The sequence below is a fragment of the Acartia tonsa genome, chromosome 15, assembly GCF_053477335.1.
Source record: "Acartia tonsa isolate MP-2025a chromosome 15, ASM5347733v1, whole genome shotgun sequence".
In the NCBI taxonomy this organism is placed as follows: domain Eukaryota; kingdom Metazoa; phylum Arthropoda; class Copepoda; order Calanoida; family Acartiidae; genus Acartia; species Acartia tonsa.
In genome coordinates, this window is record NC_137274.1 from 5,687,218 (window position 1) to 5,831,396 (window position 144,179).

At 36.6% G+C, this 144,179-nt stretch overlaps 6 protein-coding genes and 2 long non-coding RNA genes across 10 annotated transcripts; 2 read left to right on the top strand and 6 right to left on the bottom strand.

Moving 5' to 3' along the window:
* Nucleotides 1–2,948: 2,948 nt before the first annotated feature.
* On the top strand, nucleotides 2,949–19,773 carry myd (stromal cell derived factor mayday). Of its 2 annotated transcripts, XM_080150102.1 has the most exons (17): nucleotides 2,987–3,749; nucleotides 5,119–5,158; nucleotides 5,489–5,602; nucleotides 6,715–6,765; nucleotides 7,622–7,677; nucleotides 8,723–8,807; nucleotides 9,735–9,797; nucleotides 10,547–10,581; nucleotides 13,494–13,566; nucleotides 14,352–14,421; nucleotides 15,422–15,455; nucleotides 15,986–16,028; nucleotides 17,098–17,170; nucleotides 17,922–17,988; nucleotides 18,375–18,443; nucleotides 18,750–18,792; nucleotides 19,472–19,773. In XM_080150102.1, the coding sequence occupies exons 1-17, from the start codon at nucleotides 3,724–3,726 to the stop codon at nucleotides 19,547–19,549; spliced, it is 1,020 nt and encodes a 339-aa protein (XP_080006228.1). In that variant the 5' UTR covers nucleotides 2,987–3,723; the 3' UTR covers nucleotides 19,550–19,773. The 2 variants fall into 2 exon arrangements, with proteins under 2 accessions (XP_080006227.1, XP_080006228.1); XM_080150101.1 differs by having other exon boundaries at nucleotides 2,949–3,749; nucleotides 5,119–5,602.
* Nucleotides 19,774–21,513: 1,740 nt separating this feature from the next.
* LOC145307152 (uncharacterized) lies at nucleotides 21,514–52,994 on the bottom strand. The gene is made up of 2 exons (XR_013875319.1): nucleotides 52,958–52,994; nucleotides 21,514–21,916 (listed from the first exon to the last, which is right to left on the bottom strand). It is a non-coding gene; the product is annotated as an uncharacterized LOC145307152 (long non-coding RNA).
* LOC145307504 (uncharacterized) lies at nucleotides 21,950–38,779 on the bottom strand. The gene is made up of 13 exons (XM_080149959.1): nucleotides 38,551–38,779; nucleotides 37,510–37,545; nucleotides 33,424–33,549; nucleotides 32,627–32,725; nucleotides 32,050–32,114; nucleotides 31,123–31,198; nucleotides 30,489–30,824; nucleotides 30,119–30,160; nucleotides 27,973–28,101; nucleotides 27,232–27,324; nucleotides 23,304–23,365; nucleotides 22,540–22,618; nucleotides 21,950–21,954 (listed from the first exon to the last, which is right to left on the bottom strand). The coding sequence occupies exons 3-13, from the start codon at nucleotides 33,464–33,466 to the stop codon at nucleotides 21,950–21,952; spliced, it is 1,029 nt and encodes a 342-aa protein (XP_080006085.1). The 5' UTR covers nucleotides 33,467–33,549; nucleotides 37,510–37,545; nucleotides 38,551–38,779.
* On the top strand, nucleotides 34,236–36,310 carry LOC145307233 (uncharacterized). Its single transcript, XR_013875358.1, has 2 exons — nucleotides 34,236–34,834; nucleotides 35,548–36,310. It is a non-coding gene; the product is annotated as an uncharacterized LOC145307233 (long non-coding RNA).
* LOC145307151 (uncharacterized) lies at nucleotides 42,102–52,702 on the bottom strand. The gene is made up of 4 exons (XM_080149507.1): nucleotides 51,775–52,702; nucleotides 50,669–50,704; nucleotides 42,883–43,008; nucleotides 42,102–42,185 (listed from the first exon to the last, which is right to left on the bottom strand). The coding sequence occupies exon 1, from the start codon at nucleotides 52,665–52,667 to the stop codon at nucleotides 51,954–51,956; it is 714 nt and encodes a 237-aa protein (XP_080005633.1). The 5' UTR covers nucleotides 52,668–52,702; the 3' UTR covers nucleotides 42,102–42,185; nucleotides 42,883–43,008; nucleotides 50,669–50,704; nucleotides 51,775–51,953.
* Nucleotides 52,995–61,046: 8,052 nt separating the features above from the next.
* LOC145307572 (uncharacterized) lies at nucleotides 61,047–76,372 on the bottom strand. The gene is made up of 9 exons (XM_080150026.1): nucleotides 76,258–76,372; nucleotides 75,677–75,758; nucleotides 75,031–75,104; nucleotides 73,999–74,139; nucleotides 73,829–73,891; nucleotides 73,609–73,673; nucleotides 61,399–61,449; nucleotides 61,225–61,302; nucleotides 61,047–61,109 (listed from the first exon to the last, which is right to left on the bottom strand). Exons 1-9 carry the CDS (start codon nucleotides 76,370–76,372, stop codon nucleotides 61,047–61,049), a joined length of 732 nt encoding a protein of 243 aa, XP_080006152.1.
* Nucleotides 63,369–65,980, bottom strand: LOC145307661 (uncharacterized). 2 transcript variants are annotated; one of them, XR_013875548.1, is made up of 7 exons: nucleotides 65,795–65,980; nucleotides 65,499–65,555; nucleotides 65,021–65,061; nucleotides 64,546–64,683; nucleotides 64,086–64,169; nucleotides 63,608–63,692; nucleotides 63,369–63,421 (listed from the first exon to the last, which is right to left on the bottom strand). XR_013875548.1 is itself a non-coding variant. In XM_080150154.1 (5 exons), exons 1-5 carry the CDS (start codon nucleotides 65,889–65,891, stop codon nucleotides 64,110–64,112), a joined length of 393 nt encoding a protein of 130 aa, XP_080006280.1. In that variant the 5' UTR covers nucleotides 65,892–65,980; the 3' UTR covers nucleotides 64,045–64,109. The 2 variants fall into 2 exon arrangements, 1 of the variants encoding a protein (XP_080006280.1); XM_080150154.1 differs by lacking the exons at nucleotides 63,369–63,421; nucleotides 63,608–63,692 and having other exon boundaries at nucleotides 64,045–64,169.
* LOC145307505 (uncharacterized) lies at nucleotides 65,997–70,390 on the bottom strand. Its single transcript, XM_080149960.1, has 5 exons — nucleotides 70,292–70,390; nucleotides 69,873–69,943; nucleotides 68,798–68,926; nucleotides 68,075–68,229; nucleotides 65,997–67,275 (listed from the first exon to the last, which is right to left on the bottom strand). The coding sequence occupies exons 1-5, from the start codon at nucleotides 70,388–70,390 to the stop codon at nucleotides 67,199–67,201; spliced, it is 531 nt and encodes a 176-aa protein (XP_080006086.1). The 3' UTR covers nucleotides 65,997–67,198.
* Nucleotides 76,373–144,179: the final 67,807 nt, after the last annotated feature.

Consider the following 144,179-nt stretch of genomic DNA (forward strand, 5'->3'; position numbering starts at 1 on the left):
GGATACGCCCCTAGAGGCTTCTAAGGAACCTTCAGGGAAAGGGGCAAGTCGGTCCTTAACTTTCTATTTCAGTTTTAAGGTAAAACAAGGATGACAATATTCATAAATAGCAAAGCACAAAAAAATAATACGGACTGAACGACGGACAAACAAAGTGAATTATATAGTTGTTAATTACTTTAAAAAATTCTAGGGGCGACTATAACCTTACCTGAACCTAAAAGGAGCTTAAATGAGAACCATATCGGTTCAGCAAGTCCTAAAAATATATGTATGCCCTTTAACAGAATGCAGTACTTTAGAAAAGTGTGCCACATATCTATGTACAATTTTATTTACATTTCAACTTAGGCTTCTGCTTATTAAGAGTATATGATTGTTTGTTCTACCCTCAGAATCTAGACGTTTGCTTTTATGGATGTTATCATCCTTGTTTAATCCTTATAATAAAGTAACAGGATTTCTGTCTGTCTACCTATCTGTCTGTCTCTGCCGAAGGATCTCGCTAACCGCTGAATCGATATGGTTCTCCTTTACAGTGTAGGTCCTGGGAAAGTAGATATTTGGGGGAAGAGCACTTCCACCCTACCTAGAGAAAAAACTCCCCCCTCCCCCAAAAAATTCTTTAATTCAAAATTTAAAAATGGGGGGTCGAATCCAATTTTTACACCCCACCTCAATTTCCCCTGCTAGGGGCGTGACCGCTAGTGTTGATTTTAGTACCGTTTCGTAATAGATTTTCTCGTATTCATTCGAATCCGGTGGATAGGAACCGGTTCTCATCCATACGAAAAAACTATGTCTAGCATCGTATTATATCCAGTTTTCTACGAATATAGAAATGTACAATCATAAGATTAAAACTAGTTTTTTTAGGCTTTCGGCACCACGGGGCTATAAAAACTGGTTTTAATCTTATAATTGTACATTCTATATCTGCGGAAAGCTGTTTATAATACGATGCGAGAAATAACTATTAAATTACACTCTTACCCAAAAGTTTTAACTGCGTTATTTTATTCATTGGCTTAAGAAATATGCGTACATTTGATTAGATGGTTCAAAACTTGTAGTGTCTAAACTTTTCAACCAATATTTTTATTCTTCTAAAGATGTAATTTTGTTTATCATCCTGGTTATTTGTGGACACGATTAATATGATTTTCGTTCATTTTTTGTTATTGCTACGCTTAGCATTGACAGACATAATAACGAAGCTTTTTTATAATCCTTATGATAAAGTAACAGGATGTGTGTCTGTTTGTCTGCATCGAAGGATCTCGCTAATTGCTGAACCGATCGAGTTCTCCTTAACAGGGTATGTTTTTATGATTATAAATCAAAACAAAACTATAAAAAGACAATAATGTCGTCTTCAACTTGGGAATTGAAGACGACATTTGATTTCCTCAAATTCGTACCTTTAAGTCTTGATTCTGTTGCAACAGTAGCTACTCATAGGTACTGTTTCTTTATAATAAGGATATTACAAAGCCTATCAATGCAATTTCTATAATTTAAGAAATTATTTGAGAATAATTTTTGCATTATTAAAAAAAAATTTCTTTATATTTTGTTTTATTTCTTTCTCTCTCACTCTCTTTTTTATTTCTCTCTCTCCTTCCCCTCTCCTCTCTCTGTCTCCCTTTATCTCTCTCTCTCTCTCTCTCTCTCTCTCTCTCTCTCTCTCTCTCTCTCTCATCTTTCTCTCTTTCACTCTCATGAAAGTAAAGGGAAAAAAGGTCTTTTTAAAATTTTATACACGAAGCTAACTTTATAAAATAATTTATATTTTATATTTTCTGATTTATTTTAATTCAAAGTTAGGTAAAATAATTAAAGATCTCGTAAACCACTGAACCGGTTGAGTTCTCCATTTTTGGAAGCGCTTCTTATATATATTCCTGGTTGTATATTATTAGTTTGGTTTTAGGCTATTATTCTGCCACTTCATTCCCAGAGATCTAAAGGGATAATAAGACAATGGCCGATAAATTGATGTACATCCCCAATGATGTTTCACAAAATTATCCCTTGTTTATATCAAAATTAGTGTTTGAAACGCTTAACCAACCAATCAAAATTCACTAAGTCCCGAAAGTTGTTAAGCCAACGAATAAGAAAATGTTAATAAAAAAGTTTAGGGACTAGTGTAATAAACAGCCTATTGTCTCCTCTCTCTCTCTCTCTCTATGCTAAAAACCATATGAGCTAACTTTTATAAAATAGTTTGATAAATTTCGTACTGTGCGTAATGTTACGCGAGCCGCGCGCGTATGCACACACACACATAAACACACACACACACAAATACATCGGATGTATGATGTACATGGATATATTGACCAGGGAAAATTAGTTAATTTAGCTTTCTAATCTTGACCTCATTTATTGGTCAGTTTGTTCATCCAGTAGGAGGGGAGGGGATGGGATATTGTTACTTTAGCCAGCGTCGAGCATCACTTTATCATAGTACATAAAAATCTGGTGCAACATCCAAATAATAGTATATCGATTACTCACTAACACACACACTCACATACACACACACATACACACATACACACACACTCACATACACACACACATACACACACACACACACATACAAACATATCAAACTTACTTAGACAGTTCTTCCTTAAATTTTAGATAGTTAAGTTAATGCCAAAATTAAATAGTGACTTAAAATATTGTAATTCATATAAAAATATTTTTAATAATCTTTCCTGCATTCTAAATGGTAATTCCTAGTCTAAGTAGACATGAAAAATCATATTATCCATACATTTGCATACTAAATAGCCAAAAACCTTTCTAAAAAATTCCTCAATGATCGAATCGAGCGTTTACAAGATACTTGTCAAAATAAATAAAATAATTAATTAAATACCAGCGTCAACAGATTTATAGTATGATATATTATATACAGATAACTACCTCCCTCCACTTTTCAATAACCTTTTTCGTCTGCTAGCAAATTTTTTTTCTGCTACTTGGCAGTGTTAATTTTGGTTGATTTTCAATGACCCAATTGAGAGTCGACACAAGGACACTGGGGATTATTTAACCCCTTCCCCCTCTAGTGTTTTACTCTAATCCAGCGTCAATGCCCCTAGAGGCATCTTGGATGTAAAGTAAAGAGTAGCTTTGGATGGACAAACGGACAGAAAAGTTAATTATAGAGTAGCTTCGCTGTTAAGGGGAGGCAAACGGACAGTCGAAGTTAATGTTAGAGTAGCTTCGCTGTTATGGATGAACGGACGGACAAACGCAGTGAATTATAGATTAGTTTTGCTTTTACTGACGGACGGCTGACAAACAAAGTGAATTATAGAGTAACCCCACTATTATAGAGTAGATTTGTCATTACGCATGGACGAACAAGTGAACTATAGAGAAGCTTCGCTGTCATGGATGGACAGACAGACAGTCATAGTTAAGTATAGAGTAGATTCGCTGTTAAGGAGTGGCAGACTGTCAGGCAATGTGAATTATAGATTAGCTTCGCTGATATATATGGAAGAACTTACAGACAAAGTGAATTTTAGAGTAGCTTCGCTGTTACGCATGGACGGATGGACAGATAGCAAATTATAGAGAAGCTTCGCTGTTATGGATGGACAGACAGACAGACAAAATGAATTATAAAGTAGCCCTGATACTTCAAAATATTGTGTCAATTTTGACAGATATAAAAATGTAGTCAAAAATTGACTTAAAATGTCACATGTTCGACAGGCTAGAAGGTAAACTTGATTGACAGCAGCGCAGTCACTCTTTAACTAGGATATGGCTGTACGTCTTTTTATTCGACCTGTATGTCTGTGCGTATCTTATTATATGGGGAAAATGTGATTTTCTCAGCTGCTATTTAATATTCCTTGTAATAATATTTATGTAAATGGTTTGTCAGTCATTCTACAAAAATATGAATCTTAAAACATGAAATATATTTGAAAGGTTTACTGATTTCTTCCCAATTAATTTATTCTTGATTTATGAACATTGAACATTTGATCTTTACATCAATTTGTCTGTATTTCCATGCTTTTTTGTTCGTTACTACTTAATTATGGATGCATTTTAGAAGCAAAGATACTCTATAATTCTGAATGTCCGTCTGTTCATCTGTTCATTAGACACATTTTGTGAGAATTGTAATTTTCTTGGCTCCTATAACTCACATCATTTTTAAAAAGCAAGACAATTCTATGTTATGGGTCAGTCTGTACGTCTGTCTGTCTGTAATGAAGAGTTTAAAATTCAATAAAAGTTTACACAAATAGTCAAGAAATAGACAGAAAAATGAAATTATTGGTTTAAATGTTTTTGTTTGAAAGAATTTAAACAAAATAAATATTAAATTAAAAAGCAGCTATAAAGGAGTCAAGAAGTGATCTGGCTATATCAATGATATGATATGGACAATAGTTAGGGGAATCTTTACTATACTAAATCAAACCCCTATCTTTGCCTTAGAGAAAATTTTATTCATTTTTTTTGGAAGGACGGACTGACCTCAGTTATGTAGAAGCTTTGGATTCTAAAACTTTATTTTTGTATCAACTAAAATAATCTTATTTAGAATATTGTAAATTTTGAACTTTTTTTTTCAGAGATGGGGTAAAAAAGATAAAAAGAAGAATACACGCTCACATTAAAAACATAAATGATTTCATCGGGCTCTACAAATTTGCCGTCATTATATTTTCTAGATTTTTGATTGATTGATTGATTTAAATGCAGACAACAGAAAGAAAAACATAAACAAACATATTGAAATTGTACTCAAATAAAAACTCATCTCTATTCAGCGGCATTCTAGCGCTAGTACCCAAGTCTTTAAAAAATAGCCAAAAATACAAAAGTTGCACTCTCCCTCACCCATTTGTCTCCGTTTTTCAAATTTTGTCTCCACATCGTAGAATACCAATATTTTCTTCATTCTAATAAACATCCATTCCTCTATATTTAGTATATATATCGAAGTATATTCAGCGGCATTCCAGCGCGTGTACCCAAAATAGCACTCTCCCTTACCCACTTGATTCCGTTTTTTTAAAATTTTTGTCTCTGCAGGGTTAGACTGGTTAATCTTCAGTCTTCTATATTTAGTTCTCTGAGCCAGCTGACCGGCCAGTGCAAATACTCTCTGAGCCAGCTGACCGGCCAGTGCAAATACTCTCTGAGCCAGCTGACCGGCCAGTGCAAATACTTTCTTTGCCAGCTGACCGGCCAGTGCAAATACCCTCTAAGCCAGCTGACCGGCCAGTGCAAATACTCTCTGAGCCAGCTGACCGGCCAGTGCAAATACCCTCTAAGCCAGCTGACCGGCCAGTGCAAATACTCTCTGAGCCAGCTGACCGGCCAGTGCAAATACTTTCTTTGCCAGCTGACCGGCCAGTGCAAATACCCTCTAAGCCAGCTGACCGGCCAGTGCAAATACTCTCTGAGCCAGCTGACCGGCCAGTGCAAATACCCTCTAAGCCAGCTGACCAGCCACTGGAAGTTCTATCCCCTGTCCATGAGAATCCTGCCATTCATATTCATAATATTCCTACTGGTCCCACTTATATTCAACATTCCTAAAAGATCCAAGGTAAATTTTAGTAGCAAAGCTACTCTATAGATTGTCTGAATTAGTACGTCCATCTGCATTTTAGTTCATATTATTCAATAAAACTAGCGGTTTCGCCCCTAGCCTCTAGGGGCTTTGCCCCAAGAAGTAATTAAAGAAAAATAAAATAATTACCTCTGGAGATGCCCCCACAAATTTTAAATAATTTTTAAAAAATTGAGGGGGGATTTTTTTCATTTTTGGGGGTGTCCTACCCTCCAAGAAAATAGCCTAAAACCACCACAGGACCAGTAGGTATATTCCCTGAAGAGTAGAATCCAATCGGTTCAGTGGTTACCGAGATCTTAAGGGACGGACAGACAGACAGACGGACGGACAGACATCATTCTAATTTGTATTATAGATATCTGATACTATAACTTTAATTTCCAGTTGCAGATCATATAATTTTGACCCCCTCAAGAGACTATACAAAGTTTCCAAAAAAAAGGAGCCACGTGACGTCAATAGATCCATTTCTTTTAAAGGAGTTTCCTTTCCCACTTCTCCTTTCATCTCTCCCTTTTGTGACATCAAACATGGCTCATTTTTCAGACGCTTTGTCTAGCTTCCTCATACAATATATGAGTTTTTTATGTATGCTTTGTGGAAAATTGTCTTATCCAACGGAAGTTTATTGATTTCAAAATCATACTGTAAACAATTTTTTCTTGTTTTGTCTCTTTTTTTGGTTCAAAGATTTTTCTAAAAATTTTTGAAGATTTTTTTTAATGAAAATTATTCAAACTAAAACATTGTATCAAAAAAGAAATAGAAAAATGGTTGTGGTACTATTGATATGATAGATCTTGTTTTTAACTGTGATGCTACTTTATAATTTACTATGTCTGTATGTCCATCCGTCAGTCTGTAATGCTTTGTAGGAACTGTGATTTTCTCGGCTACCATTAAAGATAGACGGATGATTTTTTTGTGCAGATTCCCTACACTAAAGAGTTTATAATTTACTTTTATTCTTTGTTGATTTTTCAAAAGCACTGAATATCTACTCTTTAAATCATTCTGTCTGTTTGTCCAACTATAATTTTTTGTGCTTCACTATCTATGGATGTTGTCATCCTTGTTTATTTTAGAGAGAAGTTGCCCCACGAGAAGTATTGAACCAAAATGAGGTTGCACCACAGGTTCATAATTATCCTATTAATTAAAGTAGTGAGGTTTTTTTTCTAAAGCTTAAGATTTTGATAACTACTTAACTTATTGAGTTCTTCATTTTATGGAAGCTTCTTATAGATCTATGGATGGATTAATGTTATTTAATTTTTATATCTAAGTTTGGTTTTAGGCTATTTTTCTACTTTTCCTAGATCCTAAAACCGCAGCCGCTAGTTTTAAATTAAGTGAAACTTTTGGGCCCTTGAAACAAATCAAGGAATCAAGAAACTAAAATGAACTAATAAAATTTTATATTTCTAATTTCTCTTTGGCAGATTGGTGGTACCCTCCCTCAATATAGTTATAAACCTTCCAAGGACCTAAAATAAGCTACATTGTAAAATAGAACCATATCAGTTTAGTTGTTAGTGAGATTCTTTGGTACATACAGACAGACACACACACGCAAAAAAAATTATGTTACTTTTATATAAGAATACATACAGAGCTGGATCTTTAAATCATTTAGTGTTTAGCCAAGCCAGATCTGCCTCGAGGTGAGCCAGAGGTGAGCCACAGCTACTGCTAAAAAAACATTGATCTTTAAAATATTTACGGCTCGGTGTGGTCTGGATCACTTCCCGGCTCGGGGGCATTACAATACGAGTGTCGCCGGTGAGCCGTAGGCGAGCCGCTTATTGAGCCGTATCACCAATGTCATTTCGATTTAAAGATTGATATGAGGTCAGCCACTTTCAAAATCGGCCCGCTTGTGGTTCGGCTCGGGCAGATTGGGGGTTTAAAGATCCATCTCTGGATAAATTGTACCACAAGGATCACTCTCTGTATCTCAACCATTGATATTCTATAAGGATTTTTGTACAGGTTGAAGTTTCAGCTATTGATGACCAAGTACAACAGCTCTTATCAAAAGCATTTAGGTAATCAAATAATCGTTTTATTACTTTGTCTGCCCAATTGTTTGTCAGTCTGTAAAGCTATGAGTAAAGAATGTGATTTTCTCGGCTGTTATCTAAATTTATAGAAATAACATGGATGACAACGTCCATAAAAGCAAAGCTATAAAATCAGAAGGAAGGACAAACGAACAATAACTCTTGTAGAGTGTTAGAAATTAATAAGCAAAAAAATAATTTCTAAGTTTAAACGAAATTTTGCTTAAATTTGTTGCAAAATTGCATAAATATAGTTTACAAAAAAAGAGATATAATTTTGGGAATTCATTTTAGAGTTCCCTCCCTTATAGGATCTTAATTGGAAGATTTTTGAAGTTTTTTCGAAGATTTTTAAATCACAAATAAAATTCTAAATCTGTCAGGAAGAGAAAGGGTCACTTGAGAAAAGGGAAGAAAAACAAGTTTTTTACATAAGAAAAGAGTGTTTATTTTATATAAGAATGTTATTTAAAATCACTACTATGATTGAATATTTTTGTGATTAGAAAAAATAGATTTATATAATTTACATTGATTTTCCTTTATTTATTTTTCTCATTTTTATGACCACGAAACATCTGCTAATTCATAATTTTATATTGTATGCTTTGCTACTTATGTGTGTTGTTATACTTGTTATACAGATCTATAGTATAGATGTATATACATACAACAACCTCCCTTCCTTTTTCAATTACCTTTTTCGTCTGCTTCTAAATTATTTTCTGCTACTTGGCTGTTTTAACATAAGCATAAGGTTGCACAAGGTTATGCGATTGGTAGATAAAGTCCAAATTGTGTTGAAATTATGTCAAAAATGATCCATGTGACGTAATAAAAAAGAGGGATTATCCATCTCTTATTTAGGAGTTTTCTTTCCCACTTCTCCTCTCATCTCCATCATTTTATAACGTCACATGAATTATTTTTGACACAATTTTAACACAATTTGGGCTTTGTCCGATGGGTAGATACAGTTATTTAACCTTTTCTACCTCTAGTGTTTTACTCTAATGTTACACCTATTCAGAGGAGCTGATTTTGATGGTAATGGTTTCCTTACCGACGCAGAGCTGGAGATAGCTATCCATGCCAAGATTAGCGAGCATATCAAGGTGGTATAGATAGATAGATAGATAGAAGCCAAACCATAATGATGCTTGTAATGGGATACTCTAACACCCGAGGATATTAGGTTAAGTAACATCCAACAGACAACCAATCCTCTAATTGCACGATCCTAGTCTGGTAGTCTTATAAACTAATGCCGCAAGTAAAATAGATAAATAGATGGAATAATTTTTTTGTGGAAGGAGGTGTCTAACCCTCTTTCAAAATAGTATAAAACCTTCACAGGACTAGTAGGTAATTTAGAAACAAAACCTCGTCGGTTCAGTGGTAACCGAGATCCAAAGCTTCAGATAAACATTCTATATATATTCTATTTATATTATATCCTTTTTTATGTTTGATCAGAACGAAATTAACGTTTCTAAATTAATTACAATTAAACAAAGGAAAAGACAGGCATTCCTAAATATTGAGTGTCTTTACTAATCAATTCAGGGTGTTTTTTTATGAACAAAAAAATTGCTTAATTTAACCCACTTAACAGTGACAAAAACTAATAATTAATAAATCATTTTGGTCATTTTGTTTCATGAAAAAAAAAACATTTCATGGTTATCAAAAAAGTATTCCTTAAAAACCTGTTTTTTCCAAAGTGCATAAATTTAAGAACTAATGGACCATGACCAATTTAAAAGGTTTACAAAAATGCGTAAATTTTTAAAATTTTAATTGCGCGGCCTGAGTTAACAGTAGAAAAAATGTTATGCATACTGTTAGAATTTTCATAAACTTTTAGGAAATATATGTATCATATTTGTGCTATTTGTTGTTTAGGAGCTACATTGAAAAATGTTAGAAAGATCAAAAAGTTTTAAGTCAGTTGGAAAATTTTACCACGTAGCTTATAAACTATACATAGCACAGGAATGGTAATTATATATCCAAAAAGTGTAGGTATATACTTTGTTTAGGTCGCTATGAAGAATAATTTCCTCAGGTTTATGAAGCTTGATAAAAAGCCTAAAAATGGACAGGTACTTTTTTTTGGGTGGGGGAGATTTAGAAAGATAGACAGAAAGCTAGTTAGATAGATAGAAAGAAAGAGAGAAAGATATATATATATATATATATAAGAGGTTAACTCACAAACAAAATATGAATTTTACATATTTATTCAGACATTACAAATTGTTTCGTGCATGTTTGCACTCTTCAGATGTCAATGTAAACTGAAGTTGAAAATAAATTTAATTTAAAGGATTTTTACTAATATTTTAGAAGGTTTTTTGAACATAATATTTATATGTATATATATATATATAGATAGATATATAGATAGATAGTTAGATAGATAGATAGATAGATAGATAGATAGATAGAAAGATAGTTAGATAAATAGATAGTTAGATAGATAGATAGAAAGATAGTTAAATAGATAGATAGAAAGAGATTAATATAGATGAATAGATATAAAGAGAGTTACATAGATAGATCGAAAAAGAGTTAAATAGATAAATAATATAATTATCTGGAATAAGCAGAAAGGAGGGACATTGGTTTGTAAATTAATCTAGAACCCAAAGTTTTAAATCCTCTCAGGGATAACAATTGGCCATAAATTGAAATACATTCCCAATGATGATACGCAAAATTAACCCTTTTTAAAATTAGAGGTTGAAACCAATGTCCCCTCCCTCCTTGTCCCTCTAAATCGATGGCGTATTAACTTTGTGTACTTTTATATAACTTTTATAGATTATGAATATAACTGTAATTGTTTTAGGTGGATTGGGATGAATATTTTGAGTTCTTTTTAAGGTAATACATATGAGAAGGGGTAATTTTGTAAATCAATATTGGGATCAATTTATAAGCTACTATTGTCTTATTCCTTTTTAAAGGCGAAGCTTTTCTATAATTAGGGTCGGTCCGTACGTCCGTACGTAACGGATAGATTTTTTAAAGTTAATTTAGGCATGTTAGAATTGTCCTATCGATTTCAAACTTTGCATGATGATTCCTATAGGAGTTAGGTACGAGTTAGAAAGCAAATCAACTCTATAATCGTTACCAGAAAGTACGTCCATTCTAAACATGTTGATTTTTAACTTTTTTAACATCAAATTTTTATGTGATAAAATTATCCGATTGGTCTAATTTTTGGAATGCTGATTCCTAGGACAACAAAGTACATTGTTATAACACGGTTGGTTTTTTATTAAATGAATAAGTTAGGGTACAATGTTTGGCACTTTCGATATAAGTAAATGATAATAAAAAACCCATAGAATGCGATAATAACTTCAGAAAAATCGAAGAAAATAGTTTTCATACTTAATTAACGTTTTTAAGTTTTTCTTCAAAAAATTTAGATAAGATGCCTTTAAAAGTCGTCTATGATTTTGTCAGGGATAAAAATGTAACTTTAAAATAAGAATTACAACATATTTTTTCAATTAGTACAAAGTAAAATTTTGAACATTTTATTGATCAGTATATTTTTTAAAATGTGAAGTAGAAACCTGAATATTTTATCATGAAAATTGTGTTATGATTTGATTGTCTGCTAGATTACAAGAAAAAAGATACTGACAGTACTTGTTGGTTCTTTAAAAAAAATTTGGTAGATTACTTTCAGAACCCCTCTTTTTGCAACGTTATTTCAATAGAACAGAGCCGTAGTCTTAGTGTACTCAATATCTAGACAGCCAACCATTGTTTTAGAATTGTTCAATTTTTTTAACTTCTGATAAAAACAGAATTAATGGTATTTTTGTAAATATTATACCTCCAAGAAATGGCTATACTTCCCAATCATATGTTGTGTGATATTTAAGAGGAATTATTTTGATATAATGTCATTAAAATATTCGTTGAAAAAAGTGCTATTCTAGCTTATACTTTACATTTTAATGTGTATGATAATTCAAATAAAAGATAATGAAGATTTATATTATATTTAATTGTTATAATTATACCTGGAAACAGTAAAAAACTGACTTTATTTTACTGATGTAGGGAAAATTTTGTCAAATATTTGAATAAAAAAACAATATAAAACAAAATAAATTATTTCTAATATAGTCACAAAAAGGCTTAATGAGTTTAGGAAATATTTCATTCACTAATCATGTCATTTAAACTCTATTACTCAGAATACAGTGTAAAAAGATGTTCTCGTTTTAATTTTAAGTAATTTCAAATGCATTTTAATACCTTTTAATGTTTTATTTTTCGAAACATCTTTTTATAAAATGTTATTGATTTTTGAAGTTATATGTTAAAATGTTTTTAAATTTTGTTAACATTTTGTTTTAAATGTAGAAAATTGGTAATTCTAAACATTCAAAAAATGATTTTATTAAATTTTCATCACTTAAATTGCATGTTTGATGAAATTTTCAACTGATAATTCAAGAAAAATCGTTTAAGTTTTATTATATTTTACTTTGAAATGTTAAAAAAATATAATTATTGTCAAAAATGTGGAAGTTATACTTTTCTCAAAAAAAGACCTAAAACATGCAAATTAACACGTGTAATGAGATTTTTTTTCTTTCAGATTTAATTTTAAGTAATTATTGATATTTTTTGTAAAAAGGATTTTATATAAAAAGTTTTAAAACTCGAGTTATGTAGTGGTTCTAAAAAAGGTTACGAATTTATGCAATTTTCTTGCAAAAAAAATTTTCTAGGATTTTAAAAATAGCAAAGGGTGTTATTAGACGTACTTACAGATACAATTGCTAAGTCATTTTGGCCAAACACTAAAATAAAGTTTTTACATCTGAGGGTCCAACCGTGATAAGCGAATCATCTCTATAATCAAGTCCTAAAAATGTAAGTATGTCCTTAAACAATATCCTGTATTTAAGCAGTTTTTCATCAGATTTACTTACAATTTTGTTTCGTTTGTCAGAGCTTCGCTTTTATGGATGTTGTCATCCCTGTTTTATAACCCCTTTTTTACATATGATTTTGAAATTTGCAGTTTTGATTTTCTTTGAACTTTCTGGATAAATCTAGTTTTCCCGACCTTTCATATAAAACTCAATTGATCTCCCATTGTCCCATCCCTAAGGTGGATTCTTAAAAAACTTTTTGGCTCACAGGCTCGCTAAATTTTTTTCCTAAAAATTCTCCAAAATAGTAGTATAAAATCTACAAAAATTAAATAAAGACTTAGGTTAATAACCCTTTTATGATTTTATTTAATTTTTGTAGATTTTTTATGCGATTTTGGAGGATTTTCCACAATTTTTTTTAGCGAGCCTCTCTAATTTTAGTGAGGCAATGAGCCAAAAAGTTTTTTTTTAAGAATCCACCTCTGATTTTACACAGACTATTTTTTTATGAAAATCATCTTTTTCAAGCATACAGCACTATAGTTTACTTTGTCAGTCATTTTAAGTATATGTTTAGTTTATATTTTTTTTTGCTCCAAAACTCACTTTATCCTTTTTTTGATGTTGTCAGTTTTGTTATAATTCAGAGACAGAGGAAAGTACCACCAAAAATTGACCAATGGTAAAGTTTACACTGGCCACTCATTGGTCATTTTTATCGTATGACGTCATTTTTTTGTAGGCACTTTACGCTGTATCTATAATTCACGTTGTCTGTCAGTCCGTTTGTCATTCAGTCAGTCAGTCGTTCCGTCAGTCTCAGGTGATTTTCAAGATGGACGGATAATTTTTTATTGATCCATTTTGATTTTCGAATATATTTAGTGAAAGATTTGGACTTAGTACAGAAGAAATTGAGAGTATCAATAATAATAATACAACTCCAAGAAATATTAAGGTATCTATCTATCTATTTATTTATAAAACTTAAGTTTAAAATTAATTTGAATTTGAAGGATTTTTACAAATATTTTGGAAGATTTTTTTTGTACAAAATAATTTATTTATTGTATTTCTTTCTTTCAATACATATATCTGTCTGTCTATCTATTTATCTAACTATCTAACTATCTAACTATCTATCTATCTATCTATCTATCTATCTATCTATCTATCTATCTAACTATCTATCTATCTATCTATCTATCTATCTATCTATCTATCTATCTATCTATCTATCTATCTATCTATCTATCTATCTATCTATCTATCTATCTATCTATCTATCTATCTATCTATCTATCTATCTATCTATCTATCTATCTATCTATCTAACTATCTAACTATCTATCTATCTATCTATCTATCTATCTATCTATCTATCTATCTAACTATCTATCTATCTATCTATCTATCTATCTATCTATCTATCTATCTATCTATCTATCTATCTATCTATCTATCTATCTATCTATCTATCTATCTATCTATCTATCTATCTATCTATCTATCTATCTATCTATCTATCTATCTATCTATCTATCTATCTATCTATCTATCTATCTATCTATCTATCTATCTATCTATCTATCTATCTATCTATCTATCTATCTATCTATCTATCTATCTATCTATCTATCTATCTATCTATCTATCTATCTATCTATCTATCTATCTATCTATCTATCTATCTATCTATCTATCTATCTATCTATCTATCTATCTATCTGTCTATCCATCTAGGAGAGTATATCTATGCTGAAGGCAGCATGGTCGGAGGCCGCCAGAGGAAAACCTGAAAGTTTAAACATAGGTAATATACAGAAATCTTAAGGGATAAGACAATGGACAATTACTTGATGATAATAAACAAAATTACCCCTTCTATTGGTTAAATTTTGTTGTTGTTTGTCCAACATAATCAAGATAAAATAAAAGTCTTTTTAAAACTTTGGGTAGCACTATGATATAGAGTCCAATGTCTTATCCCTCCCTTTTCCCAGGGACAATTGTGAATGATATTCTGACAAACAATTCTAATGGAAAATTTTCCCATAACCCTCTTCCCCTTTTCCTTCCCTTCTTACCCACCCCTCTTTAGTTAAATGAAACAGTTTAAAGGTTTCGTGATTTTTTTTGTAGAATTTATTGTTAGAAAATCTACCCCTCCCTTGTCCTCCATTAGTAGCGCAGCAACAAATGAGTAGCAAACTGTAATACAATAAGACTATAGAAATTATCTTGAAATAATACATAAATAAAATTTAAGCTTCCCGTCTGTCCGTTCGTCTGTCTGTCAGCACTGAATGAGGGAAACGATAATTTCGGCTGCTGTTTGAGATACACTGCAGAAATTTTGTTTGCCTATTTCTTTATTTAATAAGAACCGGTTCTCAGTTAAGAAAATGCTAAACAAAAAATAATGCATAGCATCGTATAACAGACAATTTCCCACCAATCAAACTAAAGAAAATCATAAATTCATACCAGTTTGGTTTTAATCTTATAATTGTAGATTTTTATATCCGCGAAGAGATGTCTATAACACGATGCAATAACTTTTATTTTATTTAGTAAGTCAATCCGATTAACATCTGGATGAGAACCAGTTCTCAGTTATACCGTAAAATCATGTGTAGCATCGTATGACAGAAATTTTTCATGAATATTAAAATAAAAAGATTAATACCAGTTTTGTTAGCCCGGGCATTCGTCTACCAAAACTAGTTTTAATATAATAATTTATCATTTTCATTTCCGCGGAAAGTTGTCTATAATACTATTCGATAAATAACTACTATTTTTTTTTTTAGATGAATTTTTATCATTAGAACATCCAGAATCCAGGTAAATAATTAGCAATTAAAAAATCCCCCAGATTCGAAGAAAGTCCCTTCAAAACCTTCTTTCTCCCAGGAAGGGAGTGGACAATGAACTGTTTATTACACTAGTCTCCAAAGTTTTATAAAACCGTTTTCTTATTCCTTGGCTTAATAAATTTTATTGAATTTTGATTGGTTGGTTAATTAAGTTGAGTGTCCAACGTTTCAACAATTAATTGTAATACACAATAATTTTGTGTATCATAATTGGGGATGTACATAAATTTATCGTCCATTGTCTTATCCATTTAGATCCATAACTTTCCCCACTTAAGGGGTAAAACTATTGTTTTTCAAAATCACCTTATTAAGGGGGGGGGGGGGTTAAAGTTACTGTGTTTTTTTTTTAAAGTGAAGCTTTTCTAAAATTAGGTTCGGTCCTTACATCCGAAACGGATAACTTTTTTCGTTAATTTAGTCATGTTCTATCGAGTGTCAATTTATTTCCCGCGGAAAACTGTTTATAATTCGATGAATAACTATTCTTTATTTTAGTATGTTTACAAGAATCTCTGATGTCGAAGCTTTGCTTATAAAGGTACTTTTGGGTCATGGAAAGAAAAGAAGTTTCGGGTTTCATCGTATTTTCACAGTAGCTTTTGAAAGGTTATTTTAGGTTAGGCTAAGTAAATTTTAATGATTATCACGCAGCGCTAGAGCCCCCCCGCAGTGGCTAGAAATAGGAGAAAAACTACTGTGAAAATACTACGAAACCCGCAACTTCGTTTTCTTTCCATGATCCGTACTTTTTTTTCAAACAAAGATGACAATATCTAAAAATATTAATTTTTAAGTGATTATTTTAAAAATTTAGAGCATCGTCCGCTTGTAATAGAATGCGATACCCTAATACCCGAGGATATTAGGTTAAGTATCATCAAACAGACCACCAACCCGTTAATTGAACGACTTTTGTCTGAGAAAAAAACGACTTAAAAATTATTCTGTATAAAGTAATGTTCTATCGGGTTCAAACCTTTTGTCATTTGAAAGACCTCTAGAAAAACTGTCAGACCAATTAAAAAATTCCTTCTGTAAAAAAATTATTAAATTAATTTTTTTAAATGAAAAAAATCTTTGAAATTGAACAAAAGTTAAAAGATTTTGTATTTTTTAATTAGAAGATTTTTTAGTTTTAAAATTAAATTTAAAATTCTTAATCTGTCATGGAGTATAAATAGGACTTTCTGTTTAATTTATATAAGAATGTTTTTGATTCTTTAAAAATTAAGAACCAACATATGGTTATTTAAAAATAAGGAAAAGGGGGGATTTATCAAAGGTGGGTTTTTTAAAAAACTAGTTATTCTAGCCAGTGATCTAGCCTGGATATCGAAAGGTAGATAGGTTGATTCTTAAATAATAAGTTATCCGTAGCTGTCTATCTATAGTGCCCTAGCAAAATGGGGATAGTTGTCACTGCTTTTGGACTACCTATTCTATTGAAGTCAGGAAATACCCTATACCCCATCTCTTTTTTAGGGGGTTTCTTTCCCTCTTCCCTTTATCTTTCCCTCTACAATGACGCCAATAGAATAGGTAGGCCAAAAGCTGTGATATCTATCCCCATTTTACCAGGGCACTAAACACAGCTACTTTTTATTTAGAAAGACAAGGATGGAGATGGGAAGTTGAGCCTCGCTGAATACTCTAGTCATATCTTTCAAGATTTAAACACAGGTCAGAGCTGTTTCATTCATTCCCTCTGTCTGTACGTCAGTCTGTCCTTATGTCTGTCTGTCTGTCTGTCTGTCTGTCTATCTAGTCATATCTTTCAAGATTTAAACACAGGTCAGAGCTGTTTTATTCATTCCCTCTGTCTGTACGTCAGTCTGTCTGTCTTTCTGTAGTCTATCTGTCAGCCGTCTATCTGTCTAACCGTCTGTCTTTCTGTCCGTCTGTCCTTCTAGCTGTCTTCCCGTCAGTCTTTCTTTCTGTCCGTCTGTTTGTCCGTATGTCCGTCTGTCTTTCTATCAATATGTCTGTATGTCCGTCTATCATTCAGTCAAACCGTCTGTATGTGACTGTCTGACCTTCTGTCTTTCCCTCAGTATGTCTGTCTGTCTTTCTCCCTGTCCATAAATTTGTGCGTCCGGCAGTATCTGCATTAAAAATGATAAATACTAACATGAACGTATTCGCCCTTGCTGTAGTGAAGCCACTTAAGGATTTGATGTTTATATACACTGAATATCTGCTCTTTAAATCATTTTGTCCATTCATGATTTTATTTGTGCTTCACTACTTATGTATATGATCATTCTTGATGAAATAAATTTATATTTCGTGGAGTGCCTCATGGTTGCATATTAGGTCCTATTATATATAGTTTGTGGAGTGCCTCAAGGTTGCATATTAGGTCCTATTATATATAGTTTGTGGAGTGCCTCAAGGTTGCATATTAGGTCCTATTATATTATTCATATTTCAGAAGAAAAACAAGAGTTAGAGGAGGAGTTTAAGTCTGTGGATGTAGATGCCAGCGGTATTGCTGAAAGGTTTGTGTTTGTTTTTCTGTCTGTCTGTTTATTTATCTATCTCTCTATCTTTCTAACTCCCTATCTGTCTAAATGTCTGTCTGTATGTATGTCTTTAAGTCTGTCTTTTTGCATGTCTTTTGTAGGGTTGGTTGACATCTGTATAAAAAAAGAAAATAACGCAGAACAAAAAAGCTTGGTGACGAGTAAATAAATGTGAAAAAATGAAATAATGCGTAAATGATAACGTGCCTGCTTGCTGTCAGGGAGGTGTCAGGTTCGTTTCTGGTCCACATTGCGTCCGTCATACTAGAGACTCTAAAAATGGTATCTACATGTAGCATGTGATGTAGCATGTGATACTAGTGAGAGTTTCTATGCATCTATCTAACTATCTATCTATCTAGGAAAGAGTTGGTGAAATTTCTAGATCCAAAGAATAGATATTGGTCCAAGAAGGACGCAAAAAAATTAAGGTAATAGCTTTTTTTAGCATCATATTATGAACAGCTTTAAGTGGATATAAAGATTATAATATGGAAACCAGTTTTGTTAGCCCCTATATGCCGAAGGAACGGGCTAACAAAACTTGTTTCAATATTATAATTAAAGATTTTTATATTCATAGAAAAGATGGATATAATACGATACATGAGTTTTAAGTATGGCTTTAGAACCGGTTAGAACCCTATTTATTTTTACTCTCTTTGTTATTATTATTTTTACATCCAAGGGCTTCGCTACTTATGGATGCTTTCATCTTTGTATTAATTATTTTTTAGATTGAAGGCTGATTTAAATGGCGATTCTTTAATATCTTTAAAGGTTGTATTTTTTTTTATTTTGTAAAGCGAAGCTTTTCTATAATTAGGGTCAGTCCGTACGTCCGTAATGGATAGCTCTTATCGATAATTTGGGCTGAATGGTTTTTTGGCTTAACAACTTTGGCGACTTTTATTGAAATTTGATTGGTTGGTTCATGAAGTTGAGTGTCCAAACGTTTCATTCACTGAATATAATCTACAGAAGAGAGAGAAAGGGAACAATAAGTTGATTATTACACTAGTCCTCAAAGTTTTATAATAACTTTTTCTTATTCTTTGGCCTAACAACTTTGGGGACTTTTGATTGATTGATTTGATTGATTGGTTCATCAAGTGTTCAAACGTTTCAACAACTAATTGTAATCTACAGAAGGGCAGAGAGAGCGTGGGTACAATGGGTTGTTTATGAAACTCGTCTCAAAAGTTTTATAATATCGTTCTTATTCTTTTACGCTAGTCCACAAAGTTTTATAATAACGTTTTCTTATTCTTTGGCTTCACAACTTTGCGGATTTTTATTGAAATTGAAGTTGGTTAATTAGTCCAAACATTTTAACCACTAATTGTAATCTACAAAAAGGGTCATTTTGTGTACATTTTTGAAATACACATCAAGTAATCAGCCATTGTCTTATCCCTTTATCTCCCTGATGCATTTACATGTACCTGTATATATTAAGGAGCTGCTGGTAGAATGGAACCTATTTCTGGACTCTAAACTCCTTAACCCTGGCCTCACATTCCATCCTGACTTTTAACTCTATTCCATGGGGGTGGGGTTTCAAATACTTCCTATTCCGACAGGGGGCAAAGATATCAAGATGCTTTACTTTGACTGAAAAACGGTTCCAATCCAGCAGATATCAATCGGTTTCCAAGCCATACTGGAAATATTATTCTATTGTGATATTTTTATATTTACGACGTTGTTTCTCTAATTTATTTTTATATTTATTTGTTATTAAATATATTTTTATCTTGATTGATTTTTATAACTTAATTCATAACGGTTGAACGTTCAACGTCTCCTCCTCTGTTTTTTAATTTTATTTTCTGTGTGTGACAGATAAAGGGCTATAACTGAGTGACTTTTTAAATATGGGTATGACACAAAACTGAGAGTTGGATTTTTTAAATATCTCCATCATGGCGGGCAGCCAGCTAACCTGGCAGGGTCATCCAGGTAAAAAGCAAAAATATTTGTTAAACTTAAACAAAGTATTTTATGTTACCAATATACTAAAATATATAGTAGTGCATTCTTATATGAAATATAAGTGTTCAAATCAATTTGAGGTTCCAGGTATAATACTGCAGGTCCTGATCCTACAGGTCTCCATTAATCTTTAAATGCCTCCTGTGACCGCAATTTTTTACTTAGATACTTCAAATTTTAAACTTAGGCTTTAATTACATGACTTCATGACACATATTAAAATTTTGTAAAAATCCGCCGCCGTTTTTCCGCCGAACGCTGGTTGCTAAGTACAGCTGCCGCCGCCAAAATTTATGTTTTGAGATTTCTAACATAAAATTTACATAAAAAACATATTCTAAAAAATTGTTCTTTAAGCCTAAAAAATAAGAAAATTACAACAGCTTGAAATTTTTAAGTAAATCACTTAACCTATTAGTAACATGAGCCATTATGTTTTTTTTTTTACTTCAATTGGGAGGGTGGTGTTACCCTCTCCCAAAAAAGCTAAAAACCTTCCCAAGATCATATAAAAGCTACCCTGTAAAGGAGAACTATATAGTTATATTTAGTACACACACACAGACAAACAGATATCCTTTTACTCAATTATAAGGATGAATTATAACGTCTTATAGTCTCAGCTAAATATTTCCAGCAAAGTGCAGAAAAAAACAAGGATGACAACATCCATAAAAGCGAAGCTCTGAAATGTAAGTACAACGAACATTAACACTTGTAGATTGTCAGAACTGAATTAGCAGAATATTAATGCATTAGTACAAACAATATTGTAAGTAAATTAGTGGCAAAACTGCATAAATAAATGATACTCACATTTTTGGGACTTGTTTATAGAGATGCTTCGCTTATTACATTGTACCTTGTTGTAATAGGAATCAGTTTTCAAAAAATCAGAAGAATCGGTTAATTTTAACATTTTAACAAAAATTTGTTGTCAAAAAAAGTTAAAAATTGACATGTTTAAAATGAACGTACAGACATTCTGGTATTAATTATAGAGTTGCTACGCTTTCTAAAGTGTACCTAACTACTACAGGAATCATCATGCAAAGTCTTGAATTGATAGGATAATTCTAACCTCTTTAAATTAACGAAAAGAGCTAACTGTGACGGACGGACGGACGGACGGACGTACGGAGTGACGGACCGATCCTAATTATAGAAAAGCTTCGCTTTAAAAATCACAAAACCTTTTATAGTGAAAAGTTTATTCATTAATACAATTTACAAAACAAACTATCCAACCGGGTTTTCTCTCCATTTAGATACAGAATACTTAAAGAATATGTTAATATCCCCTTAATTATCACTAAATTTTGTTTTAAAAATGACCTTTTGTCGACACAAAGGATGGTGAAGGACTGACAACTTAGCGACATGTTGTATTGTTAACATTATGAAATAAAAGTTATCGGACAAGAAGTCCCTAAAGAAATCCCCCAGCCTAAGAAATTACTTTTCAGCCCTTAGTTAGTTCAAAGCATTTTAAAAACTAATTTTCAAAAAAAATAAGGATTCTAAATGCTTCTTATCCGGGGGTTACGTGTCCTTAGTAATATTTGATATAACTCAGAGTGAAAACTCCAGTGATATGTATATTACTAAGGCCGGACGTCTAAGGTACCTATTTGTTGGCCCCTAAGAAAAGGAACCCCCAAAACAACCCCCATCTTTCCAGTATATCTAATAAAAATTATAAAAATCTTAAGCTTTAGACAATAAGACAGATAAACATCTGAGATAAATAGAATAAGTAGTAAGTCAAAATTTAAGCCAAAAATAATTTATTTTGTGAATAATTTTAAAAATAATGAAAAAATACAAAATAAATGTTTGATAAAAGTATTTTTGTCCATAATCATTTCCAGCATCCAGGCAAAGGTCATCAACATTCAATTCATTCATGCTGAAATAAAAGAAATTAAGCAACATAAGCATTTTATTCTGTTATGAAATAATTTTATTGCAATATTAAGACTAGAGTAGAGGGAATTCCTGACCCCATAAACAGGCAAAAATTAATAACATGCAAAGTCCAGACATGGGTAATAGAATTAGAATTTTGGTTGTCTGATGGGTGTTACTTCAATACTTCAATTAATCAAGGAGGGAGGGGACATTGGGTTGTTTATTAGACTTGTCCCCAATGTGTTATAATTAAATTTTCTTATTTGTTGGCTTTACAAGTTTAGGGACTTTTACTGAATTTTGATTGGTCGGTTCAATAATTTGACTGTTCTTAATGTTCAACCACTAATTGTAATCTGCAGAAGGAGTAATTTTGTGTATCATCAACATATCGACCATTGTCTTATCCCTTAAGATCCCTGTCATTTAATACCCTAAGACCTTTGGAAGAGGCAAAAAGGCCCAAAATCAAAGTGATTTTTTCGACAATTTGTAATAGTTTTGTCTGATAATAAAAGAAAAAAACTATAACTACAACTTTATGCTTAAAGTTTTTTAAAAGAAAAAGATTTTTTGCCCATAAATCATGTTTAAGTACACAATAAAAATATCTGTGATTACCTCGTATCTTACATACAGTATAGTATAGATATGAACAAGGAACATCAAACCAACCATAAGCGCTCATACCAGAATTTGCCTAAAAGTTTAAAAGATAAAATTTTTAATTATTGAAACATCAATAGCAAGTTCTATAGACTCATACTCAATCAAAATAGTATATAGTAAAATAATTCTTATAAGTTATAACAAATTTAATTATTCTATGTAAAAAAAGTCAAGAATTATTAATCAATGTTTTAGGAAGGATATTTGTTACTTTCCCAAAAATTGTTGTCAAATATGTATTGCCAAACTAAACCCCTTGTTTTTAAATCAATTGAAGATAAAGGGAATGGAGTCAAGGTGCAATTTTCTCTTCTTTAACCCTATGGTGCATCACCCAATACAACCTTACCTAACCTGACCTAAAGTAACAAAATAATAAAAACTACCCCCTATCCACTCTTATTTTTAATTTAGTTCAAAATAAGGGGGAGGGCCGGGGGGGGGGGGCAACAAGGCAATTCTAGAGAAAATGCGGGACTGTATTCCCCCACAGAATGATTGAATTAAGGTTTATTTCATCAATAGTACCTTAAATTATTTTTTCCAGGCAAGTAGACAGTTTAATTCTGTGTGGCTATCCTTATTAAATTAACCTATACTAACAAAACAACTTATGTAGGAATATAGACCTCGCCCCCTTATTTTCATATATAAATTCAATACATTTTTATAATAGTTTCTGTAAAATTATTTAAATTAACATAAAATTTTTTTACCAACAAACAGTTGAGATTAGTGAGGCGTGAAGGTCTACCAGGATTCCAATAGTCAGATATTACTAGATAATAAAATTTAACTTTAATTTATACAAATACTTTGAGGGATTAAATCTAAAATATCATTTGTATGAAATATAAGTAAAGATTAAGTTGACGGATAGTTAAATAAAAATAAGTTAATTTGTCTATTTAAGGATGTCTTCTAGTAAGTGTACATTAGATCTTTTCATGAAAATACACTTTTTCGAATTTTAGTCTTCTGCTAACCTAAAAAGTTACTTTAGGAGCCTAGAAATACATGTACAAAATTTCAGCTCTCTATCTCTACTGGCGACCTAGCGCCAGGCATGTAAAATATCAACAGATAACGGTAGCACGGCGGTTTTAACAATATCTCAGCAATGTGCAGGTTTTAAGCTCTTCTGCATATTTCAATTTAAACACATAAGGGCAAAGATATATTATCCCAAAAATCTTTTGTCAAAGTCTACTCTACACCTAGCGCCAGTCAGTTTTCTAAAATCATGCATTTTATACCTGTGAAAATAGAAATCGCCAGCGCTAGGTGTAGAGTAGACTTTGACAAAAGATTTTTGGGATATTATATCTTTTGCCTTATGTGTTTAAATTGAAATATGCAGAACACCTAAATTCATCTTCCAAGCCATTCTCTAGGCATTTTAATTTTTTTTATGAAATAACGGGATTTCAAAACTGCCCTTTGAAAAGGCCTAAAAAATATCTTTTTTTGTCACTTTTTTCACTGCTTATAGTTACAACTTATTGAGATATTATGCCCAGGTAAAAAAAATCGGCGACTCCAGCACCAAAACCGGCAAAAACTGGCAGTTAAACTTCTGTGCCCCTACTTGCCCCCCTCTTCGGTAAACAGTAGTTATCTCAAGAAGTAAAAGAGATATCACACAGAAAGAAAGCTTTTTAAATAAAACTGAACTAAGTAACTATTACACATTTAATTTTGGGACTTTCCTTCTAGGGGCTTGTGGAGCAAAAGACCCACCAAAACACTAATAATATGAATTCTGAGCTTATTTTTAAAGATATCAACCGGATTTTTTAAAAAATCTTTTGTTCCCATAATTGAACTCAGTAACATTTACAGATTTCATTTTGGGACTTTAATTCTAGGGGCCTGTTTAGCAAAAGACCCCAAAAAACTAAAAATATAAGTTCTGGACTTATTTTTAAAGATATCAACCTAATTTTTTTTTAGAAAACTTTTTTCACATAACCAAACTCAGCAACCTATACAGATTTCATTTTGGGACTATCCTTCCAGATGCTAGTGGAGCAAAAGACCCCCCAAAACACAAAAAATATGAGTTCTGAGCTTATTTTTAAAGATATCAACCTGATTTTTTAAAGAAAATTTTTAAAATAAAACTGAACTCAGTAATGATTACACATTTCATTTTGGGACTTTCCTTTGAGGGGCTTGTGGAGCAAAAGACCCCCCAAAACACAAAAAATATGAGTTCTGAGCTGATATTTAAAGATATCAAACTGATTTTTTTAAAGAAAACTTTTTTAACATAACCAAATTCAGCAGGGGCGTCCAAGCTTTTTTTTTTGGAGGGGGGTGTAAAATTTGCTTGGAGGGGGAGGGGGGGGTAAATCTGTTGTTAAACAAAATTTGCCCCCAGGGTAAATTTTTTTTTTTTTGGGGTGGGGGTAATTTAAATTTTATTAAATATTGATATTTTTTTGTTAGAGATTTTTTTTTGGGGGGGGTATTCAAAATAGTTTACCCCTCCTAAATGGTTGATATCTTTAAAAATAAGTCCAGAACTCATATTTTTAGTTTTTGGGGGTCTTTTTCCAAACAAGCCTCTAGAAGGAAAGTCCCAAAATTAAATCTGTAAATGTTACTGAGTTTGGTTATGTTAACAAAGTTTTCAAAAAAAAAATCAGGTTGATATCTTTAAAAATAAGCTCAGAACTCATATTTTTAGTTTTGGGGGTCTTTCGCCCAACTAGCCCCTAGAAGGAAAGTCATAAAATGAAATCTGTAAACATTACTGAGTTTCATAGACGTCCAAGAGGGGGGGTAAAGTGGGGATTACCCCCCCCCCCAAACGAATTTTGGGGTGCACCCCCCCCAAAAAAAAATGCTTGGACGCCCCTGCTGAGTTCGGTTATGTTAAAAAAGTTTCCTATAAAAAATTCAGATTGATATCTTTAAATATCAGCTCAGAAATCATACTTTTTGTGTTTTGGGGGGTCTTTTGCTCCACAAGCCCCTCAAAGGAAAGTCCCAAAATGAAATGTGTAATCATTACTGAGTTCAGTTTTATTTTAAGAATTTGGGGTAAATTTTTGGAAGGTAAACAAAATTTGCCCCGGCCAACAGGTTTCAGGGGGGGGGGGGTAATTACCCCAAGCAAATTTTACCCCGCCCCCCCAAAAAAAAAGCTTGGACGCCCCTGCTGAGTTTGGTTATGTTAAAAAAGTTTTCTTTAAAAAAATCAGTTTTATATCTTTAAATATCAGCTCAGAACTCATATTTTTTGTGTTTTAGAGGGTCATTTGCTCCTTAAGCCCCTCAAAAAAAAAGTTCAAAATGAAATGTGTAATCATTACTGAGTTCAGTTTTATCTAAAAAAAATTCTTTAAAAAAATCAGGTTGATATCTTTAAAAATAAGCTCAGAACTCATATTTTTTTGTGTTTTGGGGGGTCTTTTGCTCCACTAGCACCTGGAAGGAAAGTCCCAAAATGAAATCTGTATAGGTTGCTGAGTTTGGTTATGTAAAAAAAGTTTTCTCAAAAATAATTAGGTTGATATTTTTAAAAATAAGTCCAGAACTCACAATTTTAGTTTTTGGGGGTCTTTTGCCAAACAAGCCCCTAGAAGGAAAGTCCCAAAATGAAATCTGTAAATGTTACTGAGTTCAATTTTGGTAACAAAAGATTTTTAAAAAATCAGGTTGATATCTTTAAAATAAGCTCAGAACTCATATTATTAGTGTTTTGGTGGGTCTTTTGCTCCACAAGCGCCTAGAAGGAAAGTCCCAAAATTAAATGTGTAATGGTTACTTAGTTCAGTTTTATTTAAAAAGCTTTCTTACTCTGTGTTGATATCTCTTTTACTTCTTGAGATAACTACTGTTTACCGAAGAGGGGGGCAAGTAGGGGCACAGAAGTTTAACTGCCAGTTTTTGCCGGTTTTGGTGCTGGAGGCGCCGATTTCTTTTACCTGGGCATAATATCTTAATAAGTTGTAACTATAAGCAGTGAAAAAAGTGACAAAAAAAGATATTTTTAGGCCTTTTCAAAGGGCAGTTTTGAAATCCCGTTATTTCATAAAAAAAATTAAAATGCCTAGAGAATGGCTTGGAAGATGAATTTAGGTGTTCTGCATATTTCAATTTAAACACATAAGGCCAAAGATATAATATCCCAAAAATCTTTTGTCAAAGTCTACTCTACACCTAGCGCTGGCGATTTCTATTTTCACAGGTATAAAATGCATGATTTTAGAAAACTGACTGGCGCTAGGTGTAGAGTAGACTTTGACAAAAGATTTTTGGGATAATATATCTTTGCCCTTATGTGTTTAAATTGAAATATGCAGAAGAGCTTAAAACCTGCACATTGCTGAGATATTGTTAAAACCGCCGTGCTACCGTTATCTGTTGATATTTTACATGCCTGGCGCTAGGTCGCCAGTAGAGATAGAGAGCTGAAATTTTGTACATGAATTTCTAGGCTCCTAAAGTAACTTTTTAGGTTAGCAGAAGACTAAAATTCGAAAAAGAGTATTTTCATGAAAAGATCTAGTGTACATGATCACTTAGATCTTTCAGGAAGTATTCCTAATTAGAAAGGTTTTAGGTTAATTGATACGGCCCCCCCAATGAAAATATTAAATATATTCCTTATTGCCATTTACAGAATGATAATACCTGGAGATCCATCTGTCCACACCCAAGTTCCCTCTACATCTTCGTCTCTGCCACCTAGCCATACTAATACAACTCCATTTGCTTGTAAAAGACCTAAATAATAATACAACAATGTATATAGACATATTGATATTAATCAAGTATTAATGCAAAATTTTCAATAATTAGAGTAAGTCTTAATGTACATAACAAATAGATCTTTCAAAAATGGTGGGTAATTGGGATCTTACTTAAAGCAGCTGGCCTAAAACTAGCTTCACCCTCCCCATTTTTCCTTTGCATATTTACAGGATATTTCTGGCTACTATCTTTAAAAAATGATTAAAGCTATTTCATAATCCGGCTACTAGTCAACAAAATAATTCCTAAGCTTATATTGAAATTAAATAATTTTTTTTTGTTTATAAATCTTTGGAGACTCGACAAAGTGGCTGAAAAATGTGTGATGTAATGAAAGAGAGAAGTAGGAAACGAAACCCTTCCAAAAGGGATAGATGTGTTGACCTCACACGGCTCATTTTTTCTGCCATTTTGTTGAGTCTCAGGTATTAGTACTAAACTTTTCATGAGAACTCATAAATCTTATAGCCATTTTTGTACATTTGGTGTTTGGTCAATCTTTGCATATGATAAAATATTTTTGTTCTTTAATAGAAAAAAATGATACCCTCCTCATATCTTTTAGGATTAGAGAATAATCCAGTCTATTTTAGTCAGTAAAAAATTATTTTATGATTTTACCTTTTACAACATCCCATTCCTTTCTTGATTTGATTGAAGCCAAATCACCACCTTCTGTAATACATTGTGTTCTAGCCCCATACCAGTTTCTTAGTGAATCCTTCAACACTTTATATTTGTAGCAATATCCTAGATTATACAAAATTGAAAAATAATTATTTTATATTTAGAACAGTTAGGAGGTTGAAATCATTTTTATGAAAGCAGAAATATAATCTATGGTTAAGGTTTTGACCCTCTAAAAAAAGTAATTTAAGATTCCCTTTTACACCCTCTTGGTAATGATAGCATCATGGCCAATATGATTTTTGTAAGCAACCATTCCATTTTGGCCTCTCTTGTTAATGATATTATTAAGCCTGATATGATATTTGTAATGTGCAATTCCACGAAACTGGAATGATGTTTTAGTCTTTTAATATTGACATAATTGAGATCATACATTATACCATTTTTAAATTATGTTAATCAGTAATAATGCATAAAATTAGATATTTTTTTTTAAATTAAAAAATAAATATTATATACTATTTCTATTATGTCGATATAAATAAGGAAATCAATATTTATAAATATGAAAGTATGTGAGCATCAATAATAAAAATGATTTCACCCTCCCAACTCTAGAAGCACAAAGTTTAGTAAACGCATCTTAAATGGTTTTAAAAATCATATATTCTTTTGAATAGGTTTAACAGTCAGCGGTCGGCAGGAAAATGGCAGCAGATCTTTATGAAATTTTAATACATTATGTATACATGTAAGAAAAGCTTAAACTGTTTTTAACCTATTTTTGAATGGGGGGTCAAAAATATACTAGGACACCTATAGAATCAGACTGCAGAGCCCAAATTTGAATTAAGTCCCCAATAAACTTTTTTGGGGGGATTTAAAAATTAATTTTTAGTGTTGCTGTAATCATTTTAACCGAAGCAAAAGCTCTTTTTTTACTTCGGGTAATATTGTGGCTTACAGAACATTTTTATATAATTCACTTTATATTGAAACAATAAAAAACATTACTCTGTTCATTGGAAATAATTTTTTTTTCCAAAACAATTAATTTCATTGAAAAATCTAACATTTACAATAAAACAAATAATTCTGAAATCTAACCAATAAGAAGTCTTGTTTTATATAATTCTTTACAATTCAAAAAAAGAGTGTTTTCACAAAGTGACGTATTTCCAATGTAGTTAAAATTTTTGATTTAATTAAAATGAAAAGAATGAAAACCATACACATAAAAGATACATACTTTTTAAAATTATTTTAAAAGATAAGTTTGAATAATCTTATTTTATAACACATTTGTATATGTGACAAATTAAATTTGTTGTATTGCATAAACATTTGTTGTCATTTAACCCTTTACAGCCATTTTTTATGTTTTTAAAATAAGTGAGAGAACACAAACATGTTAATGTTAACTTTTTAGTGAATTTTTATAGTAAAATCATAAGGCCTAATTTTACTCTATACCAGAATACAATATATATGAAGAAAAACACTCTAAAAGCTACGAATTTTACCCAAATAAAAAAAAGACCTTTTGCTTCAGTCAAAATGATCACGGCAACAGTAAAAATTATTTAAATCCCCCCAAAAAAGTTTATTGGGGACTTAATTCAAATTTAGGCTCTGCAGTCTCATTCTACTGGTGTCATAGTATATTTTTTATATACGTTTTGAAAATAGGTTAAAAACAGTTTAACTTTAAAATTTTAAGTCTCAAAGTAAAGAATTGTGGAGACAATTTTAAAGATTTCTGGAGACATTTTTTACATTTTTGTTATCAATTTTGCTTATTGACAACTGAAAAAAGTTGCAATCAAGGTTTAAAAATGTTGGACCAAATGACAAAAAAGATAATTCTCAGCTTATTTTAGTGCAACTAACATAACAGGCAATCAGAACAAGTATAGAATAATGTATTATGGAAACACAACTAAGGGGGCCCTCAAATGGTTTTAGAAAGATGTAGTATAAGTAATGGACAGATAAATTCAGTATAATTTTTGATGACAATGTTGTGTCTAAGTGCCTCAATAAAATGATCCTTAGAACAGAAAGAAAATGGTGGATGTAACATTTAATTGTAGTTAATATTTTAATTTTAAAGTTAATTTATGGATAAAAAATTTACCTGTGTTTATGTCATAAAAGTTTCCATTTTTACTACATTGACCTAAAAACAAATATCAATAAAGGAAATTTTATTCTTACTTTTAATTTTGAAGTTATATTTTAAAATACACTTATTGAGCTTAGTAATATTTCTAAATAAAAACTCACATATTCAGATACTATAAGTACAATAACAAAAAAATAAAATTTCTTTATTTTTTAAAATTCCAAACTTAAATTTATCTTTATCCTTCTTGAAATTATTGTTCTTTCTACCTTGTGCAGGGAAAGTTGTAGGGGGTGAAAAGGATTTAAAGTGGTGGGGCAAGTAGTCAAAAATGTTTTAAGTTTCCTTGAGACCTGGATGATCAGGACCTGAAAGATCATACCTGGTATTGTTGGACAAGTAGTCACAGGTGGGCAAGTAGGCGCTGGTGGACATGTTTTTGTAGTTGGACAGGTAATCACAGGTGGGCAAGTTGGTGCTGGAGGGCATGTTGTTGTTGATGGAAAAGTAATCACAGGTGGGCAAGTTGGTGCTGGTGGGCATGTTGTTGTAGATGGAATGGTATTCACAGGTGGGCAAGTTGGGCATGATGGGCGTGTTGTTGTAGATGGAGAGGTAGTTACAGGTGGGCAAGTTGGGCATGATGGGCATGTTGTTGTAGTTGGAGAGGTAGTCACAGGTGGACAAGTTGGTGCTGGAGAAGTAATCAAAGGCATGGCTAAATGACATACAAAGTTAGATTTCCAGACATGAGGTAATGGATTAGAGTGTCAGTTACTTTAACAAACACTTCAGATTGTTTTTACAAAAATATAATTTAGTAAGAATCTAAAATGGCCGAAGTGAAAAGACTTTTTGACAGTTAATGCGTTTGCTCCAATAAATCTTAAATGATATATCTAATATAAAAAAAAAAAATTTATATTGTTACTATATGTTAATTGTTTTTTCTAAAGGGAAATATTTTCTTTGCCAATAATTCATTTTTAGAACAGAATTTAAGTATCTGGAATTACCTGGTATCTTACACACAGCCCAACGGTGATCAGAGCAAATTGAGTCATACCACCTCCAGCTATAACCAAAATATGTCTAAAGGTTAATACATTAATTATTAATATCAATATAATATTAATTAATCATATTCTTGCATTATTGACACATTATGAAAAAGTTTTTATAGACTCATCATCAATGAAAATAGTTAATAGTAAAATATTCTATTTCAAAAACCAAAAAATGTGAATTAATGTTTAAGGAAGGATATTTGTTTGTTTTCCAAAAAGTGTGTGTGTGTAAAACGCTAAACCATTAAAAGCTATTAAGAGGCCATGAAGGAGCTATAGCAAAGCCTCTTATCAATATGAACGCCCCTTAATAGGGGCTTTCACATCGCTCCATATGATAAGAGGCTATGCTATAGCTTCTTGAAGGGGCTATAGAAAATCATTGCCCCATATGAAGCGAAAGGGACTACACCTCAATGTTCTTCAATGCCATAATCTTAGGCTGCATTACCCAATATAACTTGACATGAAGTAACAAACAAACAAATAAAAACATACCCCCTCTTATTTCTAATTTATCTCAAAATAAGGGAAAAGGGAGGGGTGCTCATAAACACACTTAGAGGAGAAATGTCAGATATTTACTCCCCAACTGAAACTTTACCTCCAATGATGATTATATTAGGTCTATTTTCTTATAAAAAACCTTAAATCCTTGATTCTGTTTGGCTATACATATGTATTTATTTAACCTTACCTAACCATGCCAAAACAACTAATACTATAACATGTGCTTATATAGACCTAACCACCTTATTTTCATATGTAAACCCTAGGAGGATATTTGTGTGGTCCATTCAGTTATAAGAAATACTGTAAGATACCATTCAATATTAGTTTTTGTAAAAGTGTCAAGTTTATCTTCAAATTGTTTACCAATATACAGTTTCTAGTAGAGTCACTTGAATAAGGTCTACCAGTTAGCCAGTCAGAGAATGTTACTAAATAATAAAAATTTAATTTAAATGGTACTTATAATGGTACTTATATTTCCAAAATCTAGAGTTTATGACAATTCTATTGGTTTACATAACATTTTTTACTATTAATACAAGCTGCACAATTTGAATTTTAAAAATGTACGCATTTTTTCCACAACCTTTAAATTAGTAAATCTTTAAAATTAAGGCCTTTGGAAAAACTGGTTTTTAAGGCATAATTTATTGAAAAATCATTTTTAAATATTTGTAACATAAATTTCCCAGAATAGGTTTTCCAAATATATAAAGCATTTTATATAATTGTTTAATTTTCTGTGCATAATTAATTTAAAAAAAAACGCATTTCTCTTGAAACACCCTGTATTTAAGGCAAACTTATATTGCCCCCCATTGGAGATATGAACAAAGATATATAATGGTATAAGTGTAGAAGGTTAAAAAATATTTTGATTTAAAGTAATATAAATTAACCTTCTTTAAATATATCCATTTCTATCTTAGAAATATACTACCTGGAGTACCATCTGTCCACACCCAAGTTCCCTCTAAATCTGCATCACTGCCGCCAAGCCATACACGATGATGATCATTTTTATTTTCTTCTAATAAATCTAAATAGAAATAAATATATATATATATATATATATATAAACTGGTGGCTACACACCTAGAGGCTTCTAGTGGCACTTTAAATGTTTTTTTAATCATTCCAAATATCTAATTTGAGAAATAATTTGTCAATGTTGCATTCAAGTCTTTATGCAAAAGTGAGAATGTTTTGAAATCTTTTTTTATTTTTTATTATTTCTCTTGGGAGGGTGGTGGTACCCTCCCCAAAAATAGTTAAAAACCTTCCCCGGTCCTATGAGAAGCTCCCCTGTTAAGGAAAACCCGATGGTTTCAGCAGTTAGTGAGATACAAACAGATAGACAAATAGACATTCTGTTACTTTATCAAAAAGATGATTACGTAATGATAATTTTCCTATTCAGTTAATTTTTGGAATTTCATTTTTGGTTTTTGTTCAGACATTAAGATTCTGCTTTTTAAATTCTGACATTTTGAATAAAATTTTGTATGTTTTTACTTTGATAAAACTTGTACTCTATAGTTTGTGTATCTAACTTAATTTGTTGTTGGGCATGTTCTACAAAATTTCTCTATAAAAGAGTTGAATAAGTTTAAATTATAGCATAATTAGATATTATTGTCTTGTTTTAATTGCTATTCTAGTTTTTTTTATCATTGTTTGAGGTTTGGCATGAATTAAAAATATATGAAAATAATCTTTGTAAAAATTTTCACCAACCTTTCACAAATTGCCATTCCTCTTTTGAATTTATTCTTGTCATGTCTCCTCCAGCTTCTTGGCATAGTGCTTTACTATCAATCCAGTTTTGTCTTGTATCTGTTATTTTGTATTTGTAACACGTTCCTATACAAAGATTAATTGGTTGTATGAATTAACTTGCTTATCCATACACTCCACATTTATAGATAAATAGCCTTATATGAGAATTAGTTGTTTTTATAATTTATGATCAGAAGTCACAGCGGCTTTAAGTGGAAAGTTATGCTAAATTCAAATATGCTGTTCTATATTAATAACTAGCGGCTTCGCCCCTAGCCTCTAGGGGCTTTTTTCCCCATGAGGTAATTTAAAAAAAAATTAAGAAATTAAAAAATTTTGGTGCTCCTGCACAAATATCTATGTGAAGTAGTTTCCCCAGAATTTTTAGGTATATACCTTAAAGAGACGAATCAGTGGTTACCAAGATCTTAAGCTTTAGACGGATGGACGGACGGACAGCCATCAAGCTACTTTGTATTATATGTTACTTATATGAATTTAACTAAATTAGGTTATTTTTAGGTTTTAGATAATTCATTCAACCCCCTTAAGTTATCATTACAAAAAAATAAAATTAATTACTATCTATATATTCATAAATATGATGGTTTTACTGACAATTTTGTCAGGGAGGAAGGGAGGGGACAATGGATCGAATATTCATATTTTAGGAATCTCAGACTTTGGGGACTGGCTTAAAGGGAATGTGCATGAATTAAGCAGTTTCTGACTGACTTTGGGGACTAAAATATGAATGACGTCATGAGAAATCACGTAACATGACGGGGCATTCTAATACAGACTAGCGCAATAATATAAACAATAAACAAACAGACAGAAAACTTTTACTTTAATTATTTTAAAATCATAATGATTAATCAGAAACAAAAAAGAAATAAATAATTCTGGAATATCTGTTTGGAGTTATAATTATGGAAATTATTTTTCTTTCGTAAATTGAATCATTTTAATACGTTTGTTTTCTTTAATCCTTGTTTAATATACACACACGCAAACACACGTACGTCTTCATTTTGTGAAAAGTTATTTTATTGACAAGATTATATAATGTAATATTTGTATAGATAGTGATACGTTTTTTTATAAGTAAATATAGTTCTCCATTTTACGAGAGCTTTGCATCCCAAGATTATTTTAGTCTATTGATGATTTTAGAATATTTTTTTTTCAAATTTAAGTCTTGGGATATTTTTAGGATATTATTCTGCTCTGTAAATGTTTTTATTTTATATGACTCATTTCTTATACAAATTTCAGAATTACAAAATGATGCTATATTATTATTCAAAGATACATTTATTCTTAAAATGTACTTTCTTGTTGGTTGATATTTGAAAAAGATCTGTAGGTACAACGTTATATCTGGTTTACATTACAGTAATAATCTTCACAAAAATTAACAATTATCAAAAGCGAAGCTTTTCTATAATTAGGGTTGGTCCGTACGTACGTCTGTAATGGTTAGCTTTTTTTTGTTAATTTAGGCACGTTAGAATTGTCGTATCAATTTCAAACTTTGAATTATGATGCTGCAGTAGTTAGGTAGGATTTAGAGAGTCTAGATTCCTATTACAATGAGGTACAATATTATAAGCGAAGCATATCTATAATAAAATGTCAGTATGTCCTTAAACAGTTTTCTGTATTTAAGAAGTTTAACAACAAATTTACATACAATTTTGTCAAAACTTATACATTTATATTTTGCATATTCAGTTCTAACACTCTACAAAAGTTAATGTTTGTCTGTCATACCGTTTTAGAGCTTTGCTTTTATGGGTGCTGTCACCCTTGTTTTTTTATGTGTAATAATTTTAGAAAATTTACTTACCTACTAATAGTGGTCTCGTTAATTTTTAAAAATGAACTTTGGATGTTTATCTGTCTGTTTGTGTGTGTCTTTGTGTAGGAAAGGGTCTCATTAATCTCTGAACTGATATGGTTCTCCTTTCAGCAAAGCATCTCATAGGTCCAGTATTGACAAATTAACTTTTTTCCTTTAAGTTAAGCTGTTAGAAGAAATAAATTTAATAAATGTTTATAAAACTTTATTTTTTTCAGAAGAATAACAAAATTAGCTTTCCCGAAAGATGAAGTTATTGATATGATGCGAACGTGGGATTTCAAATTAAGGATCACTGAGGGTATCTGCTGCGTGTAGGGGCAGTCTGTGGTTTGAAAAGGAAATTCTTGAAAACATTCCTCTTTTGATAAAGAGATAATTACCAAATCTATAACTGCTCGAACATATACTAGGTCCATTTACATGAATTTTTTTTTATTTAATTTATTTAGATGGGGGTTAATTAGAAGTTTATTTTATTTTTTTTCATTTCTTTTATCTGATACTTACCATAACATGTACTTTATTAAGATTTTATCAATGAAAAGTAATTTTGTGTAACTGGACCAAATATTATTTAGAATTAGAACCTTAAATCTGAATACAAAACTATTAAGAAATGAAATCTTAATATTAGAAGCTGCAAGCAGTTTTGTAAAAATTATACTTGAGACATTCTATTTTGCAACTTTTTTATTTATGAAACTTTTATACCTAGTGTGTGTAAGGTACGTCTTACAATACTTTAAACAGACAAAGGGGGAGGTAAATTACTGAATTTTAGCACAACCTACTTCCCTCTTCTTATGTTTTTAAAAGTAGATATAATGTTTATTTTTCTAAAAGACAACTGACAAATAACATTTAAACATTTATTGAGCTTCACAAGTTATTTACTTACCAGTTCTATTGTGATATGATATATTATGTATATTATTTTGTTGTAATTTTAATCATTTTTAATACAATTGTTTCATCTAATTCTTGTTTATTATTTATGATGATTTAGAAACCATAGAAACTCGATAGTTGCCAGAAAATCCGTACGTCAATTTATAACATGCTCATACTTATATAGTAGCTGCGCTAATATCCTATAAAAAGTAGTAAGTTTGTTTGTATATAGCTGAAGAATTTTGTGACTGATCCGATTTAGTTCTACATTTTAGGAAAGATTCATAAAGGTCATGGAATGCTTTTAGGTTGTTTTTTTATCATTAAAATCTTAAGATGATTTTACGCTATTTTTCTACCCTAGAAACTAAAATTAATATTTTTTAGTAAATGAATTGCTACTCATTTTTTGATTTTGATAACCAAAGGCTTTTAGTAAAATATTGTTTTGGGGATGGTGCATTTGAATTAAAATTTATTAAAAAATAAATAAATTTCCAATAAAAGTTGCACTATACGAAATACTCACTTTATCTGGAAAAATCTGGTTTTTCGACCTTAAAGTGTCACAACCATAAAATTGAATTAATTGCCCATTGTCCTCTCCCTTCCTCCCTGCAATTTTGTTGATTTTTACCCCAAGCATTTTTTACTAAGACAATGAAATGATTGTTTTAAAATGGTTTTAAAGTTATGGCCAAATACAAGAAATGTTATGATCACACATATTAAAAACTAACAGACTTATATCTTATTGTTTAACAATCAACAATAAAAATATTTTATATTGGATATCTGTAATATTTTTTTAATCCAATGATACCTCTGCCATTTTCTTCATTTTCTAATGATCATTTTATTGAGGCAGACTGACACAGCAATTATGACAACAAATATACTGAATTCAACTGTGCATTACTAATACTACTTCTCTCTAAACCCCTTTGAGCTGTTTTACCAAAATATATTGCTCTACACTTTTTAGTTTTCATTAGGCAAAATTAAACAACAGTATAAAAGTAGAAATTTAACTTTGTTTTAGAAATATAAATTTTAATAACTCTATCTGTATTAAAACATATTTAAAAGTTTGTTTAACACAAAATCATATGAAAGCACTGTATCAACTTTAAAAATTGAGGTTTTATAGCACAAATTATGCAAAATTTTGTCATGATTGTAAACTTATTTTAACAAACTCTTAAAAATTGCTTTTAAATCACTTTAAGTAAAATAACAATTATTTACCAAAGAGGAAAATGAAAATATAAACAAAATTAGTTTACCTGTGTTTACATCAAAATATCCATTACTGCAATCAACTGAAATAATATCATAATAATAAAACCATGAACGCTCAACCCACGCGTTTTTATCCCTCATTTTATTTGGTATTTAGTAATAAAAACTATGGGAAATTTTGTAACTCTTTCACCAATTAAAATAGGGTTAAGATCTCAAGTTTCTTTAAAGTCATTTTTTGTAGATAAGATAGAGAGCTGTGACTTAATGAATTTTTAAGTTTAGTAATTGTACGTTGGCAAGAGTTGATTTTATAAGGATATCTGGTCTGTGTTGGTCAATGTGTCCGGTCAAAGTCGGTTAGGTGGCACCAAAATTATAAAAAATTATAAATAAATCTTAATTTCTACATTATGACTTTTATGTATAAGATAGAGACCTTAAGCTTTTTTAGTGAATACTTAGATATCAATGAACATTTGAGAAAAGTGGTTGTACGACTGTTTAACCATTTGCTTGCTCACTGTCTGATTTTATGACCAATTTTCTGTCCAGCTTTTACAATAGATATATAACATATGAATATCCTGTCTTCTATTACAGCTAGAGAGTTAAATTGATGTTTGGTGAATCCTTGAGCAATAAGGAACTTCCATGATTAGGAAGGTCATGGCTGTTTGACTGCTCCTTAAACGATTTATGACTAATTTTTTTATTTCATACCTGAAATTCTATATCCTATTATTTAAAGTAGTAAGAGTTTTTGTCTGTCCCAAAGGATCTTGCTAACCACTAAGCTGATATTGTTCTCCTTTACAGCGAAGCTTCTTATAGGTCCTGGGAAGGGTTTAAACTAATTTAAAATGTGATGAGGTCAACTTTCCCCTTATATCTTAAGTGTCCCTAAATACTTCTAGGGGTACTTAACAGCTGAAAAGCGGTAGGGAAGTAGTCTGACAGCCATGACTAGAAAAATACATTTTCTCTAAACCCTACCCCTCTTACTTATAATGTGTTGGAGCCATTAGTCAAAAATATTTAACATTTCCTTGAGACCTGGATGATCAGGACCTGCAAGATCATACCTGGTATTGTGGTTGGGCTAGTAGCCACAGGAGGGCAAGTTGGCGCTGGTGGGCATGTTGTTGTAGATAGAGAGGTAGTCACAGGTGGGCAAGTTGGTGCTGGAGGACATGTTGTAGTTGGACAGGTAATCACAGGTGGACAAGTTGGTGCTGGTGGGCATGTTGTTGTAGATGAAAAAGTAATCACAGGTGGGCAAGTTGGCACTGGTGGACATGTTGTAGTTGGAGAAGTAGTCAAAGATATGACTAAATGACATACAAAGTCAGATTTGCACACAAGGCATAATGGATTAGAGTGTCTGTTACTTTATTAAACACTTAACATCTTTTTACAAAAATATGATTTAGTAAGAATCTAAAATGGCCGAAGTGAAAAGACTTTTTGACAGTTAATGCGTTTGCTCCAATAAATCTTAAATGATATATCTAATAATGAAAAAAAAATGTTTTATATTGTTACTTTATGTTAACCCATTAGTGCCGAGCGCCACTTTTATGGGCCGATCAGGCTGAAAATATCAGGGAAGCTTTGTAATGGTAAAAACGGAAAACATATTTTTTTGTTTTGCTCTAGTGACGTGCACAGGAAAGTTGCAAAAAAACCCGGTTCGGCATGGCCATAAATGCACAACGGGTATTTTGACCCGTTTTAGGTGGTTTCCGCCGGCATTAAAACCCAGTTTTGTAGTAAAAACCCGGTTATTTCGACCAAAAATTGAAAAATGTAATTTTTGAAAGCCCAAAGTGAGATGAACACTTTTTAGAACTTTGATACGATCCGTAATTGAAAACTACACAACCTCATGTAATCTATAGAGCTACAAGTAATATACAAAGCGATTTATTTCAAATTTAGTGTTTCGGGTATAGGTACCACCCTTTTCGGTTAAAAAAACCCGTTTCTCGAAGTTTTAAAAGACATACACTACAAAAAAAGAACATATAAAATTTGGATGTTACATATCAGAAAACGAGCATAATACTATTGGGTGACACCTATAGAGATTACTTGGGTTATTAGGTGGCTCAAACCCTTACTAATGAAGTAAACTGTTATTTTTATTGGTTGAAAAGTTAAAACCGGGTAATAAAAACCGAAACCGAGCCTGGTTTTAAAACTGTTAGGTATTTATGGCCAAGCCGAACCAGGTCATAATAGGGTGTAAAAAAATGATAAAAAAATCATATAAAAAATAATAATTTGAATAAAACGAATTCAAAAATAGATGTACTTGTCAATAAACATTAGATTTCACGAAAAAAAATCAGCAACTTTACGATAAAAACAAAAAAGTTAGAAGGGGTATTTTGAATTTTCATGATTTTCAAATTTGGTTGAGCTATACCGGCAAACGGAAGTAAGCTAAACTGCCTGCTCCAGGGGGAAATGAAAGCCAGGGTAGTAGAGGGGGGATTCATACTGAGAATGATGCAATTATGAAGCTGGAAAACGTTTTTTTTTACATTTTCTGGAACTGGGTTTTAATACCTGGTTCGTCACTAATGGGTTAATTATTTTTTTTTAAGGGAAATATTTTCTTTGCCTATAATTCATGTTTAGTACAGAATTTAAGTATCTGGAATTACCTGATATCTTACACACAGCCCAACGGTGATCAGAGCAAATTGAGTCATACCACCTCCAGCTATAACCAAAATATGTCTAAAAGTTAATATATAATCATATTCTTGCATTATTGACATATTATGAAAAAATTCTTATAGACTCATCATCAATGAAAATAGTTAATAGTAAAATAATTCTTATATACAAATTTAGTTATCTTATATAAAAAATTTCAAAAACCAAAAAATGTGAATTAATGTTTAAGGAAGGATATTTGTTTGTTTGCCAAAAAGTGTGTGTTTGTGTAAAGCACTAAACCCCCATGCCCCCTTATTTTTATATCAATTGAAGATAAATGGGGGGTTAAAGAACAATGTTCTTCTCCTTTACAATGCAGAGTGCCATAATCTTAGGCTGCATTACCCAATATAACTTGACATGAAGTAACAAACAAACAAATAAAAACATACCCCCTCTTATTTCTAATTTATCTCAAAATAAGGGAAAGGGGAGGGGTGCTCATAAACACACTTAGAGGAGAAATGTCAGATATTTACTCCCCAACTGAAACTTTACCTCCAAAGATGATTATATTAGGTCTATTTTCTTATAAAAAACCTTAAATCCTTGATTCTGTTTGGCTATACATATGTATTTATTTAACCTTACCTAACCATGCCAAAACAACTAATACTATAACATGTGCTTATATAGACCTAACCACCTTATTTTCATATGTAAACCCTAGGAGGATATTTGTGTGGTCCATTCAGTTATAAGAAATACTGTAAGATACCATTCAATATTAGTTTTTGTAAAAGTGTCAAGTTTATCTTCAAATTGTTTACCAATATACAGTTTCTAGTAGAGTCACTTGAATAAGGTCTACCAGTTAGCCAGTCAGAGAATGTTACTAAATAATAAAAATTTAATTTAAATGTGATAAAAATACTCTAAGGGATTTAATCATTAATATCATTTTTATGTAATATAAGTAAAAATTAACTTGAAGGATAGTTTAATAAACAAAAACTTAAGAGAGTATTCTACAGGGTGTTTCAAGAGAAATGCGTTTTTTAAAAACCTAATTATGCACAGAAAATTAAACAATTATATAAAATGCTTTATATATTTGGAATACCTATTCTGGGACATTTATGTTTCAAATATTTAAAAATCATTTTCTTGATTAATTATGCCTCAAACCCGGTTTTTCCAAAGGCCTTATTTTTGAAGATTTACAGAATTAAAGGTTGTGGAAAAAATGCGCGCTTTTTTAAAATTCAAATTGCACGACTTGTATTAATAGTAGAAAAATGTTATGCATACCGTTAGAATTTTCATAAACTCTAGTTTTTGAATATATAAGAACCATTCCTGTGCTACGTATAGCTTAGGAGCTACATGGTAAAATGTTCCAACTTACTTAAAACTTTTCAACCTTTCTCACATTTTTTGACGTAGCTCCTAAACTACAAATAGCACAATAATGGTACTTATATTTCCAAAATCTAGAGTTTATGACAATTCTATTGGTTTAAATAACATTTTTTACTATTAATACATGAAGCCGCACAATTTGAATTTTAAAAATGTGCGCATTTTTTCCACAACCTTTAAATTAGTAAATCTTTAAAATTAAGGCCTTTGGAAAAACTGGTTTTTAAGGCATAATTTATTGAAAAAATCATTTTTAAATATTTGTAACATAAATTTCCCAGAATAGGTTTTCCAAATATATAAAGCATTTTATATAATTGTTTAATTTTCTGTGCATAATTAATTTAAAAAAAAACGCATTTCTCTTGAAACACCCTGTATTTAAGGCAAACTTATATTGCCCCCCATTGGAGATATGAACAAAGATATATAATGGTATAAGTGTAGAAGGTTAAAAAATATTTTGATTTAAAGTAATATAAATTAACCTACTTTAAATATATCCATTTCTTTCTTAGAAATATACTACCTGGAGTACCATCTGTCCACACCCAAGTTCCCTCTAAATCTGCATCACTGCCGCCAAGCCATACACGATGATGATCATTTTTATTTTCTTCTAATAAATCTAAATAGAAATAAATATATATATATATATATATATAAACTAGTGGCTACACACCTAGAGGCCTCTAGTGGCACTTTAAATGTTTTTTTAATCATTCCAAATATCTAATTTGAGAAATAATTTGTCAATGTTGCATTCAAGTCTCTATGCAAAAGTGAGAATGTTTTGAAATCTTTTTTTATTTTTTATTATTTCTCTTGGGAGGGTGGTGGTACCCTCCCCAAAAATAGTTAAAAACCTTCCCCGGTCCTATGAGAAGCTACCCTGTTAAGGAAAACCCGATGGTTTCAGCAGTTAGTGAGATACAAACAGATAGACAAATAGACATTCTGTTACTTTATCAAAAAGATGATTACATAATGATAATTTTCCTATTCAGTTAATTTTTGGAATTTTATTTTTTGTTTTTGTTCAGACATTAAGATTCTGCTTTTTAAATTCTGACATTTTCAATAAAATTTTGTATGTTTTTACTTTGATAAAACTTGTACTCTATAGTTTGTGTATCTAACTTAATTTGTTGTTGGGCATGTTCTACAAAATTTCTCTATAAAAGAGTTGAATAAGTTTAAATTTTATCATAATTAGATAGTATTGTCCTGTTTTAATTGCTATTCTAGTTTTTTTTTATCATTGTTTGAGGTTTGGCATGAATTAAAAAAATATGAAAATAATCTTTGTAATAATTTTCACCCACCTTTCACAAATTGCCATTCCTCGTTTGAATTTATTCTTGTCATGTCTCCTCCAGCTTCTTGGCATAGTGCTTTACTATCAATCCAGTTTTGTCTTGTATCTGTTATTTTGTATTTGTAACACGTTCCTATACAAAGATTAATTGGTTGTATGAATTAACTTGCTTATCCATGCACTCCACATTTATAGATAAATAGCCTTATATGAGAATTAGTTGTTTTTATTATTTATGATCAGAAGTCACAGCGGCTTTAAGTGGAAAGTTATGCTAAATTCAAATATGCTGTTCTATATTAATCACTAGCGGCTTTGACCCTAGCCTCTAGGGGCTTTGCCCCATGAGGTAATTTTAAAAAAATTAAAAAAAATAAAAAAATTTTTTTTGCTCCTGCCCATAATTTATGTGAAGTAGTTTCCCCAGAATTTTTTTTGGGGGGGGCTGGAGAATTTTAATTTTTTTTGGAGGAAGGGTTGGGGTTGTCCCACCCCCCAAGAAAATAGCTTAAAACCACCACAGGACCAATAGGTATATACCCTGAAGAAACAAATTAGATCGGTTAAGTGGTTACCAAGATCTTAAGCTTTAGGTGGATGGACAGCCGGACAGCCATCAAGCTACTTTTTATTATATATTACTTATATGAATTTAACTAAATTAGGTTATTTTTAGGTTTTAGATAATTCATTCAACCCCCTTAAGTTATCATTACAAGAAAATAAAATTAATTACTATCTATATTTCATAAGTATGACGGGTTTACTGACAATTTTGTCGATTTTTACCCCAAGCATTTTTTTTACTAAGACAATGAAATGATTGTTTTAAAATGGTTTTAAAGTTATGGCCAAATACATGAAATGTTATGATCACACATATTAAAAACTAACAGACTTATATCTTATTGTTTAACAATCAACAATAAAAATATTTTGTATTGGATATCTGTAATATTTTTAATCCAATGATACCTCTGCCATTTTCTTCATTTTCTAATGATCATTTTATTGAGGCAGACTAACACAGCAATAATGACAAAAAATATACTGAATTCAACTGTGCATTACTAATACTACTTCTCTCTGAAGCCCTTTGAGCTGTTTTACCAAAATATATTGTTCTACACTTTTTAGTTTTCATTAGGCAAAATTAAACAACAGTGTAAAAGCAGAAATTTAACTTTGTTTTAGAAATATAAATTTTAATAGAGCTAATCACAAACAGTTTATTAGGGTCCCCTTGAAAATAAGGGTATCTTTAGCCTTACTTTAGTTTAGGGGAGATAGTCTACCCTTAAATTTAGTAATGTCAAGCTTAAGATTTTGATAGGAATACTTTAGCCTTACATAAACCTATCATTTTAATATAAGGTACCCTAAGTTGTCTTCCTTTGCCAGCTCCCCCCTCCACATCTACCCTTTTCAAACAATTCCCCCCCAATGAATAGCCATAACACTCACCCTCACCATTCCCCTCCTCCCCTCGTCCCTTGGTGTTCTTTCAATTGGGGTTATATAAGAAATTTTTCATTAGCAAAGTTTCATTAGACTTAGAGGCGTTAAAAATTATAACGAATGAGGCTGTATATTCTATTTTAAGTTTTCTACATTTTTTCCCTCAATCTTAATCTTGTTTTTACTACTTTAGAGATTTTTTAGCTGATTAATAAAAACTTTTCCTATCTTTTAAGTAAAAGATTTAGGAATCCCTATCATAAACCCCTCTCCCTTTATGATGCCCCAGCCTTATAAATCATCCCTTTTCATATAATTCTCCACCTAGGGTTACCTAATTTTGAGGATTAAATTAAACTTTAATACAATAGAAAACAATCTGATAGAATCATATAGAACTAAAAGCATACTCTTTGTAATAAGTTTTAAATATAACTCTTTGTAGAATTTAATTTTCACATCTACATAGTTGTTCATTCAATTTAACAAAAAAGGATCAAAGGTTCAGCACTTTTTCCATTTCAAATATTTGATTATGAGTCATGTGATTTATCTATATTTCATGTGGTGCCTGTACCAAGCAAAGAAATCACTCTGTACAAAAAAAAATTTAAAATCTTTCTTTATAAATCTTACATCTTTCAAGTTTAGAGGGGTAGCCGCAATTATGTATAACAAAGATAAGATGTTTGTCTGTGTGTGCATGGGAATTGAATAGAAACTTCATTTGAAACTAATTAAGGCCATAATATTTTTTTTAATTCAAGCTAAAAGAAAGATTTGCTGTTTTAAAAAATAACCAAAAAAAAAATAAGGAAGTACAGAGATGGGTTTTTATAAAAATGCCGCGTTTTTTTGACAATTTTTTCGACATTGATTAATTGAACGAAGACGATATCATTTCAACAGAGTATACAACGCAAGAATTCAAAATTTTAAAATTATTATTTTAGCCATTTGTATAATGTCTAAATACTGCTCTAAAAAGATGCATTAATTAATATGCAGTAAAATGGATTGAAGATAATTTGTTTTTCTTCTATGAAGGCTGTACCAACAAAAGTGAAATAATTAAATAAATAGTTGTATACTCTTTTAGATTTCGCGAATGCTGCGCTTGTTATTCATAGCGTAAAAAATGTCAAAAAAACGCAGCATTCATGTTTTTAAAACCCATCTTAGCAGTACTACAGTATAATTAACCAATAGATATAATAGAACTAGATGGTCAATAGGGATCCATAAATTGTGGGCCCCTTGCCGCACCTTTATCAGTATTTCAATGCCCCCCCCCCCATTATCTCAGCTCATATTAAAGCTAAAATTTTGTGCATGCCCCCTGTTTGATAATGAATTTCCGACTTCAAGTGAGTGAGAGTCAATTTTCGCTTCCTCCACACTTTTATTCAACAACCTTTGTTTTTACATCCTTTTTTACTTAGGGGGGGGGGAAAAACATAAAAATAAAACTTGGGACAAAATACAACTTTTTGGGAGATATATTTTTCATCCCCTCCATTTTATTTTATTTGGGGGAGGGGTTCCTGAACCCCATAAAACATCCCCCCAAAACCTGTAGTAGTACATCCTCATCCTTATACTAAAGTTACAGGATGTTTGTGTGTCTGTACCAAAGGATCTCGCTAACCGCTGAACCGATTGGGTTCTCCTTAACAAGGTAGCTTCTCATAGGTCCTGGGAAGGTTTATAATTATTTTCTTTGGGGGTGGGACACCCCCAACGCCCCCAAAAATGAAAAATACCCCCCCCCCACAAATTTTTTTTTCAAAATTTTTTAACTAAAATTAAAGATGATGATTGGGGCACCCTCCCAAAAAAAAAAAATTTTTACCCCACAAAATTTTTAATTTTTAAATTTAATAAAATTTAAATTACCCCCCAAAAAATTTTACCCCGGGAGGAAATTTTGAAAAAAAAATTTGTAGGGTGTTGTGCGAGGTCACCCCAACCCCCAAAAAATTGAAAATTGAAGAAAAAAAAATTTGACAACAAAAATTTTTTTAGGGGGTGTGGAAGGTCACCCCTTTTCCAAAAAAATTTAAATTTGAAATTGAAGACAAAACATTTTTTAAGGGGGTCACTCCATCCCCAGAAAAATTAAAAGTGGAAGAAAAAAATATTTGTACAGGGGGGTGTGGGAATTCACCCCATTCCCTGGAAGAAAAATTCTAAAATGGAAGATAAAAAAATTTCAGATATAATTTTTTACAGGGGTGTGAGAGGTCACCTCACCCCCAAAAAAATTCAAAAATAAAAGAAAAAAAATTAAAAAATTGAAAATGGAAGATAATTTTTTTTTAGTTTAAGGGGGTTTGGGAGGGAACTCAACCCCCAAAAAATATAAAAGAAAAGTATTTTAAAAACATCTTAGGGTGGTGTTGGAGATCACCCCACCCATGAAATAAAAAAGTTGAAAAATTAACAAAGAGGTTTGTCTTATAGGAACCCCTTTATATGTAAAACAGAATTTGATGCCAGATAGACCATCTAGATCTTAGATATCTATTCATTGGCTGTCAAAGGTGTTTTAAAACAAGTTAGAAAAGAAAGAAAAATTACCTGCTTTCTCATACATTTAAGAATACCTTAATTTATTTAGGTGTCCCTAACTTTTAATGTAAGCTTACCTTAAAGTTTTACTAAAAACCTTACATAAAAATTTTTTGTCAAAAAAGTTTAAAATCGACATGTTTCAAATGGACGTATGGACATTCTGGTATTGATTATAGAGTTGCTACACTTTCTAAATTGTACCTAACTACTACAGGAATCATCATGCAAAGTTTGGAATTGATAGGACAATTTTAACCTGTTTAAATTAATAAAAAGAGCTAACTCTCTGTGAAGAACGTACGGACTGACGTACGGACGGACCGACCCTAATTATAGAAAAGCTTTGCTTTTAAAAAACGTTTTTTAACCTAACTTTATAAATCTAACATCTTTAAATATTAGAGGGGTTGTAGCTATCATGTATAACAAAAACAGGATGTGTGTCTGTGTGTGTGGGACTTCTTAAAAAACTAATAAAGCCTATAATACTTTTTTTTAATTTTTAAGCTAAAAGAACCATTAGCTGTTTTAAATAATAACCTTAAAAAAAATATTCTACTAAGAAGATGACCTCCGAATTAGTTGCCGAATGTGTACGCAGTTTCCTGAGTGTTTCCCCATCCTAGCTCAATATTTACTACTAGCTAAAAAAGCTTCAAACTTTAAAAAAAAATATCAAAATTTGAAAAATTCAAATTTATAATGTATAAATCGTTTATACATTCAAATTTAGATTTTTTGAGGGAAGTTTGAAGATTTTTAGCTAGTAGTAAATATTGAGCTAGGATGAGGAAACACTCAGGAAACTGCGTACACATTCGGCAACTAATTCGGAGGTCATCACCAAGAAAGTACAAAAGTATAGTATAATGAACCAATAGATATAGTAGATCTAGATGGTAAATCGGGCCCAACTTAATAAGGAATTTCCAAAGAGTTATCTTTATCCCAAGAAAGTTAACTATTTAAAGATGACTTCTTATATATGTTATGTTGTATGCTTTACATCATGCGAGGGAAAAAATTTTTTAACCATATGATTAACCTAAGCAAAGGCTTGTCCTATGAAAGACTATTTATAGCTGATTCATTTTGCGAATGATATGAAAGGATAATTGCTCTTTCTAACCAAATTCTGTTTACTTTCTAACCAATATATGGCAGATTGATCCTCCCCTGTATTCCTATTGGCTGAATTTGGGAGTATCTATATTATACCTTTTAATAATTCTTACTTGATAATTTCTGATGAACTCCAATTTAGTTTCCGAAAGTGTACCTAGCGTCCGCGTCCTATCTCGAAATTTGCTATTAGCTAAAAAAGCTTCAAACTTCCAAAAAAATTAAAATTTTAAACATTAAAATTTTGAATGTATAATGTATAAATCGCTTTGTTTTCACAAATTTCCGGAGTAGCTGAAAATAGGGTCTGCAATAATTGGGTTATCTGCTGTACACTTTAGGAAACAAGGGCTAGAATAGGAAATCCATTTGGAGCTGATCTAATTTCTTTATTGGTGTTCCTTTATTTCTTCAAAACTTGAATGACAGCTTTAAATGACTTATTTTTGATTAAATTTTTTTACAACAATTCTTCGCCTTTCTATTATGAAGTGTTGATTTAGGGAAAAGAGAACACTGAAAACATTTTTTACTGTGCTAAGAAAATTGCTAATAAAACATCACATGTTTTATTTTAATAAAGCTTTATTACATTTGTCCCTAACATTTCAAAATAATGTTTTCTTATTTTTTGGAATAACAACATTTTGGACTTTTGATTGGTTGTTTTATTAAGTTGAGTGTTTAAACGTTTCAACCCCCAATTTTAAGTTACAGTAGGCGTATTTTTGTGTATCATCATTAGGGCTATACATTAATTTATTGGCCTTTGTCTTATCCCTGCTAACCTTATACCTGATTTATTACATTTATCCTCAACATTTCAAAATAATGTTTTCTTATTCGTTGGCTTAATAACTTTTGGGACTAGTAAAATTTGATTGGTTGTTTCATTAAGTTGATTTTTCAAACGTTTCAACCATCAATTTTAATTTACGGTAGGGGTATTTTTGTGTATCATCATTGGGGCTGTACATCAATTTATTGGCTTATGTCTTATCCCTTTGGATGCCTGTTTTTTTTAACCTTTCTTTGTGAATCTAATATCTTTAAAGTTTGAGGGGGTAGCTGCTATTTTAAATAACAAAAATAGGATGTTTATCTGTGTGCTGGGAAATCCAAGAGGGGAGGGGTATGTATGACCATTGTATTTACATTCACTTTTACTTTATTTCTAAATTTTAGCGCATATAAAGGAACACAAATGAATAAATCAATCAGTTAAATGTAGATGAAATCAGGGATCTAAAGGGATAAGACAATAGTAGATAAATTGATACCCCGCCCAAATTGAATTTGGAGATGCCTAGGCAAAATTTTTGAATTTCGAACCCTCCTCCCCCCAATATAAAAAAAGCTTGAATGTCCTTGTCATGTACAATTAGTGGTTGAAACCGATGGATATTAAGATTAATGAACATAACAATTAAAATTTCAAAAAAAGTCCCAAAAGTTGTTAAGCTATTGAATAAGAAAACGTTATAATAAAACTTTGGGGACTAATGTAATATTTTAGAAAGCCCAATGACCCCTACCTCCCTGGATTGAATGCGAATATGTACTTGCTTTCTATCTGACTTTACTAGATAAGATAGCTTTAATATTTTAAGTATACCTAAGTAATTTTATATCACCCTAATTAAATAATTAGGAAATAAAATAAAAAAAATATAAAAGATAAGTCTTAATTAGAGCAAAGTTTTTTTTTGTCTACATAAATAGAAAAAAAGAAACATTATAGATAACTAAAAGTGTACTCATTGTAATATATTTTGAATCATGACTCTTTAAATGTAGAATGAAATGATTACATCTATTTTGTTGTTTATTCATTTGAACGAGAAAAAATAATTTTCAAATGTTTAGGACACCTGCCCATTTCCAATATTTGAATATGATTTGTGTTTTTTATATATATTGGGGGAGGTTAATTTTCCATATTTTCTATTAAAAAAAAATCACCCTATAAAAATATTTTTAAGTAACCATTCTTTATAATTAGAAAAATCAAAAATATCTTTAAAGAGGCCTTAGATGGTTACTTGCTATTATGTATAACACAGATAGGATGTATGTGGCGGAATTTACAAGGAACCATGCTCAAAAACTTTAAAAGATAGGAATATTTTTAAAAAAATTTTAGTTAGAAAAACAATTTGCTATTTTAAGACATAACCCAAAAAATACTCGTATATCAAACCTGCTTTTTCTTGACATAGCTTAATGTAACTAAGAACAAAATAGGAATCCCTAGTAAACTTCATAAGGTACTTACTTAACATTACTACATTTAGGAATACTTAACAATAACTAAGAAACTCCAAAGGGATACTTAACTAAAAGCTTACATAAGCCTGACATAAGAAAATACCATTAGGGACACTTATCTTCGTTTGTGATTCTCACTAATAACTCTATCTGTATTAAAACATATTTATAAGTTGTTTAACACAAAATCATATGAAAGCACTGTATCAACTTTAAAAATTGAGGTTTTATAGCACAAATTATGCAAAATTTTGTCATGATTGTAAACTTATTTTAACAAACTCTTAAAATTTATTTACTTAAATCACTTTAAGTAAAATAACAATTATTTACCAAAGAGGTCTATGAAAATATAAACAAAATTAGTTTACCTGTGTTTACATCAAAATATCCATTACTGCAATCAACTGAAATAATATCATAATAATAAAACCATGAACGCTCAACCCACGCGTTTTTATCCCTCATTTTATTTGGTATTTAGTAATAAAAACTATTGGAAATTTTGTAACTCTTTCACCAATTAAAATAGGGTTAAGATCTCAAGTTTCTTTAAAGTCATTTTTTGTAGATAAGATAGAGAGCTGTGACTTAATGAATTTTTAAGTTTAGTAATTGTACGTTGGCAAGAGTTGATTTTATAAGGATATCTGGTCTGTGTTGGTCAATGTGTCTGGTCAAAGTCGGTTAGGTGGCACCAAAATTATAAAAAATTATAAATAAATCTTAATTTCTACATTATGACTTTTATGTATAAGATAGAGACCTTAAGCTTTTTTAGTGAATACTTAGATATCAATGAACATTTGAGAAAAGTGGTTGTACGACTGTTTAACCATTTGCTTGCTCACTGTCTGATTTTATGACCAATTTTCTGTCCAGCTTTTACAATAGATATATAACATATGAATATCCTGTCTTCTATTACAGCTAGAGAGTTAAATTGATGTTTGGTGAATCCTTGAGCAATAAGGAACTTCCATGATTAGGAAGGTCATGGCTGTTTGACTGCTCCTTAAACGATTTATGACCGATTTTTTTATTTCATACCTGAAATTCTATATCCTATTATTTAAAGTAGTAAGAGTTTTTGTCTGTCCTGAAGGATCTTGCTAACCACTAAACCGATATTGTTCTACTTTACTGTGAAGCTTCTTATAAGTCCTGGTAAGGGTTTAAACTATTTTTGGGAGGGTGTCTTAACCCCCTCCCCCCAAAACATATTTTTTTTACTCTTTTGAAACTCAAATTTAAAATGTGATGAGGTCAACTTTCCCCTCATATCTTAAGTGTCCCTAAATACTTCTAGGGGTACTTAACAGCTAAAAAGCGGCAGGGAAGCAGTCTGACAGCCATGACTAGAAAAATTCATTTTCTCTAAACCCTACCCCCTTTACTTATAATGTGGTGGAGCCATTAGTCAAAAATATTTAACATTTCCTTGAGACCTGGATGATCAGGACCTGCAAGATCATACCTGGTATTGTGGTTGGGCTAGTAGTCACAGGAGGGCAAGTTGGCGCTGGTGGGCATGTTGTTGTAGATAGAGAGGTAGTCACAGGTGGGCAAGTTGGTGCTGGAGGACATGTTGTAGTTGGACAGGTTATCACAGGTGGACAAGTTGGTGCTGGTGGGCATGTTGTTGTAGATGGAAAATTAATCACAGGTGGGCAAGTTGGGCATGTTGTTGTAGATAGAGAAGTGGTCACAGGTGGGCAAGTTGGTGCTGGAGGACATGTTGTAGTTGGACAGGTAATCACAGGAGGACAGGTTGGTGCTGGTGGGCATGTTGTTGTAGATGGAAAAGTAATCACAGGTGGGCAAGTTGGTGCAGGTGGGCATGTTGTTGTAGATGGAGGGGAAGTCACAGGTGGGCAAGTTGGTGCAGGTGGGCATTTTGTTGTAGATGGAGGGGAAGTCACAGGTGGGCAAGTTGGGCATGATGGGCATGTTGTTGTAGATGGAGAGGAAGTCACAGGTGGGCAAGTTGGTGCAGGTGGGCATTTTGTTGTAGATGGAGGGGAAGTCACAGGTGGGCAAGTTGGGCATGATGGGCATGTTGTTGTAGATGGAGAGGTAGTCACAGGTGGGCAAGTTGGTGCTGGAGGACATGTTGTAGTTGGACAGGTAATCACAGGTGGACAGGTTGGTGCTGGTGGGCATGTTGTTGTTGATGGAAAAGTAATCACAGGTGGGCAAGTTGGTGCAGGTGGGCATTTTGTTGTAGATGGAAAAGTAATCACAGGTGGGCAAGTTGGGCATGTTGTTGTAGATGGAAAAGTAATCACAGGTGGGCAAGTTGGGCATGATGGGCATGTTGTTGTAGATGGAGAGGAAGTCACAGGTGGGCAAGTTGGGCATGATGGGCATGTTGTAGTTGGAGAGGTAGTCACAGGTGGTGCTGGAGAAGTGGTCAAAGGCATGACTAAATGACATACAAAGTTAGATTTCCAGACAAGGTGTAATGGATAAGAGTGTCTGTTACTTTAATAAACACTTAAGATTTTTTTTTACAAAAATATAATTTAGTGAGAATCTAAAATGGCCCAAAATTAAAGTGAAAACAATTTTTTTCATGAATAAATCTTTTTTTAAAAAGGTAAATATTTAGTTTGCCCATAAATCATGTTTAAGTACACAATTTAAGTATCTGTAATTACCTGGTATCTTACACACAGCATAGCTGGTAACTGAACATAATCCATCGTGCCATTTCCAGCTCCCACTGGAAATTGCCTGAAAGTTTAAAAGCTAATTATAAAGAAAATTTTAAAAGAAGCCGAGAATTGTGAATCAACTGTGTGCTTTCCAAAAAATGTGTGTCTAGCACTAAACCCAGAGACCCACCTTATTTTTAAATCAATTGAAGATAAAGGGGGTGAGGTCAAGGAGAAATTTTCTCTTTTTTTACCCTGCAGGGTGTTATTACCTCAGGTGCATTAACCAATATAACCCTACCTAACCTGACCTAAAGTAATAAACTAACAAACTACCTTCTCTTGTTTTTAATTTATTTCAAAATATGGGGGGGGGGGGGATTAACAAGAAGGGAGCTTAATTCTGTGTGGCTATCCTTAAGTATCAAATTAATCTATCCTAACAAAACAACTTATGTATTAATATAAACCTCACTCCTTATTTTCATATACAAGGTGTAACAACCAGTAGGAGTTTAAAAAAAATAATTATATGTTCTTATTCTATAAAAGATATGGATAAATTTTATAAAAAGTGTTTTTTATTATCTTTTGAAACAATAGCGCTTTTTAGAGCTTAAAGAATTCAAAATGTATGTGTGTTGCTTTATTCTTGTAGAATTTAGGGCTATAACGTTCAACTAAATTCTTCTTTTTACTTGAAAACAACATTATAGCATACTCAACAAAATATTCTAATAATTACATTTTAAATTTAACCTAAAAATGCATATTTTTACAGAACAAATGATTAACTTTATTCTTGCTTTAATTATAATTCAATTTGATAGTATTAAAAATCTTCATGTTCATTTCTCACTTCTCCCACTTTATTATCCTAATCCCCTTTGGTTGAAACATGACATATTAACTCAAATATCAAGTTATTAAAGAAAGGCTTTTTTAGCAAGTATTTTGAACCAATATAACTTGCTTACTTTTAAAGATATTGAAATGAAATAAAAAGTTACTTGTTTTATTCTTCAATGTGCACAGTATTATAAGAGATTCCTTACTAAAAATGACTTAACCATAAAGAAATAGAAGAAAGTAAATTCTGAAGAACCTAAAAAGCTCTTTGCATGTAGTCAAAAAAAGAAAATATGCAAAAAATCTCAAATGGGGACATTTATTTAACCTTTTGTTACTTTAATATTGCACTTCTCAATCTATATGTTGCACAATAAATGAGTTATTTGATTATAATTGTAATCACAGTTTTAACATCAGGCATTTTTCACTTACAGAGAATATGGACATATAATTATTTTTTTCATACTCATACTAGTTGTTTCCCAAAATCAGAAAACGCAGTTTTTTCTGAAACACCTTATATAAATTCTACCATTCAATACAGGTTAATATTAGTTTTTGTTAAAGTGTCTAGATAATCTTAAAATTTGTTTACCACCATACAGTTGAGATAAGTGTCTGTATTAGGTAAACCAGGATACCAGTCAGAGAGTATTACTAAATAAAAAAAAAACTTGAATTGATATAAATACTCTAAGGAATAAATATTTGATATTATTTGCCTGATTTGCATGCAATATAGGTAAAATTAAATTAAATTAAAATTGATTGGATTGATTTTATAAAAAAAACTAATTTCATCTAACCAAAATACTAAAGTAGCAGGATGTCTTCCAGTAAGTGTATATGACCGTTAAGATCTTTCAGGGAGTATTGCATTGGTCCAAGGCTTATAAGAAGGTTTCAGGCTGATTGATATGGCCTCCCATTAGAAATATTATACATGGTGTTTTTTAATAGGAAAAAATTTAAAAATAAAAAAATCGGCAATTTTATAATAAAGGAGCAAAGCACATCACACAAAAACGTGCGAAAATTGTTTTAAAAATTGTGCGTTTTTGTTTGCTGTGCCTTTCCTGTGAATGTTTAGTTCTTGGCTATTTCTTGTTTCTTTCAGATCTTTTAATTCCAGTTCTAATGATATGTATACACAGTGACTGTGCTATCAGCCGTTTGGGAGCTAGATATAGTTATTTAGTTATAAATTACCTGGAGATCCATCTGTCCACAACCATGTTCCTTCCTGTTGAGCATCAGAACCACCAAGAAATACATGATCAACTCCACTCTGTTTGAACAACTCTAAAATATAATATAATTAGATAGACATTATACTAGTTATTTTTTAAGATTCAGTATTATCGCAAAGCTTGTTTGTAACTGGGGTTAGTTGGTATGGACAGATAATTGAACTTTTCATATTAATTAGTTTGTTTAGACTTGTCCCAAGTTGTTCTTTGTATAGGTGGATACTTTTTTGTATATCTTTTTGTATATCTGGCCTGCCTAGCCGCGGGCGCTCGGCCCCCTAGCCTGCCTAGCCGCGGGCGCTCGGCCCCCTAGCCATATAACCTAACCTAGCCTAACCTAAACCAATCATTTAGGGGTATAAAATTGAAAAAATTAAAGAAAAAAATTCCTAAGAGGATACGCTGAGATTTGGGTAGTACGAGAGACATAGATTAAATACAAAAAAAATTTTTTTGGCCATGATTCGGTGGGTAAGAAAATTAGTACCAGGCCAAAAAAATTAATTAATTAAATTACGGACTGACCCTTATTATAGGAAAGCTTCGCTTTTTAAAATGATGTAGAAAAATAGCCTAATACCACCTAGGCATAAAGAATAGTGACCAACCTCTTACAAATTGCCACTCCTGACTTGAACGTATAGAAGCAAGTTCTGCACCCTGGGCCTCACATTCAGACTTTGCAGCATTCCAAGTTCTCATTGTATCATTTAACACTTTGTAGCAATGTCCTGAAAATATTTAAGAATTTATTAAATAAATAAATTTATGCTCACATTAAAAATTAATTAATTGAAAAAAAAACAGGAACTAGGGAGAACCTACTCTACAAAAGACCAACGCCTACAAAAGACCTACTCTACAAAAAATCGTAATGCTAGAAGGTCATGGCCGCAGAGCTCGGCCCCCTGGCCTGCCTAGCCGCGGGCGTTCGGCCCCCTTGCCTATAACCTAACCTAACCTAACCTAACCTAACTTATATGTGATAATGTATGAATGTTTATCCTACATTAACTTAATTATATTTTAGAATTTCGTTGATTTACAAAAAGTGGTTGGTAGATTTTTTTCAAATTTTAATATTTCTTTTTACAATATTTAGGTAAGGTTAGGTTAGGTTATAGGCAAGGGGGCCGAGCGCCCGCGGCTAGGCAGGCCAGGGGGCCGAGCGCTGCGGCCATGTATTGATTATGTATTACTTTATTAATGAATTTGATGTTTATATAACAATATATATTCATAGGTCTTTTGTAGAGTAGGTCTTATGTAGGGGTAGGTCTTTTGTAAGGTAGGTCTTATGTAGGGGTAGGTCTTTTGTAGAGTAGACATTTTGTAGGGGTAGGACTTTTGTAGCAACGCCACTTTAGGAGCCTAGAAATACATGTACAAAATTTCAGCTCTCTATCTCTACTGGCGACCTAGCGCCAGGCATGTAAAATATCAACAGATAACGGTAGCACGGCGGTTTTAACAATATCTCAGTAATGTGCAAGTTTTAAGCTCTTCTGCAAATTTCAATTTAAACACATAAGGTCAAATATATACTCCCAAAAATCTTTAGTCAAAGTCTACTCTACACCTAGCGCCAGTCAGTTTTCTAAAATCATGCATTTTATATCTGTGAAAATAGAAATTGCCAGCGCTAGGTGTAGAGTAGACTTTTACAAAAAAATTTTGGGATATTATATCTTTGGCCTTATGTGTTTAAATTGAAATATGCAGAACACCTAAATTCATCTTCCAAGCCATTCTCTAAGCGTTTTATTTTTTTTTATGAAATTACGGGATTTCAAAACTCCCCTTTGAAAAGGCCTAAAAATTATCTTTTTTTGTTACTTTTTTCACTGCTTATAGTTAAAACTTATTAAGATATTATGCTCAGTTAAAAAAATCGGCGCCTAAACCGGCAAAAACTGGCAGTTAAACTTCTGTGCCCCTGCATTGCCCCCCTCTTCGGCCAACAGTAGTTATCTACAGAAGTAAAAGAGATGTCAACACACAGAAAAAAACTTTTTAAATTAAACTGATACAGATTTCATTTTGGAACTTTCCTTCCAGGGGCTAGTGGAGCAAAAGACCCCCCAAAATACAAAAATATGAGATCTGAGCTTATTATTAAAGATATCAACCTGATTTTTTTAAAGAAAACTTTTAAAATAAAACTGAACCCCCCCAAAATTCTTTTTTGGGGGGCGGGGTAAATACCCCCTCCTACAGCACCCCCAGGGTAGGGGTAAATTTCAAATAGGGGGGGTAATCCCCACTTTACCCGCCCCTCCCCCTTTTGGACGTCTATGAAACTCAGTATTGTTTACAGATTTCATTTTAGGACTTTCCTTGGGGCTAGTTGGGCAAAAGACCCCCAAAACTAAAAATATGAGTTCTGAGCTTATTTTTAAAGATATCAACCGGATTTTTTTTTGAAAACTTTGTTAACATAACTAAACTCAGTAACATTTACAGATTTCATTTTGAGACTTTCCTTCTAGGGGCTTGTTTGACAAAAAAAACCAAAAAACTAAAAATATAAGTTCTGGACTTATTTTTAAAGATATCAACCATTTAGGAGGGGGGCTTCACGTGCATTTTTAATACTAAATATTTAATAAAATTTAAATTACCCCCCAAAAAATTTTACCCTAGGGGTAAATGTTTGGGGGGTAAACAAAATTTACCCATGCCAACAGATTTCAGGGGGGGTAATTACCCCCTCCAAGCAAATTTTACCCCCAGGGTAAAATTTGCTTTGATTTCTTTAAATATCAGCTCAGAACTCAATTGGGGGATCTTTTGCTCCACAAGCCCCTCAAGAAAAGTCCCAAAATGATATGTGTAAACATTACTGAGTTCAGTTTTATTTAAAAGTTTTCTTTAAAAAAATCAGGTTGATATCTTTAAAAATAAGCTCAGAACTCATATTTTTTGTGTTTTGGGGGTCTTTTGCTTCACTAGCCCCTGGAAGGAAAGTCCCAAAATGAAATCTGTATAGGTTGCTGAGTTTGGTTATGTGAAAAAAGTTCTCAAAAAAATTATGTTTATAATTTTAAAAATAAGTCCAGAACTCATATTTTTAGTTTTTGGGGGTCTTTTGCCAAACAAGCCCCTAGAAGGGAAGTCGCAAAATGAAATCTGTAAATGTTACTGAGTTCAATTATGTTAACAAAGTTTTCAAAAAAAAATCAGGTTGATATCTTTAAAAATAAGCTCAGAACTCATATTTTTAGTGTTTTGGTGGGTCTTTTGCTCCACAAGCCCCTAGAAGGAAAGTCCCAAAATTAAATGTGTAATGGTTACTTAGTTCAGTTTTATTAAAAAATTTTCTTTCTGTGCGTTGATATCACTTTTAATTCTTTTTCTTTAACTCTTTTTAACTGAGCATAATATCTTAATAGGTTGTAACTATAAGCAGTGAAAAAAATGACAAAAAAAGATATTTTTTAGGCCTTTTCAAAGGGAAGTTTTGAAATCCCGTTATTTCATAAAAAAAAATAAAATGCTTAGAGAATGGCTTGGAAGATGAATTTAGGTGTTCTGCATATTTCAATTTAAATACATAAGGCCAAAGATATAATATCCCAAAAATCTCTTGTCAAAGTCTACCCTACACCTAGCGCTGGCAATTTCTATTTTCACAGATATAAAATGCATGATTTTAGAAAACTGACTGGCCCTAGGTGTAGAGTAGACTTTGACAAAAGATTTTTGGGATAATATATCTTTGTCCTTATGTGCTTAATTTGAAATATGCAGAAGAGCTTAAAACTTGTACATTGCTGAGTTATTGTTAAAAACCGCCGTGCTACCGTTATCTGTTGATATTTTACATGCCTGGCGCTAGGTCGCCAGTAGAGATAGAGAGATGCAATTTTGTACATGTATTTCTAGGCTCCTAAAGTAACTTTTTAGGTTAGCAGAAGACTAAAATTCGAAAAAGTGTATTTTCATGAAAAGGTCTAATCTCCATCTTGACAAGCCTGGCATCAAACCTGGCAGAGTCAGCCAGGTTAAAATCAAAATAATTTTTGACTTAAACAAAGCAGTTTATGTTACCAAAATACTAAAATATAGTAGTACATCCCAATATGAAAAACGTATCCAAGTCAATTTAAAGTTCTAGGTATGATTCTGCAGATCTTCAGAACTCTTTAAAAGGAAGCAAAATTTGACTTTGACTCACTTTTCATCAGAAATTCATTATTAAACAGAGAATATGCACAAAATTTTAAGGACTGAGTAAAATGATTTTAAGTAAAATAACATTTATTCAACAATAAATCTTATAGATTTAAAATATGTCATTGTATTTAAATTTGAGATATGCAAAATTAGTTTACCTGTGTTTCCATCAACATATCCACTACTACATGTAACTGAAATAATAATAAAACAATCAATTTCTTTCCTTTAAAAAATCTTGTGTCTTGTGGCTGGACAAGTAATTTTGCAACAAATGGTTGCCTAGACACAAAGTACCCTGTTTAACCCTGATTTCCTCTTCCCTTATTTTAATTTAGAAAACTAAGTTAGTTGCTGGTTAGTTTATTACCCTAGGTCAGATTAGGTTAGGTTATAATTGGTTACTGTGTAGTCCGGAGTAAAAGCACTAACTTGCCCCATATACACAGTATTTCAAAATAAACTGCGTTTTCCGGTTTTGAGAAACAACCAGAAGGAATATTTAAAAAAGGTTTATAGGACCATATTCTATGTAAAAAAGTACATTGGATTTACTTAAGGTTTTTTTGTTATCTCTAAAAATGCGGCTGTACTGATTGGTACATGATTGATGTTGAATATGATATATCAATTAGATTGAAATAACTTGTATATTTTGCAACATATTGTTTCAAAAGTACAATATCAAAGTAGTAAAAGGGTGAATCAATGTCCTCCTATGTAATTTTTTACATATTTTCTTTTTTGGCTCCATGCAAAGACCTTTTTAGGTTCTTCAGAATTTAGTTTTTTCTATTTCTCTATGGCAAAGTCATTTTTAGAAAAAAAATCTCTATTTATACTGTGTGCATTGACAAATAAAACAAGTCACTTTTTTATTTCATTTCAATATCTTTAAAAATAAGCAAGTTGTCATGGTTTGAAATTGTTGGTAAAAAGTGCGTTTTCTTTAATTTCTCATGTTTTTTTTTCATGATCTCTTATAATCTGTCAATCAAAATTAAAAGATTAAGAGATTAAAGGGGGAGGGGCAAGGAACGAATATGAAGAATTTTAATACTAAGAACTAAAATCCAAGCAAAAAGAATATTGATTTTTTGTTTTAAAAAAAGGCATTTTAAATCAAGTTTTAAATGTAATTATTAGATTATTTTGATGTTTATGTTATACTGTTGTTTTCAAGTAAAAAAAGATTTTCATTCAACATTATAGCATAACATTTTTAAAGAATACATTACACACACACCTTTTGAATTCTTTGAGCTCTAAAATGCGCTGTTGTTTTAAGAGATATTAAAAAACACCTGTAACAAATTCAATTCATATTTTTATTGAGAATATGGACATATAATTATTTTTTTTGTACTCCTAATGGTTGTTTCCCAATTCTGGAAAACGCAGTTTTCTCTGAAACACCCTGTATTATATTATATTCAATATGCATAATGAATAAAAGCACCAAAAACTGAGCTTTTAGAATGTTTCCAGCCTTTTCTTAAACACAAAATTCTAACATCACATAACAATTAGAGTAAAACACTATAAGGAGAAAGGGTTAAATAACTGTATCTCCCCATCGCCGACTCACAATTGGGTGTCGCTTATATTAACACAGCCAAGTAGTAGAAAACAGTTTTGTAGCAAACAAAATAGGTCAATGAAAAAGGTAATGAGGTAGCAATTTGTATTTATACTATCGATATGTCACTAGTTATTTTTAAAAACATATCATTATTGCACAGGTATTTTTTTAAAACCAATCTTAGATCCATAAAATAAAAAATGTATTACAAAAAAACCTGAATCAAAATAATTTACAGGCAGAGTTCCTTACCTGTTGTTGTACCTGTCAGTTTTTTAAGTTCATCAAATAAATCCTAAAAAAGGAGAGTGTTCAAATTCTAGTTATTAATAGATTATATTATGTCTTTGCTATGTAGTTAAGTTAATATCATTCAAATTTCTATTATAAAAATCACAATTTTATTTTACCTGAGATGCATTTTTCAAGGTTTTATGATAATTGTAGGCAATATCAAATTTATCATCTATCTTCTCTTGGATTTCCATCTAGAATGAATATAATTTTTATTTAGGCCTACATTATTTTTCATAGTGGAAAACATATGTATTAATTTAGTTAATTTGATACTGATAAATTAATACCTCAGTAAAGTTTGTTTGTTTATTCAAACTTGTTAACTGTTGATGTAAAACCTAAAATTGAAAATATTCACTAAAGTGTCCCAATGAAGAAAATACTATTGAAGTTTTGGTCAATCTTATATTAAAGTGCAATTAGTTAAAAGCCTTGTGTCATATATTTATGTTGTGATGTCATATATTTAAGTTTGCAGACATATGTTAGTTGTTACTCTTAATTACTCTTTAATTGCTCTCAGAAAGAATAAAGAGAAAATATATTTAAGTCAGTTGATATTGAGAGTCCTAACACAGAACATTATCTGGTTTGGGTTCGAGTCTTTATTAAGACCAATACAGCTATTCAAAGACATCCTACTACTTTAGATAGTTTGCATAGGCAGATATTCTACCCCTTCAAAGTGCATAGTTAATTAATACATTGTATTAATTAAACAGACAGTCATCCTGTTGCTTGGTGTCCTGATATACAGACAGACATCCTGCTACTTCAGAACTTTCCAGCTTTAAATAATCAGTAGTTTTGACTTATTAATATATTTAATCATTTCTAAATAAAGTATCAATATATAATCTTATTTACTCAAAAACTGCATTTAATCCAATATAATAAATACTTAAAAATCTGTTTGCATTTTGAATTGAACATTAAGTCTACTCTATCATTAACTTATGTAAGTCTGTCTATATCACATTTGGCGCAGTCTTATTGTGCTACGTGTTATTTAGACCTGCTGCTGAGTTAAGGGTGGGGGAAGTGGTGTTTAATTTGAAGTCAATCACTTTTTGAGATATTTTTTTATCTCGGATTTTTCACAGTTTTGTTTTAATTTTTATATTTCTAACTTGATTTATATTTCAGGTTTCTGTGGAATTTCATTCTTTAACTCTTTTGATCTAAATTTCACGGCGGATCTAGTTCCAGTGCTCGGATATGGCTGATGGAGAAAAAGGAGAGCGGGGTAAAACTGAAGGCAAGCGTGGACGGCCGCCTAAACGTCCTCGGGAGAATGACAGTCAGGATGATGATGGAACTCCCGAAAATTGGGAGGAGGAGGATGCTGCGGCTGAGGATGCTGGTGCAGGTGCTAATGCGAATGTGGAGTTGGCGTTGGGCGAGGTGGAGAATGACGTTGTGCCTGAAAGCATAAAAAAATATGTTAGGGCAATGTTGCAGGAGCATACGACTGTCAAAGGTCAGGTGGATAAGTTAACGGCGGCGAATAAACGGCTGGAGAATAAGGTGAAAGAGTTTAAGAACTCTGATGAGCATAAGAAGTTGGGTTATGATGTTGATTTGGCTACTATTAAGAAAAAGGTGGCGCAATTGCCAGTGGATGGGGATATTAGCGGTTTTTTGTATGAGACAAGTATGGGGGCTAGTGTATCTGCAGTCAAAGCGACGGGAGATGATTCGTTTAATACATCTTTCATTAATCGTTTGAGTGTGGAGGCTAAATTGGATTCTACAAATTTTGAGGCTAAAAGAGGGAAAAGTGCTCCTGGACATTTGAAGTTTTCGCAGATTGAGTTTTTAGGTCCTGTTGGGAATGGAAATTGGATGAATGTTCGTGAGAGTTGTCTGACCGAATATGAGAATCAATTGTTGGATATATTTCCTTTAATTGAGGAAAGGGCTGAAGTGCTTAAGGCCTATAAAAAGGTGGCTGGCGGTAGTGTAAGCCAACAGACTGTAGAGGAGCAGTTTAAGGAGTTTTGTCTTGTAAGAGGAGTCAAGTGGGATAGTGATTTTGTGCGGGATGCTTCATTTTGGGATGGAAACATTGATTTTGAGGATTATTTCTTATCCTTATGGAGGGTTGCTAGGTTCGCAAAGTTGGAGGATCCTATGCTTTTCAAGGACGTCTTGTACAATAGGATTTTTGAGTGCAAAGGGAAGAAGATGGGGAGGCTTATTACGCCGGAGGCTAATGCTTCCTTAAGTGCTTTAGGTTATTACCTGTTGATAAGAAGGTTGGTGATACCCTTTGCTGATACAGAGTCGGCTACCGAATTCTTTTACGCCCTGAAACAAAAGAGTGGTCAGAATGTGGATGTGTTTTTCAATGCTAAGTTGCGGCTGTTTAGGCTTATGCATCCTGGTCAAATTTCTAGACAATCTTGGCGTGATTTTTACAATAATGTGGCTAAGAATTTGCTGTTTTCTGATTTAGCTAGAGATATGGCTAATTTCATTGAATCTATGCATTACCTGGAAGATTACAGTGCTTTCTTGACTTATTTGATTCGCAGAGGTCAGCATTATATAAGCTGGGCTCGTTCTGGACACGTGTCACCTGAAAATGTAACGTCCTGTTATTCTCAGGCTATGGAAGGGTTGAGGCTAGAGGATTCTAGGGAGGTAAAAGCTAGGCCTGTAATCAGTGAAGTGCATGTATCTGATATGGAGGGCAGGACAGAGATTGGCGATAATAATGCGTGGATTGAAGGGGATGATGATATTCCTTGGGATCAGGTTGAGAACGTGATTGGGGCTCTGAATTCGAAGGCTAAAACTATGATTTGTTGGTATTGTGGGAAAAAAGGTCATGTAGTGGCTAGTTGCTGGCAGAAGAGAGACGGCAAGCCGCCAGCTCCTGATTCTCGCATAGGAAAGACCAAAGCTAAGTTTTTCTCAGCCGGTAGCGAAAAGAAAGAGGGTCCTGGAGTGCCTAATAATAGGGTAATACCTGAGCAGTTTCTGAAGAAGACAGTCAATCAGGTGGGGCCTGTTGTGGATAGGTGGGGCAATCAGGTGGGGCCTGTTGTGGATTCTGAAAAGAGCAGAGATGAGAAACAGTATGAGGCTATGATTGCTGACATAGCCAGAAACAATTTTCAGCAGTATCCTATGTAATGGATATGATTGATTCGATGTATAAATTTCATTTTAGGATGAAATTTATAGATCGTTCTTTTATTCATATTCATTATATAGGCTATAGTACTGTAAATAGTTAATTTTGCTGTTGTGTATTCACATTATTGCTCTCAACTTTATAAAGTATTACTGTCTTGTTTATTCTTCAGTCAAGGTGTGATCGTGTTAATGAAAACATTATATATATATTTATATATATATATATATCTACTATATATTATATTTTGATAGGTACCTATGCAAGGTTGAATACTTCGAGAGGTACTTACTTGTATAAGAAAAGGCTTGGAGTGTAGCTGTGTGATGCTGGTAGTCTGGGAGATGTACAGGATTTCATAAATTGAACAGTATGTTGGCGGCTGGTGACAGATGGGGGGCTGACTGCTGTGTAGTGGAATGATGTATATCTAAAATATATGGATATATTAATTAATTATAATGACTAGTGTTTTCAAGAGATTGTGAAGTTTTTGAAGATAACGAAAATGCCTATTTGTGCGGATTTAGAATTTCTTGTGCCTGGGGCTGATATTCCGGTGAAGGAGTTAGGAATTATTGATACAGGAAATAATTTTAATTCTTTGATATCTAGAGAAATTCTTGATAAACATGGAATTGAGTTTTGTCCTGCTAAATTATCAGCATATTCAGTAGATTTAAAGAAAGTTAATATTATTGGATATGTTGAGTTGAAGTTTAGATTTGCTGGAACTCAAGCTGTGTTTACGGAGATATTTTATGTACCTGAGGTGACGAGTAGGTTGGTAAATCTTGGATCTGATTTCCTGAAAAAGAATAAAATTAATATTTGTTTGGATGAAGATAAGTTTGAATTTTGTGGGGAATCTGTTCCTATTAATTCCTGTTTACAGAAACAGGTGGTGGCGGAGATACAGAAAATTCCTATTTTGTCCGGACGAATGAATTCTGAAATTCCATCTAAACCTACCTTGCCAGGGATAAAGGAGGGGGGTGGGTTTGGAGAGTTATATTCAACGAAGTATAATGTGAAGTTGCTGGATAAAACTATTTTTTATCCTGGAGGATCTACCGCTGTGGTGCATGTGACTGGATTAAAGAATGATGGGCTTTGGTACGTGTCCCCTAATTCTTCTAAGATGACAAGTGGCAATGGGATTATGATTATTGAGGGGGTGTATCAGCCACGGAAAGATGGGTCCTGTGTGGTTAATGTGGTTAATGCGTCAATAAAACCTATTACCTTGCTGAGAAATGTGAAGATGGGGCATTGTTTCATCATGGATAATCAAGATGTTACCTGTAATAAAACAATTAATGAATTGGATAAGCCAGAAAAGTTGTCGGGGCAAAAAATGCATGAACGGGTACAGTTTATTATTCAAAAATTGAAGTTAGATGAAAACCAGATGATTAAGGAAAATCCAGAATTGAAACCCAGGATTATTAAAATTTGTTTGGAAAATTTTGATATCTTTTCAATGAATGATTCAGATATTGGTGATTGTAGATTAATGACATATAATATAGAATTGTTACCTGGAGCTAAACCTGTGAAGGCCAGAAATATTCCTTTGAATCCAGAGTACGATGCTAAATTGAAGGAACAGTTAACCAAATGGCTGGATGCTGGCATTATTGAGGAGGGTTTCTCGGATTGGTCTAGTCCTATTTTTGCTGTGAAAAAGAAGGCTGCACCTGGAGCAGAGGCTAAGTTGAGGTTTGTCATCGCTTTCCGCAACCTGAACAACGTGACTAAGCGGGTGGCGTGGCCGCTGCCACTGATCTCGGATAATCTGACGAAGCTGGGTTCTGGCAAGGTGTTCAGTACTCTTGATTTGACAGCTGCCTACCATTCGATGACTATGGATGAAGACTCTAAACCGTTGACAGCTTTTAGTGCAGCAAACAGGATGTATTTGTTTAACAGGTTGCCATTTGGGTTGTGTAATGCACCCAGCCTGTTCTGTGCTCTGATGGATAAGGTGCTGTCTATCCTGCCAGGTATGTATGGATTCTGTATCAGCTACTTGGACGATCTGATCGTGTTTTCATCAAGTCCAGAGGAACATGTAGAGCATCTGCAGGCACTGTTTCAAGTTCTTAGGCAGGTCAACCTGAAATTGAATTTAGATAAGTGTGATTTATTGACTAGAGAATGCCATTATTTGGGGCATATTATTAGTGCCGATGGATTGAAAATGAATCCTGCATATTTGGAACGGATTAAGGATTGGGGCAAGCCTAGAACAGGGAAGGAGTTGCAGAAATTTTTGGGATTTACTAATTATTACAGAGGATATTTTGCTGATTATGCCAAGAGGTCGTGCAGGTTGGATAGTCACAGGAATGACACTATAATAAAGTGGACAGAAGAATTGAACAGAGTATGGACTGAATTTATGGAAATGTTCAAGACTGAAATGTGTAAAGGCTATCCTCAATGGGATAATCCTAATCTTTTTATCGTGGATGTAGATTATAGTTCTCAGTATTTTGCAGGGATTATTTCGCAAGAACAGGATGGTGTAGAGAGAGTGTTTGGTGTCTGTAGTAAAAAGTGTAATGCTGCAGAACAAAATTATCCTTCCTATAAAGGAGAATTAGGTGCATTAGTATTTGCATTAAAGAATTTTTTACACTTTTGTAGGTTTCGTGAATTTTTGGTTCGGACAGACAGTATTTCACTAGTGCATTATAAACGTTGGGCTAAAGGATCAATAAACGGTGTCACCTATCGATGGATAACTTTCTTGCAAAGTTTTGACTTTACAGTTATCCATCGACAGGGGACTAAGCATGTGAATGTAGATTATTTGTCGAGAACTGAGTTAGATTGTAAGGACCATCGACTGAAGGATTGTCAGGAGTGTAGAGAGACAGATAATAAAATTTTGGATCCTTACCTGGATGATTCACCATTTCTGGATCAAATCTATTCTATTATGCAGGTACATTCTGCAGAGGATGAGGCGGATGTTGAGTTTGTCTGGCAAAGTAGTCTTCAGCAGGACGAGATCCTAAATGAAATAAGGTTATGGATATTGGAAAGGAGACAGTTGTCGTCTTATGAGAGGGCGGAGCTATCGGGCAGAAAAGAACTATTGTACAATCTTATTGGCCATATGTATGTGCTAGAGGGGGTTGTAATTTTCAGACAGCCTTTGGCCGAAGGGGGTTTTGTCGAGAGGCCTGTAGTGCCTCTTTCTTTATACAATGATATATTTGATTCAGCTCATGGTGGATATGGTTCTGGACATAGAGGTGTGCAGGAGACAATACGTAAGATAAATGAGAGATTTTTTATGCCTGGCGTGAACAAGTTTGTGGAATCGAGAATACGAAGTTGTATTACATGTTTGAAAAAGGCTGGAAGTAATCCTAAACATGTTTCACCTATAACTCATTCTGTTCAAAGTAGTGAAGTTTTTGCTAATATGTCAGTAGATCTAGTTGGACCTTGGACTCCATGTTATCATCAGGGACAGACGGTTAAATTTGTCTTAATCATGGTTTGTCTATTTTCTAGATATGTTTTTACATGTCCGTTGGTTGATGCTAAAACTGAAACAACTGTAAAGGCTATATTGGAAAATTTTGTACCTACCTATGGTTTATTTAGAGCTTTGAGATCGGATAGAGGTACAAATTTTACAAGCAGTGTGTTTAAAGGCGTGATGAAAGGATTGGGGGTGGATACTGTCCTAATTCCCCCCAGGAATCCAAATTCGAATCCTGTAGAGAGGCAAAATCAAAGTTTGTATGCTGCTTTGAAAGTAGATGAAAATCATGGAACAAAGGACTGGGCTAAAAAATTACCTTTGGCTACGTTGGTGATTAACTGCTCCAAGAGTACTAGAACTGGATATTCTCCATTTTTTCTAGTTTTTGGTCGGCAGCCACGTATTCCCCTCGATTTTCTATCACCAGTCCCGTCTGTTGAATCTTCATCCTCGCGGTCGTATCTGGAATTTCTGAAAAATATGGAGGATGTAATTAAGAGAATTTCTACAAAATCCAAGTTATATTTAGAGGTTCAAAATAAACACAGAGTACAGAGGGAAGCATTAAGAGTGACAGATGTTTGTTATGCTTTCTTTAATATTGTAAAAACTGACGTGTCCAAGAAATTACAGTCTTTCTATGGAGGGCCTTTTATTGTAGTTAAGAAATTTTCGGATGCATTGTATGAGTTGGCACCTTTTGGGAATAATCCCATCAAGAAAAATCAGGTTGTGGCTAGGGATAAAATTCGAAAAATTCATGCTCGAACGGAAGTTTTAGGGGAGGAGGTTAATTTTAACGTTTTTCCTTTACCTGAAATTTGTCCGTCCGATGAGATATTTTTGGAGGTTGATAATATGCCTGTAGAGAGAGAAACTGTAGAGGAGAGAGAGAGTGAAGATGTTGTGTATTTGTCATCTGAAAATGATGGTTTTGAGTTGGCAGAGGAAAGACAGAGTGACGAAATTCAGGAGAAGGAGAGTGAGGTTGAGGTTGATAATGACAGAGTTTCAGGAGATGGGAATAGAGAAATTATACCTGTAGGTGAAGGAGTAGAGGTGGGAGTGACAGATGAATCTGTGGTGCCTGCTCCTGTGGTTGAGGGTAATTTTGACGAGGTTGAACTTCCATCGGAACAGTCGTTTTTGACTACGGCGCCGCCACAATCTTCACCTGAAAGATTAGTTACAATTAAGAAAAGTGGATCACGGGTGGCGAAATATTTATGGGACACTGGGAGGAGGTTAAGATCTCAGGTAGGGGGTCCTGTGGTACATGTTCAGATAGGAACTCGAGGACGGAGAAAGTAGGGAAAGGAGAGCTGATAATCATTATTTTTGAAAAAAAATATTATATAAATACATATAAATATTTAAAAAATATATTATAATAAGAGTTCATGAATTGTTATTTGATTATTTTAATAACAAATATGTGCTGACAAAGCTAGTAGGTAGAAAGTTGTCCTGCAATGAAAGGCTAAATCAGTTGATATTTGCGGGTGAATTGGTGAACAGTTATCAGCTAATAATGTCTGGTCATAATAATAAATTCAAATCAGGTAAATATTTTTTAATTTGGGGATTGTGTTTGATACCCTGTGGGGCTGATATGATACCTGTGCTAGTAAAGGAGTGTGTTGGCGACGGTCCTGAGTTGAGGGCTTCAGAATGTACAGTATTTGGTCAGCATGAGTTTAATGGAACAATCAGCGGTCATCTGTTAAAAAAAGTGGGAGTGAGATTTTTGCCCGCGGTACAATGTCACGTCGACAGAACGGTTCACACCTGGTATTGTGGCAAATATAGCCACCTACATTTAGGGGCACCAGCTGTTGTTAGTAGTGATGAGTTAATTTCTAGTGAAGATTGTAAAAGGATGGAGGAACAGAGGGTGTTAGACATAGATGGACGACGGTTGCCTGTAGCGTTTTATGACCGGTCACTGACTTATTTCATAAATGGTACCATCCTGTATGATGATATGATGACGTATGGGATTGACCCTCAGTGCAGAGGGGATGGTATTTATTTAAATAATACCTTTGTGCCTAATACTTTTCAAGAAGTTCAGATTACAAGTTATTTGAAAAATATACAAATTTCAATGTTACCTGATAACAGTTGTTTTCTTGAGGATCAATTCATTGGTGCACATTGTCTGGAGTCTGATCTGCGGCTTGGGCTTGATCGAGTGATAGTTCACAATAAATCACAGGAAGATAGACGTTATTTTAGTTATTTTCGGACTGTTGAAATTGTAAATTTAACTTTGTTTACATTTTCTAATATGGCGGATGATGCTAATAATCAGGGTGGCCAAAGTTGGTTGGCGATTTCTCCACAGTTTTCGTTGGGATTAAAACTGGGGAAAAAAGTGGAGTTTTCTGACTTTCTGACTGATTTGCATTACTTTCATACCAACGTTCCTGATGTATTTTTGTGGATTACAACTGCTAAAAAGAATTTTTTTCCTTGGATGCGGAAAAAGGAGGAGGATGGTGCTTTATTATTACAGTTAACCTCTTCATACCATCAGGTGGAAAGGATTTTGCAGGCAGAACAGGGGTGTTGGGAGAATAATTTGTTTCATTCCAACATCAAACAAGTCGGAAATTTGTTGGTACAACATCTAGGGGAGATGGAGCTTGTGTCTGTATGTAAAAAAAGATGGTTAAATGTGACTATAGGAGCAAATTTGCCGTGTTATCTTGGTCATTTTTCTTTGTTTATGGATAATAGAATTGTTGCTGTAGAACCATTCACAAGATTAGTTAAAAATGTTTCCTTGTTGATGGTTGTCGAGTGTAGGAAAAATCCAGTATTTGTGAGAGTTAAACCTGGATTATATCTAGGCAACAAGGGGGCAGGAATGCAGCTGGTTCAGACTAAACGGCTGGAGGATAGTTGGTTGGAGGTACCATTGAATTTTGAGCATCTGCTGGATAAGGGAGAGAAAGGACAGGTGTTGGAGTCTGTGGAAGAGGCTAAACTTTCGGAATTGGCTGCTAATTCAAATGCGTTTGTTGTAGAGGTGACAGAAGATTGGTTTGTACATTTGTATAATTCCTCAATTGATTGGTTGACTAATAGTTGGCAGCATTTTGTTATGGCTGTGATGGGTGCTGCTGGGGTGGTTATTGGATTGCTGTGTGTTGGTTGTTTAGGCAGACTGTGTAATTGCGTTAAATTTTCGCGTTATCGGGAAAACAGTAATTAAAATTTGGCATCCCTGATAAATATAATTTATATAAAAGTATTTCGTTTTGAATGTCGTCTTATATATGAAAAATGTTAAAATATTAAAATATTAAAATGTTAATATTTAATTATTGATTATTATCAGGAAATGGAGACGGAAACGAAAGGCGGTATCAGCGGGCGTCTGGTCGGCGGGAGGAGCGTGAACCGTCTGTTGAGATGTTGGATGCTGGTAGATCTAATCGGCGGCATGTTGTGTATAGAAGAGATGATAGGAGGCAGTATGATGTAGAATCGCCCAGGTATGAGCCTGGATATGATGATGAGGACGATGTTGGCAACGTGAGTCTTGAAGTTGAGCTTGATTCCAGGGATCGTCTGCCTAGTGAACAGAGTGGTTCAGAGGTAGACAGTTGGACTGAGCCTCCAACGGACAAGCCTGGAAAGGTGGCAGATACTGGTTCTGGTGAGGGACGGCGCAGGTTTGGTAAGTTTGTGCCAAATCAGGCTGCTGGGTCGGTCAGGACTAAGGGAGCCAGTAAGGCTTATGATGATGCTGGGGAAGGTACTTCCAGAAGGGGAGCCAGCAAGGCTTATAATGATGCTGGGGAAGGTACTTCCAGAAGGGGCGTGGTCAAGCGGCCTGCTGGGGCAGATTCTCTTGGGCCTAAACAAAAGAGGGAGTTACCAGATTTACGTGCTGAGGTTGAGAGAAATAAGGCTGAACGCAAGAATGACAGACAGGGCTTAGCGCCGCTCAGTGATGAAGATATAGGTAGAATCAGTAATTCTGTTGCTGTGACTCTAAAGCCTATGATTGAGGAAAAAATTCGTGAAGCTGTAAGAGAATCAGTCAAAAGTTTGAACACTGCACAGAAACTTTGGCAGACGGACAGTCATAATCGGGTTAAAGATATGTTGGCCTCGCATAAGAGGGATCTAATGGACTGTATAAGGAAGGTCGATACGGAGATGCAGCAAATGGTGGCTACTACTGCACAGCAAAAGGCTTCTTATATGGTACAGAGTGTACAGACAGCAATGACTGATAATTGGGAAAGTAGTTCAACCAAGTTGGGACAGCAGGTGGGCCAACAGGTGGAAAGTGTTTTGGCAGGACAGGGAACTAAGGTTCAAGAGGCTATTTCTGAGATGGCCAAAAAAGAAGCTGAAGTGCAACGGCACCTGTCTAATATTTTTAGTGAGCTTAGCGAGATCCGGCGCAGAATAAACAATGACTTACCGGCGGCGGCATATTGGCAGTTGCAACAGGCTGGAACTTCTGGTGGTGCTGAGGCTAACAACGGGGTGATGTTGGTTTCGGGAGGTGTTCAGGTCACTGGTGGTGTTGACATGGAAGTAGCAATGCCGGCAGATGGACCAGCGGTTGCTGCAGAGGTGGCTGTTGCGAATGATACCGCCTCAGCGGTAAATGATGCTGTGATGGTTGCTGTAGGAGGGCCCGTAACTGCTGCAGCGGGTAATGCTGTCATGGCGGCAACAGTGGGTGTCTCGGCTGAGGTTGGTGGAGGGGCGCTGAACACTCCTCCTCCAGTGGGTGAAGGAGAGGAAGGACTTGAGGCCGGGGTTAATTTCGATGTAGGTTCACCCAGTGAAGACATTGATCCTAGTCTATTGGATCAGCCTGATGGATGGTGAAACCATGCTTAGCTGGATGGTTTCAGAAGGGGGTAAATGTCATATATTTATGTTGTGATGTCATATATTTAAGTTTGCAGACATATGTTAGTTGTTACTCTTAATTACTCTTTAATTGCTCTCAGAAAGAATAAAGAGAAAATATATTTAAGTCAGTTGATATTGAGAGTCCTAACACAGAACATTATCTGGTTTGGGTTCGAGTCTTTATTAAGACCAATACAGCTATTCAAAGACATCCTACTACTTTAGATAGTTTGCATAGGCAGATATTCTACCCCTTCAAAGTGCATAGTTAATTAATACATTGTATTAATTAAACAGACAGTCATCCTGTTGCTTGGTGTCCTGATATACAGACAGACATCCTGCTACTTCAGAACTTTCCAGCTTTAAATAATCAGTAGTTTTGACTTATTAATATATTTAATCATTTCTAAATAAAGTATCAATATATAATCTTATTTACTCAAAAACTGCATTTAATCCAATATAATAAATACTTAAAAATCTGTTTGCATTTTGAATTGAACATTAAGTCTACTCTATCATTAACTTATGTAAGTCTGTCTATATCACACTTGCAAAACATTTTTGTTGTAGTTCAAAAATTGAGTTCTGTATTAATAAACTAAATAATATAGACCATTCTAATTAAGCATTGTCAAAGGTAAAACATGTTTTTAAGTAGTAAAAAATATTACTTTTTGGGGGGAGGGGGGGATCAAAATAATAGCATCTCCTTCAAGTGTCAAGTAATATTTTTAAAAGAACAGCCATCAGCAAACTGAAAAGGTCTAAAACTTAGCATACACAAATATAAACTGCTTATATGACCTTATTCAATATTGATTTACATATCAAGCTAAGTTTTAGATAAAAAATCTTATTACAGAATAATCAAGACAGAAGATTTAATAATTGTAGTTACTTTACCCGAGAGTAATTTTTAAAATTATTTTGTGTACCATCAATTTTTTCCTTATTTACCTCATTTTGTTGCTCCAAATCTTCTATTGCTTTACTCATATTTCTCATTTCATTCAGAAAATTCTCTAAATACAGTTTTTAAATAAACTCTCTGTTTTTCTATGTTTATTATATGCATTGTTTGGCTGGCTCTGGTTTTTTTGTGGTGCTCAAAATTTTACTTCAAATGTTAAAATCATCTTTATCTATCTTGAAACATAAAGTATCTTTTTCTTTTTACCTAGTCCAGGGATTGTTGAAGGTGGAGTATTCAACCCATAGTTCACCTTCTTGTCATTTTTTACTAGAAAGAACAATTTTGAATAAAAAACCTTAGAGGAAAATGAAAGATATTTTTAAAATAAGTGTATTACTATTTATTTTTCAACTTTTGCTAATTTTAGAATTTACTTTTCAGTTTGGCAATGCTGCATTTTTTTGAACGCTTCTTAAATTCCCATAATATACAATTGGCCTTGGACTTGCAGGCTTCTTCACACTTCTTAGCTGAACTATACTTTCCAAGGTCTTTGTAGACAATACTTGTTGATCCTGAAATATATAACAAAATTATTGTTTGTTTAGATCAATTATAGTAAAAACTTTTTTAAATTTTGTTTTTAGTATCCATACATCTGTGAGAATGTAATTGATAGGTCTTATATTTAATTTAGGCATGTTAAAATTGTCTCATTCATTTCCAATTTGGAATGATTATTTCTGTTACAAATTTGTTTGAATTAGAAAGTGTTTTTTAGCACAATAAGGAACAATTTTATAAGTAATGAATCCCTGTTATTAAGTCTTAAAAATAGAAGTATTAAGTATCTTGTGTATAAGTAATTATAATTAAAACCTCATAATACATGTTTTATTGTATAATAATTAATTTCTATTCTATTTATTAAATTTAGACACTCATTTGTTTTAACTTCTGATTTAAAAGGTTCAATTTTATGGCTGCTGTTATCCTTTTTTATTTTTAAGTAATTTTGCAACGAAACAATTGGGTACTGTGTAGCACAAACTTGCCCCATATCTTACATTATATTCAACTTGCACTATCTATAAAAGCACCAAAAACTGAGCTTTTAGAATGATTCCAGCCTTTTCTTAAACACAAAATTCTAACATCACATAACAATTAGAGACTAGAGTAAAACACTAAAGGGATAAAGGGTTAAATAAAGTTGTATCTCCCCATCGCCGACTCACAATTGGGTGTCGCTTATATTAACACAGCCAAGTAGTAGAAAACAGTTTAGTAGCAAACAAAATAGGTCAATGAAAAAGGTAATGAGGTAGCAATTTGTATCTATGCTATCGATATGTCACTAGTTATTTTTAAAAACATATCATTATTGCACAGGTATTTTTTTAAAACCAATCTTAGAGCCATAAAGTAAAATATTTATTACAAAAACCTGAATCAAATTAATTTACCTTGTTCCTTGGTTGCACTCCGTGTAAAACCAAAGAAAAGCAGGGTGAAGATTAACACTAACTTCATCCTTAATCTAGATATATGTAATATTTGTTTTGATCCATTTACATTTAAAAAATCACATACTTGTTTTAAAAGCATAATTTGTCTGAAGTCATGAAATATTATTTTATAATATACAGTCTGTAAGTTTTTTTATATGTTTGATCATGTATACAGCCATAACTCTGTGAAAAATGCTTACAAAACAGATCTTTTTTGTCCTAAGATACTAAAACAGCTAATTTACAAGCCCAAGTAATCAGATTATAAATATCTTTCTATTTGATGCAAAATTATTGAGAATACTAAATGTATGCAAATTTGGGTGTAAGTTTTCATATGTGTGTGTGGTAGCGCGGACAACCCAGCATTCTGTATAGAAGTTTCGCTCCAAGCTAATTATAGATATGAAATCACAAGCCTTTGACTCCTGATAACAAAGCCTGATTGTTTGCGGATTAGAGCCAGGGTGGTCATTTTAGGATCACTCGCCTATCATGCAATGTTGGGGGTAAGGGATTACCCCATCCCCTTATCTATAGGCGGACCTACAACTTCCTTTGCCTTCACTTGTCTACCCCATCACCTGCCTTCCCTCTGTGCCTTTGCACGGCAAGTGCACCTGCCAGCTTGTACACGTCCATCATGTCTCCTGCCCCAGATCTATATTTAGCATTGTATTTGACTATAAATATTTAAGAAGGTAAACTTGCCGATTATCAGCATTTCTGAGGCTTTTGTTCTGCATAGCAGATTAATTCTAGGGCTTCCCGCATGTCCTTGTCAGACCGGAGATTGTAGAATCCATGCAATCAGCCGCAAGGAGTGTAGTAATTGTGGCCCAAGGCGGGTGCCAAAGGCCTGCTTTGTTGTCTAAGACAAATCCATTTCGCACTCTTGGACGCCTTTTGTCAAGGCTAGGGGAGGTGAAATCAAGGCAAGTTAAACACTCGGATAGTAGGACTTGTCAGGACCCAAGGTCTAGACACGGATGTAGTCATAAGCCTCGTTCCCAAGCGGCTACACTAGAAGACACTCCAGAAAGCTTGGAGAATGCTAGTATGTCCCTAGTTGCCTCCAGCAGGAATTACTAACCTAAGGGTGCACTTTTTAAAGATACCACATCGTGGGGTCGTGTTTAGGTAGAAACATGACCGCCATGGTGTTTTGGTAGTGTATGTCACCTACATTTCCGCTTGTGCCAGAAATAGTTGCACATTTTCCGCAGTGTTCTGGGGGTGACGTAGCCACGCACTGACAGATTTGTTTGTCTATGACGCTGATTAGCGGGGCAGTCATGGTCTGGTTCTCGGGACCCCTTGGGCAGGGTGATAGAACTGAAGATCAATCCTGGTGGATGCCTCTGACCCATCAAGCCACCAGCTGCTACCTGTTATTGAGACTAACCGGACCTGTGTTTCCCAGCAGTCCCCCTCTACTGTGCCTGTAGGACGTGCCCTCCTAAAAGCCACCTTCCCTGTTGTGTTGCTGGCCGGACTGATCATTCCCGGTAGCCACCCGTTACTGTCGCTGGCCGGACGGATCATTCCCAGCAACCACTCGCTACTGTCGCTGACCGGAGGGACCATTCCCGGCAGCCACCCGCTACTGTCGCTGGCCGGACGGATCATTCCCGGCAGCCACCCACTACTGTGCCTGACCAGACGGATCATTCCCGGCAGCCACCCTCCACTGTGACTGACCAGAGGGACCATTCCTGGCAGTCACCCCCTGCTGTTTCGTTGCCAGACATGTGTTTCCTGGCCAATACCCCCAACTGTACCGCCTGCAGGACATGCACCTCCCTGCAGCCGCTGTATCCCCTTCACCATGGTCTGTGAAGGTACCCTGGTGGCAGCCTGCCCACTGCTGCAGTTCCGCCCAACACCGGCGGAAGAAGAACATCCTCTCTCACAGGGACAGGATTTGCACTTTCCCTGTCATATGAGTGTCCAGTTCCCCACCTGGAATCCAGCAAAACAGGCTATGCTTTGATATGCAGGTCCCCACGCTGTGGGTGTGTGGGATAAACGGCATTTTATTGCAAAAGAATCAGTATAAGACCGTGACGTATGAACACACTGCAAAAAATAACTAACTCAAAAAATGATTTAAACATATTTATTGAAGATAACTGTAAAAAAAATACATACTTGATCAGCAGAGAATCAACATAGGAAAAAATGACCAACACCTGGCCCTCCCACCTTATCTAGGGATGGTTACCTTTCAAAAGTAGTTAGACACAGATGTGGACATTACACAAAACTGGATCATACACGGAAATTCTAAGATATTAACCCATTAGTGCCGAGCGCCACTTTTATGGGCCGATCGAGCTGTAAGTTTCAGGGAAGCTTTATAATGGTCAAAACGGAATTCGTATTTTTTTGTTTTGCTCTAGTGGCGTGCACAGGAAAGTTGCAAAAAAACCCGGTTCGGCTTGGCCATAAATACCAACCAGGCATTAACACCCGTTTTTGGTGCTTTCCCCCAGTTTTAAAACCCGGTTGACCTGTATAAACCCGGTTATTTTGACCAAAAATCGAAAAATGTAATTTTTGAACGCCAAAAGTGAGATGAACACTTTTTAGAACTTTGATACGATCCGTAATTGAAAACTACACAACCTCATGTAATCTAAAGAGCTACAAGTATAATACGAAGCGATTTATTTCAAATTTCGTGTTTAGCCGGCGATTTCGGGTAAAAAAACCCTGTTTTGTTGTTGTTGTCAAAAAAGATCTATTAGTGAAACCGGGTAATAAAAATTTCAGACTCAAAATGGAAATGCCGAACCGGGCCTATATAGGGCGTAAAAAAACGATAAAAAAATCATATAAAAAATAATAATTTAAATAAAACGAATTCACAAATAGATGTACTTGTCAATAAACTTTAGATTTAACGAAAAAAATCAGCGACTTTACTATAAAAACAAAAAAGTTAGATTGGGTATTTTGAATTTTCATGATTTTCAAACTTTGTTGATCTATACCGGCAAACGGAAGTAAGCAAAACTACCTGCTCCAGGGGGAAATGAAAGCCAGGGTAGTAGAGGGGGGATTCATACTGAGAATGATGCAATTATGAAGCCGAAAACCGGTTTTTTTACATTTTCTGGCACCGGGTTTTAAAACCCGGTTCGGCACTAATGGGTTAATATAAAATTACTTCAAAATAAACAAAGAGATAATTTGAATAAAAAAGGCCCTATAAATTTGAATTACAGAAAAAGTTACTTAATAAGAAAAAGGGAATAAAAACTTAACAAATGAAATAAAATGATTTAAATGAAAGTACCTGATTTAAATTTTGCCTAATATCACTAAAATGCACAGATAGTATGTTTAGCTTGACCTTTTATAACCTACTGGCATTAATATGTACAAATAAAACTGGTTTTTCTTAATATTTTGCTGTACAAAATAAAATAATTTTAACTTATACTAATTTTTTATATATTTTATCAAGAAACACAAATTTGATTATTTAGACAAAAAATGTACAGTTTTTAATATTTTAAAAGACTTTATATAAATTTAACCCTTTTCAGACGACAGGGTGAGGGGAGAATATATACCCCTCCGAGGCGTTCCAGCCACCCGAAGGACGCTGAACGAGAATTAAGCTACAAGGGGCCACTGCCGGGCCCACTCCCTGAGCCCCCTCGCATTGTGGAGAAAGGGACCCACTGGGTGGAAACGGCTCTCAACGCCAGTAAAGGAACCAATCTGCTGGCTATGACCCTCCCCCCAGTACCATACATGCCTCCAGTGGAATTGCCAACAGCCTTCCAGGAGATTGATTGCCCCCAGGAGGCCTTCTTAGCGGAGGACACTTTCATCAATGGCCAGCCGCGTCCTCCTGGACCCATCCCCGAGTGCTCCTACCACAAACATATCAAATATTAATCATCAATAATGGATCATCAATAGGATCTGCTGCATAAAATTCCATGATTTCCTCATTGCTACCATCACTAGCAGAACCACCATCAACACCAGCAGAACCACCATCAACAATAGTAAAATCACCATCAACAATAGTAGAATCACCATCAACAGCAGAACCACACTCAGCAGCAGGATTATGCTCAGTAACAGTGGCAACAGCAGTACTCTCAACTGCACTCTCACTGGCAATAATCATGTCTCCATCATCTGTGAATCCACATAAATCTAATTCCATATCAATAGTAAGATTAGCCTCAGCCTTGGCAGCATCAACACTTTGTTTAGAATCATACTCCTTGATTTTTTTCCACACAAACTTAGTAGCCTGATCAACTGGAATTTCAAGCTTCTTGCATACCTTTTTAAGATTAACCAAAGCCTTAGACTTTACAGAGGCACTGACACTATCATTCTTTAACAGCTTCTGATTTTTTATAATGGAGAAAATTCTTACAGTTTCTAGATTCTGCTTTTCCCAGGTTGAAACTTGAGATGGTTTATCTCCCTCCAACTTTTTTATAGCATAACAGAAACCACTTCCTCTATAGAAATCAATAGGATCCATGTTCTCACCATAAAAATCCAAAAAATAAGCTGCTAGAGAGATATACCTCCAGCAAAGCATCAGATACACATCATTTGGAGAAATTCCCTCAATTAGCTCACATTCATACATGGCTTGTTTCAACTTAGGCATAACATCTTTCAGGATTAGATCATATTGACCATTCAATCTAAGTTTGACAACTTCATCCTCCAGGGCATCTCCATTGGGCAATGTATTGCACATTGGATCAAACTGTATACCTATGTTGTGATAAAAGTCAGGTGAAAGCACTGCAGGTTCATTGAAATTATAACACAAACCTTTACCTATATCTCCAGGATCAGCTATTCTTAAAGACTTATGCAAAGACTTTGATGTCAGCAGTGGTACATAACCAACCATAAACTGTAGGCATTGCCTATCACTCAAGCTTCCACCTCCAGTCAGACTGCGCCATTTAGGTAGAAGTGAAAGCACCTTATCTGAATTCCAGTATTTGTCCTTTGTGTAGCACAGGAGAGTTAGCAACTGTCTGGGACATGTAACATAATCTGCTTTGACAGGTAATTCAGCACAATCCAAAATATCAGTTATAAGCATACTAATCCAAGTCAGAAAACTGTTTGGTGATTTTTTTGTTACAATTATAGCCATCCCAGGGGTAGGAGCAATAAGCATTGTGAACAAAATTTGACAAAGCACAGAAACTTTCCATAACATCATCCCAGAGTGTTGTAAAAACATTGAAAGATTCTCATTATCATCACTAATTCCATGACCATCATTCTCAACAAACATCTCTGTTTTGTATACCCCAAGAAAATGGAATGCTAAAGCATTCAAATTGTAGGGAACATTGGCAACTCCAACCATTGTTAGCAACACTGACAAATCAACTCCTTTGAGAACTATTCCAGAATTCTTGTTGACAAACAAGTAATTTTTAGTCATGAACTCATTGAGGGATTTCAAAATTTTAGAATATTCTAAAGCAATGGCCATACCTTTAAACTTTGAAAACAACACTTTGTATATGTCAGGTGTACATCCCTTGATGGAAAGAAAAAAACCTTCAGGTGTTGGTATCCAGGGAAATATTATATGAAAGTGTTTGTTGTTGAAAGTAAAAGATATTCTAGCAGGCAAGATAACATCTGAGTATTTGTTGATTTGTATTCCAGCTTTACTATGTTTAGACATACAATCTCTAACAACCCTTGCTTCCTGGGCACCTGTTACTTTGATATAATGAACCTTGAGACTATAAAAGGAGGTAGGAACAGATTGGGAAATCTGTGACTCCATGTATCTGTTGAAGGAATCAATAAAGTCCTTTACTTTATCAGTACTGTCATCATGAAAATTGATAGTAGTAACTTCACAAGCATTGTCAGTACTTTCAAGCTTCTTGATAAAATCTTCCATAAGGGCTTTATATGAACCCCCAGCAACATCTACAGGCTGATAGTTTATTTGTGATATTAAATGCTGAAGGATGCATTTTCCCCCTGGGTTCATTTCAGCTTGAAATAAGTTATTATCACATGGCTCCTTTATAGCATTAGATTGAGGGTAGGGAATAGTGTTCATGGCAGGATTGTCAATTGTATTAAAATTGACTTCCTCTTGGTGTACTTCATCATATCTTCTCACATTTAGGTGGAATGAAGTAATTTTCTCGTCCATATTGATCTAAAATAAATATAAATAATATTTGAAACATATGAATCACTTAATTAGAGAGTCATAGTATCAATATAAGCATTTATATGTCTTACACTTTTTACCTCTTTAAAGGAGAATCTTATTACTACCAACAAGAAGAGTAGATTAAGTTAGTAAATAATAGTATAACATACATTAAAATTATGAATAATTCATAGCCTTACATGATTTGAAAAACTAAGAATTAGCCAAACTAATATAGAATATATATACATGTACAGTATAAGTAATATTAAATATGATTTTGTCTTAAACTCACATAATTTGCAAGTTTAAGAACTAGACAAATTCAATAAAAAAAAATGATCTGATTAGACTACATTTTCAATTAGTCTTTCTTTGTGTTTATCTGAATTGAAATCAAGCTCAGACTCATGAGCAATTCGAACTACTTGTTTTTTATTTCTTTCAATAGTCTTCTTGGCAAATGAATCACCAATTGTATACTCTATAGTAAGTCTAGAACCTGAGATAGCATTTACAAGCCCATATTTCCATGGTATGGATCTAGCATGAAACACATTTTCAGATGTGTAAAAAAGAACCACATCACCTATCATAACCATGGAGTCTTTAAACCATTTTTGTCTCGGAACAAAAAGATGAAGCTGTTTTGCCAATAAAGAGAAAAAATTCTCCTGAATTGATGAAATCTTGTCTATGATCGCTGTAGGAGCTATATCTAAGAACAACGGACCTGCTAATGAACGCTTACTATTGTATCCACACAACAGAAGATTAGGGGTGATTACAGTAAACTCAGGTGAATTAAATGATCTTGCTGAAGATCTACAGATAGGTAAACTGTTTAAATGATTTGAAATCTGAGAAAACAATGTTACGGATAAACTATTTCGGCGATTTTGCGTAGATATATGCTAAAATATCTATTGATTTAGCTACATACATTTCACATAAATGCAAGTAATATTGAATACTTAGATTTCTATAGTTTTAGTAATGACTTTGAATAGAAATCGACGTTTTTTCCATAACCATTGACAAATAAATAGATATAAATAACATTTGAAACATATGAGTCACTTGATTAGAGAAACATAGTATCAATATAAGTATTTGTATGTCAATAAATGGAGTAATGCAACTGATATGACTTGCGTTTGCAAATATTAGATTTCTTCAGAGAGGTTTAGTGACTTTTTATAATAAATATGTGAAATGATTTAGTTATTTTTGGCAGCGATTTAAGTTGGTAGATATTCTACACAGATTTCTTGTTGAGAACTACCAGGGAAGCTTTACTATTGTCATAAATAGTTCTTCAAATAGCTTTTGGCAGTGCAAATAAATAAATATAAAGGCAAAGACTTGGGTTAATTACCCACCCCTTCCCTTTAATTCAATCAAATTTTGACATTTAAATCAGAATTGTGGGATAAACCGCATTTTATTGCAAAAGAATCAGTATAAGACCGTGACGTATGAACACACTGCCAAAAATAACTAACTAAAAAAATGATTTAAACATATTTATTGAAGATAACTGTAAAAAAAAATACATACTTGATCAGCAAAGAATCAACATAGGAAAAAATGACCAACACCTGGCCCTCCCACCTTATCTAGGGATGGTTACCTTTTTAAAAGTAGTTAGACACAGATGTGGACATTACACAAAACTGGATCATACACAGAAATTCTAAGATATTAATATAAAATTACTACAAAATAAACAAAGAGATAATTTGAATAAAAAAGGCCCTATAAATTTGAATTACAGAAAAAGTTACTTAATAAGAAAAAGGGAATAAAAACTTAACAAATAAAATAAAATGATTTAAATGAAAGTACCTGATTTAAATTTTGCCTAATATCACTAAAATGCACAGATAGTATGTTTAGCTTGACCTTTTATAACCTACTGGCATTAATATGTACAAATAAAACTGGTTTTTCTTAATATTTTGCTGTACAAAATAAAATGATTTTAACTTATACTAATTTTTTTATATATTTTATTAAGAAACACAAATTTGATTATTTAGACAAAAAATGTACAGTTTTTAATATTTTAAAAGACTTTATATAAATTTAACCCTTTTCAGACGACAGGGTGAGGGGAGAATATATACCCCTCCGAGGCGTTCCAGCCACCCGCAAGGACGCTGAACGAGAATTAAGCTACAAGGGGCCACTGCCGGGCCCGCTCCCTGAGCCCCCTTGCATTGTGGAGAAGGGGACCCACTGGGTGGAAACGGCTCTCAACGCCAGTAAAGGAACCAATCTGCTGGCTATGACCCTCCCCCCAGTACCATACATGCCTCCAGTGGAATTGCCAACAGCCTTCCAGGAGATTGATTGCCCCCAGGAGGCCTTCTTAGCGGAGGACACTTTCATCAATGGCCAGCCGCGTCCTCCTGGACCCATCCCCGAGTGCTCCTACCAAGCTGAGCCTGTCAAGTTGTGGCCGGCTATGCACGTCCTGAAAGCAGTCTCCCCCTTCCAACGGACCTGAGGCCCAAGGCCACCATCTACCTAGCTGCCCCAGAGCAGCGGTTTGGGGAGGATCTCATAATCCCAGAAGGATTGTACGACCACAGGCTTGGATCAGCTAGCGTTTTCCGAGTCCTGGTGGTCAATGAAGGCAAGCAGCCTCTCCTGCTGGACGCCAGCCTCCCCGTGGCTGGGGAGCTGGTCAAGCCTGACCATCTGGAGGTTTCAACTGCACCACCCCCACAGCTCCAAGCCATGGAAGAACCTGCAGAACTGCCTGACATGCAGCAGCTGTGGACGGACCTGGAACTAGAAGATAACGAGTTCCTACAACGGGACCCCTTGCTCAAGAAGGAGGTCTGGAAGCTAATTTCTGAGTTCCATGATGTGTTCTCTAACTCAACCCTGGGGTGTACAGACCTAGTGGAACTACCCATCAGGCAGAAGTTTAGAGACTTAAACCCGCAGCAGGAAGCGGAGCTCGAGGCACAGCTAGAGACCTGGTTGAAGGAAGGTGTGATTGAGCCTTCAAGCTCAGCCTGGAGTAGCCCCCTGGTGCCCATCAAGAAGAAGGATGCGAGTACCTGCTGGGCTGTGGACTACCGAGCCCTCAACAAGTGCCTGGAGTTAGACAGCTACCTGCTGCCGTGTATAGCGCTCTGGATGCGGTGTCCATCTACTATACCATAGGTATAGAAGAGGATAGTCGCCCCTGCATCGCCTTTACCACCCCCAAGGGCCTGTATCAGTGGAAACAGATGCCCTTTGGATTGGCCACAGCCACGTAAGTCTACTCGTGGTTCATTGCGAGAGTCCTCAACCCCCTGGGCACCGCGGGCCTCCAGTCGAATCTTGACCATATCATATCGTTTCATAATGATACCTGGGCCCACCTCGCCCAGCTGCGCAAGGTTCTGGAGGCCAACCGCCATGGGGGGATTTGCCTCAAGCCTGTGATGACAAAGCTTTTTAAGTCTCGAGTGGACTACCTGGGACACACCCTCAGCCATGAAGACATAGCCATGCAAGAAGATTACATTGCTCGGATCCTAGACTGGCCAACCCCAACTACCCCCAAGGAGCTACTGGCGCTCTTGGGATTCTTCGGCTACTACAGGACCTTCATCCTGGAGTACGCCAGTCTAACCTATGACATGAACAAGCAGAAGACGGCATAGGAGCTGGCGTGGACTGAGGTTATGGACACCCAGCTAGCTCTGCTAAAGGATAAGTTCCGTCAGGCCCCAATACGAGCACCCCGCGGTTCGACCTGCCAGCCGTGTTCCAGCTTACAACTGACTACAGCAGCCGGGCCATCTCAGCTATCCTCAACCAGTGCCAGGACGGGAAGGAGAGGTTGATTGCCGCCATTGGCCACAAGACTACTAACACGTCATGGAAGGGAGAAATGGCAGACATAATGTACAGGATTCGCAAGTTCCATGGGATCCTGTCTTATAGCAGCTTTCAGATTAACTCCTCAGCCTTGCTGCAGATGAAGATGCTGAACGCCTACACTGGGATGGTTGCCCGCTGCCAAGAGGAGCTAGCCACCCTAGACTTCACTGTGTGCCATCGCCCTGGTTCCCAGAACACCAACACTGAGCAAGCTGAGTATATCAACCACCTGTGCCAGCTAGGGGAGCAGCCACCGTCCCACCAGACGACCACATCAGGACCCAACTTGATCTGACTGGACCCAGAGCGTGTATTTGCGGCCCAGACCCAGGATCCCCTGCTGTTATGTGTGCGCCACTGGGTATCTGAAGGGAAGCCTCTGACCAAGCTGGAACTTCGGGGAAATCCAGAGACGAGCATCAGTATGCCAGCCGGTTTGCAGCCCTAGGTATTGAAAACCACGGGTGTCTTACCATCACCGCCCAGGCTCTGACTGGGGAGAGGACCTGCCACTTGCTGCCCCCTGAACTACAACGAGACACATTCTTCCTTGCCCATGACACCACCATAGCTGGCCATACCAGGATGGAGGCCACCCTGACTCGAGTCACCATGCACATCTGGTGGCCCACGGTGTATTGTGATGTCCGGCTGATGGTTCAAACCTGCCCAGAATGTGTACAGAAGATCACTAAGGAGCGGTTGAAGGCAAGTCCTGTTCATTGATCTGGTGGGTCCCCTACCTGAGACACCGGCAGGAAACCGGTATGTCTTGACCTGCCAGGATGGGTTCAGCCATTTTGTCTGTCTCTAGAGTGAAGCTGGGCCTCCACGTCCAACTACCTGCCAGAATGGAGATGGTCCTGCAGACCAGGTCAAACTTCCAGCGCCGCAGACTGACTGTTGCCAATCCGGAGCTGAGGACCACCAAGGAGTTGACTTTGCTCATCACCAACGACAACCACACCGAGCAGAGGATTTCCCGCGGAGCCTGTGTAGCCTGGGCCCTTCTACACCGAATCATGCCCCAGGAGGAGTCTGCCGTCCACCACGGGTCGAGACTTGATTTGCCGAGGCTCCTAAAGTCTCGAGGGGAGAGTTGTGGTAGTTGGACAAGCTAATTATAGATATGAAATCACAAGCCTTTGACTCCTGATAACAAAGCCCCATTGTTTGCGGATTAGAGCCAGGGTGGTAATTTTAGGATCACTCGCCTATCATGCAATGTTTGGGGTAAGGGATTACCCCCTCCCCTTATCTATAGGCGGACCTGCCTCTTTCTTTGCCTTCACTTGTCTACCCCATCACTTGCCTTCCCTTCCGTGCCTTTGTGCAGGTAGTGCACCTACCAGCTTGTGCACGTCCATCATGTGTCCTGCCCCAGATCTATATTTAGCATTGTATTTGACTATGTAATTTTTGCTATTATTAATTAGAACCCAATAAACCTTTGAAACATCTACATCAAACGGACTTTCACTGGTTAGGACTACTGGAGCAGTAGGGGGCTTAAATCGGTCGAATTTATGCTGTTGGAATAGAGGGGTTGTTTAAGTACCCTCTATTACATATGGTTACCATAAAATCATTGGAAAAATCTATTTTTTGATACCATCTAGGTCATCATTACCATGAATATGAGCATGTATAAGATGATCTTCCTCAAAATTAAGATTTAGAAAATCATTTTTTTACCATGTTAAAAAACTTTTTTTTTTTTACTTTTTTTGGCTAATAATTATATCTAACAAGTATTTAACTACATCCTGTAAACTGGAGGTTTGCAGCTGTCCTCTGAAGTGATAGGGGTCGAATTGCTTATTTTCCAAATTTACTTTCTTTGAAATACAATTACTATCTACCTAATATGATTTTATGTAATAACTAGCGATTACACTCCTAGAAGCCTCTAGGGGGTGGAGGCGGTTAAAAAAATTGTTTAAATCCTTCCCTGGACCTATAAGAAATTCCATTGTTAAGGAGAACCTTATTGGTTCAGTGGCTAGCGAGATCCTGCGATATGGACAAAAAATCTTACTACTATATAATAAGATAACCCCCTTTAAAAAAGTTAATTAAACAGAATAAAACTTTAAAAATGAGAGAAAAGTATATAAAATATAAATTTTTCCAATGATTTTATGGTAACTATTTAGACCTTTTCATGAAAATACACTTTTTCGAATTTTAGTCTTCTGCTAACCTAAAAAGTTACTTTAGGAGCCTAGAAATACATGTACAAAATTTCAGCTCTCTATCTCTACTGGCGACCTAGCGCCAGGCATGTAAAATATCAACAGATAACGGTAGCACGGCGGTTTTAACAATATCTCAGCAATGTGCAGGTTTTAAGCTTTTCTGAATATTTCTATTTAAACACATAAGGACAAAGGTATATTATCCCAAAAATCTTTTGTCAAAGTCTACTGTACACCTAGCGCCAGTCAGTTTTCTAAAATCATGCATTTTATACCTGTGAAAATAGAAATCGCCAGCGCTAGGTGTAGAGTAGACTTTGACAAAAGATTTTTAGGATATTATATCTTTGGCCTTATATGTTTAAATTGAAATATGCAGAACACCTAAATTCATCTTTCAAGCCATTCTCTAAGCATTTTATTTTTTTTATAAAATAACGAGATTTCAAAACTCCCCTTTGAAAAGGCCTAAAAAATATCTTTTTTGTCACTTTTTCACTGCTTATAGTTACAACTTATTAAGATATTATGCTCAGTTAAAAAAATCGGCGCATCAAGCACCAAAACCGGCAAAAACTGGCAGTTAAACATCTGTGCCCCTACTTGATCCATTTTCGGCCAACAGTAGTTATCTCAAGAAGTAAAAGAGATGTCAACACACAGAAAAAAACTTTTTAAATTAAACTGATACAGATTTCATTTTGGAACTTTCCTTCCAGGGGCTAGTGGAGCAAAAGACCCCCCAAAATACAAAAATATGAGATCTGAGCTTATTATTAAAGATATCAACCTGATTTTTTTAAAGAAAACTTTTAAAATAAAACTGAACCCTCCCAAAATAAATACCCCCTCCTACGGCACCCCCAGGGTAGGGATAAATTTTAAATAGGGGGGGTAATCCCCACTTTACCCCCCCCCCTTTAGGACGTCTATGAAACTCAGTATTGTTTACAGATTTCATTTTAGGACTTTCCTTCCAGGGGCTAGTTGGGCAAAAGACCCCCAAAACTAAAAATATGAGTTCTGAGCTTATTTTTAAAGATATCAACCGGATTTTTTTTTTGAAAACTTTGTTAACATAACTAAACTCAGTAACATTTACAGATTTAATTTTGAGACTTTCCTTCTAGGGGCTTGTTTGACAAAAAAAACCAAAAAACTAAAAATATGAGTTCTGGACTTATTTTGAAAGATATCAACCATTTAGGAGGGGGTATTAACCCCCCCAAACAAAATAAAAAATCTCTAACAAAAAATTTTTTGTATGCTTTGCGCGCATTTTTAAAACTAAATATTTAATAAAATTTAAATTACCCCCCCCCCCCAATTACTAACAGATTTCAGGGGGTAATTACCCCCCCCCCCCTAGCAAATTTTACCCACAAGGTAAAAATTATGGGAGGGTAAAAAAATTTGCAGCGTGCTTCGTGCGCCATTTAACCCCCCCCCCCAAAAAAAAACAATTTCCCCCCCTTAAACAAATTTTACCTCCCCCCAAAAAAAAGCTTGGACGCCCCTGCTGAGTTTGGTGATGTTAAAAAAGTTTTCTTTATAAAAATCAGGTTGATATCTTTAAATATCAGCTCAGAACTCATATTTTTTGTGTTTTGGGGGGTCTTTTGCTCCACAAGCCCCTCAAAAGAAAGTCCCAAAATGAAATGTGTAAACATTAATGGAGTTCAGTTTTATTTTAAAAGTTTTCTTTTAAAAAATCAGGTTGATATCTTTAAAAATAAGCTCAGAACTAACATTTTTTTGTGTTTTGGGGGGTCTTTTGCTCCACTAGCCCCTGGAAGGAAAGTCCCAAAATAAAATCTGTATAGGTTGCTGAGTTTGGCTATGTGTAAAAAGTTTTCTAAAATAAATTAGGTTGATATCCTTAAAAATAAGTCCAGAACTCATATTTTTAGTTTTTGGGGTCTTTTGTCAAACAAGCCCCTAGAAGGAAAGTCCCAAAATGAAATCTGTAAATGTTACTGAGTTCAATTATGTTAACAAAGTTTTCAAAAAAAATCAGGTTGATATCTTTAAAGATAAGCTCAGAACTCATATAATTAGTGTTTTGGTGGGTCTTTTGCTTCACAAGCCCCTAGAAGGAAAGTCCCAAAATTAAATGTGTAATGGTTACTTAGTTCACTTTCATTTAAAAAGTTTTCTTTCTGAGTGTTGATATCTCTTTTACTTCTTGAGATAATTACTGTTGGCCGAAGAGGGGGGCAAGTACGGGCACAGAAGTTTAACTGCCAGTTTTTGCCGGTTTTGGTGCTGGAGGCGCCGATTTTTTTTAACTGAGCATAATATCTTAATAAGTTGTAACTATAAGCAGTGAAACAAGTGACAAAAAAAAATATTTTTTAGGCCTTTTCAAAGGGGAGTTTTGAAATCCCGTTATTTCATAAAAAAAAATTTAAATGGTTAGAGAATGGCTTGGAAGATGAATTTAGGTGTTCTGCATATTTCAATTTAAACACATAAGGCCAAAGATATAATATCCTAAAAACCTTTTGTCAAAGTCTACTCTACACCTAGCGCTGGCGATTTCTATTTTCACAGGTATAAAATGCATGATTTTAGAAAACTGACTGGCGCTAGGTGTACAGTAGACTTTGACAAAAGATTTTTGGGATAATATACCTTTGTCCTTATGTGTTTAAATAGAAATATGCAGAAAAGCTTAAAACCTGCACATTGCTGAGATATTGTTAAAACCGCCGTTCTACCGTTATCTGTTGATATTTTACATGCCTGGCGCTAGGTCGCCAGTAGAGATAGAGAGCTGAAATTTTGTACATGTATTTCTAGGCTCCTAAAGTAACTTTTTAGGTTATCAGAAGACTAAAATTCGAAAAAGTGTATTTTCATGAAAAGGTCTAGTAACCATACATATAAAAACTTACACCGAAATTTGCATATATTTAGTATTATAAATAATTTTCCATCAAATAGAAAGAACTAATTACTTGGGCTTGTAAATGAGCTGTTATGGTATCTTAGTTGTAAAAGATCTGTTTTGCAAGCATTTTTCACTAAAAAACTTACAGACTTTAAAACTCACAATGAAGAAAATAAGAAATTGATGTCTAATTTCTGTCAAGGGTAAATAGGTTAAATTAAGCAATACTTTTGTTCAAAAGGAGTTTTGAGAAATTCCAACTCTCCAACAGAATTATCATAAACAAGTAACAAGATGTCTGTCTATCTGTAGCATAGAATCTTGCTAACATGAACTGGCAAGGTTCTCAAATGCCCAAGTGGTTCTTTGTATAGTTGAATACTTTTTTTGAATATCTTTTTGTTTACGATAGTATACATGGCCTTACTCTAAAATTGTATACATTTTGTTATACTGTAGTATAGAAAATTTAGTAGGATCTATGATAGTATACCATTGTTATGCAAATTTTTTTTGTAAGGGTACAAGAAATTTTGGAAATACAAGAGACATATATCAAATACAAAAAACATTTTTCAATCGTGATTTGGTGGGTTAGAAAATTAGTACAAGGCATACAAGAATAAATACAAATTAAAATTAGTATGAGGCATAAAAAAATTAATACAAATTGAAATCAGTATGAAAAAATGTATACAACATAAAAAAAAAATTTAGGAACATTAGAAATGTTAGATGTTTAAAAAATTGGAGATATTCTCATAATTACTTCTGAAAAGGAAGTAGAGTGAAGAGATTCTTATGTTTAAACTCTTACAATGGCTAGGCTATGATCCTTTCCATGATATACTGAAGTTGATTAACTTTGGTATACTGATGTCTATAGTTTAGATTTTGTAATTAAATAAAATAAAATATTATAAAATACCAAAAAAAAAACAAAAGTGATATGGGAAACCAATTTAAATAAGATTTGCTTATTTCATTTTTAAACAACCATACATATATTGAAAACCAAAAAAAGATTTAAGTTTTTCTAGAGGCAAAAATGTCAACTGCATCAAGTAGAAATTCTCTAACTACTAATTCAAAATTTTGTACTTTGAAAAAAAAATAAAATTGTAGAATTAGACAAATTTGTTTTTTAAATACAATAAGCATGAAATAAAAATCTCTTTTAAATCCACATGCAAATTTACTTATTTTTGTTACTTTAGTACACATTTTGAAATATTCAGTAAAGTAAAAAATGTTTGAAAAAAATTGAAATTGTAGAATAAGAAATTTTTTTTTCTTCAAATTCTATATTTTTTTCTTGATTTTCAACAACAAAAAAGTCGCTAAAAATTTGAAATTGTAGAATTAGATAAATTTTTTGTCAAATTCTAAAATTTTTTCTTGATTAAAAAAAATAATTTTCAAATATTTTTCAAGAGTTTTAGAACTTTATGTTATTGTATATTTTTTGTTGTTCAATTGTATACATTACTAAGATTTTGTTTAGAAAACATTTTTGAAAAGAATACTATTATACAAAAAATACTATAATCATTTTTAAGTCCTAAAATTTCCAAAACTTGGTACTATTGTATAAAAAAGAAATACAATAAGCATGAAACAAAAATCTCTTTTAAATCCAAAACTTTTAACCTAAATTTTTGTTACTTTAGTAGACATATTGAAATATTCAGTAAAGTAAAAAATGTTTGGACTCTGCCAAATTTAGAAAATTAATACTATTATACAAAATATGAAGACAAGATATACAATCATTAAAATGGTATTAGTACGAAAATTATACAAAAAAGTGTACAACTTATTCAAAAAAAAAAAATATGGTACTTAATAGACAAAATTGATACAACATGTACAAGAAAAAAAATAGGGGACTAAGCCAAAAAGATGGACCGTCCAAAGTTACAAAAAAATAATACTTCAGTACTTTTGTATACTTTTCATAACACAAAAAAAGTTCTACCTATATAATGTATAACCTGGGTAGAGTGAAGCTTGTTCATAGAATATTTTAACTATTTTAGAAAGGGGGTGGTAATCCAATCCCTTATTAAAGTATAGAAAATAATACTGCTTACCTCTGTTCAGAAATAACCAACAGAAACTAATAATTTTCCAAATTTTTCCTTTAGTTTTATTACCATGAACAAGTGTTTTAAACACACAAATCATATTTAATAAATCTTTGAATCCCTCAGTAATTTAATTTTTTTTTTCTATTCAAATCATATATTGGGTGATTTGTAAAACATTTTATTAGTTACTGACAAGTTTATCTATTCTCTTTCATTTATTTAATATCATTAGAATATAATTCTTAACAGCCCTGCCCCCTTCCATACCTCAGTTTCAATAGATCTCGAGGGAAAGACAGTTTTTTTCTGGTTCCATGTTTCTTAGAAATTATAAACTATAAGACAGTCAAAATTTTAAATTTTGCTTATTTCAATCCTTTTTTAGCAACCTTTGCTTTAAGGTTGTTTTAGGTTGTTGGCAAAGCTACTCTATAATTCAAAATGTCCATCCTTCTTTCTGTCTGTAAAACATATTTTGAAGGAAACATGATTTTCTTAGCGCCTATTTAACGGTCAGGCCTCTTGCCAGACCTTAATCAGTCGGGGGGGGGGGGGGGGGGGGGCAATGCCCCCCATATTATCCCAACACCTCAAAAAATATTGTGCATGTCCCCTGTTTGATAATGAATTTCCGACTTGAAGTGATTCAAAGTCATTTTTCGTTTCCTACACCCTTTTATTTAAAAAGCTTTGCTTTTAGGTCCTTTAACCCTTACAGATCGGGCCCAAATTCCCACATTTATAGATGGGGGGGGGGGGGGGCTAATTTAGATAAAAATTTAGGGGCCAAGACTAGATAAAAAATTTTGGCTGGTCTAGAGCTGTTTTAAAATTCAGTGGCTAGCAGCTTACAAACGGCAAAATTACAGGTAGGAAATTGAAAATCCGTCAAGAAGTGGTCAAACAGTCATGACCTTGCTGTAGGCCTCTAGTGGCACATTAAATGTTTTTTTTTCATTTCAAATATTTAATTTGAGAAATAATTGTGTATGTTGCGTTCAAGTCTCTACGCAATTTTTTTACTTATGTTATTTCTCTTGAGAGGCTGGTGGTACTCTCCCCCAAAATAGTTATAAAACTTTCTGGGGCTCATGAGAAGCTACCCCGTGAAGGAGAATCCAATCAGTTCAGCGGTTAGCGAGATCCTTCCATACACACATGCTAACACACAGACATACATATAGACTACCTGTTACTTTATTATAAGGATTTCATAGGGTACCTAAATTTAACATTTATGATTATATTTTTAAAAGCGAAGCTTTTCTATAATTAGGGTCGGTCCGTACGTCCGTTACAGTTATCTCTTTTCGTTGATTTAAACAGGTTAGAAATGTCCTGTTGATTTCAAGGACGAGGTATCACATAGCCCGGGCCTGAGAAACCCAGCAATAGGGTATTTTAATTTCCCGCCTAATTTTAAAGGTCTCAATGTTAATTATTGGGGTTGAACACCCTGAACAGCGCTAATAAGCATTATAGATAGAATTTTTAAACTGCTTTGTTATTTTGTGCCAAAATATTCAAATAATTTTGAAAAAATATGTTGAGTTTTTAAAAAAACTGATTGAAATGCTCAAAAATGGTAATTTATAAAAAAAATTACTAAAATAGACATTTTATTATTGTAGGTATTACTGAAGCATAAGTGATAATGATATTTACCCACCCTCATTAAGAGAATTTATTATACATGCCATATAATTCCCTTTCCTAATGTATCCCCTCCCCTCTCCCCAAAATTCCAAATGTGTCACTTCTTCTTCGCCCCCCCCCCCTTCATGGCAATAAATACATCATGCATGGTGTTCATACATTACTATTAAATAAAATAGGAAATGATCATAGATAGAGTTATGTGAAAAAGAGCCTTAACTATCTTAAAATATTCAATAATACTGTTATTCTTCTAATATTTGATTTAACAATATTGTAGGGTCCCCAATATAATTTAGAAACTTATCTTTGCTGAAATGAATTGACACTAATTATCAAGCATTAGTAGTATGATTAGGATTGCATACAGGTCAGCAAATTAAAATGCTAGCAAAAATTCATCTACCATTGTTAAACATAATCATGAAACTAAATTAATTTAAAGTAATTAAATTAATTCTTATTCTTCAATTAAAACATATAAATAATACATAACATATAAAACATAAACATGTAAAAGTTTTTTAAAAGTTTTACAATTCCAAGTAAAGAGAGGGGCTACTCCATAATTTTCTTTGAATTACAAATTACCCTTCTGTAGATTACAATTAGTGGATGAAATGTATGAACACTCAACTTAACTAGTGTAATAAACAGATCAACCCATCCTCTCCCTGCATTATATAGCCTTTTACCTCTTTCCTCTACCCCCCCCCCCCTCTCATGGCATATATATAACTAACAGATGACGGGTAAATAAAATCTGAAATATAAATGACGCAAGTGAGTACAAAATATATACGCATATTTTGGTCAATTTTGGTGTTTTTTTAAAAATGCAAAATATAATGATAACTATTAAAACAATTTTTAAGTATAACTTTTATCTTATTAGGATAACAATTAAAAAAGAAAAATATTTTTACTATATGCAATTCGTGTTCAAACACCTAATTGAAAAAAATATTGCAAGATATAGCTTTTATTTTAAGATAGACTAGGGGCAACGCCCCTAGAAGCCTTTAGGTATTATTAAAGTGGGAGGGGGATAAGTCAACCGCCTTTCTACTTTTTAATTTGAGTTTTAATAAAAAATATTATAAAAAAAATTTAGGTAGGGGATTTGAAATTGGCGCATTTGTATAAACACCAGTTAATGCACAAAAATAAGGGGGGGGGGGGAACAAAACAAGTTTTAAAAAATCCGAGATTTCGAACTACTGTCATCTAACTAACAAACTAACAACCCCTGCACTCATTGTTTTGTTCTATAGAAACTCAACCCCCTCCACTTAACACTTAAGTCAGGGTTGTATATTCTGCACAAGAATAATTTTTTTTACCACTGCTGCAAAATGTTTTTTTTCTTCCCCCTACTAGTTTTTTACATCAAGAAAGGTGAAAAAATAGAAAAAAAACATTCAGAATTCTTAATTTTATTCATATTATTATATTATCCCACATATTCTTTTAGATTTTTTTTCAACAAGGAAGAGAAAAATGGAAAAAAATGTTTTCATTTCTCTTAATTTTTTTACATTTTTCTCCCAACTTTATATTTATAATTCTTCCCCCCACTTTAGCAGGGTCAACCATGCAAAATATATACCCCTGGTTTAAGTTTAAACCTGAATAATTTACCTTGAATTTGATGGGAAGTCCAAAATATTAACTTTAAATTCTATTACTGGCTTTTTGAGGCGGGGCATTTGAATGTTTACCCGATTTCAAACTTTGCATGCTGATTACTATAACAGTTAGGTACGACTTAGACAGCGCAGTAACTTTATAATCGTTACAAGAAAGTCTGTATGTCCATTTGAAGTATGCTGATTTTAAACTTTTTGACAACAAATTTCTAAATGTTAAAATTATTCTAATCATCTAATTTTTTATTAATAATTCCTATTACAACAAGGTATTGTGTTGTAAGCGAAGCATCTCTATAATCAATAACGTCAGTATGTCCTTAAACAATAACATGTATTGAATCAGTTTTGCAACAAATTTACTTACAATTTTGTATAGACATATGCATTAATATTTAGTTAATATTCTGACATTCTACAAGTTCGTTTGTCCTTCCATTTGAGAGCTTCGCTTTTATGGATGTTGTCATCCTTGTTTCTTAGTAAATCTTAAAAATATGTAAACACAAAATATGAAACTGAGGACAATTTAATTTAAAATTATATAATTGTTTTCTGTATTTTTTTTCTTTCATTTTATTACATCTATGTTTTTAATATATTCTTGTTCTTTTATTACAAATGAAACAAATTTCAAACAATAAGTTTTTAACTCAATTATATTTCATTATTAACTAAAATAAATTATAAGTTTTCAATATATTTGATCAATCAAAGCAAAAGCCTAACCTTAAGATTTTGGGAATCTTCCTTTAGAGGTAGAATTAAAATTTGTTTTGTGTTTCTTTATATATTTTCAAACTATAATACAGCAAAAGATAAAGAAAAAAATTCCAATCGGTCACAATTTAAACTAATTTAAGTACTTAAAATCTTGGAGATAGACCCCATAATGATTTTAGTTTTTGATGGAGCAGGTAAAAACCTTTCTATAGACACCTTAACCAGATTTCTAACTCAATCTTTGCCAATTTAGCATCAAAAAGACAGACCCGTCAAACATTTTGACATGATGGCTCTGTCTAATATTAATTCTTGATGTTTGCCAGGTCTTTCTTTTTTTATGCCAAATTGACTAGGATTGTGTTAGAAACTTGGTTAAGGTGTCTATAGAAAGGTCTTTACAAGCACCATCTAAAACTAAATTAAAAGTGGACTTTCCCACCTTCTTCCTAATGTGCCCCTGGACTGTACATGTCCTGTCAGACGAACGGATAAAGCCATATAATATTTTGAATACCATATTATGTTCTCTATCTACATTTTTAGGGACTTATCATTATATTTATGTCTCATCTCTTTAAAGAAATGAGAAGAGAATAACTAAAGTGTGTTACCTTTTTTTATGTTTTATTATTATTTGGCCACAACTTGGTCAAAAATGCTCACAAATCAGACCTTTTTCGACCAAAGATACTCAAATGGTTCCTTTACAAGCTCAATCAATCAGTTTTAAGATATCTTTATATTTTAAGGAAAATTGATGAAAATACTAAAAAAACGGCAAATTTGGGTGTTACCTTGGTAATACGACACCCAGACGGACAGGCCGTTTACAGAGTTGCTTCGCTGTGACTTATGATAACAAACCCCCCGCACTAATCCTATTATATCACTATCCATCTCATGACCGCTGTTGACCCCGCACCCAGCGGTCAAACTAGCCTGCCTAAATGTGGGGAGGGGACTTGAACATGCAACTATCACGAGTCCCTCACGCGCTTATATAATCGGGAGGCGCTGCCTCCCCTTTTTACCACCGCTGCCCCCACAGCCTGTCTACCGTCGGGCGCTAAGCCCTAGCGCCCCACACCCCCTTCAAACCTAACCATTGTTATATTTTGTTGTATATATATAGTAAACATAACTTGTAAATATTATTCAGTTTAAATATATAATTTCTGTATGATTGAATCCTGCTTGTTTGTTTGGTAGAATACTTAAAGGCTAGGGCTCGTTGAATCCGAACTCGTTACCCCGTGGGCCGAGAACGCTCGGCTTACCAGAACTTGGTGTCAGCTGTGAGATCGAGCCTTACAGAAACTAGCCTATTCTACCTCTGATTGGACCCTTTGGCAAGTAAGGGGACAATCAGCCGCCAACTGACCCGTGAGACGGCCTTTTTAGGTCGAATTTCCATCATTTTGAACGCAATATGTGGGCCTCTGGCCTACGGCAAGCAGATTTAGCCTGCTAAAAGCGCCAGTTAAGACGCTTTTTCCGTGTCGTGTAGGAGTAGCGCTAGGTGCGCAGCCACGGCAATCGGATAATTTAGCTCAGACGGCTACAGAACTGAGTCTAAATTGGCAAGTGTAGCTGGGACAAGCCCCAGGACACCCAGGCCAAACCTACGAGACAGACAGCTGTGTGCTGGTCTCCCTAAGAAGGCAATGTGTGGCTGCGAAGCTTCAGCACACAAGTAAGCCCTACCACTGCGACGGATAGCAGATTTTGAGCCACAGGCACGGCAGGACGGGACATTCCCTGCCGCTGCCTCCCAGGATTCGAACCCGAGGCGCTGCAGGACGGGCCATTCCCTGCCGCCATTTTTCGGGATTCGAACCAGCGGCGCTGTAGGACGGGTCATTCCCTACCGCCGTCACCCCTCTGAACCTTGCAGGACGGACATTCCCTGCTGCCAGTGCTTCCAGAATCACACCTAGAGCTCCTAGTGATAACAACACATCATTGTGTATAAATGTCAACCAAGTGATAAAAATAAATATAAAATTGTTGACCAAGTGATAATTAATAAGCTCTAGTGATTCGAAGCTACAGTCTAAGCCACCATGGTAAGCGATACCACCATAGCTGCGGTGCGGCCACCACCAAAGTTTCTGCCAACCCCAGCCGAACGAGAGGCCCCCTTGTCTCAAGGGCAGGACCTCCACTTCCCCTGCCATGTCAGGGTGAGGTTTCCTACTCCTGACCCTGCCCAGCATGTACAGGTTGATGCCATGATTGATTCTGGCAACCGTGTACCAGGGTCTGCTGTAATTTCTGAGCATCTCATGCACGCGATGGGTGTGCAACGCATGTTGATTCCGGACAACACCCAGATCCTGACTGCTAATGAGGAAGGCCAGCCCCTCCAGGTAATCGGAAAATTAAAAGAGTTATATATGGCAGTTTCACACACTCTTATACTCCATCTATACCACGTGACTGTGGTCCGGAATCTCTCACACCCTCTGAACCTAGGAGGGTATTTTCTCAAGGAGTTCGGAACTAGGCTCTGTTTCGACATGCAACCACCTTGCTTGTGGGTGCGTGGGGAGTTTATCCCACTCCGTGGCGTCCCCATTGACCGGGAGACAGCCGAGAGAGAGCTAAGCTATGAGGGGCCTCTGCCAGGCCCCCTGCCTGAGCAGCCGCGTGTGGTTGAGAAAGGCACACACTGGGTGGACGCTGAGCTCAACGCACACAAGGGAGCTAACCTGCTAGCCATGGGGTTGCCCCCAGTGCCCAAGGTGCCAAGGGAGAGCCTGCCAACAAAGTTTCCTGAGATTGCCAGCCCTCCAGAACCAATCTTCTCCGCCGACATTTTTATCAACGGCCAGCCGTGTCCACCTGGCCCCCTCTACCTGGGACCTCCAGCCAGTCCACCAGCCAAGCCCGAGTCCAGACCCGTCAAGTCGCGGTCTGATGTACCCGGAGCCACACTCAACTCTCAGGCCCCAGCCTCTCCCAGCGCCGTGCCCGTCAAGTCGCGGCCGGACGCCCACGGAGCCAAAGCTGGACCCAGCACTTTGGCCTCTCCCAGCGCCGAGCCCGTCAAATCGTGGCCGGACGCCCCCGGAGCCACGCCTGGCTCTGACACGTCAGCCCCTCCAGAAGCCGAGCCCGTCAAGTCGCGGCCGGTGGGTCCCGGAGCCAAGGCTGACCCCGCACCAGCCACGTATAGGCTAAGCGCTGTCACTCCAACTGACGGTCAACCACCCCAGCTCCGCACAGCCAAGCGGGTGGTCCTGCCTGGCCGCGGGGTTATGGCGGTCCCTGTTGAGCTAGTAGGCCATCGCACCAAGGATGCCATTCAACTAGCTGCCCCAGCACAGAGGTTTGGGGAGGACCTTGTTATTCCAGAGGGCCTGTATGCCCACAGGCCTGGCTCTGCCACTGTGTTTAGAGTACTGGTGGTCAATGAGGGGGAGGTGCCCCTCTTGCTGGATGCTGGCCTCCCAGTGGCAGGGGAGCTGGTCAAACCTGACATTTTAGAGGTCTCTGATACGCCTCCCCCGCGTCTCCACTCGTTCCAAGAACCTGCTGAGCCTATAGACATGCAGGAGTTGTTGGAGGCCCTGGAGATGGAAGACAATGAGTTCCTACGCAAGGACCCCTTGCTCAAGAAGGAGGTCTGGACTACGTTTTCAGAGTACAGGGACGTCTTCTCCAATTCTACCCCCGGCTGCACAGATGTGGTTGAGTTGCAGCTGCGCCTCAAGCCAGGGACCCAGCAGATCCGCCAGAGATTTAGGGATCTGAACCCGCGGCAAGAGGCTGAACTGGAGAAACAACTGGACACCTGGCTACAGGAAGGAGTTATAGAGCCGTCGGACTCCGCCTGGAGCAGCCCCCTGGTACCCATCAAGAAGAAGGACGGGAGCACCCGCTGGGCCGTCGACTACAGAGCCCTCAACAAGTGTCTGGAGCTGGACAGCTACCCCCTGCCTAGGATCCAGCAGTTGGTGGAACGAGCTGGCGGGCACCGTGTCTACAGTGCTTTAGACGCGGTGGCCGCATACTACACCATCCGTGTGTCTGAGGATAGCCGGCCCTGCACCGCCTTCACCACCCCCAGGGGCTTGTATCAATGGAAAAGGATGCCCTTTGGCCTGGCTACGGCACCGTCTGTCTATTCCAGGTTTATTGCAGGGGTCCTAAACCCACTAGTCACAGCCAACCTCCAGTCATACCTTGACGACGTCCTGACCTTCCATCAGGATACCTGGGCCCACCTGGCCAGGCTCCGAGAGGTCTTGGAAGCCCACCGTAGGGGAGGGATCCGCCTCAAGCCAGCCAAGACCAAGTTGTTCCGGTCCAAGGTGGATTATCTGGGTCACACCCTCAGCCGTGAGGGGATAGCCATGCAAGAGGACTATATTGACCGCATCTTGGACTGGCCAGCCCCTAGCACCCCCAAGGATTTGCTGGCGTTGCTGGGCTTCTTTGGATACTACCGCCTGTTCATCCCAGAGTATGCAGACCTCACCTACGAGATGAATCGGCAGAAGACGGCCAAGGCCCTAACCTGGACGCCTGAGATGGAAGCCCAGCTGCTGCAACTCAAGGACAAGTTCCGCAAGGCCCCCATCCGAGCGCCGCCCAGGTTTGATTTGCCAGCAGTGTTCCAGCTCACCACAGATTTCAGCAGCCGCGCCATCTCTGCCATACTGAGTCAATGCCAGGAGGGCAAGGAGAGGCTGATTGCCGCCGTGGGGCGCAAGACAACCGACCCTGAGACGCGCTACCCGTCCTGGAAGGGAGAGATGGCCGCCATTATCTATGGGATCCGAAAATTCCACGGCATCTTGTCCTACCGCAGCTTCCAGATCAACACTGATTCCTCTGCCCTGCTACAGATGAAATCACTGAACACATCCACAGGGATGGTGGCCCGCTGGCAGGAGGAGCTAGCGGCCTTAGACTTTACCGTCTGCCACAGGCCTGGCACCCAGAATACCAACGCCGACGCCCTCAGCCGCCGGGAAGATGCCAACATGCCAACGGCTAGCGCCGAAGAATTAGCAGAGCAGGCTGAGTATATCCACAACCTTTGCCAGCTAGGGGAGGCCGCAGCTAGCCGGCCCCCTGCCGCCCGACTGGATTCAGCTAGAGTATTGGAAGCCCAGACACAGGACCCCCTCCTGCTCCGTGTCCGCCAATGGGTGGCTGATGGCAAGGCCCCAACCAAGGCTGAGCTGCGTGGCAAGGAACGAGACGAGCAGCAGTACGCCAGCCGCTTCCCAGCCCTGGGGCTTGACGAGCACGGCTGCCTCACCACCACTGACCAGACTCTGACAGGAGAGAGGACAAGATACCTGCTGCCTTCGGCCCTCCAGCAGGACGCGTTCTTTCTAGCCCATGGGACCCCCATGGCTGGGCACTTTGGGATGGACGCAACCATCGCCCGCGTTGCCATGCACTTCTGGTGGCCCAACCTGGCCCGTGACGTCCGCCTGATGGTACAAACCTGCCCTGAGTGTGTCCAGAAAGTTACCAAGGAGAGGCTGAAGCAGGGGATCCACGTGCCCTCCCGCCAGGGGTATCCACAGCAAGTCCTATTCATCGACCTGGTGGGGCCACTGCCAGAAACCCCAGCTGGGAACCGCTACATCCTCACCTGCCAAGATGGATTCAGCCGGGTTGTCAGCCTCTACGCCATCCCCAACAAGCGCACCCTCACGGTGGCTGAAGCCCTGTTGCACCGCCACCTGGCCACGTTCGGATGCCCCCTGAAGATCCATTCCGACAATGGAATGGAATTTACCGGCCAGGTATTCCAGGAACTGGCCTCCAGGCTCGAGATTGGCCTAACACATCCACCACCCTACAACCCGCAGTCCAACCGAGTGGAGAGGTTTCATAGGACGCTCAACACAGGCATGCGCCTGTTCCTAGACAGAGACGATAACAACTGGGAGCCACACCTGCCTGCCATCGCCTTTGCCTACAACACCAAGGCCTGCAGATCCACTGGTGTGACCCCGTTCCTGGCCTTCTTTGGGAGAGAGGCCAAACTTCCGGTGGACATGGTGCTACGGCTGCCAGAAACCGAATATGCTTCAGTTCCAGCCAACGTCCAAGCTCTCTTGCAGCGCTACTATGCAGTGTATGATGCCATCCAGCAGAAGGAGGAGGGAGCCATCAGGAGGAGCGCGGCAGCTTACGAAGGCACGGCCAAGTATGAGGTTGGAGACTTGGTCTGGTACCTGGCCCCCCGCCTGGTGCCAGGGAAGGCAGCCAAGATTACCAAGAGATGGACTGGCCCCTGGAAAGTAGTGAGGAAAGCTACAGAAGTCCATTATGTCATTAAACCTGCCTCTCCAGTAGCCAGGATCTCAGAAGTTACCGCGCATGTAGGCCGACTGCGCAAATACACTGGAGATGTGACTGCCCACCAGATCCCAGAAGACATCCAAGTTGACATGGACGGCGACGAGGATGCCACCGAGCTGCCAGTTGGAGCGGCGGCGCCCGCAGCTAGCAACCCAGGAGAGTTCCCAGTGCACCAGCCAGCTGCAGCCGCCCCACAGCCTAGCGGCCAAGATCGTGACCCAGTGGAGGAAAACCTGCAGGAGCAGCCCAACGAACCACCGCCGCCGCCGCCCGCTCCAGAGCCACTCAGAGATGCCATCTGGAACCCTGACGCGGACATGGAGAACCTGCCAGCCAGCAGCGAGCCTGCAGGAGAAGAGCCAGCCACTGCGATGGAAGAAGCCGCCCCAGAAGAAGAAGAAGAAGCCATGTGCCCCCTGCTGATGACAGCCATCCCCATCCGGGTAGGAGCTAGGAGGCCAAGCAACCTGAATCAAGCAGGCGCCCCCATGGAGTTCTATGCACCCTTTGCCATCACCATTCCACCCTTAGGAACCACCAGAGTCTGCCTAGGCCTCCGTGTCCAGCTACCAGCCGCGACAGAACTGATCCTGCAGACGAGGCAAAATTTCCAGCGGCGAGGCCTGGCCGTCGCCAACCCACGCCTAGAAGCCAACCAGGAGCTGACAATGCTGATCACCAACCACAGTCAGACCGAGCAACGAGTGTCCCAGGGAGCCTGTGTAGCCCGAGCTGTCCTCCATCGAGCTGTGCCCCAAGAACTGCCTGTCCGGCGCAGGAGCCGGCTGTCGTATCCCCAGGTTCAAGGCCTGGTGGCTCAGGAGCCACGCAACCCTTGAAGGGGAGGTTGTGGTAATACGACACCCAGACGGACAGGCCGTTTACAGAGTTGCTTCGCTGTGACTTATGATAACAAACCCCCCGCACTAATCCTATTATATCACTATCCATCTCATGACCGCTGTTGACCCCGCACCCAGCGGTCAAACTAGCCTGCCTAAATGTGGGGAGGGGACTTGAACATGCAACTATCACGAGTCCCTCACGCGCTTATATAATCGGGAGGCGCTGCCTCCCCTTTTTACCACCGCTGCCCCCACAGCCTGTCTACCGTCGGGCGCTAAGCCCTAGCGCCCCACACCCCCTTCAAACCTAACCATTGTTATATTTTGTTGTATATATATAGTAAACATAACTTGTAAATATTATTCAGTTTAAATATATAATTTCTGTATGATTGAATCCTGCTTGTTTGTTTGGTAGAATACTTAAAGGCTAGGGCTCGTTGAATCCGAACTCGTTACCCCGTGGGCCGAGAACGCTCGGCTTACCAGATTACCTTTTATATGCACAGATACCATAAAATCAACAGAAAAAGTACTTATTTTTACTTTTCTGTCATTTTTAAAGTTTGATTCTGTTAAATTGGCTATTCTTGAAGGGATTTATGCATTGATTATACTGAAACATAACATTTTGGACGGAAATTGATGTAATTCAAAGAAAGAAATTTTGGAAAATACGAAATTCGACCTCTATCACTTCAGAGGACAGCTGCCAACCTCCAGTTGACAGGATGTAGTTAAATACTTGTTAGCAATAATAATTAGCACAAAAAGTAAAACAAAAAGTTTTTTAATATATTAAAAAGATGATAATCTAAATCTTAATTTTGGGGATGATGATCTTAAAGACGCTCTTGCTTTTGGTGATGATGACCCAGATGGTATCCAAATACATGAGCATTATGACAACTTATCTATTAAACTATGGTCCGATTTTTGTATTTGTAGCATTCTCCAATCAAGAGAAATCCCAAAACATACAATCATTGTTTTTAAATTCTCCAATTCATAAGGTAAATATAGTAGTTTTTAAAAGATGGTTATATATCTTGTTACAACTTTTAATTGGAGGCTGCTACAAATACAAAAATTGGACCATAGTTTAATAGATGAATTGTCATAACGCTCATGTACTTGGACACCATCTGGGTCATCATAACCACCAGTAAGAGCGTCCTTCAGATCATCATCCCCAAAATGAAGATTTAGATTATCATTTTTTTTACCATATTAAAAAACTTTTTGTTTTACTTTTTGGGCTAATTATTATTGCTAACAAGTATTTAACTATATCCTGTCAACTGGAGGTTGGCAGCTGTCCTCTGAAGTGATAGAGGTCGAATTTCTTATTTTCAAAATTTTCTTTCTTTGAAATACATTAATTTCTGCCCAATACTATGTTTCAGTATATTTCAATGCATAAATCCCTTCAAGAATTGCCAATTTAACAGAATCAAACTTAAAAAATGACAGAAAAGTAAAAATAAGATTTTTTCTGTTGATTTTATGGTATCTGTGCATATAAAAGGTAACACCTAAATTTGCTGTTTTTTAGTATTTTCATATATTTTTCTTGAAATATAAAGATATCTTAAAACTGATTGATTGGGCTAGAAAAGAAACCATTTGAGTATCTTTGGCCATAAAAGGTCTGATTTGTGAGCATTTTTGACCAAGTTGTGGCTAAATAATAATAAAACATAAAAAAAGGTAACACACTTTATCTTTGTATCTATCCATTCAGATATCTATCTATCTATACATTTCTGTCTATTTGTCTATTTTTATTAACTTTATAATTTTATACTTTATGCTAATATTTTATATGTATCACCAGCGGCTTCGCCCCTAGCCTCTAATTACCTACCCAGCAAAAAAAATGTGAATGGATCGCAAATTTTCATACCTACCTAGCAGGAAAAATGCGAATGGATTACAAATTTTCGCGATTATATAACGAATTTGCAAAAAAAATGGGGGGTAACTTTTTTTTTTTTTGGGGGGGGGGGGTTTGGGGGGGGATGTTGGGGGTGTCCCACCTTCCAAGAAAATAGCCTAAAACCACAACAGGATCAGTAGATATATCCCCTGAAGATTAGAATCCGATCAGTTCAGTGGTTACCGAGATCTTAATGGACAGATGGACAGAAAGACAGACAGACAGGCGGACGGACGGACGGGCAGACATCATTCTACTTTGTATTATAGATTGATGTTTTAAAAAATTCTTTGTACATCCAAGGGACCTAAAGGTATAAGACAATGTCCGATAAATTAATGTACACTCCCAATGATGATACACAAACAAACCCGTTCTGTAGATTATAAGTGTTGGTTGAAAAATTTGGAAAATTAACTTGATGAACCAACCAATCAAAATTCAATAATAGTCCCCAAAATTGTTAAGTCAACAAATAAGAAAACGTTATCATAAAACTTTGCAGTCTAATGAACCTTAATGGTATTTCGTTACAATGGTATAGATAGACTGTGGCTTAGGTTGGCTGGCTAATTCTTCCTTTTTTCAAACTAAACAGGAACCTTACTTTTCTTTGTAAAGTATCCTTTTTTCCTTAATCCAAGAATTTTGAATTTGGCCCGAAAATCAAAGCTTGACATTTTCAAAAATTCATAATAGATTTAGAATGATACTTTCCCACAAGAGGCCAGTAGAGCACTCACAACACCTCAGTTTTCATTATTTTATGCTAATTGAAAATAGGCGGGGGCATTCTGCAGTATTTTAACCCTGCGGGTCTGCATAGTATCTTATATAACCTAACCTAAGTTTACTTAAAGTAATACAAATTTACTAGGAACCCATCCTCTCATTTTAAAAAAAGTGGGAGAGGGGGGGGGTAGGTGGGGTTATTGTGTATCTTTGTGCGATCTTGCGCCATTAGAATAAATCATAAATTTAAATTATATTTTATATTTGAATATGAGTAATATGATTGCTAATAACAGCAGGGGTCCAGGGATAGGTCTCACAATTTGTTTAATAATGCCTAATATATGAAATTCTGATACTAGTTCTGGATTTCTTTGGAGAGGGGAAGGGGGGTGTAACTAAATTAGCCCGCCATTGTCACCTCCATCCTTGATTAAGACCCACTTGTTCTCAAAATGTTTATCAACAAAAAGTCTTTTAAAGTTGTGTCATCGTTCTAGATCTAATAGATATATTCTACAAAAAATTTACATCTGTCATTATATAAAATAATTAAATTTAAAATTATAATTTTTCTAAATATAAAAGGATTAGAATAACTTTCTTTGTTTAAAGAAAAGGGCTTTTTACAAGACTTTTTTGTCTTAAGATGAAAGAATATGTAGTGTTATATTTTATTTTACTGATTGAACATTTGTAGGCCATCAAATTAGAATTTCTAGTTGTTTATTTGTAGATAAATTGCATGTAATTTGATATGTATGATATTTGCTTCTGAAATGTTTACAGACGATTCCCCTGATTGATTAGCATATACTATTTGTTTTTCTAGGTATAATCCCTTTTGTAGCAACGCCCCTTAAGGGGCGAATCTTCGAGTTTTCACATTAGCTTTTCTCCTATTTCAACCCAAGCGGGGGGCTCTAACCCTGCGGGGCCAATTGTCCAAGCCTGTGGGGGCAATTACCCAACCCAATATAACCTATCAAAAGCCATTTTAAAATTACGAAAAATCGCCCCTTAAGGGGCGTTGCTACGAAAGGAACTATACCCAATTTTTAGGATGTTAGTATAAATGTGCGCAGCTAACTTTTGAGAAAAAAATACAATTATTTCAATAACTCTTTAAACCCTTAACGGTCGGGGGGGGGGGGGGCGTTGAACGTCCCCCCATCCGTTTTTTTTCTATCTCATTTTCTGTGTGTGAAAGATAAAGAGCCCAAACTGCTTGACTTTTTAAGTGTGGGTATGAGACATAACTGAGAGTTAAATTTTTTTGAATATCTCCTTCCTGGCGGGCACAGGATGCTAGCAAACCTGGCAGGGTCATCCAGGTAAAGAGCAAAAATATTTTTTTTGACTTAAACAAAGCATTTTATCTTACCAAAATACTAAAATATTCTCTAGTAGTACATCCTCATATTAAATACAGGTGTTCAAGTCAATTTTAGGTTCCAGCTATGATCCTGCAGGTCCTGATCCTCCAGGTCTCCAGAAATCTTTAAAAGGCTCCTGTGGCCGCAATTTTTTACTTAGAGACTTCAAATTTCAAACTTAAGCTTATCTTACATGTCTACATAATGTATTAAAATTTTATAAAGATACGCCGCCGTTTTCCCGCCGACCGCCGACTGCGGCGGCTGGCAGCTGCCAAGTACAGCTGCGGCCGCTGAAATTATATTTTGATATTTCAAATATAAAATTTACATATAGATAAACATTTTCTGCAAAAAGATTTTTATTCTAGCTTCAAAAACAAAAAAATTACAGCCGTTTGAAATTTATAAGTAAAAAAGGACCTAAAAACAAAGGTTGTTAAATAAAAGGGTGAAGGAAGCGAAAATTGACCTTGACTTTCCTAAGGTCGGAAGTTCATCATAACACAGGGGACTTGCACAAAAATTTTTAGCCCTCTAGCTCTGATAGGAACTGAGATAATAGGGGGGGGGGCGTTGAACGCCCCCCCCCCCCCCGACTGATTAAGGTGCGGCAAGGGGCCCGACTGTAAGGGGTAAATGAGGAATTTTCCATCTATTTTTAGGGGGTTTTCTTTCCCACTTCAACTCTCATCTCCCTCATTTTTATGACGTCACTACAACAAAAACTCAGGAAAACTTTTGGTAACCAAATGTCTCCTTTCCGTCAAAACACCCGGGGTATTAGATTAATTAACACCATCATATAACCAACCCTTTGATTGCACGACCTTTGTCTGGTAGTCCATGATGTGTATAGTAATAAGTTGAATCTGTATTCCCCATAATCTAACTATAAATCTTGCGCACCTGACATAGCAGCAGTAGGGACCATTTTTAACGTCTTTAGTTATGCTTCGGTGTATACCCAAAGTCTTGAAAGTTGGCCTAAAAAATACCTGCGACTGTTGCATTTTGTATTCCTAGATGTTTTGAAATTCAACTTTTTCCTTGAAACTTTTTACAACGTTTATTTGCTACTTGGGTTCTTTGTTCAAATGTTGTCTGTCTCTCTTCCCCCCCCCAAAAAAAAAAAATTACTTTTTCTTTTAAAATATAAATTAAATTCATTTCCCCCCTCCTCAAGTGCCCCTAGAGGCCTCTAGGGGGCGTAGCTGCTAGTTATTAATATAAAAATTAATAATGTTAAACTCAAGGGTAAAAAAATCATCATGCAAAGTTTAAAATCGATATGATGATTATAACATGTCTATTTTGATAATTATATCATACAAAAAATGGCCGTAGGGACTTTCTGGGTAACGATTATAGAATTGCTATGCTTTCTAACTCGTACCTAACTGTTATAGGAAACTTTGAAATCAATATGACAATTTTAACATGCCCAAATAAGCGAAAAATTTCATATTATTATGATCTAGTGGAAATGTTTAAATTAAACTTCTCAAAAGTTCTTCATTGTTATATGATAAGAAAATAAAATTTAGAAGAAGATAAAACAAGGATGGAAACATTCATAATTAGAGAAGCAAAAAAATCATGAATTGAAAAACGTATAAAGTAAATTAAAAAGTAAACCCGCGTCCGTGGCTCAACACGTAGCGCACTCGCTCGTCGTCGGGGAGGTGATAGGTTCGAATATCGGCTCAACACCGCGTAATAACTAAAGACAATAAAAATTGTTCCGACTGCTACTATATCAGGTGCAGGACATTAATAGATAGATTAAGGGGAATGCCTTGGCCCTAAACAGGCGCAACTCATTACCATGCACAGTAAGGACTTCTCAGACAAGGGTCGTGCAATCAAAGGGTTGGTTGTTTGATGGGTAGACCATGGCTTTTAAATGTCAAGAACAGCATCTTCGGCCGTATGAGTTAATTGACGTAAATTAAAAAGTAATTTAAATTGTAAAAATAAATATTAAAATATTGATAGCAACCACTTGTTAAAATATTTAAATTGAAAGCAAAAAGCCTTATCACCAATAAAGATCTTCTATTCAAAGTTGACAATGAGTAATATCAAAATTTAATAAAATATTATACATAACAAGGATGACAACATCCATAAAAGCGAAGATCTGAAATAGTAGGACAAACGAACATTAATACTTGAAGTACGTGTATCAGAACTGAAAAATCAGAACATAAATGTATAAATGCGGACGGACGGACCGACCCTAATTATAGAAAAGGTTCGCTTTTAATTATAAATATTAAATATGAAAGAAATTATAATTTTGAATAAAATTAAAACATTTTTGTCCACATTCACATCACCTTTGGGCGCTTTTTCCGACAGACGGGCAGACGGACGGACAGACAGACTGACGAACAGACTGACGAACAGACATCATTCTACTTTGTATTATAGATAAATCAAAAACAGAGTTAAGTATTATTCTTTATAATAAAGTAACAGGATGTCTATTTGTTTGTATGTTTGTAACGAAGGATCTCGATAACCACTAAACTGATCAAATTCTCCTTAACAAGGTGGCTTCTCCCCCGGTCCCGGGAAGGTTTATAACTATTTTTAGGGAAAGCATCACCACCCTTCTAGGAGAAATCTCAAAAAATCGAAGAAAAATTTGCGTAGAGACTTGAAAGCAACATAGACAATTATTTCTCAAATAAGATATTTGAAATAAAAAACAAAACAATTACAGTGCCAGTAGAGTCCTCTAGGGGAGTAGCCGCTAGTATTAAGATAATATTCTAATCATATTAAATTTGAACACCTCCCTGAAACAAATATCAAGGTGGGGTGTATAATGGCAAAGACCATTCTCCAGGGTAGGGTGGTAGATAATAAGAGAATCCTGTATGTAATTTACTTTCACCATCTGTCTGTCAGTCATTATAAACAATAAAATAAGGTTTTGTATTTTTTTTCTCCAATAAAATTATTCTCGATTAAAAAAAAATACTCTTTAACCCTTACAGATCGGGGGGGGGGGGCTCCAAGAGCCCCCCCCTCTAGTTTTTTCAATCTCATTTTTTTTGTAGGTAAGATGGAGAGCTGTAACTTCATGACTTTTTAAGTTTAGTAATTATGCGTCGGCAAGAGTTGATTTTATTAGGATATCTGGTCTGTGTCGGTCGTGGTGTCCGGTCAAAGTCGGTTGGGTAGCAAAAAAAAATTAGAAAAAATTCTAAATAAATCTTAATTTCTACATTATGACTTTTGTGTATAAGGTAGAAACCTAAAATTTTTTTGGTGAATACTTAGATATCAATGACCTTCTGAGAAAAGTGGTGTTATGACCGTTTGACCGCTCCCTGACCGACTTTATGACCGATTTTTGTCCGGCTTTTACTACAGACATATATCATGAATATCGTGGCTTCTATTACAGCTAGAGACCTATAATTTTTTTTGGTAAACCCTTGAGCAATAATAAACAGATAAAAATATTAATATGTGCCGCCAACCGCCGTTTTACCGCCGTAACCGCCGAAAATGGCGGTTTCCGTTATTTGCCGTTTTTCGGCGATGATCATAAAAAGTAATTTTTTTGTTATGAAAAATAAAAGTTCGTCCTAAAATTTGGTCATCCTAGCTGCAAAATTGGCCGCTCTACAGCTGTTTTAAAATTTAGCGGCTGGCCGCTAAAAAGCGGCTAAGGAGCGGTCTGACTGCTATGACTAGAAAAAGTAATTTTCTCTAAAAATACACATGAACCACCAGAAAAAAGTTTTACGTCTTTATCTGTACCAGGAGCCGAGATAGAGGGGGGGGGCTCTTGGAGCCCCCCCCCCCCCCCGATCTATTAAGGTGGGAATTGGGGCCCGATCTGTAAGGGTTAAATTGTATTTTATGTTTTCCCATCCAAAATTTTTTGTACTTTGCTACTAATGGATGTAGTCATCTTTGTTAAACTTTTACTATACGTATACACCTCTACATATACCAGCAACGGAAGCTCAACACGTAGTGCATCCGCTCGTCGTCGGGAATGTGATAGGTTCGAATCTCAGTCCGACACTGCGTCATAACTAAAGACGTTAAAAATGGTTCCAACTGCTACTATGTCAGATGCGCAACATAAATAGTTTAGGTGGGGGGAATGCCTTGGCCCAAAATAGGTGCCACCATGCACAGTTAGAACTTCTCAGACAAAGGTCACACGTGGATTCTCCAGATGATCACTTAAAATCGAAGGAGAATCCCGCCCTTACGAGGTAATGGTGATCATACATCATAGTAAAGTATAGGATTAAATACTTCATAGAAGTGGTTATCTGAAAGCATAATTATTTTTTTGTTTAAAGAGGCAAATTTATTTCAGTTAAAATTATTTTACATATGACAATAAACAGAAAATTGATGACACTTCAAATTAAGGTAAACAAAACTTCCCCCTCTATTAATTTAATGTATTGGTAGAATAATTTGGACACTGCTAGTGTGTATGCTCTAATCAATGTTTCATAAAAGGTTGAAATATTTATTTCATTTTATTTATTCAACACTTTATGGCATGATTCAATTTATAAGAATCCTAATTATGGACTATTTTAAACATTTATTACCATGATGTAGAATGTTAATAATTCAACATTATTTCAATGAATATATATTTCTATGAATTTTATTATTTTAATTATTGATAATTTTGATAAAAATAAGTAAATTCGACAATTTTTTCAACAATCTTTCTTGTATCATAAATATTCCACGTCAAAAAGTTTAAAATTTGAAATTAAAAAAGAAAATGTTTGAGGTTTTGTTGAAGCGCTGGGAATTGTCATGTGTGACGACATAAAATACGTCTAAAAATGAGGGATGAGAGGAGAAGTGGGAAAGGAAAACCCTTAAAAAGAGATGGATTTAGATGTGTTTTAACTTTTGCAGACATTATTGGGATCCGAATATGAATAATGAAGTATGACAACATTCATAAAAACAAAGCTTTAAAATCAGACTGTGAGAGAAACGAACATTAACACTTCAGCACTAAAGAATAAAAAGAATATATATAAAATTGTTGCAAAATTGCTCAAAATAGAGGATACTGTTAGCATCAGCGAGAGAAGTAGTTACAGAAAGAGATGCTAAATACTTAGCAAACAGAAAAATAAAAATATTCTTACCTCAAATAGTCTCTATAATACAAAGTAGAACGATGTCTGTTTGTCTGTTATTTGTACTGAAGGATCTCGCTAACTGCTGAACCAATTGGGTTCTCTTTAACAGGGTAGCTTCTCATAGTTCTTGGGATGGTTTATAACTATTTTGAGGGAGGGTACCACAAAAAAAACACATTTTGTTTTTACTTTTTTAAATCTAAATTTAAAAGAAATGGGTTTTGAGTCTTAACTACCCCCGCCTCAAGTACTCCTAGAGGCCTCTAGGGTTGAAGCTGCTAGTAGTGCCAGCGGTATAAAATATTTTTGTGGGAAGGAGTTAGTCGATGTATTGTGGTATCCGCCGAGGATAAATGGCAGACACCGGAGTTCAATTAGATTACGGCAGTGTGACAGACGTGGACACCTTACTATAGAGAAGCTACGCTTCTCTAGCATTCACTAAATAATAATCAACATCTATTTCAGTTGTCACTTTATTGAAGGTCTAAAGAGTACTAAAGCTATATACAACAAACAATAACTACACAGATAGGAATAAATAATCATAACATAAAAGCATTATAATACATATACAATAGTCAGTTTGGGCAATAATGATCCCCCATCCCTGGAAAGGGTGGGGGAATTAACAATACAGTTAACCATAATAAAGCTTGTCAGATTCAATCATTAATTTTAGACATAGGGAGGGGGTCGGCAGACCCCTTCCCCAGGACTCGGGGGAGGGCCGTTGGCCCTTCCCCGAACCCCGGTCAGGGGTGCCATAGGCATGGCTCACGGTTGCCGAATACCACAACTCTCCCCTCGGAAGGCTGGGAGAGGGTTTCCCTACCAGACTTCCGACAGTGGTTGAGGCCTTCGGTCCGCTCCTTAGGGCTAAGATATATACAAATGATAATGATTCAATGGAATCCTAGTGGTGAGTGTTTCTCAGGGCTGATGGGCTCCCAACGTGGGATAGAAGGCAGAGGCGGGCTTTGGTTGGACACGTAGTTCAGCGCTGGCAGGTGTCAGGTTGGCGGGTGGCACAGTTGTTGCTGGGACAGTCAGCAGTGGGGCATTCTGATTGTTGTTGGCAGCGGCTGGGGCACTGGCTGCCAAGTTGACCGTCTGGGCGGCAGCCTGACCTCCCGAGGGGCCGCGGGGTCTTCCAGAGGGCGGTCCTGGCCTGCCTGGGCGGTCATGCCCGCTATCGGCTGATTGCATGGACACCATTTCCTCGGCTGCTTCCCGGCTGATGGGAATGGCATCCCAGTCTACTGAAAAGTCCCGGGACTTGGCATGGGTGAGCCGGGCTCTGGCCAAGGCCTTCCTGTACAACGTTGGATGGTACAGGAACACTTGTGACATCGCATTCATGGCTGCCCGTACACCTCCTTGTGCTGCTGCCAGGGAGATGATGGTCAGGTCCCCCAGCAGTTTGAGGATTAGCAACAGCAAGCACAATATGGCTGCGCCATCTCCCCACTCGTGAATAGCTTGTCTGAACCCAGCCCAGACATCCAGGGCGGCCTCTCCTTCCTCCGCCAGTCGGTCGATGTTATAGGACACTATCCCATGGTCCCCTGTGGCTGAACAGCTACCTTGCTGAACGCATGAACCATAGGACAGGCCGGTAAGCATGGCGCTTTTATACGCTGGGAACGCCAGCAGTTGCTGCCAGTCGTTCAACTCAGCCTGCGAATACAAGCCCCCTGAACTGAAGTCATCCAAGGGTTCTGTCAGCAGCTGCTTGGGCGTATCCAGCGGGGGTAGCCTCTTCTTAGGAGCGGGGGTTAACTCTATCCAGCCTTCCTCCGCGTGCACAGTCAGGGGGTATGTGGAGGAGCAGGGAATCTTGGTGGCGTGGCCGCTATACACTCGTGTCACGGCGTCTACAAATCCTGTGGGCTCCACTGGTACTTTGTCCCAACATTCCTTGTGTTCGCGGACAACATATTTGTTGCGTTGGCAGGTAAGCTGGAGCAGGACATCTCCCCTCAGCACCGAGAACGTGCTCCCCTGGACACGCACCGGGTGGGCCGGGTCTAGTTGCTGGAGTTTCCAGCAGTTGGCCGCTACTTCTTCTGCTGCTGTGCTTTTCATGCGTGTCTCCAGAGTAAATCCAATATAACCTGCATGTATCTGGGCCTGCAGGGGGACATCAACATCCCTGGCCGATACTCTGGGCAGCGCTGCCGCGGCTGGGTCGGCTGCCACGAACAATGCTGGGTGATTGGTGGCATGGGCCTCAAAGTCGCAGTTCACTATTGAGGTGGGGTTGGTCATGTTGATGAAAAACTGGGCTTGATGGTCAACCAGGAACGCATCCATTACTAGGCTAGGCTGGAGGCTGCGGATCAGCCTCAAGGGGCAATCTCTCCCCAGGTGGTCCCACACGTAGGTTGCTTCCCCAGTGATGCAAGACAGCTCAGAATGGGGACATTCCAAGGTCAGGTGGTCAGATTGGGACTCCACCCGTCCATCCTCTACTACGTAGGTCTCTTCCTTGACCAGCAGCCGTCGCTCCTGGAGCACTAATTCATTGCGGTACAGCTGGCCCTCGAAGTGGACGTCCTCCCCTTCACAACCCACCCCCTCGGGGCTGTTGACGAGGGCGCCCACCATATCGAGGGTGAAGAACAGGGGATGGTTCAGCTGGAACGTCAGTGGCTGGGTCTTGCCTGGCAGCGTGTAGACTCGGTTCCTGGCCAGGTCTCGGCACGTTTCTGGATCTATCTTGGTTGGCCTCATGAGGGTGGGGACCGAGGTCACCTTGAGGTGACCCCATACCCCACACCTGAATGTCCACTGGGACACAGTGAGCTGGCAACTGTATCCTGTTGTTTCCCTAATCTTGACTTGCTGCAGGACGTGTACTTCATGGCCCAGGGGCACCTCCTGGTGTAGAGGTTCCGTGTTGCACATCTTTTCTTTATTGTAGGCTGTGACGTGGGTGGGGTTGGCACAGTCCCATCCCACCAGGACGTAGCTGGTCGTAGGCCACACGGCTGCCAGCAGTAGTCCCCACAGGACCATCCACCAGTGTGAGAAGCTTCCAGACAGCCATCTACCTCGCGCATGCGGCTGGGGATCTTCAGCTCGGGTCACGGCTGCTTCTCGGGGCTGGACACGGCTGGGCTGCTCCTGGCTAGATACAAGTTTCCATTGAGCGTTATCTTTGTGTGGCCGGGGCACCCCGATACCCTCCCCAATGACAGACTGGCAGGCGACTGGCGCTTGCCTGGGTGTCGGCTCCCCTAGCCCCAAGGGGTCCCTTCCCTTGTCCATGGCATGCCCAGTGGCATGGGGCTGAAGTGCGTGTGGCACAGGCTCGCCCTGACTCACGTCCCTCCCCTGCCCTAGGAACTCAGGTGCATGTGGCACAGGCAAGTCCTTATATCCCCAAATTTCAATCTCCCCAGCCTCTGGTGCAGGGGGCACAGGCAAGGCTGGGGTTTTACAATGGTTTGGATACAACACATTTGTCAAATTTAACTTATCCTGGCTCGACTGGGAGTGCTGGGCAGCTGGGTTCCTTCGGCTGGCAGGGGGCGCTGGATGGCGTGTAGTTGGGCTCTCCCTGCAGGCTGGTGGCGCTGGCTGGCTGGGGGTGACGGGTGTCACCCCTTCCTCTGGGACTGCTGGCTTGTTCCAGGATCCAGGTCTCTCGGTGGCGGGGACGGTTGTCGCCCCAGGCACCAGGTTGGAGGCTGGCTCGTTCCAGGATCCAGGTATCTCGGTGGCGGCGACGGTCGTCGCCCCAGGCACCAGATGGGAGGCGCTGGATAGCACCCCCCAGTCATCGCAGGTGGCGGCGCCGGGTGGCGCCCCATACATCGATTCTGATGCGCTGGCTAGCGCCTCCTGTCTCTCTCGTTCAGCGGCCGCCAGGGCCTCCCCGTACGCCGTCTCAGTGACGCTGGGTAGCGCCCCTCCACTCTTGCTGGGTAGGCTCGGTCGAGCAGGCTCCATCATGTTGAGGCAAAAAGGCTGGGGCCTCAGAACTTCTGGCTCGGCGATGTTGTTGGGTTGCACCAACTCCGGCCCCAGGTGGTTGAGACTGAAGCCCAGGCCAACCCGGTTGGGTTCAGCCGCGCCGCCCAGTACGTTGATCCTAGCTGGAACGGTCCCAAACTGCGGCATCCCGTCGGCTCGGTCCGCGGCTTTGGGGGCGGCTGCTTGCTGCGGTGGTGTTGGGGGCGCGCTCCCTTCCATATGGGCCACTCTGCTGGGCTTTCCTGGAAGAGCACCCTTGTCTGCTGTGCGCCTGCGGCTGGCTACCTGGTCCCAGTCAGCTCTGCACTCGGCCGCCGTGTGGCCGGCATAGTGGCAACGCTCACACTTGGCAGAACGGTCACGGCGTGGCTGGGTGCGTCTCTACTCTAGGCTGACTTCCATAGGCGTCGGGCAGTCTCGAGCTCGGTGGCCTCTCCCTTGGCAGCGGAAACAGCGGCCTGGAACCTTATCATCTGGGGCGACCTTCCCCATCTGGTGGAGACCCGGAGCCAAGGCGCCAATCTCCATTGGCTCCGACTCGTCATATTGGGGCAACTGGATGCTGGCTGATCCTGTGAGCCCGTCGGTAGAGTCCACTAAGCACACACCCTCCTTCAGCTGCTTGGTAATCATGGTGACGGTGAACATGGCTCTCCGAGTGTACTCAGGTACACTGGTGATCTCATGACTCATCATTTCATGTTTCACATTAGCGTTACGAATGCCACGATTTAATTCGTCCACTAACAACTCGAGATCCTCATGGCTGTAGGCGTCCCTATACAAGGCACACTTGGTTGATATGTATGCTTGTATAGGTTCTGTCGAGTGTTGCTTGTAATCCCTAAACGCTTGTTTAAGCGTCTGGGGTTCAAAAGCGGGACGAAATAACATTTCACACTCGGCCTTGACCTGTTCGTAGGTCAAGGCTTGGCCTGCCTCGCCAAACAGATGAGAAGCCATTTCCGCCGCTTGCCCTACCAGTGACAGTAAAAGGGCATTGCGGCGGTTGAGGGAGTCATGGGGCGGCACGCGGTAAGCCGCCCATGACATCTCGAGTCTGCGGATGTGGGAACTCCAGGATTGCTTGGGCGGTCCTCTATACTCCGGCAGGTTACTCAGCATCAGCTTGCGGTACTCGGCTGGAGCCGGCTGAGGGTCATCCTGGAGCCATCCTGGGGCTTGGTCGCCTCCTGGCGCTTGCGGCTGTTCCATTGGGTCAACGGTTCAACGGCGGGACACAAGGTTATAAGGCAATATTATAAATGGTTTGTCACTTGAGGCTTTCTAGCCTAACAGCCAACACTGTTTTTATCACTAGGTTGGTAGTTTAGTTACAAAGATATAACTTAGCTGTACTTATCACTAGTTGGATTCTGAGGTTGTAGAGTAGGCTGGTAGGGGTAGATAGGTGTTGAGGGTCTGAACTGCTGTCAGGAACTGATTTGGTTTTCCTTTATCACACTATAGATAGGAGGAAGAAGCTTGTAATTCTTTATTTTCTAAAAATACCTCTGTTAGATGCTATGGAGTAGCTCCGCTCCGGTGTGTGTGTGTGTGCATGAAATCTCCTGTCCTTGCAACGCGCTTACGCACCGTCAAATCCGCGCACACAGGTAAAACACGCACTTATCCCTCAACTCGCTCTCTCATTGGTCCGCTTTGTCCGTTGAATTTTATGATATTTCCGCACTCCGTTGCGCTACCCGTAAATGGCGCTCTGTGTTCCCGGTCACTAGCTCCACACCGTGGGCGGACTTAGTCAAATGTGGGTAGGAGGGGGGAAGCGCGTGAGGGGACGGGGGTAAATCCGTCCGTTCCCCCTGTGAGGAAGGGGGGAGTGCTGTGGGTTTGAGGTAACTGTGTGATGAGGTAATGGTGCCCTTTCTCCTTAATCCTAGGCTTATCTGTTATGTCACCTTGATTGTATTTCCTTCAATGGAGAGTGGGCCCCTCCCTTTCCTCTGAAATAAGGGGTGTATTTTTGTTGTGCTGTAGGCTTGAGGTGATTAGATTGTGTATCAGGGCATTTGTTATATTACATCTAGCTTCTATTTTTGTCCTTATCACAATACATAACAGATTTGTTTGCCAACCCTGTTCTATTTTTAGTTGTTATCACAATACACAACAAATCCAAGCCTGTTCTATTTTTAGTTTTATCACAATACACAACAAATTGTTTGCCAATCTTTGCTCATAAATCTATTGTTTAGCCATCACACCAGGGTGGTAATCCCTACAATGTGATACAATATCTGTTTTTCTAGATGGGTGGCTGCGTTGTAGCCTCTCAGGATACTTGGAGTTGACGTAGTTTTCTCTGCTTTGGTGTACTACACTCGTATGTTGGCTCGCAGCTCGCAGCTATGTGGCGTGTTTCAGCCTATCGGCGGCAGGGAATGTCCCGTCCTGCTAGCGCCGCTGATCCAAATCCGGCTGATGGCGGCAGGGAATGTCCCGTCCTGCTAGCGCCACTGGTTCGGATCCTGCTATCTCTTGCAGTAAGGTTGGCCTATTTTCAGCCGTTTGCACTTATTTGGCTTGTTTCAGCCGGTCCGCAGGCCTGTTTCAGCCCTTTGAGCGCTCAATTCTCCGTTAGATGTCAGCGCTTCTCGCGGTTCTTCGTCAAGTTTCGCTGTTTCACTTCCACAACTGCCGGATGCAGAGTTAGACCTTGCTATCCAGGGTGGGTAATTCAGGTTGCTTGTGTCAGTTTTGCCAGTTTCACTGCTGGGAGTACCTTAGCCTCAGCTGCGCGTCTGCTCTACACTTGTGGTTTGCCGTAATCTCACACAGCTGACACCAATAGTTGTGGTATCCGCCGAGGATAAATGGCAGACACCGGAGTTCAATTCAGGTTGCTTGTGTCAGTTTTGCCAGTTTCACTGCTGGGAGTACCTTAGCCTCAGCTGCGCGTCTGCTCTACACTTGTGGTTTGCCGTAATCTCACACAGCTGACACCAATAGTTGTGGTATCCGCCGAGGATAAATGGCAGACACCGGAGTTCAATTAGATTACGGCAGTGTGACAGACGTGGACACCTTACTATAGAGAAGCTACGCTTCTCTAGCATTCACTAAATAATAATCAACATCTATTTCAGTTGTCACTTTATTGAAGGTCTAAAGAGTACTAAAGCTATATACAACAAACAATAACTACACAGATAGGAATAAATAATCATAACATAAAAGCATTATAATACATATACAATAGTCAGTTTGGGCAATAATGATCCCCCATCCCTGGAAAGGGTGGGGGAATTAACAATACAGTTAACCATAATAAAGCTTGTCAGATTCAATCATTAATTTTAGACATAGGGAGGGGGTCGGCAGACCCCTTCCCCAGGACTCGGGGGAGGGCCGTTGGCCCTTCCCCGAACCCCGGTCAGGGGTGCCATAGGCATGGCTCACGGTTGCCGAATACCACAGTATCAGTGAGTCAGTGAGGCAAGTGGATACTCATAACAAGTCAGTTGAATTTGAGTTGCCGACTGTGTACAGAGTTTCCTCGGTGTTACTTCATCCTATCTCAAAATTTACTTCTAGCTAAAAAACTTTGAACTTCCAATAAAAAATCTAAATTTGAATGTGTAAACGAATTATACATCATACATTCAAAATTTTAATTTTGCATTTTGATATTTTTTTGGAAGTTTGAAGCTTTTTTAGCTAGTAGTAACTTTTGAGTTAGGATGAGGAAACACCAAGGAAACTGTGTACACATTCGGCTACTTAAATTCAACTGACCTGAAAACATAAAACAGTGATAGAAATTTTGATAACAACCAAATGTTTTAAAATGAATATGTTATTAATTCGCAAAAAATTCTTTATCATTCATCAGAGATCGACAATCAGATGTAACAAAAAGTGGCATATTTAAAATTATTAAATATTTAATCTAAATTTAATAATAAAATATCAAGGTAATTGTATATTTAACAAGGTTGATAACATTCATAAAAGCGAAGCTCTAGAATGGAAGGACAAATGAACATTTACACTTGTAGGGTGTCCTAACTAATTTAGCAACTTATTAATGCATGAGTCTTAGCAAAATTGTAACTAAATTTATTGTAAAACTGCTTAAATGATTACACTGTTTTAGGAAAAACTTACATTTTTAAAACTTGATTATAGAGATGCTTCGCTTTTAACATTGTACCTTGTTGTAATAGGAATTAGTATTCCAAAAATTATATGAATAGGATAATTTTAACATACACAAATTTGTTGACAAAGAAGTAAAAAAATGGACGTACGGACTTTCTGGTAACGAATATAGAGTTGCTGCGCTTTCTAAGTCGTACCTAACTATCATAGGAATCATCATGCACAGTTTGAAATCCATAGGACAATTCTAACATGCCTAAATTAACGAAAAAAGCTATCCATTACGGACGGACGGACCGTCTCTAATAATAGAAAAGCTTCGCTTTTAATAATATGACTTTATAGTGGAGGATTGAAAATTGAGATACATAAGTTATAGATAAGTTGCGCTACTTATAACTGTGGTAGCGGCCTCGGTTTAGCGGCCGCTTCCCAAGTTCAGGATTACGGCAGTGCAAACAGACGTGGACACGTATAATTATAGAGAAGCTGGGCTTCTCTAGATATCACCAAATAACAAATAGAATTTACTAAGATGTTACTTTATTCAGAGTCTAAAGGTTACTGATTTATAATACAACAAATAATAAATACACAGATTGGAATAATTAATTCTAAATCAAAAGTTCAATATAGATATACATGCATTAATCAAAATGGACAACAATTATCCCCCATCCCTGGAAAGGGGTGGGGAACCAAACAATTCAGATTAACCATAATGCGGCTGTCAAAACTATAATCCATTTAAAAGCATGGGGGAGGGGTCAGGTGGACCCATTCCCCCGTTACTCGGGGGAGGGCTCTCAGCCCTCCTACGAGTTGAGGTCAGGGTTGCCATGCAGCATGGCTCAGGGTTGCCAAATACCACAATTCTCCCCTCGGAAGGCTGGGAGGTTTCTCTGCACCGCCAGACTTCCGACAGTGGTTGAGGCCTTCAGTTTTTCCTTGTGGAACGGTTCCCCCACCCTAGCGGTAAAGGGGGGGGGGTGTTCATGGACGGTTGGCCTTATCGGCCTCAGGGGTGTAGGGACTGTTATTTACAGGGGTTAACAATTCAATGGAATCCTAGTGGTGGTCTGCAGGCTCTCAAAGTTGATGAGCTCCCAACGTGGGGTAGAAGGTAGAGGCCGGCTTCTGTTGGGTCCGTAGCTTGGTGCCAGCGGTTGCCAGGCCACCATGGGACGCGGCCGCTGCGGGGCCGGTCAGCATCGTGGCGGTCTGGTTGGCTGTGGCAGCGCCTGGGGCACTGGCTACAAGGTTTACCGTCTGGGCGGCAGCCTGGCCTCCCGAGGGGCCACGGGGGTTTCCATTTACATTTCCAGAGTTAGGCCCAGGCTTGCCTGGGCGGTCATTTCCGCTATCGGAGGATTTCATGGACACCATTTCCTCGGCCATGTCCCGGCCAATAGGGATGGCATCCCAATCCACCGAGAAATCTCAAGATTTGGTGTGGTTGGCCCTGGCCCTGACCAAGGCCTTGCGGTACAGGGTTGGATGGTACAGGAATACTTGTGACATTGCATTCAGGGCGGCACGTACACCTCCTTGTGCTGCCGCCAGGGAGATAATGGCCAAGTCCCCCAGTAACTTGAGGATCAACAGCAACAAACACAGTATGGCTGCGCCATCTCCCCATTCTAAGCTATTTTCTTGGGGGTTGGGACACCCCAAAACCCCCCAAAAAATGAAATTTACCCCCCCCCCTAACAAAAATTGTTTTTAGGCAGTTACTTCACATAAATTGACAGCACCAGAAAATATTAAAAATATTTTTTTTTTAATTAACTTTTGGGGCAAAGCCCCTAGAGGCTAGGGGCGACGAAGCTAGTTTCCTAAAAAGTAGAATGAGATCTGTCCGTCTGAAGCTTATGATCTCGGTAACCGCTAAACTGATTAGGCTCAATTCTTCAGAAAATATACCCACTGGTCCACCTTCAAAAAGAAAAAAAATTCTCCTCAAAAAAACTTTTCTTATTTTTAAAAATTGATAGAAAATAAATTTTATAATATAATTGTTTATTTAACAAAGATAAAAATATCCACAAAGGTCTGTCTCTGTCTCTAACAATTAGTAAAGTAATGGGGGGAAATGTGATTTCTATTATCATTCATTGTCATATCCCTTAAGGTCCATACAAATTTTAGAATAAAAAAATTTACCTAGATAAATATGATTGTCATTGCAAAATAGAGGATAAAGAAAGACAATTGAGAAAATTTTCATATGCACCTATTTTACTTTTTTTTATGTTTCCTACAGGAGTAAGGTATAACTAACAAGCGGAAAATATCTAAAATAATATTGGGGGAGGGGGGGGGGGGCAGATTTAGAGGTCGTCAATTCTGCGATTTGTTGACCCCAAATGAAATTAAGTATAGGTTTTGTGATTTTTTTTCCGAATTAAATTCGATGCTGGTATAAGCTAGGTTTTCTATCGATATCACTAATTTTAAAAGTCCCGAAAGTTGTAAAATTGATTTTTTCCTAAAGAATGAACAACTTTTGGGTGTGTCTTTGTAGTTTCCGAGATAGGATGCTGGGGAGGGGGGCATTAAATTCCTTTGGGTACTTTGATTTAATCTAAATTTGATTATCTATTAAACTCTGGCAGTGTCAAAACTTTCCACCAAATAATTCCACCAATAACAAAAGAGGTAATTTTGTTATCATTAGGTCTGTTGTACATTTATTATTGTCCATTGTCTTATCCCTTGAGATCTTTAAAAAAATACAAGATAAAAGTGGTGGAGGGGGTATCAACCTCCCCTCACTAAAAAATAGATAGATAGACATGCGTCCAACTACTCTTATGTTAAGTTTTTAGTTTGATAAAGGTTGCGTGATTTTTTATTAAAAATTTTATCAAATACAATTTAAAAAAAAATTTATGGTCCTTCACCCCCCCCCCCCCCAACCGTTAAGAGATAGATTTACCATATTACCTTCCAAGATAAACAAAAATAGTATTGAAGCAACAACAAGAAAAATCTAACTTAGTATTCTATGAAGCAAAACCAAAATAGTTATAAACCTTTCAGGGACCCATGAAAAGCTATCCTGTTAAGGAGAACCCGATCGGTTCAGCGGTTAGCGATATCCTTCAGTACAGATAAACAGACATCCTGTTACTTTATTATAAGGATATATTCATTTTTAACTTTAAAAAATTAATTCGTAGATTTTTCACAAAAGTTTCTGAAGATTTTTTCCTGAAAAATATTTATTCTTTAAAAACAAAGCTTTAATATAATTAGGTTAGGTCCGTCTGTAATGGATAGCTATAATAAAAAAATTATACATATTACAATTGTTCTTTTAATTTCAAACTTGAAATGTTGATTTCTCTACGATTTAGAAAGCATAGCAAATCTATAATTAGCAAAGCAATGACCTTGCATTTTTATCAACTACTTCATTTAGATTTGATTCAAGGGTTAGTAGGATATATATCATCATGCTTTAACTAGATGACGTTATTTAAAAGCCATCCTTTGAAACAAAATTTGTTTATTAGCTATTTTCAGGGATATTAAGGGATAAGACAATAGATGGTAAATTTTTCATACATCCCAAATTATAATACTAAATATACGTTAAACGTTCTTGGTATGGTATACGGGTTAGTTATACTTATGTGGTAATACGGCAAACAGACGGACGGGCAGTTTACAGAATTGCTACGCAGTGACTTATCACAACAAGCCCTCTGCACTAATCCCATTATATCACCATTTACCTCATGACCGACGGTGACCCCGCTATCCAGCGGTCAAACTGGCCTGCCTAAATATGGGGAGGGGCACGGACACGCAGCTATCACGCGCCCCTCACGCAATTATACAACCACAGCTGCCCCCGCAGACTGTCTACCGCCGTGGGCTAAGCCCTTGTGTCCCACACCCCCTTCAAACCTAACCATTGTTATAATCTGTTGTATATAAATAGTAAACATTCATTGTAAATATTATTCAGTTAAATATATAATTTCTGTATGACTAAATCCTGCTAGTTTGTTTTGGTAGAATAATTCAAGGCTAAGGCTCGTTGGACTCGAACTCGCAACCCTGTGAGCTGAAACGTTCGGCTTACCACATCTTGGTGTCAGCGTGTTTCAATCGAGCCTTACAGAAATTAGCCTATTCTACCTCTGATTGGACCCTTTGGCAAGTAAGGGGACAGTCAGCCGCCAACTGAGAAGCCAACTGACCCGTGAGACGGCCTTTTTAGGTCGAATTTCCATCATTTTGAACGCAATGTGTGGGCCTTTGGCCTACGGCAAGCAGATTTAGCCTGCTAGAAGCGCCAGTTACGGCGCTTTTTCCGTACCGTGTAGGAGTAGCGCTAGGTGCGCAGCCACGGTAATCGGATAATTTAGCTCAAACGGCTACAAAACTGAGTCTAAATTGGCAAGTGTAGCTGGGACAAGCCCCAGGACACCCAGGCCAAACCTACGAGACGGACAGCTAGGTGCTGGTCTCCCTGAGAAGGCAATGTGTGGCTGCGAAGCTTCAGCACACAAGTAAGGCCTACCACTGCGACGGATAGCAGAATTTGAGCCACAGGCACGGCAGGACGGGACATTCCCTGCCGCTGTCTCCCAGGATTCGAACCCGAGGCGCTGCAGGACGGGCCATTCCCTGCCGCCATCTTTCGGGATTCGAACCAGCGGCGCTGCAGGACGGGACATTCCCTGCCGCCGCCATCCCTCTGAACCTTGCAGGACGGACATTCCCTGCTGCCAGTGCTTCCAGAATCACACCTAGAGCTCCTAGTGATAACAACACATAAGTGTGTATAAATGTCAACCAAGTGATAAAAAGAAATATAAAATTGTTGACCCAGTGATAATTGATAAGCTCTAGTGATTCGAAGCTACAGTCTAAGCCACCATGGTAAGCGATACTACCATAGCTGCGGTTCGGCCACCACCGAAGTTTCTGCCGACCCCAGCCGAACGGGAGGCCCCCTTGTCTCAAGGGCAGGACCTCCACTTCCCCTGCCATATCAGGGTGAGGTTTCCCACTCCTGACCCTGCCCAGCACGTACAGGTTGATGCCATGGTCGATTCTGGCAACCGTGTACCAGGGTCTGCTGTAATTTCTGAACACCTCATGCACGCAATGGGCGTGCAACGCATGTTGATTCCAGACAACACCCAAATCCTGACTGCTAACGAGGAAGGCCAGCCCCTCCAGGTAATAGGAAAATTAAAAGAATTATATATGGCAGTTTCACACACCCGTATACTCCATCTGTACCACGTGACTGTGGTACGGAATCTCTCACACCCTCTGAACCTAGGAGGGTATTTTCTCAAGGAGTTCGGAACTAGGCTCTTTTTCGACATGCAACCCCCCTGCTTGTGGGTGCGTGGGGAGTTCATCCCACTCCGTGGTGTCCCCATCGACCGGGAGACAGCCGAGAGAGAGTTGAGTTACGAGGGGCCTCTGCCTTGCCCACTGCCAGAGCAGCCGCGTGTGGTCGAGAAGGGCACGCACTGGGTGGATACTGCGCTAAACGCCCATAGGGGGACCAACCTGCTAGCCATGGGGTTGCCCCCAGTGCCCAAGGTGCCGCTGGAGAACCTGCCAACGACGTTCCCCGAGATTGCCAGCCCTCCAGAGCCGATCTTCTCCGCCGACACCTTCATCAACGGCCAGCCGTGTCCACCTGGCCCCCTCTACCTGGGACCCCCAGCCATTCAGCCAGCTGAGTCCGAGTCCAGACCCGTCAAGTCGCGGTCTGATGCACCCGGAGCCACGCTCAACTCCCAGGAATCAGCCTCTCCCGGCGCCGTGCCCGTCAAGTCGTGGCCGGCCGCCTCCGGAGCCACGCATGGCTCCGCTGCCTCAGCCTCTCCTAGCGCCGAGCCCGTCAAGTTGCGGCCGGACGCCCACGGAGCCCAGGCTGGTCCCAGAGCCCCGGCCTCTCCCAGCGCCGAGCCCGTCAAATCGTGGCCGGACGCCCTCGGAGCCACGCCTGGCTCCGACACGTCAGCCCCTCCTGAGGCCGAGCCCGTCAAGTCGCGGCCGGTGGGTCCCGGAGCCGAAGCTGACCCCGCGCCAGCCACGTATAGGCTAAGCGCTGTCACTCCAACTGATGGCCAACCACCCCAACTCCGGACGGCCAAGCGGGTGGTCTTGCCTGGCCGCGGCGTCATGGCTGTCCCTGTTGAATTAGTGGGGCACCGTACTAAGGATGCCATCCAACTAGCTGCCCCAGAACAGAGGTTTGGGGAGGATCTTGTCATCCCAGAAGGCCTGTATGCCCACAGGCCTGGCTCCGCCAGTGTGTTTCGAGTGCTGGTGGTAAATGAAGGGGAGACGCCCCTCCTGCTGGACGCTGGCCTCCCCGTGGCTGGGGAGCTGGTCAAGCCTGACATTTTGGAGGTTTCTGATAAGCCTCCCCCTCGTATCCATTCATTCCAAGAGCCTGTTGAGCCCCCAGATATGCAGGAGCTGTGGGAGGCCCTTGAGATGGAGGAGAATGAGTTCCTGCGCAAGGACCCCCTGCTCAAGAAGGAGGTCTGGACCATGTTATCAGAGTACAGGGACGTCTTCTCCAACTCTACCCCCGGCTGCACTGACGTAGTAGAGTTGCAGCTGCGCCTCAAACCAGGGACCCAGCCGATCCGCCAGAGATTTAGGGATCTGAACCCGCGGCAGGAGGCTGAGCTGGAGAAACAACTGGACACCTGGCTACAAGAGGGAGTCATAGAGCCTTCAGACTCCGCCTGGAGTAGCCCCCTGGTGCCCATCAAGAAGAAGGACGGGAGCACCCGCTGGGCTGTCGACTACAGAGCCCTCAACAAGTGCCTGGAACTGGATAGCTACCCTTTGCCCAGGATCCAGCAGCTGGTAGAACGAGCGGGAGGACACCGCGTCTATAGTGCCTTAGACGCGGTGGCCGCGTACTACACCATCCATGTGTCCGAGGACAGCCGGCCTTGCACCGCCTTCACCACCCCCAGGGGCTTGTACCAATGGAAAAGGATGCCCTTTGGCCTTGCTACGGCACCATCTGTCTACTCCAGATTTATTGCAGGGGTCCTAAATCCATTAGGCACGGCCAACCTCCAGTCATATCTTGATGACGTCCTGACCTTTCACCAGGATACCTGGGCCCACCTGGCTAGGCTCCGGGAAGTCTTGGAAGCCCACCGCAGGGGAGGAATCCGCCTCAAGCCAGCCAAGACCAAGCTGTTTTGAACCAAGGTGGATTATCTGGGCCACACCCTCAGCCGTGAGGGGATAGCCATGCAAGAGGATTATATTGACCGTATCCTGGACTGGCCGGCCCCCAGCACCCCCAAGGATTTGCTGGCGCTCCTGGGGTTCTTTGGGTACTACCGCCTGTTCATCCCAGAGTATGCCGACCTCACATACGAGATGAATCGGCAGAAAACGGCCAAGACCCTGGCCTGGACGCCTGAGATGGAAGCCCAGCTGCTACAGCTCAAGGACAAGTTCCGCCAAGCCCCCATCCGAGCGCCGCCTAGGTTTGACTTGCCGGCGGTGTTCCAGCTCACCACAGACTTCAGCAGCCGCGCCATCTCTGCCATCCTTAGTCAATGCCAGGACGGCAAGGAGAGGCTGATTGCCGCCGTGGGGCGCAAGACAACCGACCCCGAGACTCGCTACCCGTCCTGGAAGGGAGAGATGGCCGCCATTATGTATGGAATTCGGAAATTTCACGGCATCTTGTCCTACCGCAGCTTCCAGATCAACACTGATTCCTCAGCCTTGCTACAGATGAAGTCGCTGAACACATCCACAGGGATGGTGGCTCGCTGGCAGGAGGAGCTGGCGGCCCTGGATTTCACTGTCTGCCACCGTCCTGGCACCCAGAACACCAACGCCGACGCCCTCAGCCGCCGGGAGGACGATAACATGCCGACAGCTACCGCTGAAGAATTAGCAGAGCAAGCTGAGTACATTCACACCCTCTGCCAGCTAGGGGAGTCCGCAGCTAGCCGGCCCTCTGCTGCACGACTGGACCCGGCTAGAGTGTTAGAAGCACAGACACAGGACCCTCTCCTGCTCGGTGTCCGCCAGTGGGTGGCCGATGGCAAAGCCCCAACCAAGGCTGAGCTGCGCGGCAAGGAACGAGACGAGCAGCAGTACGCCAGCCGCTTCGCAGCCCTGGGACTTGACGAGCATGGCTGCCTCACCACCACTGACCAGACCCTGACAGGAGAAAGAACAAGATACCTGCTGCCTTCGGCCCTCCAGCAGGACGCGTTCTTTTTAGCCCATGGGACCCCCATGGCCGGGCACTTTGGAATGGACGCTACTATTGCCCGCGTCGCCATGCATTTCTGGTGGCCCAACCTGTCCCGTGACGTCCGCCTGATGGTTCAGACTTGCCCTGAGTGTGTACAGAAGGTTACCAAGGAAAGGTTGAAGTTAGGAATACATGTGCCCTCCCGCCAGGGGTATCCACAGCAAGTCCTGTTTATTGACCTGGTGGGGCCGCTGCCAGAGACCCCAGCTGGAAACCGCTATATCCTAACCTGTCAGGATGGGTTCAGCCGGTTTGTCAGCCTCTACGCCATCCCCAACAAGCGCACTCTCACGGTGGCTGAAGCCCTTCTGCACCGCCACCTGGCCACGTTCGGATGTCCCCTGAAGATCCACTCCGACAATGGGATGGAGTTTACCGGCCAGGTATTCAAGGAACTGGCCTCCAAGCTTGAGATTGGCCTGACACATCCACCGCCCTACAACCCGCAGTCCAACCGGGTGGAGAGGTTCCATCGGACGCTCAACACAGGCATGCGTCTGTTCCTAGACAGAGACGACAACAACTGGGAGCCACACTTGCCTGCCATTGCCTTCGCCTACAACACCAAGGCCTGCAGATCCACGGGCGTGACCCCGTTCCTGGCCTACTTTGGGAGAGAGGCCAAACTTCCGGTGGATATGGTGCATATAAATCTGTTGTATATAAATAGTAAACATTCATTGTAAATATTATTCAGTTAAATATATAATTTCTGTATGACTAAATCCTGCTAGTTTGTTTTGGTAGAATAATTCAAGGCTAAGGCTCGTTGGACTCGAACTCGCAACCCTGTGAGCTGAAACGTTCGGCTTACCACACTTATACCAAGCCAAGTCTATACAGCCAATTCAAACATTTCAACCACTAATTGTAATCTACATCAATGTATCACCATTTGCTTATCCCTTTAGATCCCTATATCGAAGTTAAGAGATGTGTTGTGAAGAAAATTTAGTGCTTTTCCTCAAATTGTCTTGCGAGCACAGAAACTGGCTAAGAATGTGGGGTAGGGAGAAAGGTGGCTATGCCTAAAATTGTTAGCTTTTTTCTTAACTGTGTGGGGCTTCATATAATTGTTACTGCTTCTTTGTCTTAACTAAATTCACAAGTGCATTTGTGGCTTCAGCTTGAAAATGAAATAGTAATATAAAAAGTGAGCGTAGATTTTTAAAAATCAAATTACGCGGCTTGTGTTAATAGTAGAAAAATGTTACGCATACCGTTAGAACCGCTAAGAAATCTATTTTTTTTTTTTTTGGAAATATAAGAACAATTCCTCTGCTACGTATAGTTAGGGAGCTACGTGGCAAAATGTCCCAACTGACTTAAAACTTGACTTGCGACTCGCAAGTTGCGAGTAAAGTTTGGGACATTAACCACCTAGCTCCTAGATTATTTGTAGCACAGAAACTGTTCTAATATTTCCCAAAAAATAATTTTAAAAATCTACGCATTTTTTTGGTAAAACCTTTTATAATATTCAGGGAGGGAGGGGACATTGAAATATAAATGAAACTGGTAAGAAAAGTTTTAATAGTTCTAACACTAGTAGCCTCAAAACTTTCAACGACTAATGTAATATACAAAAGGTCTAATTTTGATTATTATCATTAAGGATATGTATAAAAATCTCTACTTGCTATGTATACCTTAAAAATATGGAAAGAAAAGAAATCCCTAAACAAATTGCACGTCTTCTCTAATAGATAATTCTGTAAAGCTATAGTGAGTACATACATCCCTTATTCATTTGAATCTGATGGATAGGAACCGGTTCTCATCCATACGAAAAAACTATGTCTAGCATCGTATTATATCCAGATTCTACGAATATAAAAATGTACAATCATAAGATTAAAACGGGTTTTTTTAGCCGGGACCTTCGGCACCTCGGGGCTAAAAAAATAGTTTTAATCTCATAATTGTACATTCTATATCCGCGGAAAGCCGTTTATAATACGTTGCGAGAAATAACTATTCTCTACGTTTATGTTAATACTAATTTACTTGTATATATGTATATGTCTTACTCGTCAAATGAAATTCCACTCTTTTTTCTTCATTGTGTTCGCATGCTGGAGGACAAGGTGTTACACCTTAACGTTGCAAGGCTGGAGTTGGTTAAAACCAAGGAGGTGTATGGATTGTTTAATTCCACCCCGCCCCCTCCAAAGGTCATGGACAAGAGATCCTTTAATTGGGAGAAGGTTTGGGTGAGGTTAAATGATACTGTGGTATGCGGCAACTCTGGGCCATGCAGAAACCAAGACATTATAGTGATGCTACGCACCCAGCTAAATCCTGTTATTCTACAATTGTAAAGCCACCTGAAAATATGTCAGATAACGGTATTACCCCTCCCTCTCCCTTCTTAAGCACCGGAACCTTCCCCTTCAACCACCAAGTTATCAGCACCACCTCAGCCCTGAGGATAAAGGATCTAAGCCTTCCCTCACCTGATAGAATCACCCCCACACAGACTGTTGTTGTCACAGTAATCATCAAACCTTCCCTTTTTAGTACCCAGACCTACCACTCAACCCCTCTATGCTTATCTACCTATTGTGCTGTTCCATGGGCTATCCTGCCTCCCCCGGACAGGGATAGCCATCTACCTAACCATTGCAACTATCTATGTTTTACTTGTATGATTTACCTTTATCTTTTTTCCTAATCCATATGTATTTATATTATGTTGTACAACTTTAGTAATCCTTAGACCTTCAATAAAGGAACAACTGAAAAGATTCTGTTTATTATTTAGTGATTGCTAGAGAAGCGTAGCTTCTCTATAGTATAGGTGTCCACGTCTGTTCACACTGCCGTAGTCATTTGAACTCTGGTGTCTGCCATTTATCCTAGGCGGATACCACAATACAATTCTTTGCCGAGAATCATTAGACATTTTTTTTTAAATTTTACATATATCCAACTAGGGAGAGATTAAAGAGATGTAGACAGCATTTGACGAGCTTCTGTTCCTGTTCAGTTGTTCATTTATTTACTGAATGCTCCTCTATTCTCCATCTTTGGATATATATCAAAAATTTATTGATAAGAAATGACATAATTACATCAATTTTGGTTGATGATAAATTGTGTCTGTTTTTTTTATTTGTACGTGGAGAAAAATAAGATTGAACTTTACCTTTTTATTATTTCTAAATACATTTTATTCTGCATCTAAACAAAAAGCAAATTCAATATTCAACTGTAGAGCATTTTACATCTTTTTTGATGCACAAAATGCCAACAAATTTAGGACTTTTAATCTGATTTACACTTCGTGTAAAAATCACGAAACCTTTCTTATGTTTTGCCGTTATTTCATTTATTTTTAAAAATATAATTTTCTTTGCTTAAAAAACGATATTAGTTTATTTTTTTGCATTGTAATAATGAAGAAACATTAATTAAATATTATGAGGTCATATTTTAAGTAATTTAATTGAATTTCAATTTATATTATACATTTCTTTTATATAGTATTCATTTTATTTCTTTTTAAAAGCAAAGCTTTTCTATAATCAGGGTAGGTCCGTCCGTCCGTCCGAAATCGTTAATTTAAGCATGTTAGAATTGTCTTATCGATTTAAACTTAGAATGGTGATTCCTGTAGTAGTTAGGCATGATTACAAAAACGTAGCAACTCTATAATCATTACTAGAATGTCCGTATGTCCATTTTAATATGTTGATTTTTTTTACTTTTTTAACAACAAATTTATATGTGATCTAATTATCTGATTAATCTGATTTTTTGTATATTGATTCCTGGGACATCAAAGTACAATGTTATAAGCGAAATAACTCTATAATCAAGTCCTACAAATATAAGTATGTCCCAAAATGTTTTAAAAAATATTATCCTTTATCAAGAAGTTTTTCAACAAATTTACTTACAAAATTTTCTTTGACACTTATAAATTATATTCTGCTTATTTAGTTCTGACACTATACAAGTGTTAATGTCCGTTTGTACTACCGTTTCAGAGCTTCGATTTCATGGATGTTGTCATCCTTGTTACAAGTATGATTATAGTAATAAGAAATAAGATATTATCATATTTAATCAAATTTAGACCTTAGTGCCTATTTTTTTATGTTTATTTCAAACTTTACTTCAATTAAGATCGAAATTTTACATAATTTAGTTAAATTTAATACATAGATATCACACACATATAGTCAAATATAATCAAACATGATTAAAATTAAAACAACTAGAAACTCAGGCTTCTAACTCATGTTGAAACTGAAAATATATTCAGAATAAATAAAATTGTACTAATAACTAAAACATTTCAATAATTGATCCAACAAAAAGATTTAAAACATCTACAACTAAAATTGTACAGCAAAAAACAGTGTACCAACCATGATTCTTAATAACAAGAATCTATTTATAATGTGTTTTGATTAAGCTTCAATACAAATTTCAATTTCTTTTTTCTATCAAATATTTTTTATGAAGTTTTCAGATTAAAATCTTATAAATTTTCGAGAAACAGCACTAAACTAGGTTGGTTTGTATTTCTAAACAAATTTTCCAATTTATTAATCATGATTTTCGTGATTTAAAGTCAAGTTTTTTTGAAGCTTTTTCTCTATAGATATATTGATTTTAAAGATTCTTATTTGATTTTGTTTAAATTTTTGTTGGATCATTTATGATGATTACGAGAAATTGGGTAAATTTACCGCAAAACCAATTTTGTTCCTTGTCAATATTTAGATTTATTCTCGAGTTAAACAATTTAAATTTAAAATAATCACGAAACCTATCTTTAGTTTATATTTTGAATAATATAATAATATATAATTTTATTTCATGATATTGTCAACTTAATGAACCAACAAATCAAATAAAGTCAATGAATCAGAAAACGTGTTTATAAAACATTTGGGTACTATTATTATTAACAGTTTAAGGCCCCCCCCCTCACTGGGTAATATGTATATGTTTTCTTTTGTCTTTAAAGCATAATATAAATCCTTTTTTAATGTTCCTTCAATTTGTACTAGAAAATATGAAAATTGAAATTAATAAAACTATTATTTTAATATCTATTCCATTAAATATATGTATAATAAAAATTCTTCTTGCTGAATTAAAAATCTGATGCAAAACTTACAATAAAAGGTTTCATAAAATAAACATTTTTAAAAGCGAAGCTTTTCTATAATTAGGTTAGGTCCGTCTGTCTGTCCGTACGTCCGTCCGTACGTCTTAGAGAGTAGCTTTTTCGATAATTTAGGCATGTTAGAATTGTCCTATTGATTTCAAACTTTGCATGGTGATTCCTGTAGTAGTTAGGTACGATTTAGAAAGCGTAGCAACTCTATAATCATTACCAGAATGTCCGTACGTCTATTTTAAACAAGTTGATTTTTGATTTGATTTTTGGTATATTGATTCCTGGGACAACAATATTATAGGCGAAGCAACTCTATAAACAAGTCATAAAAATGTAAGTATGTCCATAAACATTATCCTGTATCAAGCAGTTTTTCAACAAATTTACTTGCAATTTTGCTTCGGCAATTATACATTTATATTCTGATTATTTAGTTCTGACACTATACAAGTGTTAATATCCGTTTGTCCTACCGTTTCAGTGCTTCGCTTTTATGGATGTTGTCATCCTTGTTGATATAAAAATAAAACAAAATATTTTATTACAAATAACAGCGTTTTGGAGCCAGTTTATTTTGGTGCGGCTCCAACTCCGCAAAGCCGTCTGTGATGATGGCACCTCCGGCTCCGGCTCCAGCTCCAGCTCCAGCTCCGGCTTCGACCTAGAATCAAGAAAAACTCGACATATTTTTTTCCCCATAAAAAAATATTTTTTTATTTTTGACTTTTGAAGGTTTTATAAGTTAAATTTTTGATAAAAATGGACTTGAAAAACTTTAAAAGGGCATTTGCACATGACATTAAAAAATATAATTTATAAAAAATCTCTTTATTTATCTAGTAATTTTCGTTAAAAAACGGCTCCGGCTCCAGCAAAATATGGCGGCTCCACGGCTCCCAGCTCCGGCTCCGAAACACTGACACATAATTATATCTATTTTGTTAAATTGAAATGAAATTTTAGTTTATAAAATATAAAGGGGAAAGGGGAGGGGGTGGGGTTATAAAGGAATATAAATTCTTTTTAATTAAAAAGAAATATAAATAGTAAGGCCAAAAAAATTGGATGGAAATACGGACAAAAAATAAAGAAACAAAAATCACAAAACCTTTTTATGTTTTTGAAATTTTTGATATTTTGATATTTTTTTAGCAAAACATTAGACTGAATAACCGAGTAAATTATAAACTGCTACAATACAGGAATAAAATATTACATTTCTCTTTTTTTTGTCCAAATAAATAGGTTAAGAAACCCCCCACAGATACCCGAAACTGTTGAATAACACATTATCAAGTAGGTGCTACTTTCAAATCTTGTCCTTACACTATGTCATAAGTTCATAACTAACGACATTATAAATGGTTGAAGCTGATGATATGTCAGATGCGCAACAATAATAGCCCAAGTGAGAGGATGCCTTTGACATAAACAAGCAAAACTTATTGCTCTGATTGGAATTCTAGTTGGTTGTAGGAGGTATAACCCAGCTTATATCAACAATAAAATTAATTTAGAAAAAATCACGAAACCTATACGTATTTTTCAGATGTCGTTGGGGGCAACACATCGTAATATTGACGACCTCTCCATTTGCCCCCCAAATATTATTTTAGATATATTTCGCTTGTTGGTTTTACCTTACTTCTGTAGGAAACCTAAAAAAGTAAAATAGGTGCATCATAAGATAATTAAATTTTGTTTGCTAGAATTTTCTCAATTTTTTTTATTCTACATTTTGCAATGACAATCATATTTATCTAGATCAATTTTTTATTCTAAGGGATATGACAATGAATGATAATAGATGTAGAAAAGCCCCAATTATTATGAACAAAATTACCCCTTTTGTAGGTTAAAACTATTTAATCTAGATTCAATTAAAGTATCCAAAGTTCTTACCCAGCAAATAAGAAATATGTTTATAAAATTTTGGGTAATTTTTAGCTCAATACGTCATAAGACACACTGAAAAGCAAAGATGTCTAGTATGATAGGGACGTCCAATCAAAGAGTTGTTGGTCTGTTGGGTGTTACTTTACCTTACTTGTAAGTATCACTATAGTAGAGTACATGAAAATCTGGTGCAACATCCTTAAATACAGGATACTATTTAAGGACACACGTACATTTTTAGGACTTGGTGAAAGAGAATCTGTGCATATAACCTTGTTGTCCTAGGAATTAGTATTTAAAAATCATATGAATAGGATGATTATTTTAACAGAAACATTTTTGTAAAAAAAAGTCTAATAACAATTATAGAGTTGCTACAGTACTTAGGGCGGACGGATGGACGTTGTGACTGACCCTAGTTATATATAAAATCCTTTAATTATCAAATAGATGGATAAAACAAGTAATAATTACAAATCTCAGAGCCATCCCTTAACTAGGGTTGGGAGCTAAATTTGTTGAAATCATAGTGTAAGGATAATTTGAGTCATAAATAAGGATGACAACATCAATAAAAGTGAAGCTATAAAATGTTAGGACAAACGGTCATTAACACTTGTAGAGTGTAATAACTGAATAATCAGAATATAAATGTGTAAAAATCGTAACAAATTGAAAGTAAATTTGTTAAAAAATTTCGTAAATGCAGGATATTGTTGATACTTGCATTTTAGAACTTTGTTGTCCTATGAATAAGTATTCCTAAATCAGATCAATTGGATATTTTTTTCACATAAAAATTTGTTGTCAAAAAAGTTTAAAATTAATATGTTTAAAATGGACTTACAGACATTCTGGTAACGATTATAGAGTTGCTGCTCTTTCTAAAATGAACCTAATTACTAAAGGAGTCACCATGCCATGTTTGAAATCGATAGGACAACATCATTTGTATTGTAGCATAGTAAATCTACAAGTTTCTACTTTGTAGTGAAGGTTATTCTTAATTTGCTTTGTCCAACCGAATGTTTCCACAGGACTCATAGCCAGCGTCACTACATTAAACATACACATATTACAAACAAGGATGATAACATCCATAAGTTTAAAAATCAGATAAAAAACACCATGTGGGAAAATATTTAAAAATAAAAATGGTCAAAAACCTGCTAAAAGGCAGGCCGACCGCCATGGATGTTTTCTTCAAACTGCTGGATATTAAATACAAAAATGTTCAAAATCGGACCATAAACACCAAAGTTATGGGGGAAAATGTGAAAAATATAAAGAATAGCCAAAAACCTGCTAAAAAGCAGGCCGACCGCCATGGATGTTTTCTTCAAACTGCTGGAAATTTAATAAAATACAAAATGTTTAAAATCAGATGCGGTATCTACACGATAGACAAACATCCTGTTACTTTATTATAAGGATTAAATAACGTATTTATTTAACCTAAATTTAACCTAACATTAGTCATAAATTTAATTACTTTTTTCCATTTAATGAAATCAATATTCTAAATCTTATTATACGTGTTCTACATAATGTTACATCTGTCCTTTTGTCTTTTTTTCTATTCTTTTTATTAGTGAAGCTACTTTATAATTAAGTATGTCTGTCTATGTCTATTGTCTAGTTGCAGACCACGAGATGGGCAGTAGGGTGTCCCAAAAAGAATTTTTTTAAAAACACTATTGTAAACCATATCATTACTCATTACAAGACCACTGGTACCTTAAAAGTTTACCTTCAGCTTTATGTAAATTTTGATTTTCTCAGACTATGAACGAGATATTTTTAAATGGACTTTCTGATTCTACTCTTCAAGGCCTTTCCTGGGAGCAACTTGAAGCTATAGTTCTGATTCAATAAAGTTTTGACCCTCATAAGGGGTGAAGTAAACAAAAAATCTAAATTTACATTAAGCTGAAATAATGTTCCTAGATCTTAATTGAAATGATCTTACAATAAAAAACAACACTTTAACCCTTAACGGTCGGGGGGGGGGGGGCGTTGAACGCCCCCCCATCCGGTTTTTTCTATCTCATTTTCTGTGTGTGAAAGATAAAGAGCCCAAACTGCTTGACTTTTTAAGTATGGGTATGACACATAACTGAGAGTTGGAATTTTTTAAAAATCTCCATCCTGGCGGGCACAGGATGCCAGCAAACCTTGCAGGGTCATCCAGGTAAAGAGCAAAAATATTTTTTTGACTTAAACAAAGCATTGTATCTTACCAAGTTACCAAAATATCCTTTAGTAGTACATCCTCATCTTAAATACAGGTTTTCAAGTCAATTTCAGGTTCCAGGTATGATCTTGCAGGTCCTGATCCTCCGGGTCTCCAGAAATCTTTAAAAGGCTCCTGTGGCCGCAATTTTTGACTTAGAGACTTCAAATTTTAAACTTAAGCTTTTCTTACATGTCTAGATAATGTATTAAAATTTCATAAAGATCCGCCGCCGTTTTCCCGCCGACCGCCAACTGTGGCGGCTGGCAGCTGCCAAGTACAGCTGCGGCCGCTGAAATTTATGTTTGATATTTTAAATGTAAAATTTACATAAAAATATACATTTTCGGCAAAAAATTGTTCTTCTAGCTTCAAAAATAAAAAAATTACAGCCGTTTGAAATTTTTAAGTAAAAAAGGACCTAAAAACAAAGGTTGTTAAATAAAAGGGTGAAGGAAGCGAAAATTGACTTAGACTTATTAAAGGTCGGAAATTCATCATAACACAGGGGACTTGCACAAAAAATTTTAGCCCTCTAGCTCTAATAGGAACTGAGATAATAAGGGGGGGGGCGTTGAACGCCCCCCCCCTTCCCCGACTGATTAAGGTGCGGCAAGGGGCCCGACTGTTAAGGGTTAATGTACGATGAAATTTTACAAAGTTTGATCTTAGATCTTAAATTGTAATGGCTTAATATATATATTCCTTCCCGTATAAGCGTTAGGATCAAGATCATGCTTGCTTATGAAAAATCTTTCTCTTGAGTACATCAAATTTATATTCCGGGTGAATTGTGTAATGCTCTAAAATATACTTTTAATATAGGCTGTTTTTTCAAAGATACGATTTTTTATAACTTAAATTTTTATTATTCAAACTTGCGCAGTCATTCGCTAGCTTATCTAAAAACATTGTAGATCAAAATTTAAAAATTAATGGTTGATTAAATAGACTTTCTGAAAAACCCTTCTACTAAGTAAGGTCACAAAAATAACGTAATAGTTATTCATTGCATCGTATTATAGACAGCTTTCCGCGGATATTAAAAAAATATAATCTAAAAACCAATTTTGTTAGCCCCTGGGGCCAATGTCCCAAGCTAACAAATTGGTATTAATTTTATGATTTGAGTGAGACTAGAAAAAAACATGGATTTTTATGCGAAATGAATTTAATCATATATAATGTTAAGAAGAATACTACTTAGCAGAGTTGACAAGCCGTTTGATTTTGGTGCGGCTCCGACCTAAAATCAAGAAAAACTCGTAATATTTTTTTTGCTAAGTAAATTTTTGACTTTTGAAGGTTTTAAAAGTTAAATTTTTGATAAAAATGTTCTTTAAACTTAAAAGGGGCATTTACACAAGACAGAACAGAGTTAAAAAATTATTATTTTTTTTAAAAAGAAGGTGTATCAACTTTTTTTTTTATAGCTAGCCGGTTCTTTTAGTAAGTAGTAGATGTAAAATTTCTCATAGAATTCAGATATGCAATCGATTTTTTTGTAGACCTCTTATTTTTTAAGTAATTTAAGTTTAAAAAAAAAAATTTAGTCGATTTTAAGGTACTAAAATGCAACAAAAAAAAGAAAAAAATGGCCATTATGAACAAAAATAGTAAGATCTTAAATTTGACACCTTACTTTTTCAATTCTGTCAGGTAATTATTGAAAAAATCGATTTTTTTAAACCCACGAGAATAAAAACTTTGACATTAATTTTATTATTTCACAGGTAAAAAAATATGGGTTCATATATACCTTTAGAATCAGAAAAATATTACGAATTCATTGTAAGCAAAATTGAAAAAAAAGTTTACAATATAGTATATAAACTACAATAAAAGGAATTATATGAAAATATCATATTATATTGTACAGGCAACGTCTTAATTCTTGAATTGAGTATAAAAATGGGAAGGGGGTAAAGAGGGGGTAAAAAAGGGAAGACGATAGTGTTGCCTGAACAAAAAATACAATTGGCCATTTGTTTAATTTTTAATTTTTTTACTTTTTTCAATTTTGCTTACAATGGATTCGTAATATTTTTCTGATTCTAAAGGTATATATGAACCCATGTTTTTTATGTCTGTTTGAGAAAATATTTAGGTCTAAAGTTTTTATTAAACCGAGGTTAAAAAAATATATTTTTTTTCAATAATTACTCAACAGAATTTTAAAAATTAAAGATCTTACTATTTTTGTTCTTACTGGCCATTTTCTTCTTTTATTTTGTACTGATCTATCTCAGTTTTCAATCCTTTACTATAAAATCATATTATTTACATTACATTTACCTCTTGCCCTAGAGCTCTGTATTCGTAAGGGTAGGATATTTCAAATATAGCCTAAAACTACCCCACGACAATATATAAAATACATGTAGAAAATAGCCTAAAATCAACAAGGGACCAACGTCAAGTTATCTCAGTTTTCAGCTAGATTTCCAAAATTGTACTACTTCATATAATAGGGTATCAATTCATTGCTTTAATGTGTAATTTTCACTCGTTCTTACAGACTTACGCAAAAGATTATAATTATAATCTTTACACAGAAAAATGGCACGAGGTGAGGGTTTGAGGGGGCAAAATGAGCCGACCAGCGATTTTTGACGGCGCGCAGCGACGTCGTGCTTCATCCAATCCGGGATTTTTTTTTCTTAGACCTTACTAATAACCAGGCTTAGGTCGGGCAAAAGGTCCTGTGAGATTATCTCAAACCGTTTGGGCGTGGCGGGCCGAAAACAGCAAAAAATGGCCTAAAAATTGACCAGCCTGTCATTTCATCAAAGAAATCCATCAAAAAATCACAATTTGAAATTTAAATTAATTAATAACTTTTTTCTCATAAGAGATAATGACACAAGACTTTCACTTGGTGAAAATTCAGCATTGTGGGCCGCCTAGACTTTATATTTGGTGACCCTGGGGTGACGGGTTCAGTGCCCCCCACACCCACGAAGTGGGCATACTTTTGAAAATCACGTTTTTTCAGTTTTTCCCCTTAAAGGAGGGGAAGGAGTCGTTTTAGAGACTTTAAGCATCTCTTTGATGTTGAACAACTTTTTGAGGCAGACATTTCTTTATTTATGTTTCATTCGCCTCCGGCTGACCGTTTAGCCGTTATTTGCCGCCGAATGCGTGATTTTTGGCGATTTTTGCCGTTTCCGAGGTTTTAATGGACATTTAGGAGGGGAAAGAGTTGTCCAATCAAGTTGATGATGAAGTACATTTTTGTAGGCAATTGCATTGGCTAAATTTCATGTGAAGTAAAATTTTTTGTACCTCTAACCGGTTTTGCTCCAGCTGAATCGATTTACAGATACCACCTAAAAACCGGAAAAAAACGGTTTTTCATACAATTCACAGCCGGTTTTGGCCGGATCCGGCTCAAATTTTGCATGGAGTCATCCTTTGATATTCCCAACAGTTGATACTTGACTCAGCAAGATCCCAGAAAAGTGTGGTATATCTAGGGGGGGGGCCCAAGAGCCCCCCTCTATCTCGGCTCCTGTTACAGATAAAGACGTAAAATTTTTTTCTGGTGGTTCATGTGTATTTTTAGAGAAAATTACTTTTTCTAGTCATAGCAGCCAGGCCGCTCCTTAGCCGCTTTTTAGCGGCCAGCCGCTAAATTTTAAAACAGCTGTAGAGCGGCCAATTTTGCAGCTAGGATGACCAAATTTTAGGACGAACTTTTATTTTTCATAACAAAAAAATTACTTTTTCTGATCATCGCCAAAAAACGGCAAATAACAGAAACCGCCATTTTCGGCGGTTACGGCGGTAAAACGGCGGTTGGCGGCGCCGATTAATATATTTATCTGTTTGATGTTGCTCAAGGATTTACCAAAAAAAATTTATAGGACTCTAGCTGTAATAGAAGCCACGATATTCATGATATATGTCTGTAGTAAAAGCCAGACAAAAATCGGTCATAAAGTCGGTCAGGGAGCGGTCAAACGGTCATAACACATTTTTTTCTCAGAAGGTCATTGATATCTAAGTATTCACCAAAAAAATTTTAGGTTTCTCCTTATACACAAAAGTCATAATGTAGAAATTAAGATTTTTTTTGAATTTTTTTCTAATTTTGGTGCTACCCAACTGACTTTGACCGGACACCACCACCGACACAGACCAGATATCCTAATAATCAACTCTTGCCGACGTATAATTACTAAACTTAAAAAGTCATGAAGTCACAGCACTCCATCTTACCTACAAAAAAAAAAGAGATTGAAAAAACTAGAGGGGGGGGGGCTCTTGGAGCCCCCCCCCCCCGATCTGTAAGGGTTAACAACAAATTTTTTTGTATTATAATTATCCGATTGACTTGAGTTGAATAGTTTTAATAGGAATACTGATTCCTATAACAACAAGGTACAATGTTATAAGCAAAGCATCTCTATAATCAAGTCTTAAAAATATAAGTAATTTCTAAAACAGTATAATTATTTAAGCAGTTTTAAGATAAATTTAGTTACAATTTTGTTAAGATTAATAATTTGCTAAAAAAGTTAGGACACTCTACAAGTGTAAATGTTCGTTTGTCCTTCCATTCCAGAGCTTTTATAGATGTTATCATCCTTGTTGAACATACAATTACCTTGATATTTTATTATTAAATTTGAATTAAATATTTAATAATTTTAAATATGCCACTTTTTGTTACATCTGATTGTCAATCTCTGATGAATGATAAAGAATTTTTTGCGAATTATTAACATATTTATTTTAAAACATTTGGTTGTTATCAAAATTTCAATTACTGTTTTATAATATTTTCAGCTCAGCTGAATTTAAGTTGCCGAATGTGTACACAGTTTCCTTGGTGTTTCCTCATCTCAATATTTACTACTAGCTAAAAAAGATCCAAACAAAAAAAATAAAAATTAAAATTTTGAAATTTAATGTATAAATCGTTTATACATTCAAATTTAGATTTTTTATTAGAAGTTTTTTAGCTAGAAGTAAATTTTGAGATAGGATGAAGTAACACTGAGGAAACTCTGTACACATTGTGACATTCGGCAAATTCAACTGACCTGTTTTCATACTTGTTATGAGTATCTGTGGTAGCGGCCGCAGTTTGTCAGCCGCTTCCCGAGTCCGGGTATTACGGCAGTGTGAACAGACGTGGACAAGTATAATTATAGAGAAGCTGGGCTTCTCTATGTATCACCAAATAACAAACAGAATTTAATTGGGTGTTACTTTATTCAGAGCTTACAAGATACTGATTTATAATACAACAAAATGGTCAATGCATAGATTGGAATAATTAATACTAAAATCAGAGATTAAAGTTATATACATACAATAAACACAATAGGCAACATTTATCCCCCATCCCTGGAAGGGGTGGGTGAAACAAGCAAATCAGATTAAACATAATAGGATTGTCAAACTATAAATACTTTTAATACATGGGGGGGGGGGTTCAAGTGTACCCACCCCCTACTCAGGGGAGGTCCCTCGGACCTCCCACAAGTTGGGAGCAAGGTTGCCATAAAACCATGGCCTAGGGGTGCCGAATACCACAACTCTCCCCTCGGAAGGCTGGAGGGGCAGGTTACTTCCGACAGTGGTTGAGGCCCTCAGCTACCTTTGTGCAGCTGATGGGGGTCCCCTTGGGGGTGCGGTCACCCACCAGAACGGTGGGGGGTGTCAATGAGATCACAGCCTTATCGGCCTCAGGGATGTAGGGACGGTTATTTACAAGGGTCAACTAATCAGTGGAATCCTAGTGGTGATTTGCAGGCACTCAAGGCTGATGAACT

Coding starts and splice junctions, on each gene's coding strand:
- myd (XM_080150101.1), top strand. CDS start 3,724: ATGTCACATGTTCGACAGGCTAGAAG. Junction 6,766..7,621: donor AAAATGAGGTTGCACCACAG/GTTCATAATTAT, acceptor ATTTTTGTACAG/GTTGAAGTTTCAGCTATTGA. Junction 9,798..10,546: donor AAAAGCCTAAAAATGGACAG/GTACTTTTTTTT, acceptor TAATTGTTTTAG/GTGGATTGGGATGAATATTT.
- LOC145307505 (XM_080149960.1), bottom strand. CDS start 70,390: ATGTTGTACCAACAAATTTCCGACTTGTTTGATGTTGGAATGAAACAA. Junction 68,927..69,872: donor AAGAAAACAACTGTTATCAG/GTAACATTGAAA, acceptor TTTCAGGTGAAG/ATTGTGGCGGCGCCGTAGTC. Junction 68,230..68,797: donor CTCTACTCCTTCACCTACAG/GTATAATTTCTC, acceptor CATATTTTTCAG/AAATTCCAGATACGACCGCG.
- LOC145307504 (XM_080149959.1), bottom strand. CDS start 33,466: ATGACAAGAATAAATTCAAAAGAGGAATGGCAATTTGTGAAAG. Junction 27,325..27,972: donor GGAATGGGATGTTGTAAAAG/GTAAAATCATAA, acceptor ATTATTATTTAG/GTCTTTTACAAGCAAATGGA. Junction 23,366..27,231: donor GTGGACAGATGGATCTCCAG/GTATTATCATTC, acceptor TTTATTATCTAG/TAATATCTGACTATTGGAAT.
- LOC145307661 (XM_080150154.1), bottom strand. CDS start 65,891: ATGCCAGCATCCAGCCATTTGGTTAACTGTTCCTTCAATTTAGCATCG. Junction 65,556..65,794: donor CTTCACAGGTTTAGCTCCAG/GTAACAATTCTA, acceptor GTTTTATTACAG/GTAACATCTTGATTATCCAT. Junction 65,062..65,498: donor TCTTCACATTTCTCAGCAAG/GTAATAGGTTTT, acceptor ATTCTTTTTCAG/GAAATCAGATCCAAGATTTA.
- LOC145307151 (XM_080149507.1), bottom strand. CDS start 52,667: ATGCCCATCATGCCCAACTTGCCCACCTGTGACTTCCTCTCCATCTAC.
- LOC145307572 (XM_080150026.1), bottom strand. CDS start 76,372: ATGACTGCCCCGCTAATCAGCGTCATAGACAAACAAATCTGTCAGTGC. Junction 73,674..73,828: donor TTCAACAATCCCTGGACTAG/GTAAAAAGAAAA, acceptor AACTGTATTTAG/AGAATTTTCTGAATGAAATG. Junction 61,110..61,224: donor CCTTGAAAAATGCATCTCAG/GTAAAATAAAAT, acceptor CTCCTTTTTTAG/GATTTATTTGATGAACTTAA.